The 123591-nt window shown below is 46.3% G+C and overlaps 3 protein-coding genes across 7 annotated transcripts; 1 reads left to right on the top strand and 2 right to left on the bottom strand.

The window, feature by feature from the left end:
• Window positions 1–1993: 1993 nt before the first annotated feature.
• On the top strand, window positions 1994–34304 carry FDFT1 (farnesyl-diphosphate farnesyltransferase 1). 4 transcript variants are annotated; one of them, XR_007125104.1, is made up of 9 exons: window positions 1994–2221; window positions 11743–11840; window positions 12777–12960; window positions 16211–16339; window positions 19045–19236; window positions 23930–24106; window positions 26042–26194; window positions 28728–28800; window positions 33361–33558. XR_007125104.1 is itself a non-coding variant. In XM_047717432.1 (8 exons), exons 1-8 carry the CDS (start codon window positions 2123–2125, stop codon window positions 33580–33582), a joined length of 1254 nt encoding a protein of 417 aa, XP_047573388.1. In that variant the 5' UTR covers window positions 1996–2122; the 3' UTR covers window positions 33583–34304. The 4 variants fall into 4 exon arrangements, 3 of the variants coding, with proteins under 3 accessions (XP_047573388.1, XP_047573387.1, XP_047573389.1); XM_047717432.1 differs by lacking the exon at window positions 28728–28800 and having other exon boundaries at window positions 1996–2221; window positions 33361–34304; XM_047717431.1 differs by lacking the exons at window positions 1994–2221; window positions 28728–28800 and having other exon boundaries at window positions 11391–11840; window positions 33361–34304.
• A 3789-nt stretch (window positions 34305–38093) lies between these two features.
• On the bottom strand, window positions 38094–57589 carry CTSB (cathepsin B). Of its 2 annotated transcripts, XM_047717434.1 has the most exons (10): window positions 57434–57589; window positions 45219–45369; window positions 44206–44291; window positions 43339–43453; window positions 42549–42667; window positions 41619–41704; window positions 41202–41345; window positions 40545–40661; window positions 39482–39610; window positions 38094–39050 (listed from the first exon to the last, which is right to left on the bottom strand). In XM_047717434.1, exons 2-10 carry the CDS (start codon window positions 45342–45344, stop codon window positions 38953–38955), a joined length of 1020 nt encoding a protein of 339 aa, XP_047573390.1. In that variant the 5' UTR covers window positions 45345–45369; window positions 57434–57589; the 3' UTR covers window positions 38094–38952. The 2 variants fall into 2 exon arrangements, with proteins under 2 accessions (XP_047573390.1, XP_047573391.1); XM_047717435.1 differs by lacking the exons at window positions 42549–42667; window positions 44206–44291; window positions 45219–45369; window positions 57434–57589 and having other exon boundaries at window positions 43339–43412.
• A 20692-nt stretch (window positions 57590–78281) lies between these two features.
• On the bottom strand, window positions 78282–80046 carry LOC125094059 (40S ribosomal protein S29-like). The gene is made up of 2 exons (XM_047719812.1): window positions 80038–80046; window positions 78282–78461 (listed from the first exon to the last, which is right to left on the bottom strand). The coding sequence occupies exons 1-2, from the start codon at window positions 80044–80046 to the stop codon at window positions 78282–78284; spliced, it is 189 nt and encodes a 62-aa protein (XP_047575768.1).
• Between the last annotated feature and the right edge of the window lie 43545 nt (window positions 80047–123591).

Below are 123591 nucleotides of genomic sequence, written 5' to 3'. Positions count from 1 at the left end.
GCTGTGTCTCTGTCAAATCTTAAAAAAAAAAGCGTTGGGGTGCCTGGGTGGCTCAGTGGGTTAAAGCCTCTGCCTTCAGCTCAGGTCATGATCCCAGAGTCCTGGGATTGAGCCCCGCATCGGGCTCTCTGCTCAGCAGGGAACCTGCTTCCTCCTCTCTCTCTCTGCCTGCCTCCCTGCCTACTTGTGATCTCTGTCTGTCAAATAAATAAATAAAATCTTAAAAAAAAAAAAGTGTTTCAGTAGGTTAGAGAAAAAATAGTGTGTGGGGTGGGGAGGATATAAGTGTGCTCTGAAAGTTCCAGTTCAGGGGCGCCTAGGTGGCTTAGTCAGTTAAACTTCTGCCTTCTGTTCAGGTCATGATCCCGGGGTCCTGGGATGGAGCCCCACATCCTGCTTCCTGGTCAGTGGGGAGTCTCCCTCTCCCTCTGTGCTCTAGCACTTCTTTCCTGTCTCTCTCAAGTAAATAAATACCATCTTTAAAAAAGTTCCAGTACAGTCCCAATATAATCAAGTGTGTGTTTTAGATAAATTACTCAAGTTGTCACATGGGAATGCATGAAGAGAGATGGGAAGTGGACTTGAAAAATCGTTTGGGAGGGAAGATGGGGCTTAAACCAAGATGGATCAGAGAGGAGAGATTAAGACGAAAGAGGTTTGGTTCTTAGGCTCCAAAGACTTGAATGATTTCAAAGGGGGCAGGTGTAGGAAGAGAAGGGAGTTAGGGATGACCTCAGGATTTGATAATTAGGCAGCTGGGATGCTGTTAGTGCCATTATCCGAAGAAGCAGTTTCAGTGGGGGAGAGTTCACTTACGGACATCATAACTTTGGAGGACATCAAAGAGGAGGAAGTACTGGTTAGTTCGGTAAATACTCATTGTGCCCCTAATATGTGCCAGGCACTGTTCTAGATGCTTGGGGGTATGTTAGTGAACAAAATAAAGATGTCAGTCATTGAGCTTCCGCTCTAGCAAGAAGAAACCGACACCGAGTATCATGAGTACACTTTGTATTATATTAGCACGTGATCAATACTATGGGAAAAAACTAGAACGGGATTGGGAATTAGCAGCGGAGGTGGGTGGGAAGATCCAGCTCCAGTGGGGGTTGGCGGGTGGAGAATTCCCGCTCTGCCAGGAGTCCGCTTCTCCCCGTTCGCTCGCGCGCGCTCTCAAATTAAAAAACAAACGAAACTAAAAACCAAAAAAAAAAAACAAGGATGGAGATATAAATTTCCGCACCATACATTCTTTACACAGGCGTAGAAGCGCTTCAGATCCATTGTGGGGATAAAGTGGGGTTCAACACATTGAAAGAGGTCCTAGAGTTTAAATTCTAGGGATGAGGTAACTTCGCCCAGAGAGAAGGGAAAAGCCTTGAGGGTTGTGAAGCAGGAAAAGTAGGGGTGTTACTGCTGCACCAGGTGCCCGCTGTCCTCTGCGGCTGTAAGAGCCGCGCGGAGGAATTTTCCTCCCGTGTTGATGGTTAACGCTGACAACTCGGTGGCGGGGCCCTCCCGGCTTTTAAAGGGTCCGCAGCCTCGCGCCGATAGTACAGGAGGGACGCGTCACTGAAGAGCAATTCTGGCCGCAGGACAAACACGACTACATACGTGAAGGGATTACTGACAAAATCCTCGCGAACTCTCGCCTGCTGGGCTCTCGCTAAAAGCCCACGCACAACGGGGTCAGGACCCATTGCAGAAACGTTAGGACGTCGGGTCTGGGTTCGGGCTCCAACTGCTACATAGGGGAAGCGGAGGAAAAGGCCCACCCCCGTAGAAGCACCAATCCCCCTCTACCGTCCTTTTCTCTTCTCCAATGGGCGTACAGGGTATAGTCGTCACGCCAGCCTCATCCTGCCGCCGATTGGCCAGCGTCTTCCTCGTGCGAGCAGTCCTAGCTAGTCAGAGCCCGTCAGTCCACCCCGTGAGCCCACGAGAAGTGGCGCGAGAGCCAGAGGCCCGTTGAGGTGGGCGGGGGGAGTGGGCGTGGCGCCCGCTTGGGCCCGCCTCTGCTCCGCCCCAGCGGTCTTGCCTCCTGGGTTTAATCCGCGGGTGTCCTCCAGGGGTATACGGGAATTGAGCACCGAGCCCCGGCAGCCGGCCGCCTACTACCAGCATGGAGTTCGTGAAGTGCTTGGGGCGCCCAGAGGAGTTCTACAACCTCCTGCGCTTCCAGATGGGGGGCCGGCGGAAGGTGATGCCCAAGATGGACCAGGTGGGACGAGCATCCTTGCATCCTGGCTGGGGCGGGGCGGCTGAGCGCGGTCCCCGGGCGTAGAGCCTGGCCGCTAGGCCCCACAATGGAGGGCGAGGGGCGCAGCGAGCGGGTGCCGGAAGCCTCTGGCGCCCTCCTACCCTAGGGGTAGCAGACACCCAACCCTCTGGCGGCCGCACCCGCCCAGCCTGGTTCCGCTTCCCTTACCCCAAATCCGGCCCAGCTGACCGACGTCTCTTCGGCGGGCCTCCTCTTCCCTTCCTCGCCCTCCCTCAGGTGATGGTCTTGATGCTTAAAACGTTTCTGTTCTTTCCAGACATGGGTTGTCAGGTATTTTTTCGTCTGTCCTTCTGTCTTTGAGCATTGATGTTTATCAGTGTCGTAATAGGTGGTTGCAAAATTGAGATTATATGGGTAGATTAAGTGGGAGAGGACGTGTGAGAGCATATCATGAAGGGTATGAACTATACAAATATCGCCCCAATACCTTTTCGGGAATGAAACCTTCCTTGCTCATCCTTCAGTTTTTGGTTACACCTCTTCTAAAAGCTTGCCTCACTGTCCTGCAGTCTGGTCAATTCCAATTTCTCAGTGCGTCTTCGGTTTTTTTATAACACATATTTACTCTTCCAAGTTCTTATTAGTTACCTGTATTCTGTCGATTAGCAACATTGTTGGTCGCTTGAAGGCCAGACTTGGTTTTATTTACTTACATTTCATCTGCCTCATTCTTGTGTCCTTTGCTAAATGAATGCTTACAGAGTTATCTATTACAACAAGAAAATGATTCTTAAGTGATTATTGAATGAAGAGACACATTCAGCCAAGTTCGTGGGTTATATCAAAACTTTTAAATTCTTTTCTCTGATGGGAACATCACAAAGACTATTTTTTGTTTAAATATACTCTTAATTGGTGTCCTTTATTAAACCACTTTAATTTCCCATCAGAAAAAAATTCTGCTCTTTCCCTCATAACTTGGCATCCTTCTCATCTTCAAGGTCTAGCTTCAGTGAGTGCCACCTCTATTCACCATTCAGTGGAGATTTTTGGACACCCGTTCCGTGCTAGATGTTATGCTGGTTGGACCGTGGCAGGATGGCATATATAGACAAATAAGACCTACAAAGAGCTCACCATCTTGTCAAGTCAATAAAACATTACGATTGTTAATAGAAAATTCAGGTAGGCACCATAACAAGTTACCTGTGAAACTCCCTCCGCCATTTTCTCCGGTACTACTTTGTAACAGTCCCATAGTCTTGTATTGTGGTTATTTGTGTATTGGTTTTATGATCCCCAAATCCCTTTTGGATTTAAGATTCTATATTTGATTCTGGATTTTTAAGCTATTTGGATATAGGAATCCTGTTCTATGTCCCTTTAGTGAGCTAATGAATAAAAGGTGGGTGCACTACCCTTAAGAAATCTCTAGCTTTTTAAACAAGCGAAACTTAAATAACTGTGGCAGAGTATAGTAAATGCCATAAGGAAATTTCCAGTAGGGAGAGCTCACTGCTGGCTGGAATAGGGGATTCATCTTTTGGGGGATTCCTAAAGGAATTACAACTAAACATTGCTCCTGTGCCTTGCTCAATAGATGTTTAATCAGAGATTCTCACTAAGAGTTTTTGGAGCTTTCTTGAAATTGTTTGCAAGTATTTATGTTACTGCACATTTGTGTGTTTTGAGGAGAGAACAGTGTCTACTGTCGTCATATTCTTCCAGGGACCTGTGACCTAAAATAGTCACTGCTTTGTAATCCAGTTTGTACAGTCTCCTGAACACCTCTTGCGACAGGTAGTTCACTGCCTCTGGAGACTTGCCCACTCCATCCGCAGACAGTTTTGGATTTTAGAAAGTGTTACCTTACAGTAAGCTGACCTTTTTTCACTCTGTTCTCCCTCTGGAACCAGAGTCCAATCCTTGTTGTGTAATACAGTACTTGCCATATTTTAAGAGAACTCTCATGTTCTCTCTGAGAATACTGATATTCAAGCCAAATGTTCTATGTTCTTCCTTTAGCTATCATTATCTGTTACTCTTTCCAGATCATTTACCAACCTGGCGTCTCCTTTTAAAGTCTAGTGTTCAAAATAGAATGGTACTCTTTCAGTGTGACCTGGTCATTTCAGAACTTAAAATTTCTTTCTTATGGATGCTGTGTAAAACTGCTTTCACTTTGAAAAGTATATTTTAATTATAAAATATTTCAAGCAAATAGAAAAATAATGAAAATACTCTAACCAATTTGTGTCTGTTTCCAAGATGTATAGTGTTTGCTATATTTGCTTCATCTTTTGTTTTTTCTTAAGAAATAAAATGGCCATGTACAAATAAAGTCCTTTCCCCCGCCCCCCCCCCCACTACATCGGTGTTCCTTGTCTTTTTTAGTTAGCCTCATCATGCTGTGGACTTCGAATTGTAGTCAGTCAGATCCCTAATTGCACTTGTTCAGGATGATTTCTTCCATTCTGACACCCTGCTGAGAGACTTTTAAAACTTAGATCTTTTACCTTTTAGATAAAGGACATCACAATAATGGCTAACATTTATTGAGCTCTTATCTATGTGCCAAGCACTATTTTACATACCTCCTTGCATCTATTATTTAAATGTCCCAGTAACCTTATAAGGAAGGTACTATAATTTTTAGCATTTTGTAGATTAGAACAGAGGCATAAGGTGGCTAATCAACTGCCTGAGGTCCAGTTATCCTGGGGCAGAGCCTGTCTTTGACCCTGGCTGTCTCACTCCAGAGCTCACTGTCTTACCCCCATCACGCTGCTTGTCATTCAGGTGATGGACCAGACCACACTAAATGAGCACTGTTCAACTTTGACCACTAGACTTTAAAAGGAGAGATGCCAGGTTGGTAAATGATAAAGCAGAGGAGACACATTGAGTAGAGGATTGTCCAGAATCAGCTAAAAATTGAGAACACTTACATGTGATGCACACAGAGTAGAAAATGGCCACCCTGAATATGTTCACAGTCCTATGGAGAGTCAGTGTCCCAAGGTCAGATAACCTAGGCAGTGCCAAGTAATCATTATTTATTTGATACAGAGAGAGAGCGCGGGCACAAGTAGGTAGAAGGGCAGGGTGGGGGGGAGGAGTGGAGCAGGCTCCCTGCTGAGAGCCTGATGTGGTGCTTAATCCCAGGACCCTGAGACCATGACCAGAGCAGAAGACAGAGGCTTAACCCACTGAGCCACTCAGGCATCCCAGTGCCAAGTAATCTTAAGTACACTTTGATTTCAGAAAATTTTAGTGAAATGAGAAATGTCTCCAAGTGAAATGATTTTAGAAAACACAGGAAAAGGGCTTTGTAAGTTATTAGATTTAATTTAGTTGGGGAGCCTCCTCAGTTGAAAAAACTACTGTGGGCCAAGTTACAGAGGACTGAGCATGACTGAGCATGTATGGAGTGAAGAGAAAAGCAACCTGAAATCGAAGAATACAAGCTAGAAGTATGAAGTTCATTGAGGGCATGTGGGAGTCCAAGAGCTGAGGTGTCTAATCAGTGACGCAGGTTAGGGTTAAGAGCACAACAGTGACTTGATGAAGGCAACATTTTTGGAACACAAATTTGACAAGTGAGTGGGATTAGGAAGAAATTATATTGTAAGACTAATAAAATTAATAATGATAATAACAGTGTCCTAATAATAATAGCATTTATTGAGTTTTTATGTTTACCAGGCCCTATGCTAAGGTCTTCAAGTCTTTTATCTCCAGTGTATCAGTTAACTTTCACTGAATAACAAACCATGCCCAAACTGAGTGACTTAATTCTGGAGATTGGGTTTATAACATTGTGAATGTATTTAACACTGCTGAACTGCACACTTAAAAGTGGTTAAGGTGACAAATTTTATGTTCTGTATATTTTTCCATAATTAAAAAACCAAACAATTCAGTGACTTAAAATACCAACAACTTGAGTTCACAGTTTTCTGGGAGAGCTGGGGAGTTCTATGGTCTGGGCCAGTTTGGTTGATTTCTTCTGGGCTTGCTCAGCTGGCTGGCCGGGTTGTGGCTGGACAGTCTGGTATTTGGCAGATGGTAGGTTGGAGTGGCGAGGAAAGACTGGTATTTCTGTGTTTCATCATCCACAGGCTAGCCCTGGTATCTTCAAGCCTTTGCATGAGTCACATTTGCTGCTGTCTTATTGGCCAAAAAAAGTCACAAGGGAACCCACATGCAGGGAGGCAGAGAGAGAGAGAGAGAGAGAGACCCCATCCCTTGATGGGAAGAGCCACAAACTTTTGTGGCCCTTTTGTAACTCATCACACTTAGTCAATCTTGACAACAACCCTAAAGTGACAAGCACTATTATTACTCTTCTTTTATAGATTAGCAAACAGTGGCATAAAATAATTAGATAACTTGTTCAGTTAGTGGTTCTAGGATGCCCACCGAGGCTAGTCTGACAACCTCCACGCTCCCTGTTTGGAGGCTGTCTGCAATGAAGAGCTCAGGTTTGACTGGCCCCAGATCACTGATCAGATCCCAGCGCCATCACACGTGCTCCTGGCACATCGCAGATACCCTTTAATTCCTAGTTCCTCTCTTCCCTTCCCAACCTGGTGTATAGTAGCTTCCTTCCTTCTTTCCTTTCTTGAACAAATACGTGACCACCAAATGCATGGCAGATACTGTCCTAGGTGCCGGAGATAAAAGAGTGAACAAGATGGTCAAGACCTTGCTTTTATGAACCTTACTTACATTCTAAAGGAAGACAAAGTGGGGGGAAAAAAAAGCAAGTACAGTCGACCCTGGAACAACATGACTTTGAACTGTGAGGATTTACTTATACATGGATTTTTTCCCACTAAGTACAGTACGGCACTGTAAATGTATTTTCTTTTTTCTTAAACTTTATTGTAAGAATACATCATTATATAACATACAAAAAACTATGTGTTAATCGGCTGTTTGTTATCCGTAAGGCTTTTGGTCATAGTAGGCTATAAGTAGTTAAGTTTTGGGGGAGTCAAAAGTTATATGCAGATTTTTGGCTGTGTAGAGGTCCATGTCCCTTATCCCCACATTGTTCAAGAGTTTACTTGAGTAATGTTTCAGGTGGAGGTAAATACTACAAGGAAAAATAATAGCAGGGCAAAGGATCTGAGTGTCTAAAGTCAGGATACACAATTTGTAGGTTTGTGATTTAGGTCCAGAGACCTGACTTCTCTGACTCATTCTCCTCTCTATAAAATAAGACTGTTGGAGAAAAGGGTAGCATTGGTTACCCCTAGAAACGGAAGAGTTTCCACACTATAATCTCTTGATTTTTTTTTTTAAGTGAGACTCTTCTAGCTCTAAGATTTGATGAACAGTACAGTACAATATTATTTGTTTTGTTGCTTGCAGTTTTTCTGAGTCCTAAAAACCCTAAGAGCCATTAAAAAAGAAAATGGTTGAATAGAGGGAACATAGGTTCACACATTTTCTTTTGCTTAACATGATCTTAGTTTCTCTCTCTCCCAATATTTTACTTATTTGAGAGAGTGAGCAGGGGGAGTGGGGGGAAACATGGAGAAGCAGACTCCCCCTTGAGAAAGGAGCTTGATGCCAGGCTCCATGCAGGACTCGATCCCAGTACCCTGGGATCATGACCTGAGCTGAAGGCAGAGACTTAAAACCAGTTGAGCCACTCAGGTGCCCCCTTAGTTTTGCTCTTATGTAACAAAGAAACTGGGGGGAAATGTGCACTTAGCAGATATTGATGGCTGACTATTTCTTTCACAGAAGGATTTGGCTGTAGGAATTCAGGGTTCAGTAAACTTGATTTCTACTGAGTTTTTAGGAGCCTATCCATAAATAGGGGCATGCTGGTGTGATCACCCAGATGGCACATCATGGAAAAAGCAGGTGTTTTGTAATCGTGCATTTCTGGCCTCTATTAAGTCTAAATCCTGACTCTTAGCTAAATAACTTTTGGTAATTTAACCTCCAGGTAACAGTTTCTTCATCTATAAAACAGAGATACTGATTGCAGTCCCTGAACCATGATTTTCCAACTCGGAAATGGTCTGAAGATGAGAAATGTTTTCATAAATCTGGCTCAAAGTCATTTGGCAGCAAAACTGCCCCTAACTGAAGTGAATCTGGCTTAGTATAAATATGAGTGTTTTGCTGAAGAAATATTAACAATTAATTATGGGATATTACTCCATAGCAATTGGGGCTGTATATGCATCTTACTGCCTATTTTCTGAAGCACTAAAAATTCTGAATTCTGCTATACATCTGGCCATGAAGTTTGAATGAAAGTGGATATAAGTCTGTAATATCTTCCTTAAAGGATTTTGTAAGGATAAAAAGTAATATTTGTATTGTGCTTGGCATGCAGGAGCTGCCCAGTCAATGGTAGTTCTTAATCTTACCTAAATTTGGTTAAATTTGTGGGGTTTCTCCCCATTCTGAGGAATCTGCATTCAAGTCTGAAGGAGAGCTGTGGGAATGGTTGGTAGCTGTTCACCTGTGGACTTTTCCTGGGAGTCCCAGTCCTGGGAGTTCAGTCTCACACTTCTAGCCACTGCACACTCTTCCTCCAAATGCCTTTCATCCCTGTTTCTCTCTTGCGCGTTCTTGGGAGCGTACTTGACGTACTTGGCATCAGACAGCTGTGGAAGACCGCAGGAGGCTCCAGAGACAGGCAGCTGTTAGCTCTAGTCTTTTTTCCACCCTCTCCTCCCTGCCAGCCCATGGGAATCAAGCAGTGGAAATTTTCATAGTGAGTCGAGTTCTCCAGTGCTTAATAGTTACAGCTTCCTGTATCTTCTTGGTCATTTGAGGAAATTTTTGTTATGGAGTGAGGAACTGAAGCAAATAGGTGACAGGAAGAAGAAAATGATGAGGGAAGGAGACTGGGAAGGGGTTTATTGACCCTGCTCACTTTAAGAGTGGAAGAGGTGTGTTGATAAGGAAGGGTAGTGTTCTTTAAGGTTGTTGCTCTTCAAAAACCTGTCCAGCTTTTATAGGATCTCATGGTTAGATGTCAGCCCCTAAACCATAAGTTGTAGTTGAGGATTAAAACATTTGGCAGTGCAGTGAAAGGAATCATTGTGACCTGGTAACAGCAGTTTCTGTGAAGAGCTGCCATAGAGCTCAGTAGTAGCTGTTAATTCTGTTTCTCTGACTTGACTGCAAAGCCTGAAGCCTGGCCTCTCTATACCTGAGAGGGAAGGAGTTGGTGAATGGTTTTAAACACTCTCAGCGGGGGGTGGGGGTGGGGCGCCTGGGTGGCTCCGTTGGTTAACCTCCTGCCTTGGGCTCAGGTCATGATCCTAGGCCCACACGGAGGCTCCCGGCTCAGTGGGAGTCTGTTTCTCCCTCTCCCTCAGCCATTCCCCCTACCTGTGCACCCTCTCTCTGTCCAATAAATAAAGAGAATCTTTTTAAAATAGATATATAAATACTCTGAACATATTCATTTATTCATCAAACCTTCACTGAGTATATTTGTATGCCAGACACTGCATGAAATGATTTTACTAATATGGTGCCCGGTAAACACTAATTTTTATTAATCATTTTTTATTGAACATGGCAAGAAAATGAAATTCTCATGATTATGTAATTTTTTTTAAGCTTTACTCTTGTTAATATGATATGCATCCATGATAGGAAATTGAGGAAATAATACACATAAAAAAGAACATGGGCTCGCTAGGGTTCAGGATTCACTGTTAACATTCCAAAGTGACTGCAGTATTTCCCACCAGTGGATATCCCATTAGGTATATTTTTAACCACTCCCCTGTTAGATATTTCAAATGTTTTCTTTTTCTTAAAAAGAGGGGTGGGGGAGACCAGGGGTTGGTGGGATACACAAGAACTCTGTACTTTGCATTCAGTTTTCCTCTGAACCTAAAACAGCTCTAAAATTAAAGTCTTTATAAAATACACAGCAATTCTTTCAGCTACGCTTGCTTTGAAACTATGGCTTTTTTTTTTTTTCCTGGAAAAAATGATTCTTGTTGGGGGCGTCTGGGTGGCTCAGTGGGTTAAAGCCTCTGCCTTTGGCTCAGGTCATGGTCTTGGGGTCCTGGGATCCAGCCCCACATTGGGCTCTCTGCTCAGCAAGGAGCCTGCTTCCTTATCTCTGCCTGCCACTCTGCCTACTTGTGATCTGTCAAATAAATAAATAAATAAATAAATCTGAAAAAACAAAACAAAAAACGATTCTTGTTTTCCTTAGGGAAGAGTAAAGTTCAGGAAGCAGCTCATTACAGCTTACTAATTTGAAAGAGAAAGAGGATCAGAAGTCTTAAAAGTATTATCTTTCCAGAGCATAGAAGTGAGGAAAAAAAAAAAAAAAAGCCAGAGGTGGACCATAGTTAAAGCAGTAAAAACAGTTTCTTCAGAATAGTCATTGCAATGACTCAGTATAGAAAAGAGAAGAAAAGAGACTTCAGTATAGAAGTGGGCTCAGTTCTGGGCGCCTGGGTGGCTCAATGGGTTAAAGCCTCTGTCTTCCGTTCAGGTCATGATCCCCGGGTCTTGGGATCGAGCCCAGCATCTGGCTCTTTGCTCGGCAGGGAGTCTGTTTCCTCCTCTCTCTGCCTACTTGTGATCTCTGTCTGTCAAATAAATAAATAAATCTTAAAAAAAAAACAAAACAAAACTGGGCTCAATTCTGAATACAACAAGGAAAAGTGGGAATTTCTAGCCAAGGAGCAGAGTGGAGGGATCAGTGGATGGAAAAGATGAAGATGGAACATCTGGGGTGAGGGACGTTCTCACCACACGACCTAACCTAGTGGGATTCTTCCCAGAGGAAGACCAGGGTGATAAGATGATGGGGACTGAGGAACCCTCCCGGTCGTTGGGGGTGATCAGTAGCAGGATTCTTGCTAAAATTGAGCCATGCAGGGGTAGACACAGAAGTACAAGAGTGGAGGGTTCAGAGGAGCCCGACTCCAGTTTGGTGAAGGAAAGATTCTGGCACCAGGAGGAAGAGCCAGCTTCTCAGAGTGGACTGGGCTTCGGCAGCTGTCCATGGGGTCCGGGGACAAGGGGAAGACTTGGAGGGAGGCACAGGTGGTGAAGGGATGGCAAGCCGGGGGGGGGGGGGGGGGGGGAAGGGGCCGGGTTGACCTCGGCCCCCGGGGGGGCGGGGCCGGCCAGCCACAGGCTTGTTGGGGTGGAGGGAGAGCCCGCCCCGCCCCACGGGGCGCCTCCCAGCCCCGCTCGGGTCTATGGAGGAAAAACTCTGCTCGGGCCCCACGATCCCCATGGCCGCGGCTGCCTGCGGCACCAAGGCCATGTCCCTGTTCAAGCGGACCTTTGTGCTGAGTCCTGCCGCGGCACCCCGGGGCACAGGCACGGGCGCCGGCTCTCCGCCGCGCGGCTGCCCCTTGTCTCCCGCCGCCTGGCCCTCCAAGGACTGGCCGCGGGGGGAGGGCGTCTGCGGCCGGCTGCGCACCCCGCCGGGAGCCTGCCGCCGGCCCCAGTCCCACTCCTGCTCCTCCGCATCTCCCACCTCAGTGTGTCTTCTCTGTCCCCAGGACTCGCTGAGCAGCAGCTTGAAAACTTGCTACAAGTATCTCAATCAGACCAGTCGCAGTTTTGCTGCTGTCATCGAGGCGCTGGATGGGGAAATGCGGTGAGTGGCCAGACAGCTCCTTTTCACGTGGGGGAGGAGAGCTTTTCCTGGGGACCTTGAGCTAGTCCGGGACGTTGAGCCACTCAAGGCTACTTTCTGACAGCCCCTAGCGTTTAAGTGTCTGCCTGTGGCTCATCTAGAGTGTGCCCCACCAGAGTGAAGGAAATGTGGTTGGAAAGCCCATGTATTTACTTTAGAATGCCCTTCCAGGCACTTCGACATCTAATAGTGTCCCTGTGGGCCCAGCTCTTTCAGGGAAGCGGGGAGGAAGGGGGGTGGGGGATGGTGGTGTTTATTGACTCTTTTTTAGTCCTGGCAGCTGAACTCTGAGTTCTCTGAGTAGGTCATGAATTTTTCTTGGCTTAACTATGCTACTTTGTAATTCTAGTATATGGGGTTAATTCTAATAGAGTTGCTTTTTTTGTTGTTTTAAGTTTTATTCAAGCAATCTCTATATCCCACCTGGTGCTCAAATTTAGGACTCCTGTGACTGAACCAGCCCAAGTTGCTTCTGGGCAGATTGCCTGCATGAACCTGGACCAATGGCCTTTGTGTGTGATAGTAATTATACTGAGAAGTTATTGTGTTTTTTTACTTTATTTTTTATCGGTAAAAATACTAGTTCCATGTAAACACTTGGCCTGTTGATCTTTGTACAGTTGTTCTACGTTTGTTAAATGTAACTCATTCTGGGAGTAGTTGTGACATCCAGCCGGCAGGATTTTTGTTTTGTTTTTTATAACGGACTGAAATCTGTTGCTCCCACCTAAGAAAGGAAAACTAAGATGTCTTGTTGTATACAAAAAGCTTTGGCTATCCTTTCATAGTTCTTTAGAGGTAGGGTCCTAGTAGGGTTTGCATAAATGACATGTTATTTTGAAATAAATATCTTGGAATGTTTGTCCTGTTATATTAATAGTTCCTCCATTTTCACAGCCATGCGGTATGCATATTTTATCTGGTCCTCCGAGCCCTGGACACTCTGGAAGATGACATGACCATCAGTATAGAAAAAAAGGTTCCACTGCTACACAACTTTCACTCTTATCTTTATGAACCAGACTGGCGGTATATGGAGAGCAAGGAGAAGGATCGACAAGTGCTAGAGGACTTCCCAACGGTAGCGGAATTACAAATCTCTTCTGCCTATGGTTGTGTGTATAACTGATGATGTAATTGTCAGCCAGCCCTCATCCCTGTAGAGAACTGTAAAATCGGCAGTGTGAGGGTAGTGTAATCTAATGTGATGGGTAAGAACTCTGAAACTACGCTGCCTGGGTTGGAATCCCACCCCTTCCCCTTATTAACTGGTGTGGAGTGATGTGGCCTGTATAAACCTCAGTTTCTCCATCTATAGTGATAATAATAGTACCCACCTCGTAGTATTGTTGTGAGGTTTGAAAGAGTCAAGACAGGTTAGAATGGTATTAGCTACTGTTAGTGTTACCAGTATGTTGCCTATAAGTCCAGTGTTTCTTCCTTTGGAAAGATACATTTCTCTCTCTTTTTTTTTTAAGATTTTATTTATTTACTGAGATCATGACCTGAGCCGAAGGCAGTGGCTTAACCCACTGAGCCACCCAGGTGCCCCTAAATAAGTTCTTCTTTCATATCACATAAATAAAAGGTTTATTTAGTGAAGTCTCATGTTCTCTAACAGACCAAAGAAGCCCTTCCTTTTGTACACAGTTGCCAGAATTTGGGAGGAAGAATTGTCCTCTTGTGGCTGTTGCTACTGAAACAGATCTATATTCCTGAGTGGGGAGGGCTGTAATCCACCCCATACAAAAGAATGTTTGAGAGACTCCTTTGGAGGAAGGGTTATTTCAGATTACTGAGAGCATGTCTTTGGTGTCAAAGACAAAAATGAAAGACAATAAATAAATAAAGTTCAAACCAGAAGAAAAGAAATCTGTGAGAAGTAATTACATGGAGCTGATACAGTACAATACAATAGAAAACAAGAAAAAGGAAAAAAGAACCTGTGAAGAATAATTAGGTAGAGAGTGAGAGCACTCACCTAGAGAAGGTACCAGTGATTTGGCTCTCCTAGAACACCTCTCATGACCTGAGCTGAAGACAGATGCATAACTGACTGAGCCACCCAGGTGTCCTGATGTGTATTCTCACTTAAAAAAGTTATATTCTAGCTATTCTAGCTAAAGCCTCCAAAAACAAAAACAAAAACAAAAACAAAAACAAAAAACCTTCCACACTATTTTCGAATTGAGTAGATTCATAACAATTAAATAATTTCTAGTTGTGGGATAAATGTCATAGGTATTTGAAAAATCAAGGCAGCCCTATCTACTCAGCAAAAATGAGAGAATATGAAAATGTGTGAATGTCAGAATAATTTGGGGGGATATAGCGAGTAAATGTTTAGATAATATTTTAGTATGCTTAGAAAACCAAAGTTGTCTTTATAAATATTGCATTCCAATGAGAAAACAACAGTTTGTTCAAGCAAATTTCAACATTAAATCTATCCTTTCCTATGTTGGGTAGTGGGGTGAGAGAACAGAGCCTCCCCTCTGGAGAGCAGAAACTTGCTCTGCCAGAATAGAAGGGAGCAGAGTGCACAGGCCAGGCATCACCATTTTGCTGGTGTTGACTTTTTATATCCTTAAGAACGTGAAATATACGAAGCTATGTGTTGGTGAGGATGGAACTTTAAATCAGAGATCCTTTCAGCCTGTCATTCCTATTGAGATAGGAATATATGGAAAATCGTAGTGTCTTATTTTCATTGGGAAAGTTTTGCGCACCTGCTAATCTATCCCAGCTTCTCCTTGAGACAAGATGCACAATTTGAAGGGTAAAGCAGTGTCCTTGGGTTATGCGCGCCATCAGTTTCCGGCGAGGTCCTAGGGCAGAACAATTAACTTGGCCTCACTCACACAGTACTGCTCTTAGACTGAGGGAAGAAGGGCCCGCCCCTCCCAGCCCCTCACTTTAGAAGGCCCCACTCAAAGGGGTGAGGGTTCCCCAGTGCCATGGGAGTGTGCCTACCCAGATCTTATGCAGCTCGCCTTCTAGATTATATTCCAGGTATGTGGAATTCCTTGCCCTCAACTCCCTGAGCCTGCTTTTCAGGTTTGCAGTCTGTTTCCTCAGGCCTTTCTTCTCCAGGGTGAACCATGCACCAGTGACCCTGCCCCTAGGCCTTCTGGGTGCTAGACAGTTGGGAGTGGGAGGGCCAGGCTGCAGACCAAAAGCTGGGGATTGCCAGTCTCTGCTCTGCTGCCTTTTGGAACAGAGCCCTGAGGGAGATTTAAACTCACACCTGAGTCCTTCAGGTTGTGGTGAAGGCCTTTGTAAAAGCAAGAGAATAGCACATACTGTTTAACAGGTTACTAGTGTGACTGATAATTTCAAGATTTTGAGCCAGTATGGTGTGTGCACCTCCTTTTGTGCTCTTGTCCCAGGTCCCACAGACTTTAGGCATAAGCCTAGACAGAGTGTTCTCACCAAGTGAGCCTCTCCCCAGTGTGTGTGCATTGAGATTGAACCTGGTGTTTTATGCTTTGTGGTCATTAGTTAGTATCATTTGAAGCCAGGCTTTCTAGAACTTTCGCTGTATATTATGGATTAGAGCTTATCTTTTTCGCCTGGTACTAGTGGAAACTAGTAGTCTTTGAGACCTACCCCAAACACAACTTAAAGAATAGCATAGGGTTATTTTTAAATGCTAATAGTGGTAATAACATATATTTATTGAGCTATGAATTAGTTATGAAATATATTTCAATGTTCATTCAATGTTTGTATTTTATGGTAATGTAATTTTAACATTTAGCCTTATAGTAGGGGAGACACTATAACTTCCTGATAGAAATTTAGAAATTGATGATAAAAATGGTGGCTCATCTCCTCCATAGAATGTAAACTGTACCAAGTTTAAGTTTCTGTTCCTTTCCAGGCTGTGTATCCCCAGTGCCTAGAACAAAGCTTGTTACATAGGAAGTACTTGGTGCATGTTTGAAGGAATGAGTCTTCCCTATCATGAGGTTTGTGTAAAATGGGGCATTCTTCCTAAAATTCTTATGTTTATGTCCACTTTATGTTGAAACACCTCATTTATTATCTATTGGAAAGATGAGTGTAGAGTGAGACTTTGATTTTCTTTAGAAACTTTAGCAGTTTTTAGACCCTTCTGTTTTAACAATTATAACATTTCTGAGCTTATTACGTAATATGTAGAAAACTAGCATGACCTGGTGTTAGGCTTATAGATGACTCATCTGGGAGTCTTAATGAGTTCTACTGTTATTTTATCTTACAATCTGTGTGTACCATGTTCCCAGTGTAAATACATATTTCATATTTTTTCTTTCTTTTTTTTTTGTGTGTGTGATTTCCATTTCCAGATCTCCCTCGAGTTTAGAAATTTGGCTGAGAAGTATCAAACAGTGATTGTTGACATTTGCCAGAAAATGGGATTTGGGATGGCGGAGTTTTTGGATAAACACGTAACCTCTGAACAGGAGTGGGACAAGGTCAGTGTTTACAAGCTGTGTTGGTGTGTGGCACATAGAACAGAGCTGGCAGTACATGCTGTGAAGTTCAGAGTGAGGAAGAAAGTTGTCTTACCAGTTCCAAGTTTGCTGGTTTTACAGCCCACCTGTGTAGCTTGAATGTCTCATCATAAACACTTAATAAAGGGGCTTAGAGTTGAATACTTGAAATAATTCACGCCCTAGGGAGTTTGCCATTAAGTTAGGCCAAAGTGAATTTAACCTGTCCCAGAGGTACAAACATTAAGCTTCTAGAAGTGCCTCTGACTTGCTGTGAAATTTTAGATAAATGGCCAAATTACTTAATGTAATATAGAGATAGCCGAGGTTTTCAAATCTTCAAAAATGTGGTTTTGCTTATTTGCTTTCTTCCATCACTGAGTATGTGTTTATGTGGACACACCTTAGCATCTGAATCAGTTTCCAGTTCGATCTTAGCGCAAGATGACTTTTAAACTCTGTGCCAGCCTGACCCCATTTGTTGAGGAGAAGTAGGTACCACTTAAACTGTTAAATTATATGTGTGTTTCCTTTCCAACTTTTTAAGTATCCAGAGGTACTGACTTAGGATCGTGGGTGTGTTGTGCTGAGGAGTGAGTAACTCTCCAATACCGTACTGCTTCCTTTCCCGTCATCTCCTTACAGAATTAACACAATGGGAGAAGTTCCAAGTTTCTCAGCCTCCCTCCCCCAGTTCATATGGCAGTTAGAAACGAATATGTGTGGGGATTAGCAGTGGGAGACCCCACATGGGTGAGGTGGTCTTCCTCGGGAGGCAGGGTAGCTGGAAAGGGCAATGAGAGCAGATGATGTGGCAGATAAAATTATGATGACTTTTATTTGGCCTGAGTTTACTCCTGAGCAGCAGCTGCGTAGGATATGGCCAGGGTAGGAGTTAAGGGACAGGGAGAAAGTGCCTGTCTAGACAAAGTGACCTAATTGACCATGGGGACTAAACTAAGCATCAAAATACTGGATAGGAAGGAGGGTTGTTGCCCGTTTTCAGTAGGAATGATGTTTGTGAGACTTCTTCATCTCCCCAGTGGAAGCAAAGACATTTTAAACATCTGAACTATGTGTGTATTTTGTATCTTTAATAGTGTTTAAGTTAGGATCTCAGAAGAGAGGTGACTACATGCATACTCCCTGGGTGAATATAGGTTCAAAGTCCGGCCTCTTAATCCTTCAGTCCTCAAAACTTGCCGGCAACATCTTTGCAGCTGCTGGATTATGCTCTCCAAGTTAGCATGAGTGATGCTGCTGCTGGAATTACCCATTTATGAAATTAAAGTTAAAGCTGAAACTCCTCCGGGCCAGGAATCAGCACTGGTTAGCTGCGTGGTGACTCCCTTTTCTGCTCTGCAGACCTCTTAGGGAGACCCAGTGACAGTTTGTTGAGTATAATTTCTGATGAGATGAAATTCAGTACTTTGAGTGATTCTCCCCCCTCCTTCAACTTTGGAGGAAGAGGACTACTTCCAGTCTAGGAATATTTCTATCCAAAGAACTGTTATCTTAAAATCTCCTTTTCCTAGGGCAGTGCCAAGGACGTACTGATGTTTTTAAATTTCTAGTAATTCTTTTTAAGTTTCTTTTAGCTGTCCACAGCTCATTTCTCTATTTTAGCCTATCTTTACTCTTTCCAGAGTCTTCCGTTCTTAGACCACATTTTGGGTGCTTTCTCTTTGCCATTTCATTGTGCCCTTTGATTAGTCTGGCTTTGTGTTTCTTTCATCCAGAGGCCCTCCTTGGGTCTTTCCCAAACATTCACCCTTGCTGTTGTCCACCCCAGAGCGTACCTTCTTTAACTGCTCTCTACCTCTTACAGTGTGTAATGGACATTCATTTCATAAGAGTATTGCATTAAGTTGTCTTGGAATATTCTTTTTAAGAGAGGAGAGCATTGGCAAACTACTTTTACAGGAAAAAAAACTTCTTTGATAATCAAGAATGATGTTTACCAAGATCTCTTTGGAGAAAAGGCAGTTTCAGCAAAGTTGTTAGAACCCGCCTTGTAAGCCAGACCACCTGGCTTTGAGTCCCTCGCCTCTAACTTCCAGATGAGTGATCTTGGGTAATTAATTGACCAAACTCTGTCTGCCCCAGTTTGCACATCTGTAAAATGGTGGTAGTAATAATAAAGGTGTTTGTGAGGACTGAATATGCAGAGTGCTTTGAACAGTGGCAAGAACAGAGCTGTGGTACTTTGTCCTTCTATGTAATGAAGATTTTGAGACACGGCAAGATCTTGAAGTGTCTTTGAGACTAAGCTCCACTTACTATTCCAGTTTCTATTAGAATATTCCTTATTCCCTCATTGCCTTCACCCTCAATTTTAGATATTAAAAAGCTTACTGTACTAGTTTATTTTTTCAATGACCTTTTATTCTAGGAGTAGTGCATGTCCACAGTAGAGATATGGAAAAGCAGGTGAAAAAATAAAGCCATCACACCAGCCAGAGATCAGAGGTCACTTTGGTTAAATCTTTTGTGCACGTGTTTTTTATTCCTCACATGTACATAGTGCATATTTGTGTTTTTTTAATCAAAATCCGATCTTGTACATTCTGTTTGGAACCTGTTTTGGGATTTTGTTTTTTTTTTTTTTTTTTGGCTTTTGGGATCTTTTTTATAGGCAATTATCTCGGATGTTTCCATTGTAGTAAGTACTTCATTGTTTTTTACAGTACTGTCACTGTGTCGCCGGGCTGGTGGGAATTGGCCTTTCCCGTCTGTTCTCAGCCTCAGAGTTAGAAGACCCCTTAGTTGGTGAAGACACAGAATGTGCCAATTCTATGGGCCTGTTTCTGCAGAAAACAAACATCATTCGTGATTATCTGGAAGACCATCGAGAAGGCAGAGAGTTTTGGCCTCAAGAGGTAACAGATGGAGGAGATTTGAGAAAAATAATTTTAAGTACTTTCTGAGAACAAAACAAAACAAATCTTTCGGTTGCAAATGATAAAAATGTGAACAAACTACCTTAGACAATGTAAGAGAATATATGAAACAGGTTAGGATTTAGTTTGCTTCAGAGTACACTGGCTAAATCCTGGGGTGCAGACTATGTATAGTAATGTGCACACACACACACACACACACGCTCACACGCTCACACAGAGGCTTTATCCCCATTCTTTCTATCTCTTGAATAGGCTTTCTCCAAGTGGTGGATATAACAATTCATGACTCACAATCTACTAACTTAATAAAGAAGTTCTTAGGAAGGCCCAGTTGATGAGACATGGATCCTGTGCCCAACCCATAATCAGTTACCATGTAGCCAGAGGGCTGAGTACTCTGGCCAGACCTGGGTTATATCTTTCCAACACACAGAATGGATTCCACCCCACCCCCAACCCCTGTCAAAAAGGGATTCTGTGGCAAGAAGGAGGAAGACCATAGAGAGGGAGAGGCAAAAACTACAGAATGTTCATTATAAGAGAAGAGTTGATTTTTGACTTAATTTAAAAAAAACAGGTAGTCAAGGAAAGCCTTGGAAGTTGGCTTTATTCAGAAGGACAGCTAGATAGAAAGTATTAGGACTATGTCCTGATTTTACTCCAGTATTTGTCTATTGCTTTCCATAAAATGATTTCCTAAAAGCAAGGGCTTTTAATTTTTTAATTTTTTATTATGTAAATATTTTATTTATTTGAGAGACAGAACGTGAACAGGGGAAGGGGCAGAGGCAGAGGGAGAAGCAGACTCCCCGCTGAGCAGGGAGCACCTCCATCCCAGGACCCTGAGATCATGCATGGCCTGAGCTGAAGTCAGTCACTTAACTGACTGAGCCACCCAGGCACCCCAACCAAATGATTTTTTTTTTTTTTTAATAAACATATAATATATTTTTATCCCCAGGGGTACAGGTCTGTGAATCGCCAGGTTTACACATTTCACAGCACTCACCATAGCACATACCCTCCCCACCAACCAAATGATTTTAAAGTGAAAAAAAGGCAGGTGACAAAGTAGGGAAAATATTTGCAACTTAAACAGCAAATACGGGACTGCTATTCCTAATATAAAAACTGCTAAAAGTTAAGACCAGCTACCTTATAGAAAACTGGGTAAAGAGATAACAGGTTATTCACAGAAAGAAGGATTTTTTTTTGTTTTTTTTTTGAAAGAAAGATCCTTAAACAGCTGAAAAGATGATCAGTCCCACACCCAATAAGAAAAATTCACATTAAAACGATCCTGGGCTGAGACATCCTAGTTTGCCAAGCTTCCCAGGTGTATCTCCTCTGTGGGCAAGGTTGCCAAAGAGCTCTTGACCACCCTTCTGGGATGCACGGCTCAGCGAAGGGAAGGGGTTTGTGTGAGGACCTGCAGTGAGTCAGGGGCCACCTGGAAGGGCCACTTGAGTCTCTGGGTCCCAGCTGGGGCTTATCCCTTGTCATCACACTGCTGTCACCCAGGCACGTCCCCCCAGCATGGGTCATGCACACCAGCTCTACAGGTCTGCACACCGTTTATTTCCTCTTCTGTAATATTGAAAAGCTGTTAGACCACAGGATAGTGGTGTGAATAAAGTGAGATAAACCTTGGCCAGGGTGCTTATTAAATGTCAGTCCAAATAGCTTAACCAAAAAAGAGAGAAAAGAACCCTGAGAGACTATCCAGCGCCGGTCTGGCAAAAAGTCGTTGAGAAAAACTGGGGACGCAGGCACTCTGTGGCTGGGAAGAGTGTATCCTGGTGCAAATAGCCCTGAGCGCTGGTGGCTTGGCAAGTGAATAATATGGGGGCTTAGTGGTGCAGCTTTGTTTCTAATAGTTACAGTTTATAAACAACTGAGATGTCCATCTATACCGGACTGATTGAACGAACTATGGTATATTCCCTTGGTGGAGCACAGAAATAACTATACTACTATGGAGTAATCTCCAGGTTATATTATTAAGTGAAAAAAAGCAAGGTGCACAGCACCGTAAACCTACTCAACGTAATAAAATGTGTACATAATTATACTGGGAATAATATTGTTATTGAAATACTGAAACTATTACAGAAACACTGCAACATACAGCAAATAGGCAGTTGTGTTCATATCAGTCTGGGAACCAAGATGTTCAGTCTCAAATAAAAGGTACAAATATAAAACTATTAATAAAGTTAAGCAAAACTCCCATAATCCTAAACTGACTTGAAAATGTCAGCACGAATTCCTGATACAGATTCTCTATAAAAAAAAAATGTCTCGCTCTCTCTACAAAGAGGTGTAGAAACAAACCAGTAATAATGGGTACCGCTGGTGTTCCAGTTTGGTCTTTTAATACTGTTTTCCACCACACAGAATAGGAGGGTAGGAACTGAGAATATACTGTCGTGCCAGGAAGTAAGGGAGCTATCAAAGTACAAAGTATAGGGTAAAAAGGTGTAGGGTCCAGTTTAAAGGTGCCTTCACTGACCACATATGGAACATTTTGAATATTGAAAAGAATAAAGACTGCAGTGGGTTGAAACACAGCAAATGTGTTTAAATCTAAAGAGAAATGAGCATCTGCCTCCTGAAGGGTGTGGTGCTCTCTTATCGAGAGGCACACAACGTCTGATCTTTGCCCACTTTTGATGTTAGCAGTCACTGGGCTTCATGTCTAGTTCTGTTCTAGAGTAGATCTTTATTGGGGATCAAGTCCCACATTGGGCTCCTTGCTCTGCAGGCAGGCTGCTTCTACCTCATCTGCCACTCCCCCTGCTTGTACGCTTTCTCCCTTCTCTGTCTGTCTGACCAGTAAGAAAGTAAGTAAATAAAATCTTAAAAAACAAAAACCCATCACTGATTGGGTTTAATCTGTGGTAATTATTCTCACTATTAAAGCTCAAAATTTCCCTCCTTTGGTCAGGAACAGGTTCAGGTTGGCTCCTGAGTCCTCACGAGGGGACCCTTAATACTTTGATAGCTTCCTTGCCGTTTGGTATGTACAGATGTTCTAAGCTCATTTTATACATTTCTTGCCTGAGTACTGGGCTCATCCAGCTCTTAGGAACCCCAGGTAAGACACCTGGGCTAATGGGAAATAGTACCCAGCACTGCACTTGGGCACTAGGCACAGTCACTGCTCTTGGGACAGTCGCTGTGTGTGTGTGTGTAGTTTTAAAGTTCAAATACCTTCTAAGTTTATGTTAATATTTCCAGTTCAGGGATTGTTACATAACCTCCTCCTCTGTATTACATTTCTACTTCATTTTCTTCCTCATCGAGATTCATAATTCTCAGGGAAATCAGAGATGCTAGAATTAGTATATGCCATGATTACTCATTTGCTTTTCTCCCCCTGCATTACAGATCCTGCAGTCTCTCACTAGAGATAATAATGCAACTACCACCAAAATGATTCTTGAAAATAATTGAAGACTATTTTTGCATATGCTATACTAATTTCCAATTTTTTATGATTATATTTATTTCTGAGTTGTCAGATTAGATGGCCACTGATACTGTAATATCTCCCTTTCCCCCTTCCTTAGTCTTTGTTTAAGCTCACCTTTAATTAAGGTGAGCTTATATTGATGTCTGTAGTCATTTTGGTTGTCTGGAGTTCACACACTGATCGATAGGAAAGGCCCATGAGAATAATAATTCCTCATGTTTATACATATTGGTAATTTGTGACTTTGATATTTGAAAGTTAGTTTTTCTAGATATAAAATTTTTAGCTCACATTTTGAGTATCCCGTTTTCTTCCGCTTTACAGACTGTTAAAATTCTAAGGATAACTTAATTTTCTTTTCCTTGTAAGTTATGGGTTCTTTTTCTTTTCTTTGGTGATTACTGCCTAGATCCCTCATCACTGGAGATGCCAAAAGGTGATGTCCTAAATTCTATCATCCTTTCTGTATTTTTTAGCAGGAATTTTGGATTTTGTAAAAATGTTAGTGGTGGTGGCCAGTCATTTATTGGGGGAGAGTATAAAGTGACAATAACCATTATTCTTTGGGAAACTTAAGAGTGACCAAAAATGAAATTAACTTCTTTGCTAGCTTCAGAGACTCCTTTAAAAATATCATTAAAAATTGTTAAATCAATCACACCGTTGGAGTTGAAGATGTTATTTCACTTTTGAGTTACTAAGATCCAAGGAGGTAATGTTCTCATTGTGTAGACTCAGCTCATTCTCCCCCAAGACACTTGTTCGGCAGCATTCTTATCAGAATTGGGAATGTCATGTTAATCATTTATTACTTTGAGGCCTGACCATCTTCAGAATATTTAACATTTAGCTTGCAGTACTCTTGTAGCTGATTTTGTAAGGAGACTAATGCCTTCTGGAACAACCAGGAGTCCTCTTTATTTGAAGTCATCAAAGTATTGCTTAGTACATGATGTACCAACTGTCCCTAAGGGACAGTTTCCCAAATACTTAACTGACTCCTAGGTTGTGATCAGACCCTGACTGGTCATCACGAATAGCCACTTTGTGGAGCTTGAAACGGACTTGATCTTGGTGAAAGATGAGTACGCAGCTAAGAAAAACTTTGCTCTAGATCATAGTTCTTATTGACGAAGATTCTTTCCGGTTGCTTGTATGTTCTTCACTTATGCCCGTGCTAACTTACTTTTTAAGGTTTGGGGCAAGTATGTTAAGAAGTTGGGCGATTTTGCTAAGCCACAGAACATTGATTCAGCTGTGCAGTGCCTGAACGAACTTATAACCAACGCACTTCACCACATCCCAGATGTCATCACTTATCTTTCAAGACTTAGAAACCAAAGTGTGTTTAACTTCTGCGCTATTCCACAGGTAGGCAAGGGAGCTATTCTTGTGTAGGAGAGGCGGAAGCTAAAAGGACTGGCATGGTGGTGCTGATGGGGGTGGATAGAATGCATTTACTATTTTGGTTTGCTGTATTCAGGAATATGGTTCCTTTTAAAAAGATGGCTCCAGTCTGTTTTCTTTTGCTGGGTGGGAAGGCAGGCACCTCCCCTCTGCCCCACAAGCACCACACCCAGCTCAGCCTCCTTAGATTCTTAGCCTCACAATTAAATCTACGGCTTTGGCTTAGGTTTAGGGGGAATGCTGGGTAAAATATAGGTGAAGGTTTATCATTATAGAGTCTTACTTAAGGGCCTTGTTTCTGCTGTCCTTTTCCCAGACTCGGGATAACAGAACCTGATCCTATGGACCTAGCCCCACAGTCCTCTGGTGCTTAGGCTTTTTTATTTTATATTTTTTTAAAGATTTTTATTTATTTATTTGACAGACAGAGATCACAAGTAGGCAGAGAGGCAGGCAGAGAGAGAGGAAGGGAAGCAGGCTCCCTGCTGAGCAGAGAGCCCGATGCGGGGCTCAATCCCAAGACGCTGAGATCATGACCTGAGCTAAGGCAGAGGCTTTAAACCACTGAGCCACCCAGGTGCCCCACTTAGGCTTTTTTTAAATGCCTTTGCCAATTATTTCAGTTTTTAACTCAAATACATGAAACTCCTGGGATTTAACTGATTTGGAAACTTAGTTTGATCTTTTTTTTTTTTTTTTTAAGATTTTATTTATTTAAGAAAGAGAGAGAGAGCACAAACGGGGGTGGGGGGTAAACAGAGGAAGAAAGAGAGGGAGAAGCATACTCTCCACTGAGCATGGAACCCAACACAGGGCTTCATTCCAGGACCCTGGGATCATCACCTGAGCCAAAGGCAGATACTTAACTGATTGAGCTACCCAGGCACCCCTTGATTTGATCTTTTTTTTTTTTTTTTTAAGATTTTATTTATTTATTTGACAGACAGAGATCACAGGTAGGCAGAGAGGCAGGCAGAGAGAGGAAGTGAAGCAGGCTCCCCGCTGAGCAGAGAGCCCAACGAGGGGGCTCAATCCCAGGACCCTGGGATCATGACCTGAGCCGAAGGCAGAGGCTTTAACCCACTGAGCCACCCAGGCGCCCCTTGATTTGATCTTTTTAATTTTTTTTTTAAAGATTTTATTTATTTGACAGAGATCACAGGTAGGCAGAGAGGCAGGCAGAGAGAGGAAGTGAAGCAGGCTCCCCGCTGAGCAGAGAGCCCAACGAGGGGGCTCCATCCCAGGACTCTGGGATCATGACCTGAGCCGAAGGCAGAGGCTTTAACCCACTGAGCCACCCAGGCGCCCCTTGATTTGATCTTTTAATGACCAGTCTTGAGAGGTTGTTGCAACTAAACTCTGCATGCTTGATTTAGGTCCCCATTTATCCCAGAAGTAATTTGCCGTTGAGCATGGGAACCATTCCCCTTCCCGTTTGTCCCCCCATCCTTCTGTGCTTTGTTTTTCATGTAAAATGATTATTATGTTCATTGTAGGAAAAATAGAAAATTCTTTGTAGATACTATTTTGAGATACATTTTTTGGCTCTCTAACTCATTACTCTAGCATAGAAAAAGATGTATGGACTTAATGGACTTACTTTTTTCCAAATAAAAAGGAACTTTCATGGTCAAACCAATCATTTAAGACACAAAGACCCTTGATTCTGTATATTGTTAGGGAAGGGAGGAGTGGGAAAGGTCCAAGTTTTGACATGCTTTCTTTGTGGGTATTTTTTTCTTGGTTAGTTCCATCTTAGCCCTTTGGCACTTTCTTATTCTGCAGAACGTTTTTTCACCTTTTCAGAATAGTGATTGCTTGGAGTGCCATTTCTTTTTTCATGAAATGGAATGAATTCGTGTTTTTTCTCTTCTTCTCTTTCCCTCCTCATATCTGTAGGTGATGGCCATTGCCACTCTGGCTGCCTGTTACAACAATCAGCAGGTGTTCAAAGGCGTAGTGAAGATCCGAAAAGGGCAGGCAGTAACTCTGATGATGGACGCCACCAATATGCCAGCGGTCAAGGCTATAATCTACCAGTACATGGAAGAGGTGGGTTCTTACTTAACGACCTGGAAAATTTGTGTCTCTTCTTAGGATTTAAATACTGTCACTCTTTCAAGAGTTCATATTTGGCTACTAGATGATCGTAAAAACTCACGGTGTTATGTATAAAGAGATAGGAGTTGATGTCCTTTATTAGGAAGAAGTGTGTGCACAGGTTGCTGATTGATCAGAGCTGCATGGCCCCCTGCTGAGAAGCTATAAATGGAACAAGGCTTTAGGGTGGAGCCCCTACGGAGGATCAGATTTTTTGAGGGGGAAGATGACATTCGAGGCCAACCAGGTTTCATGGGTGAGCAGAGTGAAGCTGAGGCTTGTGCATGCTAATGCAGTATCTGACAGAGGGCATCTCCAACCCCAGGCCAGGTTGCCTGACACCCAATCCAGTACTTTCCATTACGTGATAGGCCTCAACTGAGAAACCACAGTAGGGAATTGCAGCAAAGGAGAACCATCAAGTGGCAGTGATTTGTCAATTTTCTAATGCAGATCTCATTTCAAATGCCAAAACCACCCTATAAGACAAAACATACTTGTTCAAGTCAGATCTCCTGCTGCGGAGGATATAATACATGACTAGGTTCTAAAAACTTTTTCTTAGGGACGCCTGGGTGGCTCAGTGGGTTAAGCCGCTGCCTTCGGCTCAGGTCATGATCTCAGGGTCCTGGGATCGAGTCCCACATCGGGGTTCTCTGCTCAGCGGAGATCCTGCTTCCCTCTCTCTCTCTCTGCCTGCCTCTCCATCTGCTTGTGATCTCTCTCTGTCAAATAAAAAAAAATCTTAAAAAAAAATAAATAAAAAAAAAATAAAAACTTTTTCTTAGAGGCAAAAACTAATCACTCGGCCCCAGAGCGGTGGTTCTTAACTGAAAGGGCTTTTGCGCCCTCCCCCTCCCCCACCCCAGGGGACATTTTGCAATGTCTGAAGACATTTTTTTGTGATGGTCACACTGGTGAGGGGGGTGGCCACTAGCTTTTGGTGAGTGGAGGCCCTGAGATCTTGGGTTCTTACTAAAGATCGAACTACTATGGAAATACATGAGACATGAAAGACCTTCCTCCTTCCTCTCTCCCAGAGAGAACTCCTGCTGCCAATAATTTTCTCCCTCCTCTGGTTACACCTTTACAGGGATGTGATGTGTAATAGTGGTCTTCCCTAAACAGAATTCTGCAAAACAGTGATTTCCTTTGATTTCTGTTGCATAGTGCACATTCTCCTTGGAGTTCCTCCCTGTCTTCTATCTGACAAGCTTTGGACCTCTGCATTTCTACCAAAGACACAGATAGAAGACATAAGAGCAGGGACCCTGGGTGGCTTAGTCGATTAATCATCTGCCTTTGGCTCAGATCGTGATCCCGGGGTCTTGGGATCGAGCTCTGGGTCAGGCTGCCTGCTCAGTGGGGAGTCTGCTTCTCCCACTTCCTTTGCCCCTCCACCCCCCACCCTCCCCATGCCTGCTTTCATCTCTCTCTCAAATAAATCAATAAAATCTTTAAAAAAAAAAAAGAAGAAGAAGAAGATAGAAGGCCACATTAAAAAAAAAAATCCTAAAATTATTTTAGTGACTAGGTACAGTGTTTAGCCATTGACCAAAAAAATTGCTGCTAATGAGACTTGGGGACAGCCTGGTTGACCATATCGCCAGCACTTCCTCTGAGCTTGCTGCGCGCCTGGCATAGCAAATGACTAGGTGGGTACTATTAATATCAAGGAAACCTGAGGCTGGAGCCATAATAAGGGCCCAGATCTGGCTGACTTCCGAGCCTGTGCTGTTCGCTACAATCCTAAAGGGTTTGGATTACGCTTTGGAGAATGAGTAGTACCATAGTAGTTACTTTTCCTCCATTTTATATAAATGAGAAACCTTTTATGTAATATGTAGTTCAGAAGAGATCTATTTGAGTCGAGAGGCTGCAACAGAGGGTGGCCCACAAAGCTGAAAATAGCTCCTGGCCCTTTAAGAATATTTGCAGACCCCCGATTCAGGGAGTCAGTTGTTTAAAGCTACTCCAGTGAAACTCAGTGTAATTTGGGGGACACATTAACACTTGAGTTGATATGACTGAGAAAAATCTCTGAAGACTTCCGAGTCTGAAGGAATAAAATGTAGTAATGGTTTTGACGTCAGCAGGAATGAAATTTCAAGTTAACTTTTTGTATCAAGTCCACAAGTTGTCTGGCCTTTTTTTTTTTTTTTTTTTTTTTTTTTTTTTAGGATTTTATTTATTTTGAGAGAGAGAAAGAGAGTGCACATGAGTGAGGGGGAGGGGCAGAGGGAGAAGCAGACTCCCCCGTCTAGCAGGGAGTGCAATATGGGACTCCATCCCAGGGCCCCTCGATCAGGACCTGAGCTGAAGGCAGACGCTTGAATGATTGAGCTATCCAGGCGTCCCAGCTGCCTGGCTTTTTGCTGCTGTCCAGATACTAACACTGATCAAGTCTGTCCTTCGCAGGAAGACAGGCAGACACATTCTGTCAGGTCTCTGGGCCTAACAGGTGGTAACCAGAATGTCCTTGCAGGGGACTTGAAGGCTTTCCTCATGCAGCTCTAGTGTTTAAAGGAACAGTCAGAGTGATAGCCGACCGTTGCAGAGTAGGTGGGCTCTGCTCCTCATGTCGGGGGTCCTCTGGAGCAGCCACAGCTTCAAACCACTCTGATTACCTATCAGCTGGCGAGAAGCTCCACCAGCTATTTTGGGACAGAAACAAATGCTGAGGCAAAGAGCCAGAAACTATTATTTCTTTCTCTGCCAATGCTTACTCCTTGGCGAGGGCGATCTTTTTCAAGCTGGCACAGCTTCCCGTCTCACCCTGCGCTGTGGTTCGTCTAGAGCATTGCCCTGCCTTTACCAAGCTCCCCAGGTGATCACCTGTGAACAGAAAGTCTGAAATGCGCTGTTGTACTCCCCGTCCTCTCCTCCTCAGCTGGCACTGCCTTTTCACCGTGGGAGGAAGTGCGAGATTGTGTGTTGTGTGGCGTGAACCCCCTCCACTCCTCTGTGTCCACCTCTCCTGGGTGAGCCTTAGCCCTCCTGCTCCCCTCTGTCACCCCTAGATCCGCCGCCTCATTATCCAAAGTACCCCCCCCCCCCCGCCCCCCCATCACTCCTCTAGTTGGTATGTGCGCTCAGGCCACTCTGCTTCCAAAAGGGAACAGGTCATGACTCTGGCTTGACTTTGCTCCTCTCTACCTACTCCCCTCCCCACTCTCCCTCACAGTTAACCTTCTCGAAAGATACGTGTACTTCACGTTATTTATTCCCATTTTTTTCTTTAACCCACCTCATGCTCGCTGGCTTTTTTCCCTACCTTGTCATGAGACTTTTCTTACTAAAGTGACTTGATGACCTTCTAATGACCAATTTTGAAAACATTCTCCCCAGTCCCACTGTATTGACCCTGTGGATCTTTCTTACCTTAAAAGCCCTTTCCTCTTTGGGCTTCTGTGACTCTGGCCTCCAGTTTAACATCTTACCTGTCAACTCCTTTGCCTTTCTGGCTTCTTATTATACTGGTATTTCCCGGAGTTCTGTCTTCATTTGCATTTTTTTCTCACTGCACAAGCTTTCTGGTATTCTCTTCAATGGCCAGGCTTCTTTGTCCAATGCATGCTTGTCAGTCCTGACTTGATTAGTCCAGCTCAGGACTTGGTCATAAACTTTTTTTTTTTTGGTTAATGATATTACCATTCACATAATCACGGAATCCAGATAACCCAGGCTCCTCTTTATTCTCTCTAACCCTCATCCATATGAAACTCCACATCCTGCCTATTCTACTTATAAGCTTTCTTACTCATCAGAATTTTGCATGCATTACCCTCTGACCAAGCAATTCTAGGACTTTATGTACAAAATTAGCTAGAAGATGTACAGAGATGTTCATTGTAACATTTTGTCCTCAGTCCTTATTGGGAAGGAATTGATTAAATTATAGTATATTCACATTATGCGGCTTGTGTTTAGAAACAGAATGACATCATTTTCTAGGTTCTGGCATTAAGAAATGTCCATAAAAAATTTCGTGAGTGAAAAAAGTCAAATTGCAACATAATCTATTTATAATCTATTTTAAAAATAAAATTGTGTATAATTTTATATGCACAATGTAGTCATGTATTTATATGTTATATAGAATGATAGTCATTTTTTAAAAAAGATTTTATTTAATTTATTTGACGGAGAGCACAAGCAGGGGGAGCAGAAGAGGGAGAAGCACCTCCCTGCCAGGCAGGGAGCCCAGTGTGGGGCTCGATCCCAGGACCCTGGGATCATGACCTGAGCTGAAGGCAGAGGCTTAACCAATTGAGCCACCCAGACACCCCTAGATCATAGTCATTCTATGTAGTATATAGAATATATAATACGTATATGCATTTTATGTGTTTGTATATAGTTATATATGTACATGGCAATGGGTATAAAAGTACACCAATTTATGATGTTATTAAATTATTACAGAAGACATTTATACATTTCTATATAGAGTTTTAGGGCATAGTGAGGAAAGGTATAAAATTCACTACCCTATGGCTGAGAGAGTAGGATAAGGGAATTCTGGCTTTTTATTTTATTTTTGTATTATTTGTTTTGAAGATCTTACTTGTTTATTTATTTATTTACTTAATTATTTTTAAAGATTTTATTTATTTATTTGTCAGAAAGAGAGCACAAGCAGGGGGAGTGGCAGGGAGAAGCAGACTCCCCGCTGAGCAAGGAGCCTGATGTGGGACTTGATCCCAGGGACTCTGAGATCATGACATGAGCTGAAGGCAGATGCTCATCTGACTGAGCCCCCCAGGCACCTCTGAAGATTTTATTTATTTGGAGAGAGACCGTGAGCATGCCTGCAAGCAGGAGGAGGGAGCAGAGGGAGAGAGGGAGAGAGAATCCCAAGCAGACTTCCTGCTGAGTATGGAGCCCAATGTAAATGGCTGAATCTCACGACCCTTGGGATCATAACCTGAACTGAATTCTGGAGTCAAATTTTAACTAACTGAGCCATCCACGTGCCCCTGTATTGCTTGTTTTTTATAACTGTAACTCCATCATCTAAAATATTTATTGAAAGAGGGGTGCTGGGGTGGCTCAGTTGGTTAAGTGTCTGCCTTGAGCTCAGGTCATGATCCCGGGGTCCTGGGATCCAGTCTTATATGCCGCTCCCTGCTCAGCAGGGAGTGCTTGTCCCTCTCCTTCTGCCCCTCCCCCCGACTCATGCATATATGCTCACTGTTTCTCAGATAACTAAAGATCTTTTTAAAAAATTTAAAACATAAAATTTTTTAAAAAGAAAGTAAAGAGGAAATTGTAGTTTCATCCCAGTTTCTGTTTTTCTCTAAAACTGTTCTTGGTAGCATAGTATTAGATATTAGATATTATTTGCATATTTCTGTAGGCTTTTTTTTTTTTAATTAAGTGAGCTCTGTGCCCATTATGGGGCCTAAACTCACAACCTCAAGATCAAGAGTCACATGCTCTCCCAACTAGCTAGCTAGGTGCCCCTGTAGGACATATTCTTTCATTTTCTTGTTAAACTAGATTGTAGCTATGCCCTTTTGGTGGAGAGGTAGGAGGCTGGCAAGAATATAATATATGTCTGTGGAAAAAAATACCCATTATATAATGAGAATTTTGGGAAAAATTTATTTAAAAATACGCCTGCTCTGTCATCTTCCTTCTCTTTGCCTCCGTCTCGGCTCAGATCCTTGTTACTTCCCACCTGCATCGTCTCTTAGCTGCTCTGTCAGTTTGAGTCAGTGGCCATTTGAGCAGGGCCTCCTGTGTGCCAGGCACGGAGCTGGGCTGGAGGCAGAAAGACCAGTAAGATGTGGTGCCTTTGAGACTTGCAGTCAGGGAGACTCATAGAAGTAGCTGAATTCAATGTTAATTGAGAAGATAGGAGTATGTGCAGGAGGGGGCATGTGACCCAACCTGGGGGTTGAGGCAGGTTTTCTTTTCTTTTTTTTTTTTTTTTTTTAACATTTTGTATATTTATGTGAGAGAGAGCGAGAGAGAGAGCATGAGATAGGGGAGGGTCAGAGGAAGAAACAGTCCCCACTGAGACGGGAGCCCCATGCAGAACTTGATCCTGGGACTCCAGGATCATGACCTGAGCCCACAGCAGACGCTCAACCAAGTGAGCCTCCCGGCGCCCCAGGGCAGGTTTCTAGAAGACTTAACACCTAATTTGTGACTTGGGCAGCAGACAAGAGTTGGCCAGGTGAAGGAGCGTGACAGGGGCATTCTGGGGGTTGTGGGGGGATGGTGTGAGCGAAGAGGGGGAACAGAAGCGTGTGCAGAGCATCACACGAGTTGTTCCAGGTGGGCAGCGGCAGATGCACCTGGAGAGGTTCAGTGGGCCCAGGTCATGGGTGGCCTTGTGCTCCAAGTCACAGAGCTCACACCTCACTCAGCAGCCCATGGGGAGCCAGTGGGGGTGTCAAGCAGAGGTTTCTGTTTCTTTGGTGATGGTGTGGCAAGCAGGTGAATGGACTTCAGGGCTCAGTAGAGTCAGAGCTCTGTTTGGAGGCTGGTCATAGCTCAGATGAGAGGCATCGAGGCCTCAGCTTAAGCTGTAGTTGGAAGCATGGACGTGAGGCCTGGGTTCAGCAAATGCTCTGGAGAGTTGTGGAGGGAGTAGGAGGGCCAAGAGGCACCGAGAGAGGGTTCTGGGAGGACTACTCTGGCTCCCAGCTTCTGCTCTCACTTTTCCTCGTCCAGCCTGTGGTCCACACCACAGATTCTGTCTTGTCTGGCTGCATCTGCCCCGTCTTTTCAGTAGCCTTTTTGCTGCTGTGTGAGCAGAGCTGTCAAACCCTGCTGAGATTCCCAGGCTCCCCCCGCCCCCCGTGCCCGGCTCTGTGTGAGGTACCAGGGAGGTACAGCTCGATGCGGAGGCTCCCTGGGGGCAGGGACTTACCGGTGCTCTCGAGGATAGGCTGCAGGACAATACAGGCCTCCATGGACAGTCCTGCCTTATTAGTGGAGTGACTTTGGGTTATTCCTTCCATGTTCTCAGAGCCTGTTTGCTCATTGGTAAGAGGGACATAAAACCTCCCTGTGTAGGGTTATTCTAAGAAGTAAATACAGAAGGTGTTTATAAAGTTCCTAGGACCCATGAAGTGGCACTTAAAATTTTCTCCTTTCTTTGGCAGATTTATCATAGAATCCCCAGCTCAGACCCATCTTCTGGTAAAACCAGGCAGATCATCTCCACCATCAGGACCCAGAATCTTCCTAATTGTCAGCTGATCTCCCGAAGTCATTACTCCCCTCTTTACCTGTCATTTGTCATGCTATTGGCTGCCCTGAGCTGGCAGTACCTGAGCACGCTGTCCCAGGTCACAGAAGACTATGTGCAGACTGGAGAACACTGATTTGGTCTTAGTCTGGAAGCTCAAGTTCACCATGAAATGGATTGGCCTTTTCTTCAAGAAAAAGGATATTGGTACCCCTTCCCCCCCCCCTTTTCCCTCCTGCTTCAATCCCTGAAAGAACTCTGTGGACTTGGGACTTTTAGGAACTGTGATGTGCAGTCAAGAAGCTAAGAATAAAAGGGAAGGCTACCTCACCCTCAGCAAGCAGGCCCTTGTGCACGGTGCTCCCGTCTACGCACCGTGGCCGGCAGCAGAGGGCCCCTCACTGCAGGTCAGGGGACATGGTGGCCTATGGGGCTGCTGAGAGATCTTATTTAGTGTGAATCCTAGCTAGAATTATAATTAAATGTATTTAATTTGAAGCAACCTTGGAATACATGTTTTTGTACAAAGGGAAGTGAATTTTCTTGGTTGGGTTCCCATTTTTCTCATATTGTTTCCTTCAGTTGATTTGAATGTAGTAGACATCCATGCTTGTGGGTCTAGGCAACGGCCCCAGGTTTCCTAAGAATGCAGGCTGTCTTCTGCCCACGAAGGCTAAGGACTGACTGCTGGGGGTTCTGGAATCGCTTCTTGGTTTAAAAGGAGGTTAGCTTTCAGAAAGAAACTGCAGGACTGCTTTGGGCACCATCGTAGAAGACTGGCCTCCAGTTAAGGCTGACTTTTTAAGTAGACATCGTATCTCAAGATGTGTTTGTAATAAACAACTGAATTACTTTGCATTTGTTGAGGGCAGCTCATTTGAAAGCCTGGGTGCACGTGGCAAATAGGAACACAAAAATGGAGTTAGTGATGGAGGGACACAGCCCCACGGAGCCAGCCAGAGCAGGACCAGGAAGAAGGATCCAACTGCCTGGGCCCTGCACGCTGTGCCCGCTGGAAGTGAGCGCGTGGCAGCCTCGCCTCCTCTGCCCGCTTGTGACCTGCACTCCCTCTGCTGGCCTGCTCTCACTTTGGCCAACTCTGCTAGCTGCATGCAGAAATCTTTGTGGGGTTTTTTGTTTATTTATATGACAGACAGAGGTCGCAAGTAGACAGAGAAGCAGGCAGAGAGAGGGGGAAGCAGGCTTCCTGCCGAGCAGAGAGCCCCATGTAGGGCTCGATCCCAGGAACCTGGGATCATGACCTGAGCCAAAGGCAGAGGCTTTAACCCACCGAGCCACCCAGGTGCCCCTACATGCAGAAATCTTAACCATATCCAGGCTTTATGTGGCTTTTTTTTGACCTTTTGTTTCTTTTTTTAAAAATCACCAGTTTATACATGGAGTCCTCGAGATAGGCAAGATGTGTTTTCAGGTGATGGGCTGGAAAGCCAAAGGGCATTTAGCCTCCGCCTAGCATCGCTGTCTGCCCTTAGCCCCACACAGGCCAAGGGGGCGTGAGGCACGCTCCTCCGGTGACTTACTGAGAATCTCGGCCTGGGCCGGGGAGGACACGGTCCCTTTGAAGGGTGTTTGGAAAAGCCCCTCAAGCAGAGGGATCACTGGTGTGGGGCATGAAAGTACTTTCTGGAAGCCATTCATGCTCTCGGTGTATGTAGCCTCCTGCAGTCAGTTGTGTGTGGTGGTTTAATCATGGGAGCTGGGTGTTTTCCCCGGCAGGAATGCTGGCCTCCCGTGATTATACATCGATTTCCTTCTTGTCCTTGGCTGCCACCAGACACGGTGGCTTAGTTTCAGTACATGGCACCTGCAGTGAACTGGTTCACTTGAGGCTCGGTCCTGAACGTCACCATGCAGAAGTCAGGCACTTGCGACACGGAGTATATAGCTCTGAGCTGGGCTCCTAACAGTTTAAGCATCAGAACTTGGTTTCAGATTCCAAGGTAGGTGGTTAGAAATGTGTGTAGAAATGATGGATGAGTTCTCTACAGCCTGTGTAGGACAGGACAACCTGGTAGAGTCGTGGTCTGAGGTGGTTGTACTGGAAGATTTCTTTCCCAGCTCAGTGATGACCTGTGGGACTTCCTGAGCTTCTAAATGGTTTAGAAGATCTAGGCCCCTCCCAGCTACAGAGTTACGTGACTTTTAGCGTCACTGACTTGTGCAAAGTCTTAGCTCTTGTGCCCGCTCCTGGGTGCTTCGGAAGATCACTTTCCTTCTAGAGTTCTCTATTAAAATTGCCGGGTAAAATACAGGATGACCAGTTCAACTAGAATTTGACGCCCTAGTTTTTGTTTTTTTTTAGTATAATTACGTTGCAAAATTATTGCACAGGATGTATTTCTACTAAATTATTTGATCTGAAATTTAAATCTGAGCATCCTTTGTTTTTGTTGAATCTGGCAACCGCATCCTCCGCTCCACACTTTAATCATATATAATTTTTTTTTTAAGATTTTATTTATTTATTTATTAGAGAGATCACAAGCAGGCAGAGAGGCAGGCAGAGAGAGAGGAGGAAGCAGGCTCCCCGCCGAGCAGAGAGCCCGATGCGGGGCTCGATCCCAGGACTCCGAGATCACGACCCGAGCCGAAGGCAGCGGCTCAACCCACTGAGCCACCCAGGCGCCCCAATCAGATATATTTTATCTCTGGCCTCTAGTCTCCTTTTTACTTACAGAGGAATATTTTAGCTTTTCCTCAGAGTATCAGACACATCTGAACCAGGGCTCTAAATTTAAAAACTCCATTACAACGGACAGGAGCAGGAGCCCGCTCTGCATGTTTTGGGAGCTTTTTTTTTTTTTTTTAAAGATTTTACTTATTTGACAGACAGATCACAAGTAGGCAGAGAGGCAGGCAGAGAGAGGGGAGGAAGCAGGCTCCCTGATAAGCAGAGAGCCTGATGTGGGGTTCGATCCCAGGACTCTGGGATCATGACCCGAGCCGAAGGCAGAGTCTTTAACCCACTGAGCCACCCAGGCGCCCCATTTGGGGAGCTTCTAAGGCTCCAGATAGACCTGCACACATGCACACCCATCTCCGTTTGGGGAAGTGCTTGGAGCAATTACTTGGAAGCCCCATTCTGTCTGAAACATTTCTGTGGGGCTGGCATGCACGTGTGTGTTGGGGGAGGAGAGGAGACTAGCCATTTTGTTAATTAATCTTAGCAGTTTGGGAAGCAGAGCTCTAAAGCTGTGGTTCTCCAACTTAAGCATCCAAACTACCTGAAGGTCCCAGATTGCTAGGACCGTTTGTATCTCAAACCCCGAAGCATTTTTAACAAGTTCTCAGGTGATAAAAATGCTGGTCAGGAGCCCAGTTTGAGAACCATTGCTCTAAGGCCTTACTTTTCAAACTTTTTTTTAATGAACGTGTGAACCAGCAGGAGTCTTGTTAAATTGCAGGGGCAGATTCAGAGCTCTGGCCCAAATTCCGCATTCTAAGGTGCTGGGTGTTGGCCCCACTTTTGATCTGAAGCACAGCTATCTGACACATTTTCAGAGTGAAAAAGCAACTATGTGCCCAAGCTTCGAAGTCTAAACTACACCCACACCCTCTTCTGGGTAAAGAACAAAAAGGCACGGTGCCTTCCATAGATTGAATACCTCGTTCCAACAGGCACCCGAGAAAAGCATACCACTTGAACTGAGGTGACAGGGTGGTCAGTGAGGTAATTTGAGGTTTATTTAAGTATTGACATTGATCCCAATCCTAAACCAACATTGCTGGTTTTGTTTTCTAACAAAGGCTCCTAAGCCAAGCGTGCAGACGCCTTGCGGTTCACCTGGGTCCTTGCTGTCCGTGTCCCCTGGCTTCCTGGCTGAGCGCAGGGTGGACATGGGGCCATCCAACTGTTTGGGCGCAGGTTGAATTTGTCAGAACTACACTGAGGTTATGAATGTCTTCCAGTTGAAAATTTAACAATAAAGTGATTGCAAAGTTGTGGCTTTTGGCCTTTGTATTATGCTAGGTTTCACAGATTTTTAAATTTTTCATTTAATTTCGGCTTAGTTCCTGATCCCTAACTTCTAATTTCAATCAGAAGTCAAACATCCCATGCTTCTGAACTAGTCCGGCCCTCAGCTGGGAAAAAAGTTAGGTACTGATGTGCCAGTGGGATGGGAGTAATTTCTTCTAGTTTCCTGTTTGCTCAAACACTAGTATACTTCACTGCTTGGGATTCTTAACCAGCAACAGAACCCAGAGACAGGGGAACTCAGAACAGGACACACAGGCTCTGCTTCCCCCCCATCTCAACATCGGCAGGGCCCAGGCAGCCTGGCTCTCCACTAGGACAGCTGGCTTCCGGCATCACCCACACGCCACGCTTGTGTGAGTCCCCACATGGGTTACTGCTGGCTTGGGACTGGTACAAAACAGACTACAACTATGTTCTTAGCTCTTGAAATTAAGCAGGGGCACAAATCATTGGGGCTTGAGACAGTTTAAAGGATGAATTATAGAGCAAGGCTGATGAAAGTGGCAGGGAACGACGAAGAGAGAAACCGTCGTTTGAGGCAGGAGTTCCCTGGCTTGAGTTTCAAGGACACCCGGATCCAGGAAGACAGGAATCTGCAGGGTAAGAACGGACGGACCGCAGCATCCCACCAGAGCACAGACTTCGCGTTAAGGGAGAAAACGTTTAATTGGCACAGTCATTCCTTTCCTGATTAAATTAACAGTGAAGCAGTGATTTTTACAGTTAAAGCTGGTTTCTCCCAAATGAGTGTCACTATTAGGCTGGGAGGCCAGTCAGCTCACGCCCAGCCGGTGGCATTGGAGGGACACAGTCTGAATCGAGGACAGCTCTCCCAGCTGTTCCGCTTTCATTCACATGATCAGCTGAGGTGCACACAAAATAAAATGTTTATTTAAAAGGAATCATGCCAAGGACAAGACCAGAGGATCTTTGTAGCAGCACCGCAAAGCTCATGAGATGCAGGTGCCCTGGGAGTATGGCTTTCTCCCAGGGCTGGCCCACTGGTTTTCTTTTCAACCTAGCCCACAGCTAGCGAGCTACTTGCTTAGAAGTACCCCTGCTGGTGGGGGACTGGTCTTGTTAAGGACTCCACTTTCTATTCCTTTGGAACGCCTAACACCTCTGGGTCTCGGTCTGGCTTCTTGGTGAGTGTGGCCGGGGAGGACGCGGGGGCAGCAGGCACTATGCGCAGCACTAGTCGGGGGCGGGGGGGAAGGACTCACTTCGCTTGCGGTGGCGACTCACGTGGCCTAGGTGTGCATGGGGACTGCAGTCCACCCAACGGGCTGGGAGGTAGCCAGGCCTTGGATGTGTCTCCTTGGAAGACAGCTCTGACAGTAGACACGAGGTTTGGCCCAATCCCTCAGGCCCTGTCTAAAACCTCTTGTATCATATCTAAACTCAAAAGAATAAAAGACATTCCTACCCTCCATCTCCTCACCAGCCCAAATGGCTATATTTAGGGAAACAGTGCCCCAGGGCTGGCAGAACTAATCCCACAGCAGATTAGATCTTTTTCCAGTACTGGTCAGTGCATGGAATACCAGCCACAATTTCTGATTCAATTCCACAGTGATCCTGTCCTCTGAGGATTTTAAAGAAGCCTGGAAAGCAAAAATGATATGCCTTAATAGTGTGCTAAGTTACAAGCCTTGCCAACATACTCAGACATACTCCAGGAAGACCCAGGAGCAAGAGACACCAGCCTAGCCCCAAAGCAGTCACCAAACTAGCCCCAAGGTGCTCTCCCGACCTGTTCTGTTCGCCCAGCAGCCCAGCTCTGACCCCACTTCCATGTGACCCCACATAAGCAAGCACTGTATCCCGGGCATGGGGAACTGTGAGGGACAAGCACCTCAAAGCCATGGCCTGACCCTACCACCCCTTCTCGGGATCAGCGTCTGCCCTCATGGTAAGGGAACCCCCGGGAGGTCACTGCTGAGCCCCAGGCCCAGTGTTTGGAGCAGAGCAGGACAAGATGACCACCCCATCCTGGCCCACACACCCTGTGAGCAGGCAGGGGGCCACCACTCACCATTGTCGCCCCAGTCCGTGTTCCAGGAGTTGCCCACCAGCCAGTAGGGTGTGCCATTCTCCACTCCCCAGCCCAGGATGCGGACAGCGTGGCCTCCCATCATTTCTCCAGTGACGTGCTGGTACACGCCTGAGAAAAGGACAGCCCGTTCAGGCAGAGACCGGGCTGCTGCCCCACTTCCCAGAGCATCCCTCCAACCCTCCTGGCCCACCACGCCCTCCCAAACAAGGTTATAGAGAATGCCCTGATGTTCTCTCAGAAGGCTCCAGCGGCTCGTACGATGTGGGGCAATGATTTCAATAGGTTTTTGAAAGCCCAATGCCCAAATATGTTGAGTAAACGTTAAAGTGGAGTCCAACAAAATGTGCTCATGGCTTGCCTTGAAAACTGAAGCTATAAATTTTAAGCAGTAAATTTAATGTTACCATTCAATTCCAGTTACCATTCTACATGCTAGGACTCCACATGAGGATTTATTTGTCAAAAGGGTTCTGTAACTTAAATTTTAAGGTTCTGTCCTAGGCAACACCCTGCAGAGGTGAAGTGAGAGGGAGGCCAGGGTGGTGGCAGCCGGTGCTGACAGAGAAAGCTACAGGCCAAGGTGCTCACGGGGCCTGTGCAGCAGGCAATCCCCACACTGGTGAATCCCTCTGTCAAACTGGAAATGCACCCTTTTAAATTATAGGGAGGAACAACTCTTAAAAACAGCTAGCTTTATAATCTTGTCTTCCAGAATTATCTCCCTTTATCCAATGGTGTTCCCTAACCGTGGAGAACGCTGAAATAATGAGCAGGCAGAATGGAGACAGCAGGGCCAGCCACAGACTGTGCCAGAGTAGGGGAGGTTTCTAAGGCAGCCCTCAGGCCAGGGGCGTCGGGATCTCCAGGGTGAATCCCCATAGCCTCACGCAAAGCCAGGTGCTTCCTGTTCCCCCATCCACACGGAGCATGGTCTGGGACTTCGCCAGCACATTTTGAGTTCTTCCTCCCTAATCTAGTCCTGTTGGTTCCCTGGAACCCACACCTCCCCTGCCCCGCTGCCATAAGGGGGGCCAACACGCACCAGACTTGTACATCAGGAAGTCAGAATACACGGAGAAGGCCGCCTCTACCGGGCCGTTCTTGTAGATCTCTGCCATGATCTCCTTCTCGCTACTGGACACGCTGTAGGAACTGCATCCTGGCAAATGAACCGGCCGAGTGGGTGTGAGGCGTGCCCCCCGCGGTGCCATCTTCAGCTCTTCACTGACTTACGGGGAGCTGCCAGGTGAAGCCTGCATTTGGGTTCTCACCCAGACCAGGAGTCATGGAAGGCTTCCCTGGGGAGGAATGAACGATGGCCCCGGACCCTGAAGGGGAGATGTGGGAGAGCACAGCTCTGCAGCGGGAGGGGCAGTGAGCATGAGACCCTGGGAGAAGGACGGAGCGGTGCCCTGAAGGTTCTAGGCCAGATCACTCCCCTGTAAAACAAGGGGTCTGGTCCCTGTGACCCTAAGGGTCTGTGACTGATGCAACAGAGATCCTGGGGCTGGATTCAGCATGGAGACAGGTAGAAAACACAGTGTGCTGCTCCCTCTGACAAGGTCATGACCTTTCCTTCTCCCTCCTGTGTTCCTGGCTCTAAGGGTCAACCACCCCAGCCTCTCCCTTCCTCTGACTCAGGAAGGATGTCAGCGGGTCCCTGGCCCCGGGGTGCTGGGCAGCGTGGGCCCCACCTTACCATAGTGCTTGTCTTCTTTGTAGGACGGGGTGTAGCCGGGCTCACAGATCTTGCTGCACTTGGGGGTATCCCCCTCCCCTGTGCATGGGGGCCGGGAGCCATTCACGTGGTGTTCACAGGGAGGGATGGAGTAGGGTCTGCAGCCTGCGGGGGCCCAGCGGAAAGGAAGGATCAGCTGAGAGTCTCTTCAGAAGCCCCTTGAGGGCAAAACTGCAGCAATGGTAACAGGGGGTCAGATGTGCAGCACTGACACTGTTGCTAATTCTGCCCTGGAGGGGACTACCTCCGATTCCTACTGGATTTTTCCACCTCCCGACCTCAACTCTCAATCCTCACTTTATAATGCAAGCAGAGACCATTCTTACTCATGGCTTAGAAAATCCATTGGCCAGATATGGGCTGATGGCAGACACTCACCAACATGCGAGTCATAGAGACCACCGGAAACCAAGCCTTTTTTTGTCCAGAAGTTCCAAGCTTCAGCAGGAAAGCCCCCATTACAGCTAAGGAAAGAGCCACGTATTAAATTCACTGTGCGAGAACTTCTGTTTCCAGACCACACTGCCTGCTGCCTAAGACCCCAGAGTTCCTTACGGATCCACCAATGCCTTCAGCAGCTGGCCTAAAAGTTCTCCTGGGTCCCAACCAAGCCCACTTCACCCACCCCAGGAGAGTCACTTCTTCCAGGGAATCTCCCCAGCTCCCGGGCCCACCCACCACCATCCTCAAAGAGACAGAAGGACCCTCGCGTTCATGTCTACCCTGAACCAGGCTGTCACACGGATTCTTAGCACACTGCAATTCCCTGGTGTTTTAATACAGAAAATGCTAATGCCGGGGACTGGGTTAACTGGAAGGAGAGGAGGCCTGGACACATATTTCACTCCCAGGTATTCCTAATCCGCAGTCATATCTGAGAACCACGGCTGTGAAACCAAGGCCAGAGTCAGCAGAAAGACAGGCACCTATGCTGGGAATTCAGTTTCTGCAACCAAGCTGGGGGCCCATCATTCCTCATTACAGAAACCAGGCGCCAAGGTTATTACATTTCCATGATCAAGGAAAGGCAACAAGGAAACCAAGCAGGTTGGAGATCAGAAATGTCCCCACATATCCTGAGACCATGTCTGTTGTGCCAGGACGTACCACCCACACCCCGGGCAGGGTCAGCCTGGCAGTAGGCAGCTCCCGGACGGCTGCAGTCCCACCGGGGCCTGCTTCCAGACTCCCCGGGCCCCAGAGCTGTCCCAGCAGAGGGCTGTTATCAGACTTGGAATACCACTCCTGCCTTCACGGAGGCCTCAGCCTGGGGGCTCCCGTGGTGGGAGGGGCCTGGGGCTAACTCACCCGTCCCCACACTGGTCGCCACAGCAGGTGAGCATGTCCTCGGCAGACACCTCCACGCTGACGTGCCCATTGGTGCGGATGCAGATTCGGTCTGAAATGGCTTCCACGGCCCCAAACGCCTGCAGGAACGAGCCCCACCTGGGTAAGCCGCAGTCCTGGGCCATGGGCTCTGCCAGGCACCACGTCGGAGGACCACAGTGGACCCCGCAGACCTTCCTGGTGACTGGTCTCCCCCCAGTATCAGTGAGGGTCCTGGCACTCAAGTTTGTCTCTAAAGCGGGAGACCAATCCGCCCCAAACCTCCACCTGCACACTCAGTTCTCGTCTAAGATGTGGTTTTTGTTAACATAAAGCAGCTCACACGGGACGATTACTCTATGATTTTACCAACAGGAGGCAGCTCAACTGGTCGGTAAGAGACAGAAAACAGATGGTTCAATGTACACCAAGTGCACTTTACCACAGTTTGAAACTAAATTAAGACAGCTCACTGATACAGAGGGGTACTTCATGGAGCAGAGCAGGGCTCCAAACTGCTGGTATTTGCTGACGGCCTTGGGACAGCATGTCAGAGAAGTAAGAACAGCTTTCCCACCGACACATGGGCCACCCGTTCTTCCACCTCGTCTTTGCAATAACTCATGACCACAGGGATCATCATAATTTGTATGTCGACGGAAACGGACACGCAGAAAGTTTCTATAATTTGCCTAGTCACCTGGTGGTCTGGTCTGACACCTGCCCTCCCGCCCCCCATGGCTCCGGCCCCTCCCAGCCAGCAGGGCCTCACCCAGCAGGACCCGCAGGAGCCCTGGTCCCGTATCTCTTTGATGGTCGGGCAGTTAGGCCACTGCTGCCGGGCATCGAAACTTTCGGGCAGAATCATGTTCTCGGCAAACCAAAGTCTAGATAAAGGAAGGCGTCCATGACAAACTCACATCTTACAACTCTCCCCCATCCCTGCAGATGTTAGCGCCTGCCACCTGGGAGGGAAGGCACGGGGAAGCCAAAGGTGACATCTGTGGCCACGTCCCCTGGGAACTTTATACAACCAAACCAGGAACTCTACCATTTAGCACATCTTGTTCCCTGTGTTTCTTGCTAGTCTTATTTATGGGATATTTTTCAGGAGTTCAGCCACAAGATCTACATAACTGTGTTTCTTACTTCCCTCACTACCACCTTGGGTCTGCCCAGGGTCCCCACAACGTTTTTAGCATCTTCGCCATTGAGTGATGTCCCGTTACTATTCCAACCATATCGTTAGGTATTTCTAATGCTTCCTACAAGAGTAGTATCTACTTGAAAATGCCCATTACAGAGTTCTCTAGAAAAAATGGAACACTGACGGCAGATCATATAGCTTTTCTCAGATTCTCCTTCAATTCCTGAAGACTGGATCCGCTAGGTCATACAGGGCAGACCTGGGGGCCTGCCCACTGGGCTCTGAGATATGTGGAGAAGCACAGTAGGAAACACGGCACTGGAGGCTGAGCCCTGTCAGGCAGTCTCGCAGCTCTGAGGGAAGGGACACCTCTGGATGCCAAGGAGGACTTCTTATTCCCTCTTTCTCGAAGTCCCAAACCAACCCCTGCTGTTCTTAGGGCAGTGGGGCAGGTGTGGCCAGCATATCCATCCCCAGGTAGCAGGCACTCACCTCTGGGGCGGCTTCGGCCCACCCAAGAAGGTGCCACACAGCTTCTTCAGGTAGCTCTGGTCCACATTGTGGAAGTTGTGTCCAGCCTGCAGGACAGTCACAGCAGTCAACAGAGGCAGTGTGCAGGGGTGGGGTGCATGAAGGCCTGACAGGGCCAGGGGTCCTGTTTAGCTCAGGAGAGCAAGGGGATTTGGGGGACTGCAAAAGAAATGTGTCTCCCCAAATTCATGTTGAAACCTAAACCTCAAGGTGATGGTACCTAGAGGTAGGGCCTTCAGGAGGTGATTAGGTCACGAAGCTGGAGACTTGGTGAACGGGGTTAGTACCCTAACAGGAGCTGTGAGAGCTGGCTTGCTCCGCCCACTAAGTGAGGCACTCCCCTAGAACCCAGCCATGCTGGCACCCTGCAACTGTACTTCCAGCCTCCAGAACGGCAATCAATTGCACTTCTATTTATGAAGCACCCAATCAGTGGTATTCTGTTACAGCTGCGTGGACAGCCTGGGACAGGCACCCTGCACAGCAAGCGAGGCCCTGCCCCAAGGGAGCCACCCAGGGGGCACGCAGCTCCCAGACCACTGGGTATCTTATTGGATCTGCTACACTTGCTGAGGTCCAGAGAGACCCTCTATAGCCCTGAACATGGCTCATTCTTTATTCCTATAGGCCCACGCCTCAGGGCTGGGCAGAAGCAGGGAGCTGCCTGATGGGCCTTAACAACTACCAGGATTGTGGGGGGGGGGGGGGGGTGTCCAGGGTCTTCCCAGCTGTGAGCACTTCCAAAGCTCGTTTATCCCCCATATACCACCGTGTGCATGCACACACAGCACGGGGCAGGGGGAAAGAGCAGGGAGAAGGTTAGCATGGTCTGGAGTGGCTATGACTCTCAATTAGCCCGACTCTGGGACAGACCGTGCCACGGCTGCAGCTGCAGCCACCACCCTTGGGAGGCAGAATGCATCAACTGAACCCCTGGGGGAGGGGCGCACACAGAAATAGTCCCCACAGCTCACCTTCCAAGTAGTGTTCCGTTTGTTAACATAGTGGACCAGCTCATCCGACAGCGGCTGGAAAGGCGGCCTTCTCTGGGCACCGGTCAGCACCACCAGGCAGCAAAGGGTGGCCAAGAGCTGCCACATTTTGGAAGCTGGATCTTCGATTCACCTAGAAAAGACAAGACATCAGGATGCTCCAAGTGTGTAACGTACACGAGGGGGCCGTCTCAGGCAGCAGGACTCTGGGGCCAGACACAACCCAGGGTCGAAAGACCCATGTTCTCTTCCCGGCCCCACCATGTGCCCCCTTCTGTTCCTCAGCGTCCTTCTCTGTGAAGCCTGGGTGTGGGGGCACAGAGACCTCAAAGACCTATAGCCCCCATGAGCTCCCAGGCCCCGTCTCACCACAGTCCCCACCTATGCCCGTAGCACAACGGGCCGTGCTGTGGACTGAGTGCGCGTCCACCCTAACCCCCAACCAAACTCGTGTTGAAATCCTAACCCCAACATGATGGGATTCGGAGATGGGGCTGTTGGGTGTGATTCTCATGAGGATGGGACTAGAGTTCTCACAAGAGACCCCAGAGAGCTCCCCCAGAGAGCTCCCTCTCGCCCTCTGCGCCAGGAGCACACAGCAGGAAGGGGGTCACCTGGGAAAGGACCCTCACCTGACCGTGCCAGCACCCTGACCTCACACTCCCACAGTGTCCCCCAACTGAGAAACAACTGAGAAATAAACCAGGGGGGCGAAGACGGCCGTGTGCGCTTCTCCAGATGCCCGGGAGCCAGGAGAGAGTGAGCTGCGGGCAGGGAGGCCCCTCTGCAGCCGCAGCCTGGTAACCGGCATGCTGCTTGGGTCTCCTGGGGGTGCCCTGAGCCGATCTCAAGCCGGACTCATGCTCTGAGACAGGGCTGTTCACTGATGTGCAGCTAGCTGGGGAGCTGTGGGCCCAGGGCCAGCCCGGCCCTGCTGTCCATCATAACCCAAGGCCCAGGCCACAGGCAGTACCGATGGATGACAACATCCGAAATCCATCAACAGACCCATATCTTCAGGCTAAAAGGAGTTCGGGGCCCTCCCTGCTAGTGCCAAACTGCCTCTCACTGGTTTGTCAAACTGGGTTCAAGCCTTTTCCAGGCTAGTGCTCTGAGAGAGTGAACATTCTTAGGTGATTAGGTCCCAAAGGGAGAACCACTAAGATTAGAAAAATGCAGAACAAAATCTATTTCACAAGCTACATTTGGGATATAAAACAAGCATAAACAGGGAAACAAGCAAAAACAGGCCAATGAAGCCCAACAGCACCAGGGAGGCAGAGCTAGTCTGGCCAGTGACAAAGTCTGGGACTTTCTCTGGTTTTTCCAGTCAGCCAAGGGCTCTGTTTCAAAGACAGTCCTTCCAGGAAGGGAACCCATCACATTATAACCACAGTCCTTAGATCTTAGCCTGGCCGGCAAGTCAGGAGACTGGCTCCACCTCTGAATCATGCTCTTAGGCAAGCAGCTCTAAGGAAAGCAAGGAATGTTCCGGGTGCCACAGTCTGTCCTTCCCCCTCCCCCGCTGCCGGGCCTTGTGGGAGACCCATGTGGGCAGGCGGGGGTGGGGGGGGGGGCGGCGGCGGCAGTTTCGGGGGCTGGAAGGGGTAGGGTTTCCTGTCCCTGACCTCAGGGGCTTCCAGAAGGACCCACCTCCTTCCAGGTCACAGCTGGGCCTGCGGCCTCCCACAGTGAATTATAGTTAAGGCAAGATTTAAACTTGACGGCTGCTTAAGCAACAACCCATCCGGAAGGACAGAGGCATGACAACAGCGAACAGCTCTGGAAAAGAGCAAGAAGAGACAGACGCCTGCCTGCCCCCTGGGGTAGTGGAGATAGTATATAGCCCTGCCTGACACTGGCCAGGAACAGTCCGATCAACAAAACCATTCAGAAGCTTAGGGTTCGTGGCACTGGTGGGAGACAAAAGACCTGTCTCAGGGTACATGCCCGCACCACTAGCTCTGCATTGCGAAAAACATAGGAAGGCCAAATGCTTACACGTGATTTCTCACACACAAGTGGTATGCGGAACAAAGATTTTGAATAAAAACACATGAAGGAAATAAATGCACTTTACAAACTGTACTATCCAAATGATAAACACCTATGATCGACAAACAGAACCTTAAAGAGACGGAGCTTGATTACTGAAAATAAAGCCTCTCTTTCTAGGAGAAAAACAAAACAAGATAAAAAAGTGGCACACTGACAAAACAGTACTTCCATGTGCTTAAAGCTTCATTTCCTTAATATGCAAAAGGTGCTTAACAATCCGAATAAAAACAGAATAGAGAAATGGCAAAAGGACACACAATTAAATTACAGAAAAAGTAGTACAGGGCGCCTGGGTGGCTCAGTTTGTTAAGTGTCTGCCTTTGGCTCAGGTCATGATCCCGGGTTCCTGAGATTGAGCCTTACATGAGGCTCCCTGCTCAGTGGGGAGCCTGCTTTTCCCTCTGCCCCTCTCTCTCTCCGTCCCTCATGAATAAATAAAATGTTAAAAAAAAAAAAAAAACAAACGACAAATAGCCATCAGATATCAAAAGATACGTAAGCACAGGGAAGTACAGATAAAATGAAGGGCTTGCAAAGGCTGGGCAGCTGGCCGGTCCCTGGCAGGGTCAGACATGGGCAGGCAGCGACGCTGGGCTGCTGAACCCCAGAGGTAGGCCCAGTCACGGAGACGATGGCCAGGACATTTCTATTACTTTTGCAGTCTGCATGCCCTCTGACTCAGCAATTTGATATTTAGAAATTAACCCTACTGGCCTCAAATTCGAAGATACAGAACAGGTGTACAGATGTTTACTGAATATTCTCTGTATGACCAAAGACAAGAAACAAAGCAGGTGTCTAATTAAAAAAAAAATAACTGTTAAGTTACAGTAAATGATTAGCAGAAAACAAAGCAGCCATCATGAATGAACTAGGTGGAGTGAATCATATTGTCCTGATAAAGTAAAATATGCCCAACACACGCGTAAGTGGAAAAAAGCAAGTAGCAGAGGAGTCACGGTAAGCGTGTGAGCCCAGGAAGCGACGTACATGCCTCTTACCGTTACCACATGTAAAACATCAATAAAGTGTTGAAGTAGTATGTGTGGCGGGCAGACTTATTTTTCACTAGCCTTTTAAAAAAATTAGATGAACATACTATATTCAAAGTTTGGCTCTTTTAGGAAGAAAAGCAGCTAGGACTACCCAAAACCCCAAGCCCCCAAATGTACTTCCAACTGACTCCTAGTCAACAGTGAGGCCTTCTCCTAGTGACTTTCAGCTCAAAACACTTAACCTTCTCGTTTTCAGTGCCTTACGGGGAGGCTGCGGCTCCCATGACCATATCAGGATCCACATGGCCTCTCTCATGGTAGGTAAATGTCTTGCCGTGTCCTCACACCTCAGAAGGAACAACGGAGCAAAGGTCTCTCTCATAACATCTTCTGAGCAAAGGAGCAAAGCAGTCGTGTTCCCTTCCTTTATCCTGATACCCTCTGACTTATACTCGCTCGGCAGCTTCACGTTCCCCCACGACAGGAGAACCTCATGAACGAACACTGGAGTGTGGGCTCTGGGCACACAGGCCATCAGACCCACGCCAGCAGGGCCAGGCCTGGATGATAAGCCCATTCAAATCACAGCCGGGAGGGCTGCCCTCCCCGGCTTCCACTGTGACCCAGTGTCCGGGAATGTGGCAGGGTGCCGAGGGAGCCTCAGGGAAATACTCCCCACAGGTCACAGAGGGGCATCCCACAGTGATCCCTGGGGGCTCTGCCATCTGCTGAGATGTCAAGTCACGAGCAAGTGGGGAAGGGGAGCAATTCCATGGTAACTTGGACTTGAAACAAGCGTTCGGTTTTTTCTCATGGCAGAGAACAAAGAGGCACCACCCATTTCTCATTCCGTTTCTGTGCAGAGGGCTGCGCCATGGCCATAGCCAAGGGAACTCCCGAGGCCTGCGAGGCCACCGCAAGCGAGACTTTCACGCATTTGCCCTTCTTCTCTTGGTTCCACAGGTCCTCCTCCATACTTCCTGTCAACGTCATTCTCCCCATCTTAACCCTGCATCAGGGAGAACCAGGGACTCCAGCGAACAGCAGAGCCATTAGCCTGGAGGTCAGGAGCTCAGCTTGAACCCCTGACTCCAAGCCCCACTAGCACTGAGCACATGGGCACCCCAGGCATGGGGCTGTGGCTTTGGGAGAAAGTTTGGATTCGGGTTCAAGTAGTGAATAGGCTGCTGTGGCCCATGGCCAGGACGAGCACTGGGCTTGGCGTCAGGAGACCTGGGTTCAGATCTTTCCCTTACTGTGCACCCTTGAGTACCAACCTGCACTGAGCCTCACTGTAAAAGGGGCTCATGACTCTTCTTTTTTCCAGGTGGAAGTCAAGAGTGCCATGATGGTACCTGGTCTATACCAGGAAAGCAGCAAAGGGCTACTCCCTTGGGCACCCTCAACTCCCAGGTCCCACCAGCCACCCTCCTTTTTTCCCTCCCTGCCCCCTTCGTCCCCACTTCTAGCCTGTGCCAGGTAACTCCCATTGACTCCAGACGTGCCCAGAGTACCTCTACACCACAGTCTGAATTAAAAATGAGGTTCTAACCTCAATTAACCTCCAACTGGGCTTCCTATTCTAGAGGTCAGAAGACTGCTGAGCCCGAAGACTGTGAAGTCAGATTTCTCCTGCTAGAAGGGACAGAGATGTCCCATGAGCAGTGGTGACTGCACCTCAGGGAGTGCCTGGCATCTTTCTGCATCTGCAGAATCATGCATAGCAGACCGGCTACAGCAGCTGGCTAATGTGAGCCGTGCTCTCAACAAGCCGGCCCTGGGTCAGTCCTACAGCCTGCGCTTGAAACAGAAGCAGCTTTCGCTTCCCCTCTTTGAGGCAAATACTTCCCTTTTGTCAGTTTTGTGGTTTTTTTTTTTTTTTTAAATTACAGGACAGAATGAACAGAAAGTCCTTATTCTGTGAGAAAAGACGGGCCCAAACTGGGTAAGAACAGTTGGAGTCACCTGACTCGCTTGCAGGGCGTGGACGGGCAGAGGGAACAACTGTGGGCAGATGGTTGGTCCCTCCAAACCTCAGGCAGCTGGCCTTCCTCGGGGGACCTGGGTGCCACTACATCCCTCTGGCCCTTTGCCAAACCAATCTCTGGCTATGAAAAAACAGGCTCTGGCACTTCTTCCCTTTCCAGACCCCTACAGCACTCGACGGTTTCTATGGAAGCACAGGCCACTGAAGTTCTGTAGAATGTTGTCATGTGTGAAAGGGGCCTGCAGCCAGCAGATCCTATGAACCCTGCTTACAGCATAATCATTCCCTGGATGACTTTGAAGCCATTCCTGGGACTACGGTGGACCTTGGGGCTCTGGAAGAAGACGGAATGGATGCAGGAGAGGAGCCAATGCTGAGTTGCAGGCTTCAGTCCTGTTATTCTCCAAGGACATGGAAACAGTTGGACCTGCCACCGAGCTTGGTTTTTACCAAAGCTTCCTTTTAAGGCTGTAGAGTCCTCGGGGAGACTGGATTCTCAATCTGCCGCAAATCTAAGGTGACAGGACACAGGTATGTGAGATTTCCAAGTAAGCCCAGCTGTGATCTTCTGGGCAATACCGACACAGATGAATGGGTCTCTGGCACGGCTCTCATCCCCTCCTCTGCTCTGCCTTGCCCGCTGCTGCTGTTCATGCACTGTGGGACCTCCTCCACAGCTGGCTCTAAAGGCCCACAGGCTGAGGGTTCCGATTCTGCCCACAGCCACGGAAAAAGGCTATGCCCTGCAGATCAGTAGCGGAGTGCCTGCAGACGAGGGGGCAGGTGGACAGGCAGGAGCGCTGGGAAGATTGAGTGGTACCTGTCTGGAGAACTCGGCTGCAACTTTCTCTCTCACATTCAAGGCAGCTGTTCCTGAAGTTTCGGCTGCTTCGGTGCACCACCTACACATCAAAACTAGGCAGCTCTTCATTTCCTCCGACGGCAACTTGCCCAGCTACGCCTCCGTGCTGGGGCGGCGCCATGGGGGCTGACACCAGCGCCTTCATCTCCGATCACACCAAAGGAGACCTTGCCTTTGAGTCTGAATCACGGCCTTGATGTTTCCTGTTTCTGCTCGTAATGGAAACGTGTCTAACTGCCTCATGGCTTACAATCCTCAAATTAAAAAAACAAAAACAAAAGGGCTCCTCATCACCATCTGCCTCCTTAGAGCTGTGAGAATGAACGGGCACCAGCTGGCTCTCTGTGGTCTAGAGCCAAATTCCCTGTGGCTGAATGCCCCCCGGGCGACTGCTGTGTGACCCAGAAAGGGCACCCACTGCAGTGGGCCAAAGCTGTGCGGCTCACAGCCCTGCAAGCCCCAGGGGGACCTGGGAAAGCAGTGAGAGGGCCCTGGCTGGGGGGCTCAGTTGGTTAAGCATCTGCCTTTGGCTCAGGTCATGATCCCAGGGTCCTGGGACTGAACCCTGCCTTGGGCTCGTTGCCCAGCAGGGTGTCTGCTTTCTCTTCTTTGCCACCCCCCCCCCCTTGTGTACTCTCTAATAAATAAAATCTTAAAAAAAAAAAAAAAGGCAGCCCCACCTGCCTCACCCACTTAAACAGTTTAGGTCACTCACAGGTACTCCCCCTGCCAACCATCTGTCCCAGAACCAGAGACTAATTCCCACCAGGCTGAGCAGGGCAGGCCAGTCAAACTCCTCTCCCACAGTGCCTGGAAACCATCTGGCTACAGTGCCCACAAATGGAACTCTGCTTAAGATCAGCCATAGCAGCCCACATCCTGAAACCAAGAAAATTATGACTTTGGTCTTCAAACAATAGACCCCGGGAAGGCCCTGGGCAGGTGAAAATCTTTGTATTGTTGAGAAACAAGAATTTGGGCAAAGTTCTGGAAGCTTCTGCTCACAAGCTTTGCTCACGGACTCAGATACTGACTTACGGGGATGCTAAAGGGGGCATTACATTCTCAAGTCTCAGTTTCTAAAACAGGCATACCGCCCGGATTCTGAAGGACCTTAGGACTACTTTATACAAGTTGGCGGAAACCCTTGGAGATTGAAATGAGATCAGTGTTCCAGGCCTCCCCAGCTCACAGGAGCACTGCGGCTCGAACTCGATTGCAGGCTAGATCCCATCTCCCGGCTGGCTGGGGGCTCAGGGGGACGGAGACACCAGCAGTGACAAAAGCAAGCAACTGGAAGACGCTGCCTCCCCAGCTTGGTTCTGGTTCCTCTCGAGGCCCCACGAAGACAAAGACGTATGCACTCACAAGGCTGCCGGGAGACGGAAGGAGATGGTCTTTTTCAAAGTGCCTTCCATGCAGCCTGGCTTGGAGCAGACAGCCCAGGCAATGAACTAACTGCCACCAGGAAATGGCTGTGTCCTCTCTGGTGCGGGAAGTGCACAGCGCTCTACTCACAGGCTGGTCAAGCTATACCATCCCAGACTAGTCCCCCCCCCCCCCCCGAAAAATTATGATCACCCTACTTTTATTTTTTTAAAAGATTTTATTTTTTTATTTGTCAGAGAGAGAGTGAGCGAGCGCACAAGCAGGGGGAGCAGCAGGCAGAGGCAGAGAGAGAAGCAGGCTCCCCGCTGAGCAAGGAGCCTGATGCAGGACTGATTCCAGGACCTAAGCAGAAGGCAGCGGCTCAACAGACTGGGCCACACAGGCGTCCCCACTCTACTTTTAGCAACAAGTCCTCAAATAATGGTTATTTAATTCTGCTACCTTGATCAGCAGAACAAAGCACTTCCAAGCACCCACAGGGCTCAGTGGAGGAAAAGATGGCTCCCAGCTGATGTCTGATGATGCCTCAACCCCGGAGTGGCCACAGGCCTGGGCTGGCACCACCTTCCCAAGTCTTGTGCAAGCCCAGAGGCTGAGTGACTGGTGTATGTGTAAGCACACCCCACCCCAGCCTAGGTCAGAGGGTCACGGAGAAGCCCAGCCCCTTCTGGGTCCTTTGGCAGAATAACTGGGTTGTTCTCAGTGTTTTAGACTGGATCAGTTTACTGTTTTGGTGGTATCCATCCCATCCTCCTCCCCTCACCCTTGCTAGTGACTAGGTTATCTTGACGACCAGAGTGAAGTGAGTTAAGAGGCTGGTAGAAACAGATAACACTGGCAAGCAGCTTCCTGGGCACCCCACAGTCCAAAAACAGTAATGCTGGGAAAGGACCTCTGGCTTGTATCGAACTTGTTTTATAGGTGAGAGAAAGTGGTGCCTGAGAAAACAACACCAGTGAGCCCGGAGGAGTGTACCTGAGGAGAGACGGACAATTATGAAGAGATCAAACTCTAAAACTCCACAATTATTTTTAGTGACCCCTGTCATGTCACAAGCTTGTAGGAGCCACAGTGTTCTCATCTGCAAAATGGAAGAATCAAACTGCACTACCCAAAACTCACACTCATTCTGAAAATTAAAAAAAAAAAAAAAAAAGAAAGAAAGAAAAGAAAAGGTTATCTAATTGTATAAGTCCAGATACCTGTTAGGATCTAAAGAAAGCTCGGTGAGTTCTAGCTGTTAAACACATTAAAACTACAAACACAGGGGCGCCTGGGTGGCTCAGTGGGTTAAGCCTCTGCCTTCAGCTCAGGTCATGATCTCAGGGTCCTGGGATCGAGCCCCGCATCAGGCTCTCTGCTGAACGGGGAGTCTGCTTCCCCCTCTCTCTCTGCCTGCCTCTCTACTTGTGATCTCTCTCTCTGTCAAATAAATAAAATCTTTAAAAAAACAAAAACAAACAAAAAAACTACAAACACAGTCAGCGATTCACAACAAAAAGAGAAATCCTCACTCACCAATGATTTCTGAAAGTAAAGAATAATTTAAATTCCTGGTCATCAAAAAGAAAAGAGCAACATCATTTCAAGCCCATCAGGTGGGTAAAAATTAAAGTCTAATAATACCCGGTGGTGGTAAATGAGGAAAAGGGACCCTCACCCACTGCTGGCAGTACACAATGGTAAAACTCGGACAGCATTCAATCAGCAAAATAGAAGACACACACAGTTTATGACCCAGGAGTTAACTGGACTTCTGCTTTAGCCCTAGAGAAACTCAGGAGTGCCTGAGAGATACCAGGATTTACTGCAGCGCTGCCTGCCCCGCCTGCCGTGAACAGTGAGAAAGTAAAAACAACCTGCCCCTCAGTAGACACTAGACCTCCATGTATTAAGAATAACCCTCATAGGGGTGCCTGGGTGGCTCAGTGGGTTAGGCCTCTGCCTTCGGCTCAGGTCATGATCTCGGGGTCCTGGGATCGAGCCCCGCATCGGTCTCTCTGCTCAGCGGGGAGCCTGCTTCCCTCCCCCACCTCTGCTTGCCTCTCTCCCTACTTGTGATCTCCCTCTCTCTCGCTCTCAAATAAATAAAATCTTAAAAAAAAAAAAAAAAAGAAGAAGAACCCTCATAAACAGAAGCGGGAAAGGATACGAATGGCATAATTACAGTTATATCACTTTTACTAACATTGTTCAGGGACTGATACAAAGTAATAAAAGCACCCCCCAAAACATGCAAAAGAATTACAAAGAGACAAGATAGGAGCTATCTGTCCCTCAGAAGACCAGAAGCAGGCTCTGGGGTGGTCATGAGGCTTGCAGAGCAAACAAGCCAGTACTGGGAACCCCAAGGAAGCCTGAGCTGTGTGAGCCCCAGATGGGGGGAGGGGGGTGGGGATGAGGCTGGAGGGTAAAAATGAGACAGGTTAAGTCTAAATATATACGGGCATTTGATCCCTTGGTGGGATATGAACATGAATAGCCATGGAAAGACCCAGGATTTACTGCCCACCCACCCTTAGGCAGCTTCCAGAAGTGTGCACGGAGCTTAAACCAAGAGGTGATGAAGGACACGAGACCAGGTGTAGACACTGCTGACTGCCTCCCAACATCCACTGAGTACAATACACACCTGCATGTGCCCAACTACATGCATCAACTTGTCAACCCCACCACCTCTCTGCACCTGAGGTTGAACCATATGAAAAGTGCCTGATTTCCTTCCTTCTTGATCTAGAAAAATTCCCAGTTCTTACCACCTTTCACATTTTCCTTATGTCAAACTATTTAAAAGAGGCAGCAGACACCATGAGCCCTTACTCAGAAATGGCCTAGTCCTGTTCTCCCAAGGACAGGGATATTCTACACAACCACAACTCCGTAACACATTTAAGAAAATCACCCAGCGGATGCCCCACAACTCCCCTGAATGTGCTCTCCCTTGCTCCCCAATCCAACTGCCCAACAGGAATACAAAATATCTTACTCCTAAAATGTGCTCAACTTCCTACCCCCACACCCAGGTCCTATAATTGAGGAACGAACCAACCGGTCTTGGAGAAAGGCCTCAATTCAAGCTGCTGAATCAGCAGCACGTGGACAGGTTCATGGGGCCAAAGAGCTTCCACCCTCACCGCCCACCCGACCAGTCCAGAAACAGAGATGTCCTGACCCAACAGCAGGGGAGTTACTGGAGCCAGGGCTGGGCTGGCTTGTGGAGCCCCCAGGTAAGGGATCTACACCTTTCCACTGCCGAATGGCAATACCCCAGCTCCGGGACAGATGCCCAAAAAGATTTGAGCAGAAGCTTTCTCCAAGGCACCTTCAACTCTCTCCGGGAAAGCCACACAGGGTGTGGGTGTGTTTATGGGGGAGGGAGTACAGCTCAGCCCCCTTTCTCTATAAAGTTCAAGGGCTCTAATCACCATCACCAGTGCCAACAGGAAACAATTCTCAGGGTGCCTGACTGGGTCAGTCAGTAGAACATGTGACTCCTGATCTCACGGTTGTGAGTTCAAACCCCAAGGTGGGCACGGAGCCTACTTAAAAACAAACAAAACAAAAAACCAAAACAATTCTCCATTATTTGAGGATGTTATGGAAGAAAAGCAGCCCTTACCCAACCAGACACCCTTCTAAACCTATTCACCTTATCATTCTGAATCTACAGAATCAACGGGATGAATGCATTCCAGCTGCATTTGTGTCTAGTGGAAGCACCTGAAGATCAGTTTTTCTAAGCAAACTAAAGAGGCCAGATCTCCATTTGAACCACTGGGAGTGAGGGACTGGTAGAGGATGTGGGGCCTGGGTTAACATCCTTATCCTTGCACAGCCTGTTGGCTTCCTCAGTACCAGGGGAAGAGAATGACCTAGGCCCACTAAGGCAAATGCAATTCACATCTACCTGGGTGGCCTATTGAGCCCCCACACTCTGTCACCCCTCACTGCTACCCAGATGCTGCCTCTCCCAGGACTCCGGGGTCATCAACCGAGGGAAGAGGTGGTGTCCCAGGGACTCTGCCCTGCTTTCCCTTCTCCCAAACAGTCCTGGGCCTATGGAAGGCACAGTTTCCCTTCCAGGACACTCTAGAGGTAGGGAGTGGCATCTTCTCCTTCCACCCCAGCCTCCCAGGGAGAGGGTGACTAGGACTCTCAAGCCCTTTACCTAGTCTCCTAACCCCTCTGCTTAAATCTGTCCTCCCATCAGCGGTTTTAACTCATCCTGTGGGCTCCACTCTATTCCATCCAGTTCCAGGTTCCAGGTTTCTGGTTTCTATTTCCCGGGGCCCCCAAAATTGTGCATGTGGTTCTGTGTAGAAAGTTGCCCAAGCAAACCCTCTGGAATAAGAAAACACCTGTAGGGAGACACTATTATTTCAGCAATTTCCTGAGGAAACTGAGGCCCCGAAGCTCACAGGGGGTTGGGGAGCTGGATTCCACGCGAAAGTCACCAGGATCCAAGCCAAGCGCTTCCCGCAAGCTCCTCCCCCGGAGCGCCCTCGCAAACTCCCCCGCTCCTCCCCCGCTTTTCGCAGGCCCGACCCCGGAACCCGGCGGAGCGTGGGGGTCGGGCTGAGCCCACCTGGGGTGGAGAACACAGCCCTAGGAGAGGGGGCCGGCGGGCGCCTGCTTTCTGGTCAGAGTCGGGGTGGGTGCCGGGCTGCCCGCCTGGGGTTGTTTTCTGGCCTTTCTCTCCCCAACGACTTTTAGGAGCTTGCGAGCTGCCACCCCTACCCGCCCCGCTGGGCGAGGGTCCCCCGCCTTCTCGTCCCCCACCCCCGGGGATGCCTCGGGACCGCGCCTGGGCCTGGCCAGGGGCGCAGAGGGGCCCCGGCCTGCCCGTCCCCCTCCAAGGTCACTTCCACCGCGGCCGTGCCGCGCCGGGCCGCCCGTTCGCACTCACCGAGCCCCGCAGCCAAGAGCCTGGTCCTGCAGCCTGCGAGGGCGCAGGAGCCGCCGCCACCGCCGGTGCCCGAGCAGCCGCCGTAGCTTCCCGGAGCCGGCCCCGGCGCCTATTTACCAAGCCCGGCCCCGCCCTGCGCGCCTGGCTGACTCGCCACGTGACGGCTGCGAGCCCTGGCCGGCCCTCCGCCCTCCACCCCTCCACCCTCCACCCCTCCACCCTCCGCCCTCCACCCCTCCACCCGGCCGCCGCCTCCGCTGCGGCCTCTGCGCCCGCCTCTGCGTCGCTGGGGGTGGGCTCCCTGCCCCGGGAAGAGGGGGTCCGAGCCCTGTGGGCGGCCTGCCTTACCGATGGGGGCCAGAAGCGGAGGGGAGATGAAGGTGGCCCTAAGGGATTCCATCCAGCCGGGAGAAATTCCCCAGGGGCCGCCGCCTCCTGAAAGCAGCCATTCAAAGCCGGATGGATCCCTTCTTGGAGGAGGGGATGACTGTCCCTATTTCATTCATTCGGAAACCACTGAGTTGGGGGTATCATGATAGCAGGTCTCCCAGAAGAACCTGAACAGGCTCCTTTAGCGTTGATATTCTGAGAACATGCCTATAAGGTCCTCTAGTTTTGTAATAATAAGTGGGTATGAATTTCAGGACCTGCGTCAGGATGTCCATAGAGAAGGGTCTTAGGGGCAGAAATCTGTTTGGAAGAGGTGTGCCAGACCTGTCCTAAAGGGGACACGCACAGCAAGTACACTATTTTCCCTGGAGTTTGTTCGGAGAGTGGCTAGGCAGGCTGATGGAGACGGTGGTGTGGCTCAAGACCTTGATGCATCCCCAGGTTTCCGATCCTTCTGACAACTTTGCAACCTAGGTATGATCCCAGTTTTATTCGAGAGGCTCAGGAAAAGTCTAGGATTTTATCTAGGTGCTCCTGGTAATAAGAAAGCTGTAGGTCTGGTGGATTCCAAGAGGTTCCAGGTGATGTATTTTTTGAGTAGTGCTCCAGCTAAGAAGGAATTTTTCATAAGTCTTTAGTGCAAAGAAATTATTTTATTAAAGCAGGGGAACAAGAGCCATGGGCAGAAAGAACTACTGCCCCAGGGTTGTTAGTTGCAACTGACAATATACTTTGGGGTTGGGGGAAGTAAAGATAAGGGAAGTTCCAAAGAGCTTTCATAGGCTAAAGAAGACTTACAAGGTCTTGGAGGCCTTGCTATTGCCAAGCAAAGGTTGTTTTTCCCCTCTAGCAAAGCATTAAGACGGTTGGGAGCTTCCTGGAGGAATGTTATAGTCTGCGGATCTCAAGTATTTGTCAATATGGGCTGCAGGTTATAAGGACATTTAATTTTTTTCTACATTTCCTTCTGCCTTTGTTTCCCCTATTACAGGCTGCTATCTGCTGCGTCTTGCAGCTAGCTGTTACACAGTCCCTGTGCCTGCCAGGGCACATCAGAGAGCTAGCTAGACACATGCACTTATACCTGTTTGGTCCCAATTAAAGAAAGGAGTGGAAGCAAGGAAGTCTCAGAATCTGCCCATGGTTACTAAACCCTCAACTGAGTGGGTTAGCTGAGGAGCTCGAAAGTGGGGAAGAAGGCTGCAGGTCACGATGGTCCCAGCTGCAAGCTCACCCAGTCATGTCTTGAGAACCGTGGACTCTAGACTGCAAATCAGTGTTTTGACATTTCATCTCCCGCATGCTGTCAGTCATTTACAGACCCCGTAATGGTGCTCATAAAAGGAAACCCCAGTGGGGAAGACACACAGAGGACCACGGTCAAAATCTCCTCATCATAACAGGAGGGCTAGGTACTTTACATTTATCGCCTTTTTATGAAATTTTGAATGAGTGCCATTGGAGAGTGAGAAGTCATGTTTTTGAAATAAAAGAAATAAACAAGTACTGTTTGAGTAGAATTTAAGCCTTCCTGCTGCATCTAGGATGGCTTCATGGAGAAAGGAACACACTGTATAACTGACTTGTTTATTCTCCTCAATGCCCTCACTGGATCTTAAACTCCATGAGGATAAGCATTTTTGCCTATAGTTAAAAAGAAAGCCACAGGCCCAGGGAAGAGTTGTTATAGGATTGTGGGGATACTTGTTTCTCAGAGTTAAAGAATGAATCTTGTGGACACAAAAGGGTGAAGTGAAGTGAAAGTTTATTAAATGAAGGAGAGAGCAAAAAGGAAAGAAAAAAATCTCTCTACAGTGACAGGGGTCCCGAATGGGTTGCCACTGGGCGTTTTTACTGGCAGTCTTTTACTGAGAACTGACAGGAAGCTTGTAGCCTTGAAATTCTTACGCCAGCTTGGTTTGAGCAAGGACTAATGATAATAGCCTTAATGGCTCACTTCTTTGAGGTCTGGTCATTTTCTGCGATTACAGTATAGCTGTCAAAAAAAACACACACACAAAAAAAACAAAAAAAACACCAAAAAAACCCCCAAACTCCCTGACATTCAAGACCAGGTGGTCTGATTTGTTCCCTTATCTCTGGTTTTGTCCACCTCAGCATTTCTCCACATCGGGGTTTCTGTGAGCCTGTTTGGGATTTCTGTGAGCCTGGTCACGTAGCCCCCTGTGTAAGCCTAGTCAGGGGAGTCACGGGCCTCCTAACTTTCCCTGCCTATACCCTCTTTTCCTCAGAGTCACTTGCCCCCAGGACAGCAAACCAAGACTTACCTGCAGTTTCTGACTTCCCAAGAATGGAATTTTAAGCGAATGAATCCAGAATTTCTGGTCAGCACCAATGAGGTAATCCATCACATGGGTCCTTTCCATCCCCCCACTCCCTAAGGAAAATGGCATGACCCTCTGCCCTTCTGGCTAAGGGAAGGTAACCTCACCGGACCAGTCCTTTCTTTGGCTAGTAACTTTCCCCCCAACTTCTCTCCCATAAAAACCTTCCATTTTGTACAACTCCTCAGAGTTCTCCTTATTTGCCAGATGTGGGATGCTAGTCAATTCATAAATTGCTTAATAAAGCTCATTAGATCTTCACATTAACTTGGCTGAATTTTGCTTTCAAATGCTATGCTGTTATTTTCACATCCCCAGCATGTAGCAGAGAGCGTGGCACCTTGTATAGAACAAATAAACATTTACTGAGTGAATGTGTCCCGTGCATGAAGTGGGCCTTGAAGGTTGAGTAGAATTTCAGCTTAACCTGCCAGGTCGGAGGTCAGGGGCTCAGGGAATACTCCTCAGAGCTTACGGAAGGACCTGAGCCTGTATATGCTGAAGCCATTTGCCTGCTGAACTTCTGGAAAAGAGGCCTAGGTATATACTCAAAAGAGATGAAAACCTCTGTCTTCACAAAAACTTGAACTGAGATGCTCATTACAGCCTTCACAGGGTCATCAACTGTTACAGGATTTACTTCTCCTTCGGTGTCCGCGGTTCTTGGTCATGCCACTTTGAAGAATGAAGAAGTTAGACCAGAGTGGTGGGCAGCAAAACAAGGTTTACTGAGCCCTATCAGGAAGCTCCCAGAGCGGGAGGGGCCCCGAGAGGGTTGCCACCACCTTCTCTGACTCTAGGGGTTTTTATGGGATTGTGGGAGGGCCATTTCAATCTGATTTACCCTCCCTGCGCCTGTCGTCCAGTCAGACTTCTGTCATCTATCTGTTCCGTAGAAAATGGTGGAGGGTTCCCTCCAGGGTGAGCGTAAAAATCCTTTTAAGGGGAGAGGTGTTTGTCCCTGCCTGCCTGTCTTCCAATTATCCTTCATCAAAAAGATGGAAAAACCCAATGTTCACCACTGATGAACAAAACGTCATATACCCATGCAATGGAACATTTTTCATTCATAAAAACGAATGAAATACTTGGGCATGCTCCAACATGGATAAACTTTGAAAACATTTATTGTAAGTGAAAGAAACCAGCACTCAGATACCTGACCAGCTGAAGCCAGGGAATTGATGATACTGACCCTTGCTGGCCCTGGTGACTTTGACCTAGACTCGGGCACCATACGATGACTTTGCCCCAACCCCAAGCTGTATTCGCATTGCACCAGGCCCTTCATGAATATGTATGCACCCTTAGCTTAAAACTGCCTGGTTCCACTGTGGTTCAGGAAGACACTGCTTCGGGAAGGATCCCAGCTGTTGTTCTGCACTTGGTGCAAGCAAAACCCTTCCTTTTCCTAGTCTTTGGCTTGTTGTATCTCTCGGCTCAACATCCACCAAGGGGTGAGCCCAGTTTCAGGTAAGCGTTTTAGCAGCAGTCAGTTCTTTCTGCCAGGTGTGGACCCAACAGTGACATCTGACGAGTGAATCCCCTCTCGACCTTCTCTTTCCTCCTGATTAGCACTGGAACCTGGAAGTTCAGATTTACCTTCAGGCTTCGGGTTGCAAGGACCTTACAAGGTCAGACCAACTGTCCTATCCAAACTGATTTAAAACGACAGCAGCAAGACAAGAAGGTTCTAGATCCAAGGCAAAAACTGGGACAACACGGAGCTGTATTCACGATCCCCAAAGGAATAGGATAGTATTGAACACAACAGAACAAGTTAACTTCTTTTTCTTTTTGACAATCTGTTTGGCCAAAGACCAGAGGAAGGGGAATTAAAAAACAATAATTGATCATCTATTATATAATATGTACCTTGTAAAGGATATTCTCGACCTGGGACGTGGGAAAATTCCCTCCATTCTACAGATGAAGGAAAAGGGACGCAAGAGACATATTGGGGCAATGTATTAGGGGTAGAGCAGCTCATAACACAGCCTCAGGCTTTCTCCAGCTTCATCAAGCGAGAGGAGTGGCCACCACTCACACACCTGCGGGTCAGAGCATCGTCAGTGATGGGATTTCACGAAGGGACAGAGGGTCCCCCCCCCCCCCCCCCCCCGGCCAAGGCCTTGTGTCCTCAGGAGATTGCTGCTGAAATGCACACAGGTAACCTGGAGAAATAAGTACCCAGGGTCCCCTGGAGCACTTTGGACTAAGAATTGCTCTCCCTTTTCTGGGGCTCCGCTATGGGCCAAGTGTCCCTCTGCCAGGGGGTTGGGGATAGGAAGGGAAGGCGGTTCCCTTCCCTGCCTGCTTCGGGCTCTGGTCCCTCCTAAGGCGGCATGGGAGGCACTGTCTTGCCTCAGGATCCACACGCTTCACTCAGCATTCTGTCTCAGAGGTGGGGTCTCCACACAGAGCGGGTGCAGTTGAAGCTGAAGCTGCCTTGTTGAGAATGTCCCCTTGGTGTGGATTCTCCCATGGAGTCTGGTAGGTCACAAAGAGTGTTCTCTCAGCCCCCAGCCCCAAGCCTGTGATTCCAAAGCCCTTGCCTCAGTCCTTTGCACCAGGAGGTGGACAGAGTTTGCAGTCTCCCACGCAGAACTGTATGACTTGAGATCAGTGACTCAGACCCTCTGATCTTTAGATGCTTCATCTGGCTAACGAAGACACTTGCGTTTGCCTCAAATGATTGTGATGGATGGAGTGCCGTGTGTGCTGTTTCCTCTCCATTTATATCCCAAACCCCAGCAATGACATATTCTTTCAAATCTGGGAGCTCCCCAAGGGACATAATTGGCTCTCACTGGGTCAAACAGCCCATTCGGGGTTATTATTTCAGCAAGGCAGAGCTGTAACTGAGATTAGAGCTGCACCCAGAACTCCTTATCCCCAGTGGCAGAAAAGACCTTTGGAAAGTCTCTCTGGGCCTTTCATTCTTCCTTCAGACCTTTCATGGTCCTGAGAGCTTCATTTCCTAAGACCTCTAGCAGGTGGAAAGAGGCAAGTGTTTGGAGAAGGATTTCTCTCCTCCCTTATGCTCTATCCCCAAGTCACCCAAACCTACAGGGTCAGAAGCATCAGCTTCTAACATGAACCAGAATCTTCTGAGCTTCCTGGAGTGCCCTAATGGGAAACAGTTGACAGCACTCCTTTGCACAGGGATCTCCCTTCTCAACACGTTATTTTTAATCGAGGTGAAAAAAAAAAAATGGGACCAGAAAAACCTGGGTTTGAATCCCAGTCCCACAATTACCTTACTTCCCCCAGCCTCTGAACAAGTTTTTAGATTTAATTTAAATTTAATTTAAATTTAATCTAATTTAAATTAGATTCTGTACGGGATACTAACCACAGTGCCCACTGTACATGCTTAGTGATGGAAAGCCCCTCCCATTTCCTACTGTCCAGAGCCAGACATGTAGAAGGGTCTGGTTTTGTTAAAAACACTGACGACACCAGATGTTGGTGAAGATGTGGAACAATGGGGGTAACTGTACATCTTAGTGGGAGAATAAAAGGGTGCAGGCACCTTGGTTTAAGAAACACTCTGGCAGGTTTTTGTTTTTTTTTTTAATAACAAACTAAACATACCCTTGCTCCATGACTCAACAATTCCATTTTTATGTGTTTACCCAAAACAGGTGAAGACATAAGGCCACAAAAGGACATGTACAAGAGTGTTTATAGTGCCTTCCTTCGCATAGCCAAAAACTGGAAACAGCCCAAGTGTTCATCTGTAGGAAGATGGGTCACCAGCCCCATTGGTATTTAACAATACTTCCCAAACTGAAAAAGAGATCAAATGACTTGCTGTGCATAGCCGCAGGATCTGTCTCAAACACATTATGCTGAGTGAAAGAAACTGTAAGAAAAAGAAAGCATACTCTATGATCCCTTTTAAATAAAGTTCTAAAGCAAACACAACTGATCTGTAGTGGAACAAATGTTATAATAGAGGTCGCCTCCGGGCATGGTGAGGGTGGAATTGACCAAGAAGAGGCATGACCACTTTTTCAGAGCGTTGCTCATGTTGTACATCTTGATAGGGGTTTTGGTCCACAGGGGTGTGAATGAGACTGATGCCATCTTGGAAAAAATCAGCCATGTTGACTAGTCTGTGACCTGAAACCTCCTTGAGCACAACTCTCCCTCATTCTTTCCTTTTGTTTAACCACATCCTTAAACACACCCTCAGAGCATAATGTCCTTCATCTACCCCGAGATATGACCGTGACACAAACCCATTTTTAAACATTCTCCTTTTGGGGGCATCTGGATGTCTCAATCAGTTGAGCATCCAACTCTTGATCTCATCTCAGGTCTTGATCTCAGGGTCATGAGCTCAAATCCTGTGTTGGATTCCATGCTGGGCATGGAGCCTAGTTTAAAAAACAAAACAAACATTTTCCTTTTGGGTGATGCCCCAGCAAGTACTCCCAGTCTCTAAGGGCTATAAAAGTCTTAAGGGAGATGTGATTTCAGAGCGATCTGGTCTTGTATCCACGCAAGACTCGATTCTTTCCTAAGTTCCCCAAATAAATCATTTCTCATCTAGATGAACTTATCAAACTTTTTCTTCCGTTATAGGGCTCTTTTGGCCTTTTGAGGTCTTTTTGCATATACCTCCCTTTCCCAGAACAACAGATGTATATCACTGTCAGTGCTCAGGTTTGTGAATTTCATCATTGTAGATACATTTTACATGAAAAGAAACCACTGTAAACAAATACTGGATTCTGGTTAATGATATGGATGCTGAGAGGGAAGTTACAGACATCTGCAACGTACTTTGAAACGTATTAAGATGATGGATGGGATGGAGAAAACGAGGAAGAAATGGGAAAATAGACAGGTGTGCAATAAAGCAAACACAGTAAAATATTAATGGTAGAATATTGGGTCCACATACCAGCATTCATCATAAAATTCACTGTAAAATTCTTCCAGTTTTGTTGTCTTTGAAATTTTTCTTAATATCACCTTGGAATAAAAGTTCTGGTCTTAGAACCATATGTAACAAAGTGTAATATAAGTTGGAAACAGCTCCACCAAAACTATATTTAAAAGGTAGGCTCAAATGTCTCTTTTTTTCACTGTGCACACACAATCCCTGGTGTCTCTTTTTGTGTCCTAATCTCCTTTTCTTATAAGGACAACAGTCAGATTGGATTAGGGACCTCCCAGCTCCAATAGAATCTTTTAACATAATCAGGACTGCCTTTAAAGGCTCTGTCTCCAAATGCAGTCCCATTCTGAGGTCCTGGGGCTTAGGGCTTCAACATACAAATTTTGGGGAAAGGCAATTCAGCCTCTAACACTGTCTTAGAGGACAGGGCTATTTTGGACTTTCCCGGAAGAGGCAGGCTTATTGGCAACTCCAGAGGAAAAACTGACTGGGGACATTCCTGACTATACGTTTTTGAACCAAGAAGAGAGCAGAAAACAATGAGGCAGCGAAGGCGAGTCCTTCTCAGCAAATGTTAATGGACAGTCTATTGTGGGACAAGTGCCCTGACGGGTACTGGAAATTAAAAGGAAACTTTGCTACAAAACAAATTGGGTTAGGTTGCACACATGTTGGTAATCAAAATACATGTCCTTGAAGACAAATGCAACAGCAAATGAGCTTTCCTCTGCTCCTTTTAAAAGTATCTTTGTGTTGGGACATCTGGGTAGCTCAGTTGGTCAAGCCTCTGCCTTTGGCTCAGGTCATGACGCCATCATCCTGGGATGGAGCCCTGCGTCGGGCGAGGGGTGGGTCCTTGCTCAGCAGGGAGCCTACTGCTCCCCCTACTTGTGCAGTCTTGGACAAATAAATAAAATCTTTTTTTTTTTTTTAAAGAGTATCTTGTGTTGTTTCCTGGTTTATAATCAGAGATAGTATTCAGGTTTTTACACTACCAACAGATAGCTTTATCATTTTCACATAAGATACTGGTTTGGTTGTCTTGATGTTTAGAGCTGACCTTCGATTGTTCAACCATCCTAAATGGTAGAACCCACTTGCTGCCTGTGGCTCTGGTCAAGTGAGAGCTCAGTAGTCCCTGTTAAGAAGGACTCTTGGAGATGCATTAGTCAGGGTAAGTAATGCCAGGTTCTATAACAAATAGACCTATCCCAACAACAGTCCATTTCCTTGTTTTTTTTTTTTTAAGATTGTATTTATTTCTTTGACAGAGAGAGATCACAAGTAGGCAGAGAGGCAGGCAGAGAGGGGGGGGGAAGAGAGAGGGGAAGCAGGCTCCCTGCTGAGCAGAAAGCCTGATGCAGGGCTTGATCCCACGACCCTGAGACCATGAGCTGAGCCAAAGACAGAGACTTAACCCACTGAGCCACCCAGGTGCCCCCAGTTCATTTCTTTCTTTCTTTCTTTCTTTCTTTCTTTCTTTCTTTCTTTCTTTCTTTCTTTCTTTCTTTCTTTCAGATTTAATTTACCCATTTGACAGAGAGAGACAGTAAGAGAGGGAACACAAGCAGGGGGAATGGGAGAAGCAGGCTCGCCACTGAGCAGGGAGCCTGATGTGGGGCTCGATCCTAGGATCCTAGGATCATGACCCAAGCTGAAGGCAGATGCTTAACGACTGAGCCAACCAGGCACCAACAGTTCATTTCCTACAGAAGCTGGAGACCAGTGAGGGTTGGCTGGGGGGAGGTGCTCTGCCTCCTGATGTCACTGGGGGACCCAGGCTGCTCCCTTCTTGTTGCAGGGCTATCTCCTACACATGGATTCTGAGGTCCCTGCCACAGGAAAGGGAGAGAATGGGGAAAATGTCCCTGTCCTCTTCACCATCCTGGCTTATGGGCCGTATACAGTGCTTTCACATATATTCCACTGAAGAAAACTCTCCAGGTAACAGGGCTGGGAAACATGGTTTAATTGTGTGCCCAGGAAGAAGAAATAATTTAGGTGAGTTCTGGCGGGTGTCTGCCATGAATTCGTAATCCTGGTTGGTGGCCTTGGCCTTGGACAAGTTCATTAAACAATCTGGGTTCCTTTTTCCTCATCCATTAAATGGCCGTGATGACAGGGGCGATCTCAGGGTTGTTAGCAGAGCAAGGGAACGTCTGACTCAGCTTGGGCTGCTCCAACAAAATAGCATAGACCGGGTGGCTTAAAGAATAGGACTTTCTTTCTCACAGTTCTGAAGGCTAAAAGTCCAAGCTCAAGGTGCCTGCAGGGTTGCTGTCTGGTGAGGGCTATCTCCTTGGCTTGCAAGCGGCTGCCTTCTTAATGTGTCCTCACATGGACTTTCTTCCCTGTGGACAGGTGAGAAGAGAGAGGAGGCAGCCTCTTTAGGGTCTCTTCTTATTCCCATAACCTCATCTAGACCAACTTACTTCCAAAAGGCGCCGTCTCCAAATACTGCTCCACTAGGGATTAGGGTTTTGACACAACTCCGTCTGTGGCAGTCAGTACACGTCCAGCCCAGCACAGAGCAAGCTCAGAAAAGAGCCTGCTCTTTTCTGAAGCAGTGACAATAATTTATACTCTTAGGGCTTCTTACAGTTTACAACACGTTCTCACCCTCAACCTTTTCTACTTGGAGCCTCTTAGCAGCCCTGTGATGAAGACTTTTTCCAGATGACAAAACCAAGGAAAGGCTGGGTGATTTTCCAAAGTCACATGCACTTAAGCAGCTAAGCCTTCTGACTCAGAGCAGTGTTCTTCCTGTCTCACTTTGTGACGTCATAGTCACTACCTTCAGCGCCATGAGGTCCCCTGGACCCATTCCAAGGCTGCTGAGAAGCTTGACAAGAGGGTCTGAACTAAGAGAATGGATGAGTCTACTTTGGGTCTCCTACTTTGGGCTCTCATGGAATGTTTCAGAGTATTTTTTCCCCTAGGTGCTAAATGTCCCCCTAGGGACAGACCTAGTGACTTAGCTCTCTGTGAAAAGGCAGCTCCATGCCCTCCAGCGGTGAATACTGAGTGTCCAACTCCTGAAGTTACCAAGAGGGGTTACAGTAAGGAGGTACCCCATCATTTGTGGCCCAGCCCATGATCCAAAGGGAATGTTAACAGTGAACTATTTCCATTTAGATGCATAATCAATGGCTCAGGCTCATTTTAGACATCGGTGAGATGGGCCATACAGAATGACCTAATTTCTCTATAATTTTATAATTTTTTATTTTTTAAAAGATTTTATTTATTTATTTTACAGAGAGAGAGGGAGCACACAAGTGGGCAGAGCGGCAGGCAGAGGGAGAGGGAGAAGGAGGCTCTCTGCTGAGCAGGGAATCCGATGTGGGATTCGATCCCAGGACTCTGGGATCATGAACTGAGCCAAAGGCAGCTGCTTAACCAACTGAGCCCCTCAGGAGCCCCTCTCCATCATTTTAGAAACATGGGCTCATTTGCTATAGAGAGCCAATAAGTACTTTTCAAAAATTAAGTGATCGTTGAAGAAGCGTTTTTATTTTTTGTAAATTCTACTTTTGCTTGAGAATGTCTTCAGACTTTTAAATTAAATTAAATTTAATTTTATATTTATTTTATTTATTTGTTTGAGAGACAGACAGAGATAGTGAGAGAGAGCCCTAGTGGGGAGGAGAGGGGGAAGCAGGCTCCCCACTGAGCAGGGAGCCTGATGGAGTACTCGATTCCAGGACCCTGGGACTATAACCTGAGCCGAAAGCAGGCGCTCAACTGACTTAACTGCCCAGATGCCCAAGAAAGTCTTCAGATTTTAGAAATCCATGGTAAGACATGAAATCCTTTGTTTTCTCCAGACATTTACGTGTGTGATCTTCCCATCCTTGTTTGTTTATCTAGGGTTATGCATAGACGAGACCTCCTCTGATTGATGTGTGTGTTCGTGAGTAAACATATAAAGCATGTTTCATAGGCTAATCATCTCATTTGTGTGTGCCAAGGGAAGTCATGGCTCAGTCATCAGGGGATCAGGTGGGGGAAGTTGGTGAATTTTGTACCGAGAGCTAAGAATGGGTTGGACATTTGGTGGGGGGCGGAGTGCGGCGTTAATCTCAACTCAGTTTGCTGCCTTTCGTTCAGGCAGACATGGTCTTTGGTCCAGGAACAGGAGCTTCCTGCACGGTTGGCCAGGGTTGTGGACTCCAAAACCTATAAAAGAACAGAGCCTTCTGCCAGCATTGGGGAGCTGACAGGTAGAAGGCAGGGTTGTAGTGTGACAGAGTGAGTCATCAGAGCGAACACTGAGCCAGATGTAGGTCAGGTGGCCTATGGCAAGAGGACAGTCTTTGCTCAAGCCTGAACCAGCCTTCCCGGTGAACCAGCACATCAGCTCAAGACCACAGAACAGGAGGGGACCCGTGGTCTGAAGATCTGAGATTAACCTGAGTTAGTCTGGGAAGCTAGCTGTCCCTTTTATGGTTTTCTATTTTTTGCTTTTGCTTTAGGTTTTCAACTGGGGCTTCCCCTTTCTTTAGATCCAGGTAAAATGGATGGAACCCTTCTGTTTTCACGGCCCTTTGGCTGTTTAAAGCCCTCCCTTTAATGTTGGCATGTCTACAGGGGACGAGGGAGTGTTTGCTTTCTGAGGACAGAAAATTCCTCCCCATGCTTGATTTCTATACACATCTGCACAAATCCTGGCGAGTTTAGCAGACCCTCTGGGAAATTCCGGAGTAGTCAGCGAGGATGGGCAGGAGGTTGCCTAGAGGTGGAGAAGGGTTTTATCTTGCAGAAATGCTTCTAGAACCTGAGGCAACTCCTTTCAGAAAATGTTCTTTCGTGACCCCCAGCTCTGCTGGATTCCATTCACTCCCACGCTCTCCACCTTTCTGGCTTTCTTGCTCCTTCCCGTATCTCTCCACCTTCCTTTCAGGGCCCAAACAACCCATCCCGTTCCTGTGTCCTGCACAGTGGCCTCCCCGTTCTGTGCAGTCCCACAAGCCTCATCTACCCCAACCTGGCTATATCAGTTAGAGCTCCAGGACCAACCACTCTACATTTGCCTTTCAATTTGACTTCTCTGGGAAAGTTCCTTTTGGAAATTCCAACCTTGCTCAGTTGATGTAAGCAGGTCAGGGCAGGATTGCTGGTGGGATTGTGCGTGCCTAGAGAGCCAGCATTGTGCTAACAGGGCTAACAGGGAGTCCAGTTGTTGGGTCAGGAGTGGGAAGTCAGGGGCACAGCTCCTTCCCAGTTGGTACAATGGCTTTGCTGGTACTGCTGAAGCTTTCCTGGGAGAGGGGACACACCTGACCCATCTAGACCCACCTCCCCAGACAACAAACTTGCCCTGAAGTGTTTTTTTTTATTATTATTTTTATAATAGATTTAATTTTTTTTACAGCCATTTTCAGTTCACAGCAAAATTGAGAGGAAGGGACAGATGTTTCCTATATCACTCCTGTCCCTCTTCCCCTGCCACAGCTTCCCCTACTATCAACATCCTCCACAGAGTGGAACATTTGTTACAGTGATGAACATAGACACACCATTAGCACCCAGATTCCAACAGTTTATGTTGGGGTTCACTTTGGGTGGTGTACGTTCTGATATGTCCTTATATCCACCATTACACCCAGTAGCTTCACTGCCCTGAGGATCCTCCACGCCACCTCTTCATGCCCCCCTCACTTTTGCCTCAGAGTTTTCATCTTACAAATGCAGGTCAGGTTTGACCTTCGTTCATAATTTCATATTCATGTTTGTGTTCATGTGAAAATAACGCAATCTTCGGATTTGCGGTGTTTATCGTATATTGATTCTGCTCACTGTGTGCCAGGCACTGTACCGGGCACTGGGAATTGAGGGGCAAGCCTGACTCAGGGGGGACTTAGGATCTAAGTGTAGAGACGGATGTTAATCAGTCAGCCCGCCAACAGAAAACACCAGCACTCTGGCTTTTATCTAGAGGCTGCCTGCCTCGAGGGGTCTGGTAAACCAGGTTAGCAAGTGCTATTTCACTCTTTTCCTAAGTTTTTCTGTAGCTATTCCAACACATGGCTCCCAGGGAGCACTTAGTCCATGTTGGCTGAATGAGCAAGTAAAGGGATAAATGTACGGATTATAAAGTTTGACTCCGATTCTCATTTAGGAGTGTGACAATTAATTTTATGTGTAAACTTGTCTTTCCTGAGGGATGTCCAGGTGGCTGGTAAAACATTGTTTCTGGGTGTATCTGTGAGAGTGTTTCTGGAAAAGGTTGCCATTTGATTTAGGTGGCTGAGTGAAGAGATCAGCCCTCACCAATGCAAGTGGGTGTCATACAGTCCACCGGGGCCTCAATGGAACAAAAGGGCAGAGGAAGGGTGCCCTCTCTTGACCTGGGACAACTATCTTTTCCTGTCCTCGGACATCAGAGCTACTGGTTCTTATCCTTTGAACTCCCGGACTTGCACCAGCGGCTTCCTGATTCTTGGGTTTTTGACCTCAGACTGAGAGTTATATCACGGACTCCCCTGGCTCTCAGGTTGTTGCACTTGGACCGAATTCTACCATAGGATTTCCTGGTTGTCCGACTACAGCACATTGTGAGACTTTCTGGCCCCCCCATAACTGCATGGACCAACTCCTAGAATAAATCTCCTCTTATCTAGCTCTCCTTCTCTCTCTATAGATCTATCCTGCTGGCCTCTTTCTCTGCAGAACCTTGCCTAATATAAGGAACTTGGTGGTACAGCCAGCCTGGAATAGAGATGAAATCCAGGGAATAAAATCTGAAATGATCTTCGGAGATGATTTAGCTTAACCTCTTGATTGGGTCTTGAGGAGGATGAGGCCTAGAGAAATAACACGGATGAGACAAGAACCCAACTTCTTGGGAGGCACCGTGGCTCCAAATTCACTGCCCCAGCTGTCCATCCTTTCAAGCACACGTGGATGACTGGCATCACCCTTGATGTAGATGTCAACAAATGTGACACGGGCATTCACCTGATAGAGATCATCATTGTGCTGGTGTTTCTAGAGCCAGAGTTAACCAACACCAAGGTTCTAGTGTGGAGCCTGGCTACTCCCCCAAGCTCCGGGCTGCCCGAGGCAGTGCAGGTCGAGGGTGTGGGGTGGAGAGAGATGGCGTGATAGGAACAAGGGAAATGGCTTGGCAGGAACGTGCTCTCTGTAAACCATCTTTGGATGCCTCCTGACTGGGTTCCCATTTTATTAGGCGGATGATGAGGTTGCTATCCCTGGAGGACTCCTCTGTCTCTTGTGGTGAGGCTACAAAAAGAGACTTCAATGGGCTCTTGGGGATGTCTTCCTAGGGGTCTTGGGAGCAGCACTAGCGGGCTGCCCAGCTGGGTCTCTCTGTGTCATTTGGTTTCCCTCAGCATGCGGCAGGGAGGTGGAGAGGAAGGACAGGCTTCAGGGAGATGGCCCTTAGGCTCTGTGCCTTTCTAGCTGGTGTCTTCTTGAGCAAGTCACTCAGCTTTCTAAGTCTCACTGTCATGCTCTGTGTCCTCCATGATAGGGGATGGTATTCACCTCAGAATATGGATGTCAAGTCACTAGCATTGTGCTTGGTGGATGGAGGTTGTAGGTGGTGGTCATCATCATAATTCTTGGAGAAGGAGCCTGACTCTCTGCTGTCCATCAGAAAGGGGGTTGAGATCAGCATTTGTGAAAGAGCGTCTCTCTGGGAGAGTATGAAGAATGCCTACTCCTCTTCTGATCTGATTTGATTTGATTGATTATTCAGTCCTGTTGGATGCTGTGCGACTCTGATACCATGAGAGGCCCGGATGGAACACTCCCTGTCAGTCTGTCATCAGCTCTGCTGGTCCAGATGACCTTTCTGTGGGTGGAGGTAAAGCATGTTCAGGAGATTAAACGGAGTAGAGCCCCTTCCCCTTATGTCCCGGCAAGAAATCCCTTCCATCTGAGCATCTTACGTTGATTGGTCTGGTGCAGGATCAGTTTTAGAGTATTTTCCGTGAAACGTTAGTTTTACTGGGCGACTTGTTGTGGTAGAAAGACTACAATACAATGGATTGTAATACACAAGCCTGATAGAAGACAGGTTTTATATTTACTCTGCAAACCATGCAGTACACAGACCGGATATAAAATCCTGGCACTGCGGCTCCCTCACTGTAAGAATTGGGGAGAATTTAACTGACTTCTCTGAGCCTCAATTTTTTCTGCCAAATATGGAAAATGATCTGAGAAGTTATGAGGATGAAATGAGATACCCTGGGGACAACGCTCTGCGAGGGCTACCCACAACATAGCACGGACTGGGGGGAGGGGTGTTTCAAGAGCAGAAATGAATTTTCTAAGTTCTGAGAGCTACACGTCTGAGACGAAGGTGTCCGTAAGTTTGGTTTCTCCTGAGGCCCCTCTCCTTGGCTTGCAATGACCACCTTCTCTCTCTGTCTTCATGTGGTCTTTCTTCTGTGCTTGAGCATCATGTCCCCCAATGGTCCATCTTCCTGGGCTTATGACACTGGTCATCTTGAGTTAGGATTTACTCTAATGACCTCGTTTGAACTAAATCACCTCTTTAAAGGCCCTATTTCAAGGAGCACCTGAGTGGCTCAGTCAGTTAAGAATCTACACTCAGCTCAGGTCATGATCTTGGGTTTCTGGGTTGGAGTTCTGCATGGGTATGTGTGTGTGTGTTGGCGGCAGGGCGGTGGGGTCCCTGCTCAGCCAGGAGTCTGCTTCTCCTTCTCCTTTTTCCAATCTCTCCTCCCCACTCATGTATGCACATACTGTCTCTCAAATAAATACAGAAAAATTTAAGTAAATAGAGGCTCTATCTCCAAATACAGTCACATTCTGAGGTACTGAGGAATAGGGCTTCCACATACGAATTTTGTGGGGACACAATTCAGCCCATGACACCAGGTGAGGATTCTAGTCAAGTAGAGGCTCCCTTTGATGCCCGCTTTGTGGAGACCCGGACATTTCTTTCCCCAGCCTCTTTCTCCCTGCTCCTGTTCTGGAATGTTTCTGTGGTTTGTGAGTTGGTGATTACACAGGGGGTGATAGCGATATTTTTCAGAGTTCAGTAGTAAAAGCAGATTAATGGCAGGAAGAAAAACATGAAAAGCCTGCTCAGCATTGCTCTCTAAGCAAAGTGTCTACCCTCAGGTACTTTTCCAGGGCTAGTATTACTGAGAAATTATTTGCTAGCTCAGGAATATGCAGAAAATGTGTCGAGACTGGGTCGAAAACATGCTGTGGTCACCACAAACCTCTTGTGCCTTTTGTGATGGGCCATTTGCTGCACAACCGAAGAAGGGGTGGTTTTGTGGATATTTATATACCCACATAAGTGGAGGCTCTTTGGTGAGAAGGTCTCTCTCAGTAGCATTATTATTCACACATATAATTCTTGACAGAGTCTAAGTAATCTTAAAATGGAAAGGCACTTCAAACACTATTGCATGTACCAGGTACCACAGCAGATATCGGGGATAAGACTGGCTCTTGACAGGCTCTCTGTTCTCCAAGAGGTCAAATTTCTTTCTTTCTTTCTTTTTCTGAGATTTTAATTAATTAATTAAATTTTATTTATGTATTTATTTATTTTAATTAATTAATTAATTAGAGAGAGAGGCTGGGGGAGAACACAGAGGAAGAGGGAGAGGAAGAAGCAGACTCCTCACTGAGCAGAGAGCCCAATTCGGGACTTGATCTCAGGACTCTGGGATCATGACCTGAATCGAAGGCAGAGGCTTAACAACTTAGCCCCCCAGGCATCCCAAGGGGTCAACTTTCTACAACATCCCCCACACACATTGTCAAAAGTTTATAAGGCAATAGCATTTTACACACAGAAGCTGAACCGGGGATCGCTGGCCCAGTGCCTGCTCATTTGGGGTGCCGGGATCCTTGCTACCTCACAAGGCCTCTCCATTTTCTGAATCTCTTGGTATGGAGTTGGATCTCTGCCCTACCTGCCCCACTTCTCTGGTTTGAATATCACTTTGTGCCCAGGTGAGGCTGCCATATCCTTTGGTGAAGAGCCAAATGGCCTCCACTCCATCAGCCCATGCCCCTGGGATGCAGTTCCCAGACCTGACATCATCCTGGGTGGGCCTCTTACCATTTGCCACCATCTTCCTAAACACAGAGCCTCCAGAATGGCTCCAACTATGCGGTAGTGTAGCATCTGGAGTGTAGAACAGGATGGAGACTGCACTCCCCCCAAAATCCAAGTACCATTTCCTCCAGGGACAGTGAAGTCACAGATGGTTTTTCTAAGGGCAAGAGCCTTTTTTGGAAATTTCTAAGTCACCTGACTTCTCTGTCCTCCACATTAGGGTGGCATAATGAAGCCACGGGTCTCTCATCTTCTTTATTATTATGAATAATAATATTCATTTATTTATAAAAATGTTAACCAGCTAGGGAAAGTGTGGTGTTGCAAAAGCCCTGTCCTAAACATTTCATGGATTTCTTTTTTTTTAAGATTTTATTCATTGTCAGAGAGAGAGAGAGCGAGCACAAGCGGGGGGAGCAGCAGTCAGAGGGAGAAGCAGGCTCCCTGCTGAGCAAGGAGCCCCCTGTGGGACAGCAAATGCCTCAGATCCTTCCAGGATCAGCATGAACAAACTTTAGGGAGGAGGGACATGGCGCAACACATCCTTGAAAAGGGTGGGCTGTGGCGAGAATGTTGGACCTCGGGGTAGGGGTCAAGCACCAGGAAGGAGGAATGATAGACTCAGCAGCCTTGTGAAGTTTGTTTTCAGGGTGCCCTTTGCTTCAGACGCTCTCCCTCTCTCCATCTCCGCCTGGAGTTCCAGGCTAAGAATAAACGCATCTTTCTGCTGAAGTGTTTATCGATCCCTGCGGCGGGCGGGAAGTGCTCTTCTCTCCCTCTCCTGAGGCTGCTGGAGTCAGTTCTCGGTTCTCTGTGGTCCCTTGCTGGCAGCCTGTGGTTATCTGGCGGTGAGCCCCCTAGGGAGCCCCAGGACAGACAGATGGTGCCCTGCTCATCTCTGTCCCTTCTCAGGATCCTATTTCTGACCCTGCCCATGCGCATCTCAGCACCCTTCCTTAATCCTTGCCTCCGGAGATCCCTCAGGGGGAAGTATCCACGGTATGCCCCTTGGCCAGTCCCAAGAGGCCTTGGCACTCACTGGGCAACAAGTTCATTATACTCTGACATTCAGGTGAAACTAAGCTGGGGCCATTGTCTCGTCTTGACCCCTCACCAAGGTTTGTGTTTCCCTCTCTCAGGACATAGGTCGGACAGAGAAAGGAGCAAGTGCTGTACCTGCAAAATCTCTGGCAGAACCCCTCTGGGTCTATACAGTAGGCTTGCTTTTTAATGTTTCAATTTGCATTTTAAAAGTCAAAGCACTTGCCTCTAGTTATTATAAACGAAGTAAGTGAATTATGATAGCGTGTCTGGGGCTTGAAAGCTACTACCCAGTGGCTTCCCCAGACCCAACAAAGTCACTCTGTGGCCAAGGGAAGGCCGCCCAGTGGTAAGGAAATAAAGGGAACACTAAATATTTGGTCTAGTTTCTGTCTCTTAGTGTCTAGAACCTTCTTTACTACCATAAACAACATCAAGTTGAGGCCTAATCTAGTGAGATCAGTTATGCCTCGTTTGCTCCTGAGTCTTCAGTCCTCTGCATACCCCAGCCTCCAGCCCCTCTGACAAGGGCAAGGTGCACGTTGCTCACCTTGGACTTCAGAGGCCTCCTGATGTTTGCTCTGCCCTCTCCCCTTTGAGGATCAGGTGCTTTCCTGAAGACGAAAGCAGGAAGAGTTAAATGCATGCATTTGCTTCTGCGGTCTGCTGTCATAATCAACCCCAAGCCTTTCTCATTTCAGTTCTTTCTTCTAAGAAAGCTGTAAAGCTGAAAGGACTCCTTTTGTTGGCCCCTTACCCTCCCCCTACCCTTCCTGCTCTATTCTCACAGGTCTGTGTCACATCCATATCTTTCTCATGCCTCCAGAATGCACTGAACAGCTGTGCAGATTGCTCACTGCACAACTCTGGAGGGGCATCATTCACAGGGGCAACTGCTCAGTGGGCCCCTTCAGTATTTCATACACTTTCTTTGTCACGTTAGAGTCCCTCAGAGACTTCCCTGAGTTGGCTGCTCTGAGTTCCTTTCCCTATTTTTGAGAGAGTCTTGCACAGAGATATATTTCTCTATTATAAGAAAAAAAGTTCATAATGACAAGTGGTAATTAATGCATGTCTCAGTATTAGGGAGAAGCTTGGGGAATGGTGAGGAGAGGGGAGCCATGGAACACACAGGCAGACTCTTGCCATGCAAAGGATGGCAAAGGAATGTTGCCATATGTTCTGGTTTACCAGATGGAAGTAGAAATCTGGATTTTTAGGGGCATCTGGCTGGCTCAGTCAGTGGAGGTGAGGGCTCTTTTTCTTACCTTCCTTAAGTTTTTTTTTTTTTTTTAAAGTCAATTATCAACCAAGAGTGTACTATGAGTTTCAGAGGTAGAGTTTAGTGACTCATCAGCTGCATGTAACACACAGTGCTTATCACATCATGTCCTCCTTAATGCCCATCACCCACTTACCCTATCCCCCACCTACCTTCCCTCCAGCAGCCCTCTGCTGGTTTCCTAGAGTTAGGGTCTCTTATGGTTTGTCTTTCCCTCTAATTTTGTCTTATCGCCTATGTTCATCTGTTTTGTTTCATAAATTGCACACATGAGTGAAATCATATGATATTTGTCTTTTTCTGACTTATTTTGCTTAGCATACTACCCTCTAGTTCCATCTACTTTGTTGCAAATGGCAAGAATTCATTCTTTATGATGCCTGAGAAATATTCCATTGTGTATATAGACCACATCTTCTTTATCCATTCAACAGTTGACGGACATCTAGGCTCTTTCCATAGTTTGGCTATTGCAGACGTTGCTGCTATAGACATTGGGGTGCACGTGCCCCTTTGAATCACCATGCTTGCCTCCTTTGGGTAAATACCTAGGAGTTCAATTCCTGGGTTGTTGGGTAGAGTGGAGTCCGAGGCTCTTGATCTTGGGGCCCCGAGTTTGAGCTCCATAGTGGGTGTAGAGATTACTTAAAATAAATAAATAGAATTAAAGAAAATGAAAATGGATTTTGTATTTTTCCCATTTTATTTGTTTATTTTTTAAGTTGTTGAATTTTTATTTTAAGTACAAAGAGCTAGCTAGCATTAGGGTGGAAATCTTGGATGACGCATTCAAGGTGGTTCATTTAATCCAATGTAATGAAGCCGATCTTCTTCACATCCTGACAGAAACATTGGTGGCACATATTGAGGCCATATTTCTGGATCAGACCCCGAAGGTCTGAGCAGACGCGGCAAGAATTCCAACCCTGGTGGAATTTTCTTGCATAGCTCCAGCAGAGCGGCTGGTGACCCACCTTAACTTTCTCAGATGCAATGAGGCAAAAAGGGAAGAGCTCCCAAACGCATGTGTTCTTCAAATTTTGGGGGGCAGGGAGGAGACACAGTTTACCCAGAAGGTGGTGCTCACAAATGAAGCGTAGACTGTGCGGCTGACTGGTTCTGGGGAGTGAGGGAAATCTGGATTTTTAAATGAAGCCTCCAGCTTTTAAATGTTGACTCAAGGGCGCCTGGGTGGCTCAGTCAGCTAAGTGTCTGCCTTGGGCTCAGGTCATGATCTCAGGGTCCTGGTAACAAGCCCCCCACTCCATGCTTTGGGCTCTTTGCTCAGCTGGGACCTTGCTTCTACTTCTGCCTCCGCGGATCCCCTGATTGTGTTCTATTTCTCGCTCACTCTCTCAAATAAATAAATAAAATCTTAAAAAAAAAAAAAAGAAGTTGGCTCAAATGAGAAAAATAACAGATGGGACCAAAGAAGAATGATTGTGAACTGTTTTTGTCCTACAGGCTGCAGGGAGTAGTGATTTCTGCTCTAAATCCCAAAAGGGAAAATTGTCACAGAGAAAGAAAACTGTCACCAGACGTTCTGCCGTAGGGGATGGAGACTTCTTTTGGGCAGCATCTTGCAGCTTTGAACGCTATCTAACCAGGGGACACCTATGGGATGAGTGGGATTTTCCTATTATGATGGCACTTCCCCCACCGTGGTTCCAAATTTCCTGGTAAGTGTGTCTTTGTCCTTACGGCAAGGCGGCAACATTTGATTTCCAGGACAACAGTTTGGATACAGTGGTGTGCCCTTACCTGTCATAAAACTGACATAGTTAGTAGTGGTAAAGAGCCCCTGAGGATTCTCCCCAGTATTCAAGGCCTCTTTGGAACCCTTTAAACTGAAGAGTACTAAAGAGTTACTATTTAGCACAGCAGGAAGCCTCCAGGCTTCCTACCTGCCTCCAGGCTTCCTACCTACCTCCAGGCATCAAATTGGTCACTAAGTACTTTGAATATTATCCACATGGTTTCTATTTTTATATTGAGAAAGGAAACCTAGAGGTTTTCTCAGTTTTGCCCATGACCAGCCTTCTGCCTGGTGACTGGTAGATCAACTCAGGTGTTTTTAAAGAAGATTTTATTTATTTATTTGCAAGAGAGAGAGAGAGAGAGAGCGAGCGTACACTTGAACACAAGTGGAAAAGCAGCAGGCAGAGGGAGAAGCAGGCTCCCCACTGAGCAAGGAGCCTGATGTGGGACTTGATTCCAGGACCCTGGGATCATGGCCTGAGCTGAAGGCAGATGCTTAACTGACTGAGCCACCCAAGGCGTCCATCAACTCAGGTCTTACCTGGGCTCTCTCTTCATGAGAGCACATGATTTTCAGATATTTAACAGTTTTGCGTATGAAGTTTTGAAGACCAATGTAGTCCCCAGGTCTTCACTAAAGGTAAAGAAACAATGCTCTGGGTCAAAGGACGCAGGTAGGGAAGAGCCTGGTGTGTACACAAGGTGGTGGCCCTCCTTTTGTGAGACACTGGTAAAGAACGGACATGCCCCTGGGAGTCTCTGCCTTTTCAGAATGGGTCTCAGAATGAACATGGAGCTGACCTGAACCATGGGTGCAGACTGTAGCTTGGAGCAAGTCGTTGAACTAAGCCTAGTCTAGATCTGCCAAATGAATCAACTTGAAAACCAGTGAGCAAGAGACCAAATGCTTGTTGTTGCCCGTCACCAAGGTTTGGGGTGGTTATGTAGCATCATTGTGGCTGTAGCTGACTCATACAGAAGTTGGTTAGTATTTTGATGTGAGTCAAACATAAGTTTGGCTTGGCTTCTGTTATCACCTGTGTGATCCTGACCAAGTTACTTAACTTCTTACTACCATAGCCTGGAGCTTATTCATGTGAACATTAAATGACACTATCTGTGTAATTTGCTTAGAATATTATCTGGCACACAGTATCTTGTGAATATTCTTTTTTTTTTATAAGATTTTATTTATTTATTTGAGAGAGAGACAGTGAGAGAGAGCATGAGTGAGGAAAAGGTCAGAGAGAGAAGCAGACTCCCCGTGGAGCTGGGAGCCCGATGCGGGACTCGATCCCGGGACTCCAGGATCATGACCTGAGCCGAAGGCAGTCGTCCAACCAACTGAGTCACCCAGGCGTCCCAGTATCTTGTGAATATTCTAATTCATAATAATGTCAGTTGGTTATTTGAGGAGAAATGCACTCCCATCAACCTAACAACTATTCTCATTTTGCATATTTCTTTCCATTCTTGCCCACGTGAAAACGTATTTTAGATCCTTCCAATCATAACGGACATAGCCATCTCCACTTTGATCAGAAATATTTCCCTCTGTTTCTGTATAGCTTTCATGAGCTCACATTTTTACTGTGTAGAGAAGACTTGTAGTGAAAGACCACAATTTTTTCATGAATTTATAATAGTTCTAGTTTAAAAAAATGTTGCCAATGCCACAATAAGTACTAATTCAAACATTTTATTGGGCATCGGCTATATGCCAGACACTGTGCTAGGAGCTAGGGATGCAGGAGTAAATAAAAGCAGACAAAAATCTCAACTCCACAGAACTCACATTGTGGCAGTGGAATGGCCAATCAGAACCAACCAAATAAATATATTTGTGTCATTGATGATAAGCTGTGGGGAAAAATAAAGCAGAGAAGGTGGATGGGAAGTACCAGTGCAGATCAGGGTGTGGTTTGCAATTTTACGTAGGATGCTGTGGGAATATCCTCTACCTCATCAGAGAGTACAGGAGGTAAGCAGTTAAGCCATTCAGATATTCGGGGAAGAGCATTTTTTTTTTTTTTTTTTAAGATTTTGTATTTAAGGAATCTTTACTCCCAACACGGGGCTCCAATTTACAACCTCGCAATCAAGAGTCTCATGTTCTACCAACTAAGCCAGACAGGCGCCCCAGGGAAGAACATTTTTGATAGAGATTAGTGAGGGCAAATACCCTGAATGCCCTATGTGTTTGAAGAGTAGTTAGGAGGCTTATGCGAGTAAAGAGGAATGCGTGAGTTGGAAAATGGTAAGAGATAAAGTCAGAAAAATAAAAGGGAGTCAGAATGTGTATGGCCTTAGCTTTTTTTCTTTTTGAACCTATCTATCTTTTGTTAGATAAATAGCTATGCAACCATCACCACCAACCATTTCCAGAACTTTTGGAAGTCCCAAACTGAAACTCTGTACCTATGAGATACCACCTCCTCGCCTCTTTCTCTCGGCTCCTGGCAGCTCCCATTCTATTTCTTGTGATTTGGCTTCTACGTTGAGTGTTATAGGAACTACTGGTGGATTTTGAACAGAGAAGTGCTATGATTTGACTTAGGTTTCAACAGACACATCTGGCTGTGTTTAGAATGATGTAAAGAGGAAGAGGGGCAGAGGCAAGAAGGCTAGTTTGGTGGGAGAAGATGGAACCTTGGACCAGGGTGGTTGCAGGGGAGGTGGTGAGAAATGTTGATAATCTTAAGGCAGGGCAGACAAGACTTTCGGATGGATATGATATGAGCTATGAGAGGAAAAAGGGAAATCAAGGATTTTTTGGCCTAAGCAACAGGAAGAATAGAGTTGCTATAAAGTTAGGTGGGGAAGACTTCAGAAGAAGAAGTTTTTTGGGAAGGATCAGGAGCTCCGTTTTGGTTATATCCAGGATGACCTACCTCATTTCAAGCTGAGATGTTGAATAGAGAGCTGAATCTGCAGTTCATAGACAGCAAATTGAGGACCAAGATTGGCAACCAAGGGGTGCCTGGGTGGCTCAGTGGGTTAAGCTTCTGCCTTCAGCTCAGGTCATGATCCCAGGTTCCTGGGATCGAGCCCCGCATCGGGCTCTCTGCTCACCGGGGAGCCTGCTTCCTCCTCTCCCTCTGCCTGCCTCTCTGTCTACTTGTGATCTCTCTCCCTGTCGAATAAATAAATAAAATATTAAAAAAAAAGATTGACAAGCAATAAATGTAATGTGTCTAATGCCATAGATGGATTGAGTTTGCCAATGTAGAGAGAATGCCAAAAAACAAGTCCTGGGAGTGAGCTTGAAGACTCTCTTAAGATTAAGAGGTCAGGGAGGAATCAGAAGGAAACATGGAGAGAAGCAGCTAGGGAAGGACAACCAGAAGGGTCCATCTTTATGGAGTACCAGTGAAGAATGTGCTCCATGGAGCTCTACACAAGCAGGGGTGGTTTGTGCTTCATGGGATCTGTCCACGCACCTGCTGAGGGTGGGGGTCACTGGTAAGTCAAGGAGTGAGCCAGCATTTAGGAAAGGGGATTGAGGAGCAGTTCGGGGAAGGCCAGGGTATGGAGGAAGAGGGCCCTGAGGAGTGAGTGGAATTTGTGGCTTAGGGAAAACAGCTGTCCAGAAGTGTCCATTGTGAGCTCCAGATAATGGGGTTGAGTCCCAGAGTAAAGGAGACTAGGGCAGTGGCAAGATACGGGAATGCAGCAATCCCCCAGGTCCCTGGGCCCTCCCCCATTAGAAGGATCTCCAGTGAGCTTAGAGGCTGCTCTTGGAATTGTCCTCAGTCAGATGCACCCCGAGGCTACCGGTCTGATGGTGAGAGGCAATGATAGTGGGGCAGTAGATTGGGTCTATGTTATGGCCTTAATTGAATTGAATCCCTGCCAATCCCAATTTCATATATTGAAGCCCTAACCCGTAGTATCTCAGAGTGTGACTGTATTTGGAGAAAAGTTCTTTAAAGAGGTGATTAACTTAAAATGAATCCTTTAAAGGGGGTCCCTAATCCAGTCTGACTGGTGTCCTTGTAAGAAGAAATGTAGATACCAGACAAGCACACACAGGGGGGACCATATGAGGATGCAGTGAGAAGGTGACAACCTGCAAACCAAGGAGAAGTCTTAGAAGAAATGAACATTTCCAACACCTTGAACTTGGACTTCCAGCCTCCAGAACCATGAGAAAATAAATTTCCTTGTTTAAGTCATCTGATCTTTAGAGAGGCCCATAAGGCAAGAAACTGAGGGTCACTTCTGGCCAAAAACCAGCTAGGAACTGAGGCCCTGAGTCCAATAGCCTAAAAGGAGCTGAATCCTGCTGACAACCACATCAGTGGGCCTAGAAGTAGATTCTTCCCCAGCTGAGCCTTCCGATAAGAACATAGTTTTGATCAACACCTCAAGTGCCGCTTTGTGAGATACCTTGAAGCAGAAGACAGCAAAGCTGAGTTCAGATTTCTGGTCCACAGAAATCGTGGGATAATAGTTGTGTGCTGGTTTAAGTGCTAAGTATGTGATAATTCCTTACTTGGTGATAGATAAACAATACAATGTTAGAATGATCCTTGAGATGTAGACTGAGGTTTCTTTTGGGCCCAATTAGCATTGGTCTGAGGTGGCCTCCTTGAATGTAACCAGAAATTTGAGTCTCCTGAAATAAATCACATTACTGACCACCTGAAATTCCTTATGATGAAATGAGAAGTTTGCACAGATCTCCAAGATCTCTTTGCATGTAAACTTTCTACAACATGGATTGAGAGCCCACAGCTGGTACACCTGGATGGGTTAGCTTGTGACAGCCCATTTTTTGACTTATTTAAAAACCAGTTATTGGTATTTTAGATTTTTGCAGAAGGCAGCTAGAGTGGGTCAAATAGTGTCTCCAAAATTTAAGTCCATCTAGAACCTCAGAGTGTAATCTTTTTAGGAAGTAGGATATTTGCAGATATAATTAGGTTGAGATCATACTAGATTAGGATGGACCCTACACCCAAAACTGACGTTGTTGTAAGAATAGGAGAGGACACAGAGAGGCAGAGAAGGAGATGTGAAGATAGAAGTGAGGTTAGAGTGATCAGCTATAAGCTGATGAATCCTTGAATTGCCAGAAGTCACCAGAAGCTAGGAGAGAGGCAAAGAAGGAATTTTCCCTAGATACTTTGAAAGGAGTGTGGTCCTGCTGACCCCTTGATTTCAGGCTTCATGACTGAGAGAGAGAAAATTTCTCTTGTTTTAAGCTGCCTGGTGTGTGGCCATTTGTTATGGCAGCATTAGGAGACAAACCAAACAACATTACTTTATATTCCTTTAAACTCACATATACTATACAGAATCACTAGGATTCTTGGAATTTTCATGAAGGATTATAGGTTTCCCACTATGTGGCCATGAAGATGGACGATTTTGAAGATTTTAGGTCATTTGGAAAGGTGCTTAAGATTCAGTGTTAAGGGCCAAAAGCAGAAGTGTGTACAGTATAATTATAACTTGTTTAAAAAGAAACCTCCTAAAAAAAAAAAAAAAAAGAAAAGAAAAAAGAAACCTCCTGCATAGGGAAAAAGAGGAGGCTGTGAGCTGAAATAGAAATAAGATGGTAGGGGCGCCTGGGTGGCTCAGTGGGTTAAGCCTCTGCCTTCGGCTCAGGTCATGATCCCAAGGTCCTGGGATCGAGCCCCATATTGGGATCTCTGCTCAGCAAGGAGCCTGCTCCCTCACCCCTCCCTCTCTGCCTGCCTCTCTGCCTACTTGTGATCTCTCTCTGTCAAATAAAAAAAAAAAAAATAAGATGGTAGGATGGGGGAGGATTTTCTCCTTTCTAATTTTTCCAAAATTCTTTAATGTGTCCATATTCACTGCTGTGGATAATATTATAGGAAAATTGAATAAAAGAAATACAGAGTTTGAGAGAGAATCTGAGAAACATGCAGGTTATGGACCGTTAGACTGAAATGAAGTGACCCAGGTACCTGACATAAGATGAACAACATTAAGACACCTGGGTGGCTGATTCAGTTAAGCAACTGACTCTTGATTTTCATTCAGGTCGAGATCTTGGGGTTGTGGGATCCAGCCCTGTGTTGGGCTCTACACTCAGTGAGGAATCTGCTTAAGACGCTCTTCCTCTCCCTCTGCCCCTCCCCCGCACCGTGCGCGCTCTCTCTCTCTCTCTCTCTCTCTCAAAATAAATAAATAAATCTTTAGAGAAAAAAAAAAAGAATAACACCATTACCCATGAAAATGCCTGACCTATATCCTTCCCTATCTATCCCCTCCCTTCCAGAGCTCACAGCTGTTCAAAATTGAGTACATATCACTATTTTGCCTTTTTAAAAAAGGATTTTTTAAAATTATTTTTAGGTAATCTTTAACCCAGTGTGAGGCTGGAACTCACAACCTTGAGATCAAGAGTCACCTGCTCCACCGACTGAGCCAGGCAGGCACCCCTATTTTGCCTTTTAAAAGATAGCATTATTATAGATTATGCATCTGTAAATGACCACTGTTTGGTTCTCCTTATTTTGAGTTTATGAGAATGGTTGTGTGTCCTAGTATTGTGATGTGCTTTTTTCATCCAGTGTTACACACCTAACAACCATATGTGTTGATTTATATATAGTTATACTTCATCGAGGTAAGCCTGGTCTTAAAATGTATGCATTCGTAGCTTTGTCTGGATCTTTGCAGGCACCAGAAGACCAAGTCATAGTGGTTGTTTTCTTGTCTCTTTCTCTTCACCACTCTGTGTATTTCGTATTTCCTGTCAGGCGTGATTTATCTCGGGTACCCCCAGGCCAGTTCCCCTTCTGGGAGGCAGTGAGGGCGGGATGACGGTGGGGGAGGGTGCGTTCTTGAATGAGGGACACCTGACATGAGAGCACAAGGCCCAGACTTCACAGCACAGCAAAACTCTGCTGGTTTCTTGGAAGTCGTTAGGAAGGATCTTTCATTTTTGGCGTTTCCACTTCCTCTCTGGATCTTTGGTCCATGCAGTGACCTCAGTGTCTCCTGACTGTGGAGTCACATGTCTTTTTCTACTTTGGAGTTTGAGCTTTCTAAATCTCCAACTCTTTGGCAATAGACAGCATGTGGGCCTGATGTCAGCATCAGGGAAATGTCTTTGTATGGCTTTCCGTCAACATCCACATGACACCAATGACTCCTGGTGGATCCCTGATCTGACCCGCTAATAAAAGAGGCCACACTCTGCAGATTCTCCTGAGTCAGGGTCTGAAAGGCTAATAACAGCATCTGTGAAGGACTGGAGAGTTTTACCAAGCCTCTCCAAATACATGGTCCATTTTACTTGGGAATAACTCCACCGGTGAGCGGTTCAGGTCCATCTGACAGAGTAGAAGGTCATTGTTAAGTGAGAGCTTGGGGCACAGTGTGGTTAAGAAGACAACCGGCATGTATTAAGTGTCTCCCCTGGGGCCCACCACTGCACTAGAGACTTTATGCCTCATCCATCCTTTGAACAAAATTTCGAGGCAAATAGTATTTTCATGCCATTGTCTTTTAAAGATAAAATAACTGTTATGGATGAGGGCATGTTGGCTCACCCCCTCCCATTCATATGTTGAAGCTCTAACCCCCAAGGAGGTCTTATTAGGAGGTGGGGATGTGGGAGGTAATGGGGTTTAGATGAGGTTATGGGAACAAGGCCCCCATGCTGGGATTAGTCTCTCCACCATGTGAGGACCAGACACGGGGTGTGCTGGGACCTATCTTGGACTTCCAGCCTCTAGAACTGGGAGAAATTAATGTTTATTACTTATGCTGCTCAGTCAGTGGAATTCTCATTATAAGAGCTCGAACAGACTAGGACAATAAGTAGGTTCAAAGAAAAAAGTGGCACAGCGAAAGGAGAAGACTAGAATCTGCAGCTCAGCTCTGTCTCCTGTTCAGTGCTTTTGCGCATCACTATTCATGTTATCCTTTGCTGAGCAACGAGTACCCTAAATCTTAGTAGTTTAAAACAATGGCAGTCATTTGTGATCTCACGTTTTCTGTAGATTAGGACTTTGGGAGATGTTGTACCTGGGCTGCTCTGACTCAGGGTCCACCATGGAATCCCAGCCAAGATGGCGCCTGGGGCTGTTGTCCACCTGAGGACTTGATTAGACCTGGAAGATCTTCTTTTTGGAGGATCTCCAGCCTTCCTGGCTGACTCACATGGCTGGCCAGTTGATGCTGGTTATTGGCTGGTGGCCTAGTTTTTCTGCATTCTGTGGTGCTTGAGTATCTTCACAATGTAGAGCCTGGCTTTCCAGAGTGGGAGACCCAGGAGAGAGCCAAGACCGAGCCTTGGTGTCTTTTATGACTTTGCCTTAGAAGCCACAACTATCATTTCTGTAATATCCCATTGGTTGCAAAGGCCAGCTCTGTTTGATGTGGGAGGGTACTACACAAGGGCGTGGATATTGGGGGATGGCATTATTGGGGGCCATCTTAGAGTCTGGGAACAATACTACCTATGTTGCCTAGCAATGTAGAATGCTGGTGTTGGTTAAAATCCAATGCAGAGATAGCATCTTCCTAGTGTTAATCGAGTTCCAGAAGCTGGCAGCATGAAACTTTCAGGTTTCCATGATTTTTATTTTTTTTTAGGTTTCTATGGTTTTATAATAAAAAATTGACTTAAGGGATTTTGTTTGCCAATAATGTAAACATTAGAAAGGATTAACAAAATATAGATAGCATTTTGAGAGGTATTTGATGATTTAAAAATCTCAAACATAGGGTATAGGTTTAAAAAAAAAGATTATCTCCCAATATACTCAAGTTAACATTGAGTATTTAGTATAGTATAGTATAAAGTACAAAGTAACATTGTACTTTAAAAAAGAGTAGTTCTAGGGGCACCTGGGTGGCTCAGCGAGTTAAAGCCTCTGCCTTCTGCTCGGGTCATGATCCCAGAGTCCTGGGATCAAGCCCTGCATCAGGCTCTCTGCTCCGCAGGGAGTCTGCTTCCTCCTCTCTCTCTGCCTGCCTCTCTGACTACTTGTGATCTCTCTGTCAAATAAATAAAATAAAATCTTAAAAAAAAAAAAGAGTAGTTCTTTAATACCAATCCAAGGAGTCTGCCAAACATCCTTTTCCGTTGGTTATACGTTGCATTTGGTCGTTATGTCCCTTAAGTTTCTTTTATTCAAAAGCAGGCCCTTTTATCATGACCTTGACTTGAGAATTTCCTGAGCCAGTGGTTCTGCAGAATGTCCCACTTTCTGGCCTTCTAATTGCATCCTTGCTGGGAAGCTTAGCCCGTTTCTCTATTCCTTGAATTTCCTGTAATTGAAAATTAGGTCTAAAGTTTTGATAGGTTTAAGTTAACTCTCTATACTAGAAGAAATCATAGGACACAGATTTCATGTTTCTGCATATCAAGACACACATTAACTCTAGTGTTTGTGATATTGTAATAAAACAAGAAATAAGTATTTGGTATGTGATAAAATAAGATATATATGTTTGTTTTTCATCGCTGATTCCTGGCCCAAGATCTTCCCAAACCCTTGGAGTTTCCTGACTGGTAGGGGAGAGAGGAGTGTCTTTTGTTATTCATAAAAAAAGCCCCTTTCCATTGTACCTGGGTTTATACAAATGAACTACCTCTTGGTGGATGCCTACATGACTTCAGGATGGGGGCTGGTTGCCCATGGTGTCGACCGTGGGAGTAGAGGTTTGGAACTCTGAGCTCCATCCCCAGGCCTCCAGGGCTGTGAAGAGCCTCCAAGTTGGTGAACATATCCTGGTGCTGGGAAAGAGATGCACCCCAACCCCACTGGACAGAGACTCCGGTACTAGAGATCCTTCTGATCCTAACCCTACATACCTCTTCACCTGGCTTTTCATTTCGATTCTTTGTAATGTCCTGTATACTAGACCAGTAAGCATGAGTGTATCTTGCCCTGAATTTTGTGAACCATTCCAGCAAATTACTAAACCCAAGAAGGGGGTTTGGGGACACTCCTGGTGTATGTATAGCTCCTTGGTCAGAAGTATGGGAGACCCGGATTTGCGATTGGCATCTGGAGTGGGGGCACCACAACCTGTGGTGTCTGGGCTAACTCTGGGGAGTTAGGGTCACAACTGAAATCGTAGGACACCCAGTCGGTGCTTGCAGAGAACTGGAGAATTGGTTGATATAGGAAAAACAGCTTCACACGTTTGGTGTGAGAGGTGCTGTGAGCAGAGAAACAGCTTTCCCTTAGGGTATAGGATAACTCCGGGGTTGGGGTTGGCAGCCTGGTACCTTGTGGCTAGACGGTAGTGACGGGGTGGTGCTTTGGCATTACACAAAATTCAGCTCCCCGCTTACAATTCACTTCACAGTTTCAACATTAAGGAGTAATTTTCGATGGAATCAATAATTTCACCAGGCTTGAAAAATAATGATTCTCCAATGCTGTCAACCCTTTTAGGTTCATAAGCTAGTGTTTTTCTGTAAGACAGGGCTTTCTTTCATCAACTGAAATACAGTTCCTGCTGGAAAAGTAGAAATCAGTGTGAACGCCTTTCTTTTACATGACTGATTTTCAAAGTAAGGGGTTGATTTTATAGTCACCCCCCAAATAACAAATGAATGTTTTTTCCCCTATTGTCTTGGTTTTCTCTTCTTTGATTATCATCCTGGATTTGTGGAATTTTATTGATTCATGTGTTTCAAGCAACTGTGTTCATAATGTTTTGACGCTTTAATGCAATTTTTAATAGCTATTTTGAGGTATAATTGACTAATGGTAAACTACACACACACACATATGTAATATACTATTTGATGAGTTTTGACATATGCTTACACCAATGGAACCATCACCAAATGAAGATAATGGATGCTTCCATCGCCCCCAAAAGTTTTACTCTGCCCTTTGTAATTCATCCCTACTTTCACCCTTGTTCCCAGGCAATCATCGATATACTGTCTGTTACTACTTGTTTTCATTTCCAAGAATTTAATTTAATTTAATTTAATTTTTTTAAAAGATTTTATTTATTTATTTGACAGATCACAAGTAGGCAGAGAGGCAGGCAGAGAGAGAGGAAGGGAAGCAGGCTTCCTGCTGAGCAGGGAGCCCGATGCGGGGCTGGATCCCAGGACCCTGGGATCATGACCTGAGCTGAAGGCAGAGGCTTTAATCCACTGACCCACCCAGGTGCCCCTCATTTCCAAGAATTTTAAATAAATGGAACCACACAGTGCCTTCTAGTTTATGTCTGGTTTCTTTTATTCAATGTAATGATTCTGACAATCACCCATGCTGTTATGTGTATCAGTACTTTGTTCCCTTTTAAAAATTTAAAAAATTTAAGCAGCCTTATTGAGGTGTAATTGACATACAATCAGCTATGTATTTAGCATGTGCACGCGGGTAAGTTCTGATCCATGAATATACGCCATAAAACATCACTATAGTCAAGATGATGAAATCATACAACGCTGTCCCAAATTTTCTTGAGCCCCTAGTCATCCCTCCCTTCTGCTTTTCTCTCTCCATCTCCATCCCTAAGTAACCACTGATCTTGCTCTCTCCACAGATTTGACTACATTTTCCAGAATGGAATCATATAGTATGTGCTTGCTTGCTTTCTTTCTTTCTTTCCTTCTCTCTCTTTTTTTTTTTTTTTTTTTTTTTGAGATTCATCTATGCAGGTTCAGGTATCAATACTTGACTTTTTTTTTTTTTTAATTGCTGAGTAGTACTTCATTGAATGGATAGACCACAGTTTGTTCATCCATTCGTCTGTCAATGTAAGTTCGGGTTGTTTCCATTTTGGGACTATTATAAAGAAACCTGCTATGAATATTTGAGTACAGTCTGTGTGTGAATGTATATTTTCATTTCTTTTGGGTAAATGCCTTGAAGTGGAATGGCTAAGTCATAGGTAGGTGACTTTTTTTTTTTTTTAAAGATTTATTTATTTATTTATTTGACAGAGAGAGATCACAAGCAGGCAGAGAGGCAGGCAGAGAGAGAGGAGGAAGCAGGCTCTCCGCCGAGCAGAGAGCCCGATGCAGGGCTCGATCCCAGGACCCTGAGATCATGACCTGAGCCGAAGGCAGCGGCTTAACCCGCTGAGCCACCCAGGCGCCCCGGTAGGTGACTTTTTTTTTAAAGTAGGCCCCACACCCAGCGTGGAGCCCAGCGTGGAGCCCAGCATGGGGCCTGAACTCACAACCCTGATACAAGACCGGAGCTGAGATCAAGAGTCGGATGCTTAAAGGACTGAGCCACCCAGGCACCCCTGTCAGTGACTTTTTAAGAAAACAGTCAAAACTGGTTTCGGAAGTGGTCAAACCCTGTTACTTTCCCACTGGTGGTCTATGAGTGTTCCAAATGTTCCCCATCCTCACAAACGCTTGGGGTGGGCAGTCTTTTAGAGTAATTATTCCAGTGGGTGGGCAGCGGTGTCTCATTAAGTTTTCAATTCGCATTTCCTTGAGCATTTTTTCATGTGCTTATTGGCCATTCATGTATCTTCTTTTGTCAAGTGTTTATCCAGGCCTTTGGCCCATTTTTTGAAATTGGGCTGTTCATCTTCTGAGTGTCTAGAACACCAAGTATACAAAGTTATTAACACGAAAGCTAATTGCATGGGGACGGTGGTTTCTGCCTGTAGCTTGCTGCTCCGGTCATGACCAGAACGCTGTTGGCGGTGGTAGAAGGGAACTGTTAAGTTCCCCAGGCAAGTGCGCAAAGAGGGTCACACAGTAGGGGAGGAGGGCAGGTGGAAGAGAGGGAAGGAGGAGGTTGGCAGGCATTTTATGGCTCTAGAACCTCTAAAATGGGGCCCACGTGACTGGGAGGATCATTCTGTCTGCACACCTCTTTCCACTTTTCGGTCCTAGCCCATGGCTCCCAGTCAAAAATCCTTCAGACTACAGGCCTAAATGACCAGGAAATTTGGCCACCAAGCGTGAACACTGTAGATTAATCCCATCTCCAGACTGCTATTTGTGTGAAGTAAAAACAGCCAGGAATCCAGGTCTGGTGATCTTTGCTCTGCTGCCTAAGAGAGGTTTTGTAAATCACTGGCCAATGACTTTGCCAATAGTCATGATTAGAATTGGGAAATTCTATATTTTTTGTGTATGTAACAGTTTCAAAAGTAAGTCCTGGCTTAGTCTACTTCTTCCCTTTGTGATGGGAAGGGCCTTGGTCAGTGTGGCCATTTTACAATGAAACTGAGGTTCTGCCAAGTTGGGAGTACTGAGGCCAGGACTCCTCCTCTAGTCCAGGAACTGGATGGAAGTCATTTCCAGGATAGCATCACCTCCTTGTGACCTCCCACATGTTTGCCAGCTCTAGAATCATAGATCTAGCCTTTCTTTTTCTCTCTCTCTTTCTTTAAGATTTTCTTTATTTGTTAGAGAGAGAGAGAGAGAGAGTACAGGCAGGGGAAACCATAGGCAGAGGGAGAAGCAGACTCCCTCCCGGCTGAGCAGGGAGCCAGATGTGCCACTGGATCCCAGGACCCTGGGATCATGACCTGAGCCGAAGGCAGACGCTTAACCCACTGAGCCACCAAGGCATCCCCATCTGGCCTACTTCATACCAAAAGCTCAACTGAGTGCATTTTAAAGATGTAATTGGTTTTATGAAACAATTCATGAACCGGGCAGCATCCCATCTAGCAAGTAGAAGGGCTCCGCGGAGGTGTACAAAATGGAAGGTTTTTGTAGGAGGGCAGGGTAAGAAAGTTATCAGCGAAAGAAAAGGATCGTTTCAGGCAAGGCTGCATTCCCGGAGGGGGAAAAGCCGGGGTCTCTTCACGCAGATTACCTCATCTTTCTTTAGGGGACAGAGAGGGCTCCTGCGGTGGACTCATCGGCGTTGTTGGAAAAGTTCTCACTGGCTGGTTGAGACAACATTTCCGGGGTAGGCTGACGCTGCAATTAGATTAGGTATCAAGCCCCGGTTTGGGAACTTGGTTTAAGTGATACCCTTTGGAGCCTGTGGTTTGTTTTTAACGGACCGATCTTCCCTTCGCTCTTTTCCCTGTTGATTTATTGCACAATCAAGCACTGTGCACAAAACAACAGAAAGAGAAACAACGGTGCCTGCTGGACTGGGGAAGCAAAGAAACTCGAACAAGTCCTGTAACCTCCAGGGGCCAGCCTCCACCACGGTAAAATGGCCAGCCAGCACCCCTGCCCTGTCATCTGAGTAGGTTCCACGGACCCTCTCCTGGAGCCCCACTCCGAAACCAGCCAAGAGCTGGCGGCCCAGGTTTGCGTTTGATTCTAACTCAGGCCCGCAGGTGGCCCCATGAAGTCACGGAACCTCGGTTTTCGCCGACCCAGGCCAGGCGGAGCTGGGCTGGGGGTGGGGATGTGGGGGCGGGGGGCGGACAAGTCTCAGGTCAGGGGTCCCGCCAGCCGCCGCGGAGCCCCGGGCGCCCTCCGTTCTTGCCGACAGCGCCACCCAGCGGCCATCCTGGAGAACAACTCGCCATCGCCAGGAGTCGGGGACATAGGCTCGCGTCGCCTAGCGGGTGGCCACAGTCCCGGGTCGGTCCGGATCCGGATCCGATCCCGCGGAAACCATCCCGGGCAGGGCGGGGCCTTCTCCCCACGGAGGCTGGGTGGCGACACACAGGCTAGTTGGAGCCACGTCCGTGGCTTCTGCTGTTGTGACTGGAGCTTTCCCCCCTTTCCTGCGCCCCCGTGCACCCGGCTGCGCAGGGGGGAAGCCCCCCGCCTGAGTCCACAGCAAGTTCACAGACTGCGTGGTGCCTACAGGTTTCCATCTCCTCTCTCCCCTCAGGTCTCGCTGGGAATTCCTCCCTCCTCCCTCTTCCTCCGCAACTTCGTCCTTCCCCTTTATCTTTAAAATCCTTAGTGATTTGGCCACCCTGGTGTCTCGGGGCCGAATGACCCAAGCGTGGCGTCGAGAGACTTGGGATTCTGATGCACCTGTGCCGCGTCTTCTCACCATTAAAATCAGAGCCTCGGCGATTGGCTTGCGCCCTCCTGGCCCTGCCCTGGAGACCCTTGAGCCTGGAGGTTAGAGGACAAAAGACCCCGCTTGCAATTCCAGACCCCAGCCTATTCTTCCAGCCTCATTGCCACTATTCTCTCTCGCCCCGGGGGAAGATGGGATCGCTGTGGTCACACAGGATCCCCATGGTTTCCCACCTCCACACCACTGGTGTTTCATTTCCTTGATCTGGAAGGCATCCACCCCCTCGCTGCCTGAAACTGGCACATTCCTACAAGCTCCGGCTTCCTACAAGCCTCCCAGGGCATCCAGAGACAGTCTGCTCCCAGAGCTCCAAGACCAAAAGCACAGGTTGAGTTGTGGATGTGTCTATTATCTTAATGTCTTCTTCTTCTTTTTTAAAGATTTTATTTATATTTGACAGAGATCACAAGTAGGCAGAGAAGCAGGCAGAGAGAGAGAGAGAGAGAGAGAGAGAGGAGGAAGCAGGCTCCCTGCTGAGCAGAGAGCCCACTGCGGGGCTTGATCCTAAGACCCTGGGATCATGACCTGAGCCGAAGGCAGAGGCTTTAACCCACTGAGCCACCCAGGCACCCTTATCTTAATGTCTTCTAACCAGAAGGGAAATATAGTTGCTCTTTTACACAAAAAAGGTTTGAAGAAAAGGAATCATCCATTTTCCTACATAATTACTATTAATGTAAAACTTATTTGAATTAATATAACCCTCTAGACATAAATTTTTTGTCTGCAAACACATGCATTTTACAGATATAAGATCATACATATTAAACATCTTTTAATGTGCAAAAGTGATGTTTCTGCAACTAGTTCATTGAGTGTGGAGAAAGCAGGAACTACTATGCACCCTTCAAAGCCCAGCCCACGTTCCTCTTCCCTACAGGATTCTGACTGGCCCCGGGGAATAGTAACTGCCCTCTTATCTGGGTGTTGATGACCTAGTGACCATACTTTTATATCAGTACATACTGTTTTGTATTTGCTTTATGCATCTGACTTCCCCACTTGACCAGAAATCTCTGAGGCTGGGGACCCTTCTGAGAGATTTTTATATTCCTAACTGTTAAGGGGAAACTATTCTGACACTTGTTAAAATGGTAAGAAAGATTTGGTTCAGTGTATTGGAGTAGGGCTCAGGACTCTGGCAGGAGGGGACGGAACTGGGATTACACTTCGAATACAACCAGGACAAGAGGGAATTCACAGTCGAGGAGTAGGGTGGGGTCAGTAGATGGAAATTACTAAGAGACATCAGATGGGGAATTCTTGCTGAAATGATGTTACTGAAGGCTTAGGCATCAGGGATGCTGTGTGAAGCACTTGATCAGGTAAGTATTCAGGATGATCAGATATCAAGGGTAGGGAACTCTTGTAAACTGACTTAGCAGGATTCTTGCTAAATCCTGAAGACAGGATGGGGCCAAGGTCAAGGCCTCGTGGAGAGGGGCACTCAGATGAGCTGCATTATTTCAAAGAGCATTTTTGTCATACTACATATTCACTGAGTGTTGAAATATGTAGCAAGCATATAACTAAAATATACCACTGTATCTTTTTACTATCTACTAAAAAATGAAACTCATAGTTTCCTCTCTAGGGTTTATTGGTTTGAAAAGAAGGAGTCTGGCATCATGCACCATATCACCATTGGTGCCAGAAGACCTCCAGAGAACAACGAAGCTTTACAAAGATAAGGGATCCCCCAGACTGCCTTCTATTCTGGCATGTTGAACCCCCCAAATCCATTATTTATTCAGCAGATTTTTACTGAGCACCATCTATGTGACCGACAATGTGTGGAGAATAGTAGTAATCAAAACAGATCCTGGCCTTTCCTGGGGCTTGCAGTTTTCTGAAGGGAATGAGACAACAAGTTAAATAAGTAAAATAGATAGTATATCAGAGGAAGGAAAATAAATTTGGAAACGAACAATCCCATCCTTAGACCTGCGCAAGTGGGGCCCCTACCTTAAGCTCCACAATCTAGAGGCCTGCCCTGGCCCTCTTTCAGGGTAATGAAGGCCAAGGGGATCTGCCCCTGGGAGCCTAAACGCCCTTTCTAGAACACCTGGTTACTTAGGACCTCAAAATTTCTGCTCAAATGACACCGAGTCCATGTCCCAGGCTTGTATGGATTTGCCATGGGTCTGACCTTGAAGAGTGGAATGTCCCTCCATGCCTGAGGGACATGTATGTGTGAAGCTCCTTGAGGTATGGTAAAAAATGGGGAGTGGGAGGAGAAAGGGGACAGGTCATATTTTGGGGACCATCACTTTTGCTCTTGCTTCAGGCTCTACAAATATTCAGGGAAGGCCTGGGAGAATAAGGATAGGGACTTCTTCCTGGGGTGGGGAATGTCACTGCAACTTTCAACAGGTTGGTCAAGGAAGGCATCATGGAGAGGGTGACATCATACTAAAGACCAGAGAAAGATGGGAAAAGGACTGATGTGAATCTCTGTGGAAGAGTATTCTAGGCAGAGGAAAAGGTAAGTGCAAAGGCCCTGTGGCAGGAATGTGCCTGGCATGTTCAGGAAAAGTAAATGTAGCTACTCCCCAGGCACCTCAGCCTGTGGGGACCTGCCAGATTTGTGTTTGTGCAAAGCATAACAGAAATAGGCCCTCCATAAAAGTTCTATTGAATGAATGAATGAATGAATGGGCCAGTCTCTTTGAGGAGCCACTCCCAACAGCACACAAATGCATCTCCCTTTTCTACTCTGTGCCAAACGGTATTTCTTGGCCAGCTCTGATATCCTGATAACCAGGGACTACTACTCTTTAGGCCAGGATTTTCCCAAACCTGTTGTTCCTAAAAGTTTTTCCCAGTTCCTTCAAGACGCTCCCCTTATCACCTCCACCTTCCTGTTTTCCTCTCCCGGTCAGCCCCCTTGATCTCCCCATGGTGTCCCCGTATGTCTGCTTGTCCTCAGGGACACCAGCATTTAGGATGTGGCTGCAGACATAGAACTGAGAGGGGGCAGTGTTGGTGGGGGTGTGGGGCTGTGGCCTCTACTCTGGGCTGAGGGGAAAAGGTTAGGGCCTTAGGAAGGAAAGACTTAGAAACTGGAGACTTGACCTGGTCTCAGCCCAGGGGAATATGTACAGGTATTCAGATGGTAAGATTAAAAAAAAAAAAACAACAAAACACAAACCTTATTTTTAGGGATAGGTCCTGAAGTTTTGACCTAACATGGAGTCTGGGTCTCAGATTTTCAGCAGGTGGCTTCTAGCTGCTACTGCTCTGAGCCTTTCTCCTCAGTCCTTGGACATGGATGTGGTCCTTGTTGGGGGAAGAGTTGTGCCCTCCCCTTTCAAGGACGTGTAGATGCCACCTCCCCACCCCAGGGCTGCCTTTTTCCCATTTCCCTTTGCACAGGCTGTTCCTCTGGGCATGCCCTTCCCACCCTCTTGTGTCCAGGCACCACCTACTCATGGAACACTCTGGTCAGGACTTCCTCCTCTGGGCAGCCTTCCTGGCCAGCGAGGCTGCGTGGGTATGTACTCCCCCCACCCCAGAGGCCCCCAATTTTTTGTTTTGTTTCCTTGATCAGTCCCAGCCTCAATGACCTCATTTGCTTCCCTTGGTGTCAGAGGCCATTCTTATTCTATGTCCCGAGAGCCAGCATGGGCTGGACATGTGTAATAGCTGTTTGGACTGTTAGTTTAGTGAATGAATGGGTAGAAAGTGAACCCCAGAATATGCTCATTGGAAATTTAGTACGTCCAAGGGGATCTCTAATGGTGAAAGAGAGTGCCAGGAGAGGGCACACATGCTGGGGTGAACATGGGGGCAGTACCTGGATTTGGCCATGATTTTTCATGCAGGCTCTGGACGCCAAGGAAGGCAGTGCCTGCTGCCTATGTCTGTGGGGGTTGGGTGAGTAGGGGAGCTGGGGGAGTGCCTGACCCCTGTTTGTAAAATGCTTTAGATACAAAGAGTTCAAGGTTATCATCGAGTACGAGGTCCATTCCATTTGGGAGGTAGGCAGAGCAAGGACAGAATGCTCATTACAGATGGAGAAACTGAGGCCCAGAGAGGCCACTTGACTTGCCTCTAAAGGCAGCACCAGATCTGAGTCCAGTCCCAGGTTTTTCTGGGATCTGTCTGTGCCTTCTCACAGCATCTTGTCCCTCTGTACAGCCTTCTCCCAGTGACAAATTTTGATACAGCTGGTGCAGAGAGGACCCAGGGTGTGTGTCAGCTGGTACTTCCATAATGCACGGGGCTGCTGGGTTTGGACCAGGTGCTCTCTCTGGCCTCTAGCAGCTCTGTGGTCAAAGCTTCTGGCCCCTTCAGGGGACTTGTAAAAAGCACTCTTTCCACATCTGTCCTTTAAAGATCCCTGTTGAAGGGGTTTGTGTGATAGAGCTGGCTGGTGGTTGTCAGGAGGCAGTGTTGGAAAGCAGTGGACTCAACTCCTGTCCCCCATTGCTCCTCCAGCTCCTGGACCCCATTTGTGACAGGTTCTCTGGTTTTATAACTGCCCTCATCTTTCCAGTCTCATCATCACTTGGGGGAGGGATAAAAGATGTTTATAAAATGGGGCATTTAAATGAAATTGACTAGCTTGCATGTAGCATTTTCTTGTACATTTTGAGGTAGATATTGTTATTCCAACTTTGCAGGTGAGTCAACTGAGGCATGATTAATAATTATAATTAGACACTTAGGAAGTACCCAGTACTTTATTTGAATTATTTATTTAATATAGTGGCTTCTATTTATTGAATACTTAGTATGTGCTGATACTGTTCTAAGCTCTGTACATACATGAAATCATCTTATCTCCATGAAAACCCTTAACAGGTAGCCCAGATGAGTAAATGGGGGCCAAGAGAGGGTCAATAAACCACCTAAGGCCATAGAAGTGAAGTAGCAGATCTGGGATTCCATCCAGGCAGCTCTGGAGGTGCATAGCCCCTACACATCTCATAGAGGCAGCAAAATTCTTTTTGGAGAAAGGTATCTTTATCCTAGATCTGATATCATTACCATAAATATTTTTTGAAGTATGATGAGTAGCTCACAATTAAAGATAACCTGGCACCAAAAGAAAAAATGTTACCATGAGAAGAATAAGCAGAAAGAACAGACAATAGAAGTAGATCTACAAGTACTTTGATTATTGGAATAAGTAGAAAGAAAGCTCCTCTCTGTCTGATTAATTTAAACATATCCCTACCAAAAATGTAGTTAGTATGCTTAAAGACATAAAAGGGAAGCTTGAAAATATATGCAGGTAACTCTCTAAAGTGACATAAGAGGTCTTGAAAGAAACCAAGTAAAACTTTTAGAAATAAAATGTGCACTAACCAAAACTTAAAAAGTTCAATGGCTGGCTGGCTTTAATAGTAGGTGAGACACAAGTGAAGAGAGAATTAGTGAATAGGAAATTAGCCAGAAAAAGATCTCTTGGATTGCAACACAGAGAGACAAAAGTTATAGAAAATGGAGAAGAAAGGATAAGAGATATAGAAGGTAGAGTAAGAGAGTCTAACATATGTTTAGTTAGGATCCTAGAGGAGATGAGAGAATAGAGTAGAGTCTATACTTGAGAAATAATAGCTACAGATTTTCCAGAATTTATGAAAGAACTCAATCCACAAGTTCAAGTGTAATAGAATAAATCCCTAGGGAAATAAAGGAACACTAGCCATATCTTAGTAAAACTGCAGAAAACCAAAGACAAAGGAAAGAATCAAAAGTAGCTGGAGGGGGGGGTGACAACACCAATAATAATGGAATTCAGAAGGTAATCAAATATTTTCAATGTGCTGAAAGAAAATAACTGTTAGTCTAGAATTCTATAGTGAAACTTTTTTTTTTTTGTAAGGCATAAGAGCAAAATAAACAGATATCTTTATTTTCAGGTAAAACCAGAGGACTTTTCCAATATTAGTAGCCATGTAAAGGAATTATATAGGATATGCTACAAACAGACAATAAAACAATCCCAGATGGCAAGACTGAGATACAGGAATAGAGATCAGTGAAAATGAATAAATGTATGGGTAAATTTAAGTTTTGTATCATACATGGTATGAAACAACAATAATAATAATTTGCGGGATTTAAAAGAAAAAATGGAAAGACTGATATATATAGCAATAGCTGAAGGGGTAAATGGAATTAAAACACTGTAGGTCATTATATTGTCTGGGAATAGGGTAAACATTTATTCAACCATAGACTTCAATAAGAAGTTAACTTTACATGTTGTGGTTTCTGGGGTTATTATGATAAAAATAGGGCTTATGACTTCCAAGGTAACAGAAGGGGAAAAACGCATGATGGAATTAGTCAAGTTAAGTGATGTCAAGAAGAGAGAGGAAAAACCAGTGTAGGGCAGCCAGGACAAAATACCACTTTGCTTATTCCAAAGTGGTAGACTTAAATATGTGTAATTATATTAAATATAAATGCACTAAATGCTCCTGTTAACAGACAAAGATTTTAAAACTGTATAAAGTTACTCTATGTGGACCAGAGAGGGAGCACTAACTTGCCCAAGGTCCCCGGGGGAGTCGAGTCTGGGCCGGCAACTGGGTGACCTGCTTCCTAGGCCTGAATTCTGTCAAGTCTACGCAACCAGTTCAACTGAGCCCATTTACACCAAGCAGCTAACTGTTTGTCAGGAGGTGTCAGAGGCTCAACATATGGATGATTGGAACAAAGTTGCTATCTTCACAGCATTTTCCTGAAACGAAGAGAAAGTAGGTTTTAGCATGAATCCTAGGATACAGACTTCTCTAGGGATTCATGGTGATGCCATATCTGCATGGTGGGAGTGATGGGGGTAGTGACAGTTTTGAGGCTGCGTCTGAGACAGGCCTTGCCTGTGTGCCTGAGTGTCCGTTCTAATAGCACCACATGAAGGCAGAGGGGAGGGAGGGAGGGAGGGAGGGAGGGAGGGAGGAGGTGCTTTTCTGAATGGGAATTCATCAATGTATTTCTGTCTACAGGAGTTATCAGTGTTGCTATTTCAGTGAGTAATGGTGGAGCCTTCACCGGGCTCATGCCAGACGCTGGGGGTGGGGGCACAGGGCTGTGATATGGCAGGGGTCCTCTCTTTCGTCAGAAAACATGAGCTCATGCCAAGGTTTCCACAGGTCACCAAGATAGCACTGGCTCTCTGGAGACAGGCGTGACCCTCAGGTCGGCTCCTAGTCATTGAACTAAGTGGGCTCAGATAAGGGCCGGATAATGGTAGCCAAACTCCCACGGCCTCTTTGGGCCTCCCCCCAGAGGCCAGGGAGAGGGCAGGTCAGGGAGGGGCCAGTGGGAGGAACATTGACTGGGAGCTTGCTCTGTGCCCCCTGGAGCTGCCAGAGAGGGACCCAGGCCTCCAGGGGCTCCTAGCTCACACTGTTGGTCCATGTCCTGGCCTCCAGACCTGAGTTGTTAGGACAAACAGATGTCTAATGGGGGGACACTGGCCACTTTTAACTCCTGGAAAAATATCGAACTGGTAGCACTTCCTTCCCTGGACTCTTTCTGATGTCATCTGATTTAGAGTATCTGTTGGCATATTTTAGTGAGTGGGGAAATAAGAACTGTTTGCATTCAGGGCTCTGCCGTGGATCTGGGACATCCAGGGTTAATCTGCCTCATGTTCTCAGGAAAAGCCAAAGCCTGATCCTAGTCCAGTTTCTCAACCTCTGTGCTCTTTGACCCTGAATTGGCCACCTATGATTTAGTGACCGGTGGCCATTAAGACTTCCTGGGACTTAAAACAAGCCACGCCCACTTAAAAAGAAAATAATTTGAAATCTGTGTGTCACCCAGGCAGGATGATGGTCGGGGCCCCAGGCCTGCCAATCTCTGGGGGCTGCTACCCAGCCACGTGGGGAGGGTAGGAAGCAGATTTAGCCCTGGGGTGGAGGAGGGGTTGGGGAGGGACTTCCATTTGGAGATTGTCCTCCAAGGTTGGCAAACATGGGGCATACGCACTGCCAGCTCCCCTCTATCACTTGTAGATTATGGAACCTTTCTTTTTCTGCCCAGAGCAGTCCCCAGGGAGCCGCTATCAAAGGACCAGGGTCGGCATGTGAGAGGCTAGGATTTGCTGTCTCTGAAGGAGTCCAACTCCTGTATTCTATGGGGGGGGGGGGGGCTGAGGCCCTGGGAGGTTGGCACAACTGCTGAGTTGAGGTGCTGGGACTAGAAGGCAGATCTCCCCCTCCCTGCTCATGCCTTTGACCACACTCTGCTTTTAGGAGACTTCCCTCTAGGGAGAGGACTGAAAGCAATCCTCTGAAATATCACTGCTTACCAGACAGCTCTTCAGTTTTGCAAAAGAAAACTCCAGTATCCTGCATGTAGACAAACTGCAGATGAGAGCTAGACTTTCCACAGAAGGAAGTCCCAAACCTGAGAGCAGAACTGAGAGCAGAAAAACAAAACAAAACAAAACACCAAAACAAGAGCAACAGATCCAACTCCAAAACCCAGTATCCCTCCCTGACTGGAACACTGGTGACATCTACTGGAATGTGCACGTGTGGCTCGTGCCCGTGGTAATCCGTCACCCTTTTGTTTCAATACGATGTAATTTATGTAAACATTTTAAATGTATGTAGTTCTATATACATGTAGAAAAAGTATGAAATATACTTGCAAATGATAATATAACTTCAAGTTAGTAGTTACCTCTGGGGACGGTAGGATGGAGTTCATGGTAAAGGTTTTAGCTCTGTCTGTAATGATTGTCTTTTTCTCTTAAAGAGATCTGAAGCCAATATGATGAAGTATTCACACCTATTAAATCTTGGAGGTGCTAATATTAGAGTCTGATTTTCTGCACCTATCTCTCTGTTTAAAATAATTCATAATGACGGTAACAATGATTGTATTTATTATGTAATATTCATTATATAGTATATGTTTATTATTCTATATGTTAGTTATATACTATAAATTATGTTCATTATACATTGTATAATTATATTTATGTAAGGGCAATAAAAAATAAGAATGTAAAACTTGGGGTTCAGGTTCTCGTCCCTGGTAATCAGGCAAGAGTTATTTGTAGCGTAAGTTATTCATATTTGCTGGCTACAATAATCATCATTAATAGGTTTACTGGAGTCAATGCAAGTAACTGAATAACATCCAAAGACTCGCATATGGGCTAAAGAGGAATGGCGCTCTTCGGCAGAGGTGGCAAGATGAAGATGACATGTGTACTTGCTGGCATGATACTGGACAGACTCACTTCTTTGCTGTTGCTGAAAAATGGTTTATTCCCCATAAGAAGATGTGTCCTGGGACATCAGAATGTCAATGGCACTGAATCTAGGCTTTTCAGGGAAGATCCCAAGTAGGAGGCTGATAGTTGAAATTGACAACCAGTATTATTTCCAGATTAAGGTTACAACCTTGGAATGATCACAGACCACAACTTCCTGTTAGGAAATTAACCTAATTAGGACCATAACCCAAAATCTGCCTAATAACAGCAGCAGGGCTAAAGCAGGGCTCACCCTATGCTGACCATTCAGGTTTACTTACCTTGATAATTTTTTATATATCCAGGTATCTCGTATATGATTATTTACATAATATATTTTTATTTAAATAAACTTGTTTTTGGTTACTGGAGATTTGAGTGTTACTGGTCTGGGTGGTGTACTGGGATTTTTTAAAAAAATGTCTTTACTTGATTCTGAGATAAACCAAGGGGGAAAACCACTTCTTCAAAGTAAGAAAGGGGCACCTGGGGTTGTGGGGATGAAGAGGGAATTGAAAATGAGGACAGTTAGTATGAAAGCTGATACCATGGGCTCTGGAGTCTGGATGGGCTGGGTTCTAAGAAGGAAATGGGTCCTTTTGGCTAGAGGCTTGGCTTTACACTCTCATAGGGACATATGATGAGGCCTGGGGCCTGTAAAGAAGGGAAGTTGGACTTGAGATCTCTGCATTAAGTCAGGGCCCTTGAAAAGCTGCATGCTCAGTGCAAGGGGGCTAGATAAGCCCCTCCCACTGGTGAGGGAGACTTTGTAAGCCTGGGGCCCTAGGTGGAAAACATCTCCCAGGATAACCCAAAACTCCAGCTAAGAAATTCACTTTAAAATTGGTTCAAAACAACCCAAATGCCCCACCACGGATGAATGGATATACAAAATATGGCACATACATGTAATGGAATATTATTTGGCCTTAAGAAGGAATGCGTTTCTTTTTTTCATTTTCAAAATTGTGATATAATTGACATATAACATTGCATTCATTTTAGGTGTACAAGGAATGACATTTGGATACATGCTACAACATGGATGAAACTTGAAGACATTAGGCTGTGAAATAACGCCAGTCGCAAAAGGACAGATGTTGTATGATTCCACTTACACAAGGTACCAAGAATAGTCAAATTCATGGAGACATGGCTGAATTCATAGAATGGATGTTATCAGGGACTGAGGGAGGAGAGAACTGGGAGTAAAGGTGTAATGGCTGTAGAGTTTCTGTTTGGTACGAAGAAGTTCTGGAGATGGATGGAGGTGATGGTTGCACAGCAAAGTTGAATGTACTTAATGCCACTAAACTGTACACTTAAAAGTGGTTAAGATGGTAAATTTTATGTCATGTCTATTTTACCATAGTAAAAATAAAATTGGTCCCAAGTTTTTGATGCCCCCTGGAGTGTTTGGCAGAATCCAATAAAATACTGTGTGGAGGGGGCGCCTGGGTGGCTCAGTGGGTTAAGCCTCTGCCTTCGGTTCAGGTCATGATCTCAGAGTCCTGGGATGGAGCCCTGCATCAGGCTCTCTGCTCAGCAGGGAGCCTGCTTCACCCTCTCTTTCTGCCTGTTTCTCTGCCTACTTGTGATCTCTGTCTGTCAAATAAATAAGTAAAAATCTTTAAAAAAAAATACTGCGTGGAGGAGTAATCCTTTTTCCCAAGTGTATGTGGTTCCCACAGTAGAGCATTGAGGTGGGGTGGAGGGGGGTCTGTGTCCACTGAAGATGGGTTCATAGTCATAAATTGCCAAACATAAGAAAATAGCTTGTCAGCAGACAAGACGAGCGCAGACAGAAGAGTCAGCAGACATGATGAGCAGCAGGATTAGGACCCTAAGAGTTGAGACAATGAAGCAATCCAAAAGAAAACAAACAGATATGTTAGAGATGAAGGAATGAGAAACCATAAGAACATAACATCCTGTTGCACAAAAGAATAGCAGTTTAGATACGGCTAAAGAGAAGATGAGCAAATGAGAATATAGATCTGTGAAAACTGCCATCAATGAAGCCCAGACCACAAAAGAGATGGAGAACCCAAGAATGAGGTTATGAGACGGGCAAGATGGAATGAGAAGTTTCACCATAAATCGGAAGTTGGTGTTGGTGGTGCCTTGTGCTAATCCTTTTGACCCACCTGACTTAGTGCTGTTGCTGTGGCTAACTCCATGCGCCCTCAACCAATGGAGGATAGAAGTAAGTAAATAAATGTCTCAATTCAATTGAAACACTCTGAGACATACACTGTAAAGTTCTGCAAAGAAGTCTCTGCAGGATTGAGAGGCCTAGTTAGTCACAGTGATAATCAGCTCCCCTTGGCAAATTTTATTGAATTTTCTATTTTACTTTCCTTTTTAAAAATTTTTTTTGTTGAGCACTTTTATTTTTTAAATTTACTTAATTTTAGTTAAAAAAATTAACATATAATGTATTATTTGTTTCAGGGGTACAGGTCTGTGATTCATCAGTCTTATGCAATTCACAGCACTCACCATAGCACATACCCTCCCCAATGTCCATCACGCAGACACCCCATCTCTTGCACCCTCTTCCACTCCAGCAACCCTCAGTTTGTTTCCTGAGATTAAGAGTCTCTTATGGTCTGTCTCTCTGTCCGGTTTCTTCTTGTTTCCTTTTTTTCCTCTCTTCTCCTATGATCCTCTGTCTTGTTTCTCACATTCCTCATATCAGTGAGATCATGTGATGTTTTTCTCTCTGACTGACTTATTTCGCTCATCATAATACCATCTAGTTCCATCCACGTTGTTGCAAATGGCAAGACCTATTTTACTTTCCATAGCTCACTAATGCTGGTCACTGGGATCTATACCTTGCACTTAAGTTCTTCACCCATGCTCTGCTGTCAGGGAATTCAAACTAAGACAAAAGGAGGAAATATAAAGGGTGCTTCATTTGAAGGGGCACTGCTTGAAGGGATAATATCTGAGAATTTTCCAGAATTAATGAAAGACAAGTATTTGTAGACTCCATAAACACAGTTCTAAACAGGATTAAAAATAATTCATTCAAGACACACTATAAAACATCAAAGATAAGGAGAACAATTTCTAAAGAAATCAGAGAGAAAAGATAGAGTAATGTACCAATGTACGGCAATTAGACTGAGAGCAGAGTTTTCAATGGCTACAAAAGCTAGAAGACCATGGAATTAGGTACTGAAGGAAAATGACTGGTGACCTAGAATTTTGTACCCAGCTGACTGTGATTTGAGAAAACTTCTTTGGATCTGAGTGGGGAGAAATTGGGATGATTTCTTCTTTCCTCCTTTTGCTTTGCCTTGGCACCTCCCTCGTGTGTAGAGGTTCCATCTTGGGCAAAGAGAGTTGGGGAACAGGTCAGTAGAGCCTGAGAATTTTAGTCTTCGCCCTTTGGTCCTCGGCTCCCTGGCTCCCATCTCCCCAGGTCGTGAGATTTTGGATTGCGTTAGCAGTATCCGTGAGTGTGCTTGTTTGAGAGCTTTGCCTTCACTTCTTGGGTGAGGGAGGGAACATCTAAACAGTTGCCTACAGATTGAATTCCCCTTGTCTGCCCCATAGCCAAGAGAGAGGAGGAGATATAACCCTAACACTGCAGGGATGTGTGCTCTACCTCTCCGGCTTCAGTTTCTGTATTGATAAAATAAAGGAAAAAAAAAAAGACTGGTCCACATTGAACCGTTTTCTGATTCTATGGAAAAAAACTTTCACACACCTTCCCTGGGTCCTCTGCAGTAGTAGCTACTTTCCAGAACAACACAGGTGAAAATAACTTCCTCCTCCACAGCGTCCCCTCGGTAGACCAGGGTGTGTGGTGACTGAGCTGCCTCTCCTCTGGCTTGTTCCTCCTGTTCCTGCTCCTTCCTCAACCTCACCAGGAGGATGAGAACCAGGTGGAATCACAGGTTTGCCACAGAAAGCAAGATGTTTATTTTCTTTCCTGTTTTTGTTTAGATCATAGGGTCTATGGCAGGTAGAATCTGGTGTAGCTAATATCTTTAAAGAAATTAAAAAGTATTTATCATCACACAAATTGTACGGAAACAGCCTTCCATTATAGGAGAATTCAGATAATGACATAAAGCAGATCATTTCCCTGCCTTTAATCTCAGCTGTCTTTAGAAGAACCACTGTGGTCATGTGCTGTGTTCACCTTCCGGAACTTTCTCTCTTTCCTTCCATTCTCTCTCTCTAACCTATATGGATATACATGAGCATATATGAATATGAATAATGGTTATATATGATAAACACATATAATGGATATATATATGGATATAGATGAGATAGATATCTCTCTTTTTCTAGAAATATATATATTTCTTTTTTTGTTCTTTATACAGTATAACCCATATAAGTTCTGTAATTTGTTCTTTTGTTGAACTTAATATTTGGGGGAATCTTTTGGTGTGAAGATTTTTCTTGTTCTTTCTGATACTTAACATCCCAGAGTGTTGACATACCAACTATAATATCTTTAACGACTCCCCTGTCAACTGACGTTTAGGTTGTTTATAATTTTTGCTACTCCAATCATTCAGCAATGAACATTTTTGTACATCTCTTTGTACACATATGCACGTATTTCCCTTGCATAGATACAGAAATCAGACTTACCAGTGACTAGAAGACACACGTAACATTTCAACATTTTAACATTGGGAGATTGCTCTCCGGAAGGACTACACCACTATACAAGCTACCTAATTAATGTGTGAAAATACCCATTTATTTTTTTCAGTCTTTAACCAAAATAGGTTGTTTTAAATCTCTTAAATGTTTTCCCCTGCTGTCATTTTACTCCTCTAGTATCTCCCACCTCTCATCTTCCTTTCGGGCATCTCCTTCTCTAACATAGCAAATACAGATGTGCTTCCTAGACTCCTACTTTGTACTCAAGTCATAAAATTACACAAACATAATCCATATGGTCAGAAGTCATGGAGGGAAAAACACTAAAAGACATACACGGGAGTTTGCAAAAACACATGTCTTCACATACAAACAGTCTTCTTTCCAGTCAAGATAAGAATATTGGTGGGAAAAGTGCTGCCGGACTATCTCACTTCCCGGTGTGGGTGTCCCAGATAAGTGGCCTCCCAGATCTGGACAATAAAACCCAGCTGACAGCTTCTCCACAACCCTCCCCCGCCCCTCCTCAGAAGCCTCAGCCCCCATGGCCATGCCTACGGCCGAGCCCAGGACAGGGATGGGGGAACAGCTCTGGGCTGATTGGAAGGGTAGACGGTGACAGTGACCTAGGAAGCGGGGTCAAGCCCATGATTGCAGAGTTGCTGGGGATACGCTGGTGGGCAGAATCATGGGGGATGGGCGTAGCAAATCAGAGTAATCGGTGTAACCACAGGGGCTCACATAATCACTGTGGCCTGGAAGGGAGGACGGTGATGTGGCCGAGCTTGTGGTGGACGTACACCAAGTTTGTAAACTTCCTTCCTCCTTTTCTACCCAGGTGCTCTGGGTAGGATGCCCGGATAACAAGGCTTCTCTCTCCTGCCACTGTCCCCTCCTGTCCCACACCTCTCAGGTTTACACTATGACATCCTTCTGCCATAGAATAATAAGTGACGGGTACTCGGCTAGTCCTAAAGAATACAAAAAATAGTAAGTTCCCATTTCTGCCCTTGGAAGGACCACTGGTGGCGAGTCCCGTTGGCATTGTAATTATAATTCTAGACAATGTCTCCCCATTGGGAGTCCTGAAGATAGTATAGTACGTTCCTTGTGTTCCTCTCTGTTGTGTCTGACATTTATGATTTTGGTGCTGCTGGTCTAGGCTGCTCTTGGGACCCATTTTGAGTCCCTTCTTCTATATGTCATGTAAAGGCATGAGAAAGGGCACATAGGAGACCAGCAGTGACGGGGGGAAGAGGGGCAGGATGTTCCTTCAAGATGGTGGCAGCTTCATACTGGCCTGAGGCCGGAGAATAGACAGACTTCTTCATGCCCTCACATTCAGGGCTGGGAAGGAGAGGCTGACAGACCCTCTGAGACTCTGTTTGGGTAGCTGGCGGCCTTGTTGGGCCATACAGAGTGTAAAGGTGTCTCAAACCAGTGGCCTCTGCTGGTCCTCACGACGTGGGAGGGAAGTGGAGCAGGGCTTCTCGTATCCCTAGCAAGGGAGGAAATGGAGCCTACCAAGGTTCAGTGAGTGACTCAGCCCAGGTTGCGCAGCCAGGAAGTGAGGAAGCCAGGTCTCTGGACTTGAGAACTCTGGGCCCAGGCATGGACCATGTCAGTGGGAGCTTGGCAAGCTGGTGCCGCATGACAGTACCTTCTGGGTAGAGGAAGCCGGATGCTCTCCAGGTCATTCTCATGGGGCTTATGACCCTATGTGCATCCTTAGGGAGAGGGAAGCAGAGCAAGTCGCATTTATGCCCCCAATGTGAGCATCTGGGTGCCATGTGGTTAAGAAGAGGGAAAGAAACATGAAGGGTGGACTTGAGGGCAAACTTGTGTGGTAGGCGGGTTTAGGGTTTGGGTGTGTGGATACAGTCCTAATATTTCCAGCACTGGTTGATGAAGCTACTAGAATTTTCCACTGAAACAGTTTTGAGTCTTGCTCTCCAGTCATGTTGAGACCCCAAACCCTCAACGTTTTTCCTTTCTTACTGAACATCAACCTCCTAACCACAGACACAGCCACGTAACTGGGCCCTTGGGCTCTGATGTGAGGGGCTGCAACTTGGGAGTGTCCCATAGGAATCTGTCCACATTGGGGAGATTCAGAGAGGTGGGTCCGAGGCAGAATTCTGTGAAGGAATTTAGGGTTAAATCTCAAACGCTGGGAAAACCAAATGCAAACAATGGAGCCAACAGCAGGAGGGAGCCGAAGTCCGGATCCCAGGATTTGGAGTAGGATCAAAAAGAGGTTGGGGCTCCATGTGAGGCGAGGTTCAAGGAGAACAGCTGGAATGTTCTGGGGTCCTGGTTTTAAAGCGTTTTGAGCCTTGGAGTCCAAACGGCCCATAAAATATCGTTTCAGTTTTCATGGCTCCCAGCAAAGCGACACTTCCTGTTGACCAGCACTCTCGATGATACTCATTATTATAATAAGAAAACGGTATGTTCCTGAAGATTGTGGTCCTGGAGGGTCTTACCGTCTTGGCGGGGAGGGAAGTTTAAGTGCCTGGGTGTTCCCTGTGCTCGCACAGTGCCCAGCACGTGGCAGATCTAATCCTCGAAGGGATTAGCAGGAGGCTCTGCACAGTTACCATCCCACCAGGTGGGCTGTCAGGCCTCTAGAGGCCAGTCCCAGGTGGCCCTGATCCGCTGTCCCTAAAGGAAGGATCAAGCCTCCTGTCTTAGAGCAGCCAGATGGACACAGAACCAGAAGGTCCAGATGGAGCTGTCGTGGGGGAGATAAGGTCTGTTAGAGTCAGGAAGTGGAAAGATGAAAGCCTCATAAAAATGCAGGAAGCTATTAGAACTAATTAAGGGAGGGTAACAATGTGAAATCTGGGAGGGGAATACTGTCCCGGGGCCTTCCTGCCCCCTGCTCACCTGCCCCACGTCCAGCCTCTAGGAGGGATGTGTGGCTTTAACCTGACATGACTCCTGGCCCAGAAGGGACACTCAGGGGCTGCAAGAAGGTCCCAGAGAGTAAACTGAGCTGGTGCTTCCAGAAAAGCATAGGAAGTGAACGGAAAGCGAGAGAGGGCCTGGAGGACAGCAGCTAGCTGGGAGCTGCCAGGACAGCATGTTCCACACCTATTGGCCCCCTCCCTCCTGGTGGGGAAGAGGTAGGAAGCAATTATCCCCTGATGTTTGACAAACGTCTCCCTGATCAAGCCCACTTCTCCATCTAGCAATTTCTGAAATCAAGAGGTGGTCGAGATTTCAGAAATCAGAGTGTGTCCTGGCCTGGAAGGAGAGGATGGAGTCCAGGGGAGTATGAGGCCCACGCCCGTCCTGTGATCCAGCAAGAGGGAGCCCAGGGGTTCCTTAACTCTATGGGAGTCATAGAGTCCCCATCTGCACACTCAAAAGATGGCACAGGCTGTAGGTGGCAGAGGGAGGAAGGCAGAAGCTGGCAGTTGTACGAGACCACAAACACCAGACAGACTCTAGTAATAGCTCCCCCACCCCTTTTATTGAGTGTTTACTTGTGCCGTGCATAAACCACTAATTTATTAATCAATTTGATGGTTACAACTGTGGTCTGGGAGAGTAGCAATTCTATCCCCATTTTACAGATGAGGCAGATGTGGTCAGAGAGCTAATTTACTTTGCTTAAGATCACGTGGCTGTGAGAGGCCAGGAGCCCAGCTCCCAGCTGGTCCTCTGTGGGTGACAACATGAGGCTCACCCTGGCAGAGGAAGGAACCAGTATCCCTGAAGCACTGGACCAGACTGGGGAGTGATACCACCAGCACGATGACATGACCGGGCAGGACACAGCCATTTCCCTAGGACCTGGCCGGTCTCCCCTGAGTTCCCTGTGGGTCTCTCCATGGGCTCGCAGGACCCTGGGGCAGAAGAGGACACACTGACACTGGACAGTGACTGAGACTTCAATTCCAGAGCAGCATTCATCACACACTGAGCTGGGCCAAAAATAAATGGTCCGCCTCGGCATGGGGACTCAGGACCAGGAACAGAACCTTCATATTGGGGGACAAAGGGGGACTCTTTCTGCCCTTCTGTGCCTGGCTAAGTGGTGGCTGCCAGTTATAGCTGCCTTGTACCCAAGTGTAGCACGGAAGAGGGTAGATGGAGGCCCGGGAGAGGGGGGCCCTTTGCGGGGGCATGGCTGGCCAGGCTGCAGAATCCCCCAGAAGGAGGTCAGGGCTCTTCCCATTTGGTGGCTGCGGCTGACACTCCACAGAGCTCCAAACTGTGCCAAAGTAACCAGAGCTCCCACTGTCCTCTGCCTCCAGGCTCCCTTCCCCCTCCAGTCCCAGGGAGGCTGAGTAGCAGATAGGAGCTGGGTCCCGAAGATGAAGTCATCTGTTTTGGTGCCAGGGAAGGGAAGGGCTGAGGGGAGCGGGTGGAGGGGCCACGGGGCCGCGCTCTGTCTGCCTTTCCCAGGCTGGCGCCACAGGTTGGAAAGCTTGGGTCTTATCTGGGAGTGCCCATTGTGGGGCCGGGGGGGGGGTGGTGGTTGTGGGTGGAAATGGGCTCCTGGGAGGGCAGGGGACTGGTGAGGAGTGTCTGTGCATTGTTAGCAAATCCGGAAGAGAAAATGAGAGTTTGGTCGAAATGTCAGAGATGGGGGAATTTATGTCTCTCAGAAATTTCGTCCGGCTGATACAGTGAATGTTTTAGTCCGTGATCTGATGGGAGCACTCCTTTTGACCAGATGCCATTCTGCAGAAGAAAAAAGTGCCCTACAATCATTCCAAGCTGTAAACTCTTTGCCTGCTCTACAGGCCCTTCTGTTATTTGTCACTGTCTTTGCAGGAGATCCTTGCAGTTTGCAAGTTTTCTCTCTGGACCTCAGAGAAGCTTGGGTTTGATTCATTTTTCTGAAGGGAGATGTGGGAACGCTTGTTAGTGTCACATACTTTTTTTAAAATTAAAGTTTAGCAGAGAGGGAACAAATCTTATGTGTACAGATGGCTGCACTTTTCCTAAGGGATATACCCTTGTAGACGATGCCCAGGTCCAGACACAGACCTGTCTCTGTGCTCCTTCCCTGTCATTGCCCACCCCACTGCCACCAGGACCTCAGCTGGTTTTGTGTGTCTTTGAAATTCATGTAAATGGAGATGTGAAGCACTTCCCTTTCTTGTCTCGTTCCCTTCCCCATCTTTGTCACAGAGGCTCCCTCTACTTTCTTATTGTGGTAAGTAGTGATAGTTCACTCTGCCTCTTTTTCTAAAAAAAATTTTAGAACATTTCATCTGAACAGCAAAATTGAATGGAAGGTACAGAGAGTTCCCAGGTGTTCTGCCCCCACACTCGCAGCCTCCCCGATGATCAGCACATTCCCCCAGCAGCCTGATACATGTTACTATTGATGCTCACACTGAGAAGTCTTTATCGCCCGGAGTTCCTACTTTATGTCATAGTTCACTCTTGGGGGTGAACTATGAACATTCTTTTCTTTTTAAAATTTATTTATCTGAGGGAGAGAGAGAGAGGGCACTCATAAGCAGTGGGGAGGGCCAGAGGGAGAGGGACAAATTAGATTCCCCTGCTGAGCAGGGAGACTGACCTGGGGTTCCATCCAGGACTCTGGGATCATAACCCGAGCCGAAGGCAGATGCTTGACTGACTGAGCCACCCAAGTGCCCCAGCTCAGTGCTTTTGAGTGAAGAAGATTTCCAAGGCCAGAGATAGGCAATAGTTTTGACACAAATGGTAAAGGTCTTCCCTAGAGGGGACAGAATTGGTTTGTATCCAGAAGGCCAATCTGGAGTTGGCATTATGAGCTGGGAGGATTCACACCGGTGTCCATTTTCTATATAATTTTTTAATTTTTTGAAACCCAGTTTCTGTAGAGATAGTGTCCCCAAACAGGAACCGCAGCATGATCATGGGAGGAAGGAAGGGCAAGGGGCGTGGCAGCTGCTGGTGGGTCTGGACCAGTCCCACCTGCTCTCCTAGAAGGAAGGGGCGGTCCTGGAGGAATTGTGCCAGAAGTCACCCCTTTCCACGCGAATTAAACAGCAGAGAGTGTTGCAAGGTAAGATCAGAGGGGGATAGAAGTGTGAGCCCGTTCTGGGTGAGGGCACCTGTGGGTGTAAGACCAGACGGACTGGGCGTCAGGGTAGTCCAGATCAGAAGGACCGTCTGAGCCCCAGGGTCCTGGGACCCATGGCACTGTTAAACATGGGTCTCTTAGGGAACGGAAAGGCTGGAGACGAGCTCTTCATGGCAGGTCGGTAAGAGCAGGTGGAGCCCTGGGAAGTGGAATCCAACAGCAGAGGAAGCGTGGTTGGCTTTGCGGCAGTCTGTGCATTGAGAAGCAAAAGGGAAACTGAGCCCAGCACTGGCTAAGTCTCTTGGACTGTGTTGAATGTCCATCCTGGGCTTCTTGGCCAGGCAAATGAAAACCTCCTCCTCGCTCAAGGAGTAGGATGCGACATGTGAATGTACAAAGTGAAGGAGTTAGAAGGAGGGGGAAACATAAAGAAAGCACAAACAAGCCCCATCTACCATCTCCTTGATTTCGGACTTCCTAACCTTCATAACTGGGAGCAATAATTCTGCTCCCCAGTCCGTGTTATTTTGTTAACAGTAGCTGGGATGGCCTAAGACACCAATGACATGTGGGATGCCATGACATGTGGGTGATCCCTTTGGGCCTGGGCTGAGCCTGGGACAGTGGGAGCCCAACCAGGTGCCTCCTTGCTGCCCATGACTTCCTCAGGGCAACGTGGGGCAGGGGCTGCCCAGAGAGCAGGTCCCGTGGGCTCTGTGGACGGCTCTAATTCAGGACTGGCTGCTCTGGGCTCCTGTGCAGGCACCGCAGGAGAGGGACTCTGCCCCTGACACCCACCCAGGCCTCTGCAGACCCCCGCCTGTCCTTTATAGCCGAGGGCCCATGGGCCGCTGGAGGAGGTCGTGTTCCTCTGGGCCCAAGCGCCGGGTGTCTTGCCAAGGAGGGCTGGAAAGGGGGTGGGAGGGCAAGGCTTTAGGTGAGAGTTGCTGGCAGGGAAATGGATCTGGATCTGTGTCCACCTTTTCTAGCTGCTGACTCGCTCTCTAAGTGGCATCCCTGCTGAGGATGGTAACTGTTATCACAATAGAGCTTCCTCATTATTTTGAAATACATATTCAAGAAGTCAGAGCATTGTGACTTTGGCATGTTTCATATGGGTTCAGAATCTATTCTCACTGTTACAGACGAGTTGAATGTTGTATTGGTCGACTAAAGAAAAGAAGGGCTGTTAGAGTCTTCACGTAAAATTTTGATCCTTGCAAATCTTCGAGGAACTGCAAACGTGGTTTAAGTTGATTTTTATCACCCACTGGTGTGAACAGGGTTTCTCGTAGTTGATGACTTTTTAAAAAAAATGAGGATCTCACCACTAATAGCCTATCAGGAAATGTCTGGGACTGTCTGAAATATAAAAACGGATATGAAAAATATATATTCAGAGAAGTCATTTCAAAGGTCTCATTAAAATTTTAAAAGATTTTAATTGGAAGTTTTACTCCAGCTTCTAAAAATTTCCTATCTATGATGTTTCCTGATCATGTTGCCAGTTCATAACACTAAAGCGTTTTGACTTCTACACGCAGGAACTGGTGATTTGTGCGGTCTGTTAATTATTTTTAAAAAAGTGTCTGTCTTCGTTTGGGCTGCTATAACGAGATTCGAGAGACCTGCCTGCTTAAACAACATTTATTTCTCACAGTCCTGGAGACTGGCAAGCTCAGGGTCAAGATGCTGGCAGACGGGCAGACGCGGTGTCTGGTGAGACTGCTTCCTGGTTTGTAGAGAGCTGTCTTCTGGTTGTAACCTCACACGGTGGAAGGGAGAGAAGCAAACTCTCTCCTGACGTTCATAAAGGCACTGATCCCTTCACAAGGGCTCCACCCTTATGACCTGTGCACCTCCAAAGGCCCCACCTCCAGATACTGTCACCTTGGGGGTTAGGTTTTCAACATATAAATTTTGGGGACACACAAACATTCAGTCCATTGTAATACTGGAGCTTTGTTACAGGTACACGGGTTATAAAATAATTATTCTATGCATTCTTTAGTTATGTCATGGGTTCCTCATTAGATGGCTTCTTCATCATTTCTAAATGCCCATTTTAATTGGGTGTGTATCTTCAGTGATCTGTCTGGTCATGTGCCATGATCACACTGCTTTAATTACTGAGACCAAGTAATAGTGTTCAATACCCAGAAAAGCTACTTGTCCATACCCTTCATCTTCAGAATTTCTGATGAGATTCTTACTTCCAAATGTTTTCCTATGAGATTTAAAATTAGCTTGTCTGATTCCTAACTTTTTGATATTTTTAGAAAGGTCACATTTAATGTGTACGTTAACTTAGGGAGAGTTGCCATGTTCATCATATAAAAACTTCTCATCTAAGAACATGGCGAATCTTCCCATTTGTTCAAGTCTTGTGGGTCCCTCAACAAAGATTTAAAGTTCAGTTGACCTTTGAACAACACAGATTTGAACCAGGCTGGTTCAAATCCACCAATTTGTGGATTTTGTTGTGATAATACAGAACTGTGAATGCATTTTCCTTATCATTTTCTTAAAAATATCTTCTTTTCTCTATCTTACTTTATTTTAAGAATATAGTACATGGTACATACAACATACAAGATGTGTGTTAATCAACCATTTATGTAATTGGTGGGGCTTTAGGTCAATAGTAGGCTATTAGCAGTTAAGTTTTTGGGAAGTCAAAAACTCTACTGGCATTTTTGACTGCCGTGGGAGAGGACACCCCTACCTCCCCCTCACCCTTCCCCCTCTTGCTCAACATCAATTGTAGCTTCATGTATTCATCCATTCCTTAAGTTTGTATTTTACTTTTTGTTTGCTATTAGGGTCTTTTCTTTTGTTGGTTCTTTTTCGTTGTATCTTCTAGTTAGTTGTTTGTACTGGCAGACTTAAAAAAAAAAGAACTTTTTTTTTTTTTTTAAAGACTGGATTGTTTTGCAGGTTACAAATATTAGGGAAGAAAACACTCAGCACATTCCTTGGAACATGTTTCTTCTGACCTCTTGTCAAACAGAATCTGGGTACAGACCTGATAACTGCCCTTGACTCTTACTGTTAACTAAAAGATTCAAATGTGCCCAACATCTCTTAAACTCAGGTGATGTGTCAGACATTGTGCCAACCACATCACCTGATTTCTGGCCTCTTGTGTGATTATTATTTTCTCATTTACAGAGAAGTAACTGAAGTCGAGAGCTTTTCCTATTATCATTCCTCTAGTAAGTGACATAACTTACTAGTTATGTCCAGGTCTGTGACTTTTCAGGGCTGCTCAATTCACAGATTCTCCATTATATTTGTTTTGCCTGCCCCTTGTTTTCCAAATTAGTTTCTTTCCTTTTATATACATTTTGTGTACAATTAAAAAAACCTCCAGGTGCCTGAGCTGCTTATTGAGGTTGAGTGTCTACCTTCAGCTCAGATCATGGTCTTGGGGTCCTGGAATGGAGCACTGCCTGGGGCTCCAGGCTCAGAAGGGGAGTCAGCTTCTCCCTCTCCTTCTGCCCCTCCCCCATGCCCCTACTTTCATGGACTGGCAGGCTTTCTGGCTCAAATAGATAACTTTTCTTTTTCAAGATTTATTTATTTATTTGAGAGAGAGAGAAATCACAAGCACGGAGAGATGCAGGCAGAGAAAGACGTGGCAGCAGGCTCCCTGCTGAGCAGAGAGCCTGATGCGGGGCTCGATCCTAGGACCTCGAGACCATGACCTGAGCTGAAGGCAGAGGCTTAACCCACTGAGCCACCCAGGCGCCCTCAAATAGATAAATTCTTAAAAAAATCCTTCACCTCCAATTGATACAATTTAGCATTTTATCTTTGCTAATACTTCCATCTCTCAAACAGAGATTGAGCTCCTTTACAAAGCTGGGTAAATATGTTTCTTTTCCTGTTCTACACACCCCTACTCCCAAACTATGTACAGTTTCATCTGCTGTATGAAGTGAGATTTATATCCAAATTCACATTTTTCCAGGTTTCTGTCTCACTATTCCAAAAGTTGTTGAAAATTGCCTCCTATAAATGGAAAACTGGGAAGAGTGCTCTTCTTGGCCGGGGGAAGAGCCACATGATGGGAGAATAGTGGACAATTTTTCTGACAGCTGGAGCAGGGGAAGAAAAATATAGGCAGGTAGCGCCCTCTGGTGGTGAAAATGGGAACTGTAACCAGTAGCCCCTGGAGCTCTATCTGGCCTTCCGTCTGCCATTGTCATTCTCACCTGCAGGTTCTGCCTGTGCAGTGTCGACCGGCGAGAGGGAACTAGATCTGAGAGCTTCCAAAGGCTCCTGGAAGTGATTCAATGCCTTCAGTCCCCTTTGTTACCACCATCAGATTGCATTTAATTTCGGTCCTTTTTTCTTCTTCTTTTCTTTCTGGTCCTATACAAGTTGTGTATCTATTCTGCAAAATAAGGAGGTTGAAAACGATTCAAAAAAATTAACTGTGGCTCACCGTTTTGGCTGAATCCCTTCCCTAAATACACGTGGTGTGGAGCATGAAGACCTGGTGCCTTTTCCGGTTTCTGGTCTCTGCAGTAGTGGGAGTTGGGGCAAGTCCCTTTCCCTCTCAGGGTGTCAGTTTTCTCATCTGTAGAGACGATTTCTGAGGACCTTTCCAGATCCAGGCATTGATGTGCATATATTTTCAGATAAATGAGCTGCCTTGAGCACCAGATCTTTCTGTGTGCTGCCCTACTGGACCACCGGTGGGGCTGCCTTCTTTGGGTCAGTCCCAGCAGGGCTGCAGGGTCCCTTTGATATAGCCTCACCCCGCTCTGGGACCCCTCCTCCCATCCGGGGTTAGGACACTCATTGCTGTGCTCCTTGGCTTGAATTTTCATGTGGCTGCTGACTTCTATTTGCTGTGGGGCTAAGGCCACAGCCTTTTTTCTGTAAACTGTCATGCTCTGTAATTCAGGTTACAGAGCAATCTGGAGAATGGACAGTGTTGAGGAGAAATCACAGTAGAGAGGGCTCTGCCTTTATTAATTTACTTTGTTTTTTAATTGAATATTGACTCTGTGCCCGGCAGTGCTCTGACCATGAGCAATTCCAGTGGCAGCAGGTAACCTATGATCAAGCATGTCTGCTACACTGGGGCACTGTCCACTGGCGCTCTTTGCAGACTGCGCAAGTGGAAGGCTGTGTAGGAGCAAGATAGACCGAGCCTGCCATCTGGTGGCGGGAAAGAGTCATACTCCATAAGAGAAGCTTCGGGCACTGCCTGCCCCAAGAAACAAGGCGAAAAGGGACAGAAGAGCTGGCTTTTAGTGTCTGACACACAGAAACAGTAGGAACGAGTGGATTTTAAATGAAAGTTGTTTAGCCTTTGTATGGATTGATTTCTTTCTGCCTTGTAATCGATTTAAATTTGGTCTCTATGAGAGGTCAAGGTTATTTATTCATTGAATAATTATGCGATATAATAAAGGCTAAGGCACATCCTCCAGGACCTGGCACAGGGTCACAACACAGCGGTTCACTGTTTGGAAAGACAAGCAATATAATAACATTTTGTGGCACTTACTTGTTCTTACCTGCCCTCTCCTCGTTCCCATGTCAAATGTGAGTATACACACATCACAACGTGTAGGAGAGTAGGAAAGTGTGGGATAGCTGGCAAGAGACCCACGTTCTTGTTTGGGCTCCATCACTAACTTAGTGATAGGCTTATGGCTTCATTACGTCACTAGGGCTGTGGAAGCTTGATTTTATTTTATTTTTGACTTATGAATTATTGTTATTATTATTATTATTTTTTTTTGAGAGAGAGAGAAAGAACACAAATGTGGAGGGGCAGAGGAAGAGGAAAAGGCAGATAGAGAGAGACTATTAAGCAGTCTCCATGCCCAGTGTGGAATCCAACTCCAGGCTCCATCTCATGACCCTGAGATCAGGACCTGAGCCAAAATCAAGAGTTGGATGCTTAACCAACTGAGCCACTAGGGGGCCCTGTGGAAGTTTGATGTTAAAGCGGACTATCATTACCACCAATGTATTTGTAAACTCAAATGTATTCAAAGTCCTACAAATCAGCAATAAAATGACAGCCCAATGAAAAATTGGCAGAAGGTTTGAACAGGCGCTTGCTTCACAACTGAAGCTCTCCAGATGGCCAACAAGCATGCGAGAAGATGCTTTTATTGTGCTTATTAAAGAAATGCAAATTAAATGAAATGAGATACCACTACACATCTGGCAGAATGGTAGAAGTTGAAAATACCGACAATGCTAAGTGTTGTTTATGAAGACAAAGGGCCACCCGGACTCTCACACATTGCTGATGGGAGGTACACTGGTATAGCCAGTTTGGAAACTGTCAGTCTGCTAAGAAATCAGTGTTAACCAAAAAGTGGAAACAAACCAAATGCCCATCAACAGGAGAATTGTGGTTCATATACAGTGATAAAAAAGAATGAACAACTGTTACATGTAACATAATGGATGAATTTCATAAGCCTTAGGCTGAACGAAAGAAGTTAGGTTCCTAAGACTGCATATAGTATGATTCTCTGAACCTCAGGTTCAATCACAGGCAAAACTAATGGATGGTTATAGAATTTAGAATCGTGGTTACATCTGGTGGGGTATGAAAGAATCTTCTGGGGGTGACGGAAATATCCTACATCTTGATCTGGGTGTGGTTACATAGGCTGTGTAGTACAGATGCACACACACACACATACACACACACATATGTATATATGTACACACATATCCATAGATATTAGTGTATCCCTGCACCCTTCCTTCAAAGAAGTTGTCAATTTGTGATTATTGATTTGTCTATTTATTTACTTTTGGTTTATTACTTCTACTATGTTATAAATTAAAGAAGAGTAGAGATTATGTTTCCCCCCATCCGCACCCCTTTTTGGGGAGCCTGTTCATATAGCAGCCATGAATTAACCTATTTGTTAGATGCATAAGTGAATAAAAAATGGATATGGAGAAATGAATAATTTTTGCATTCTGGGATGTTTCATTTTTACCCTGAAAGAAATATATATAACTCAGAGTTGTATAAAATGGTCAAGAGTTGGCGTTTGTAAGGAATTTTTTTTGAATGAATAAAACTGTCATTTATTAAGCATCTAATATGTGTCAGCCCTGTGCTTTACAAATGTGTCTTTTAAGTGTCATAAAAATCTTTCTGGGTAGTATTGTTATCTCAGATAGGGAGGAGAAACTGAGATTAGAGGATGTCAATACATAGTCCAAAGTCACCTTGGTAGGATGAAGAAGGGAGGCGTATGGGGGATGACTCAGGTACCACACTCCCTGCTCTGGTCTTTTATCCGTAGGTCTATGCACGTAGACCTGCCTCTGATATTCGCCAAAGAGAAGTCCCAGGAGCCTTGCAGTGGGCTGGAGCAGGAGCTCCCGGAGGGCAGTGTTTGGGGTTCATTCCTTTCCACTTCCATGTGCTTACCACATAGTAGTTGCACAACAAACGTCTGAGGAATGAATGAAAGAATATGGTGCTATTAATGGACACCACTGAATGTTGTCATTTGTATACTTATTCATCTTTCAGAAATGCAGGTAGATTGTAAGCCTCTTGAAGGCAGAGATCCTGGCCCGGGCTTCTGTGCGCCCTTAGCATGTAGTGTGGTGCTCACCCAGAGCTCCACGGTGGGCCAAGACAACTGAAACATTCTTTTTTTTTAAAGGAATTTCTTTATCTTTTTTTTTTTTTTAAAGATTTTATTTATTTTTCTGACAGAGAGAGATCACAAATAGACAGAGAGGCAGGCAGAGAGAGAGAGGGAAGCAGGCTCCCTGCCAAGCAGAGAGCCTGATGCGGGACTCAATCCTAGGACCCTGAGATCATGACCTGAGCCGAAGGCAGCGGTTTAACCCACTGAGCTACCCAGGCGCCCCCAACTGAAACATTCTATGAGAGCAGGGGCTGGCAAACCTGATCCTGTGGGCCAAATACCACCCACCGCGTGTTTTTATTTATAAATTTTAAATGAATACATTTAAAATTTATAAATTATAAATAAATTTAAAAATCACCTATTTTTAAATTTTGTTTATAAAGTTTTATAAATAAAACTTTATTGAAATGTGGCTGTTTTCATGACGCAAGGACAGAATGGAGTTGCTGCCACTCAATAATTTGCTCTCTGGCCCTTTATAGAACATGTTTGCTAACTTTTACAGTTACGATTCTCTTTATGGAGTTAACTCACTTTGGACACTTTGGGATGAGCTTTGCCTAGAGTGGATTAGTAGGTGGGCTAGTAAAGAGAAAGAAGTTGGCAGCAAAGAGAAGGATGTGAGGTTTCAAATACCAGCATCATTTGCCTTATAGTTTATTATAGTCCTGAATTTACATGCACAGCCAAATGTAAGGATCTCAGGAGTGGGGCCAGCGGGTGCAGATGTTCTCTAAGCTTGGCCTGTAGCTCTCCAGTCTTTCTGGGGGAGTGGTGGTCTTGCCCATGGTGCTGTCCATCTCATCCATCCCCACAAAGGATTTCTTGACTCGTCCTAGGCTGAAGGAATCTGGATCCTGAAAGAGCTCAACAGGTTGGCATGAGAGGCCAAATCTAAGAACCCAAAGTCAAAGTAGAAAAAATGGGAGGTTGCGCCCTTAGATTTAAAAAAAAAAAAGTGACACAAGTATCCATTCTGGGAGGATAAAGATCAATGACTGATGACAACATCCAAGAAAAAGAGTAGGTGGCTTTTGTGAACAGAAAATTTATGTTATTCATGTTATAGTCTGTGATTTGACTCTTGCAAAGTGAATTGGGCTTCAGATGGCATTCGTGGGATTTGGGAATCTAGGATTGATGAGATGGGGCTCCAGGTTTCTCTCTGCTGGCCAGCAGCACTGGCCTGGAATACTGTGTTTTAGAATGAATTAGAGCAGAGCTGGTATGGGACCAGAAGTGTGAGGCTCCAGGGCTGGCTATCAGTCACTGCCTGTATTTCCCACTGGTTGTGAGTGGAGTCTGGTTTAAGAAGAAAGCCAGAAGCAACCTGAGGTCTGGAATAGTCAAGGCATCGCCACTTTGGCCTGTGGTCATGAGCATTGCCTGTTGTAACTCCAGACACTAGGGCTGGCGGTGCTTGTGACATATGCAACACTTGAGTATTTTTGGGGGGAGGGGACCTCAGGAACTGTTACACCACCTGCTCTATGATGGTAGAGTTGCTCCTGTCCTTAGAAGCCCATGCCTGGGATCTGTAAGGTGAGCTGGGAGGTTTTGTAATTTGAAGGAAAAACAGCTCACCTCCCCAACATATGCAGAAGGCACTCTTATCCCAACAGGTTGATTCAAAAGTACTTCCTGTCTTATGGAGTCAGACCTCTCTGCTGGTGGCTTGTAGACAGGGCTTGGGGAGCAGAGGCTGCTATCTGATTTTGTGGGTAGGAGAACCCACCTGGATCTGACCAGTGGAGCTCACTGCTGCTCTGTGGTTACTCTGGACGTCCAAGAATGCAGGGAATGCACTTCTGAACCTTCCAACAACCTCCTCCTGAACCCTGGGTGTCTGCTTGGTGATCT

The sequence above is a fragment of the Lutra lutra genome, chromosome 2 (assembly GCF_902655055.1).
Source record: "Lutra lutra chromosome 2, mLutLut1.2, whole genome shotgun sequence".
Lineage (NCBI taxonomy): Eukaryota > Metazoa > Chordata > Mammalia > Carnivora > Mustelidae > Lutra > Lutra lutra.
The sequence above is the reverse complement of the archived record's forward strand: the minus strand, read 5'-3'. Positions and strand labels throughout refer to the sequence as shown.

Coding starts and splice junctions, on each gene's coding strand:
- FDFT1 (XM_047717431.1), top strand. CDS start 11,434: ATGGAGGAAAAACTCTGCTCGGGCCCCACGATCCCCATGGCCGCGGCT. Junction 11,841..12,776: donor GCGCTGGATGGGGAAATGCG/GTGAGTGGCCAG, acceptor CCATTTTCACAG/CCATGCGGTATGCATATTTT. Junction 16,340..19,044: donor CTGAACAGGAGTGGGACAAG/GTCAGTGTTTAC, acceptor TGTTTTTTACAG/TACTGTCACTGTGTCGCCGG.
- CTSB (XM_047717434.1), bottom strand. CDS start 45,344: ATGTGGCAGCTCTTGGCCACCCTTTGCTGCCTGGTGGTGCTGACCGGT. Junction 43,454..44,205: donor GGGCCGAAGCCGCCCCAGAG/GTGAGTGCCTGC, acceptor TCCTTTATCTAG/ACTTTGGTTTGCCGAGAACA. Junction 39,611..40,544: donor CTTCCTGATGTACAAGTCTG/GTGCGTGTTGGC, acceptor TCCTTTTCTCAG/GCGTGTACCAGCACGTCACT.